This window comes from Haematobia irritans, chromosome 1 (genome assembly GCF_050003625.1).
Source record: "Haematobia irritans isolate KBUSLIRL chromosome 1, ASM5000362v1, whole genome shotgun sequence".
NCBI classification, from domain to species: domain Eukaryota; kingdom Metazoa; phylum Arthropoda; class Insecta; order Diptera; family Muscidae; genus Haematobia; species Haematobia irritans.
In genome coordinates, this window is record NC_134397.1 from 196,527,401 (window position 1) to 196,671,579 (window position 144,179).

The window sequence follows — 144,179 nt, forward strand, 5'->3', positions numbered from 1 at the left end:
CAAAACAAGTTTTTCATATAAAAAATCCAATTTTTTCAGGAATTTGATGGAATTTTCGATTTTTTGGGGGTGGTCATGAATTAAGCTCCTTTTCGCTCTAGGACGCATAGTTTAGGAGATATGAGCAAAACAAGTTTTTCATATAAAAATTCAAATTTTTTCAGGAATTTGATGGAATTTTCATTTTTTTGGGGGTGGTCATGAATTAAGCTCCTTTTCGCTCTAGGACGCATAGTTTAGGAGATATGAGCAAAACAAGTTTTTCATATAAAAATTCAAATTTTTTCAGGAATTTTATGGAATTTTCGATTTTTTGGGGGTGGTCATGAATTGAGCTCCTTTTCGCTCTAGGACGCATAGTTTAGGAGATATGAGCAAAACAAGTTTTTCATATAAAAATTCAAATTTTTTAAGGAATTTGATGGAATTTTCAATTTTTTGGGGGTGGTCATGAATTAAGCTCCTTTTCGCTCTAGGACGCATAGTTTAGGAGATATGAGCAAAACAAGTTTTTCATATAAAAATTCAAATTTTTTCAGGAATTTGATGGAATTTTCATTTTTTTGGGGGTGGTCATGAATTAAGCTCCTTTTCGCTCTAGGACGCATAGTTTAGGAGATATGAGCAAAACAAGTTTTTCATATAAAAATTTCGTTTTTTTCAGGAAATTGATGGAATTTTGGATTTTTTGGGGGTGGTCATGAATTAAGATCCTTTTCGCTCTAGGACGCATAGTTTAGGAGATATGAGCAAAACAAGTTTTTCATATAAAAATTCAAAATTTTTCAGGAATTTGATGGAATTTTCGATTTTTTGGGGGTGGTCATGAATTAAGCTCCTTTTCGCTCTAGGACGCATAGTTTAGGAGATATGAGCAAAACAAGTTTTTCATATAAAAATTCAAATTTTTTCAGGAATTTGATGGAATTTTCGATTTTTTGGGGGTGGTCATGAATTAAGCTCCTTTTCGCTCTAGGACGCATAGTTTAGGAGATATGAGCAAAACAAGTTTTTCATATAAAAATTTAAATTTTTTCAGGATTTGGATGGAATTTTGGATTTTTTGGAGGTGGTCATGAATTAAGCTCCTTTCCGCTCTAGGACGCATAGTTTAGGAGATATGAGCAAAACAAGTTTTTCATATAAAAATTCAAATTTTTTCAGGAATTTGATGGAATTTTCGATTTTTTGGGGGTGGTCATGAATTAAGCTCCTTTTCGCTCTAGGACGCATAGTTTAGGAGATATGAGCAAAACAAGTTTTTCATATAAAAATTCAAATTTTTTCAGGAATTTGATGGAATTTTCGATTTTTTAGGGGTGGTCCTGAATTAAGCTGCTTTTCGCTCTAGGACGCATAGTTTAGGAGATATGAGCAAAACAAGTTTTTCATATAAAAATTCAAAATTTTTCAGGAATTTGATGGAATTTTCGATTTTTTGGGGGTGGTCATGAATTAAGCTCCTTTTCGCTCTAGGACGCATAGTTTAGGAGATATGAGCAAAACAAGTTTTTCATATAAAAATTTCGTTTTTTTCAGGAAATTGATGGAATTTTGGATTTTTTGGGGGTGGTCATGAATTAAGATCCTTTTCGCTCTAGGACGCATAGTTTAGGAGATATGAGCAAAACAAGTTTTTCATATAAAAATTCAAAATTTTTCAGGAATTTGATGGAATTTTCGATTTTTTGGGGGTGGTCATGAATTAAGCTCCTTTTCGCTCTAGGACGCATAGTTTAGGAGATATGAGCAAAACAAGTTTTTCATATAAAAATTCAAATTTTTTCAGGAATTTGATGGAATTTTCGATTTTTTAGGGGTGGTCCTGAATTAAGCTGCTTTTCGCTCTAGGACGCATAATTTAGGAGATATGAGCAAAACAAGTTTTTCATATAAAAATTAAAATTTTTTCAGGATTTGGATGGCATTTTCGATTTTTTGGGGGTGGTCATGAATTGAGTTCCTTTTCGCTCTAGGACGCATAGTTTAGGAGATATGAGCAAAACAAGTTTTTCATATAAAAATTCAAATTTTTTAAGGAATTTGATGGAATTTTCAATTTTTTGGGGGTGGTCATGAATTAAGCTCCTTTTCGCTCTAGGACGCATAGTTTAGGAGATATGAGCAAAACAAGTTTTTCATATAAAAATTCAAAATTTTTCAGGAATTTGATGGAATTTTCGATTTTTTGGAGGTGGTCATGAATTAAGCTCCTTTTCGCTCTAGGACGCATAGTTTAGGAGATATGAGCAAAACAAGTTTTTCATTTAAAAATTAAAATTTTTTCAGGATTTGGATGGCATTTTCGATTTTTTGGGGGTGGTCATGAATTAAGCTCCTTTTCGCTCTAGGACGCATAGTTTAGGAGATATGAGCAAAACAAGTTTGTCATATAAAAAATCCAATTTTTTCAGGAATTTGATGGAATTTTCGATTTTTTGGGGGTGGTCATGAATTAAGCTCCTTTTCGCTCTAGGACGCATAGTTTAGGAGATATGAGCAAAACAAGTTTTTCATATAAAAATTCAAAATTTTTCAGGAATTTGATGGAATTTTCGATTTTTTGGGGGTGGTCATGAATTAAGCTCCTTTTCGCTCTAGGACGCATAGTTTAGGAGATATGAGCAAAACAAGTTTTTCATATAAAAACAAGTTTTTCATATAAAAATTCAAAATTTTTCAGGAATTTGATGGAATTTTCGATTTTTTGGGGGTGGTCATGAATTAAGCTCCTTTTCGCTCTAGGACGCATAGTTTAGGAGATGTGAGCAAAACAAGTTTTTCATATAAAAATTCCAATTTTTTCAGGAATTTTATGGAATTTTCGATTTTTTGGGGGTGGTCGATAATTAAGCTCCTTTTCGCTCTAGGACGCATAGTTTAGGAGATATGAGCAAAACAAGTTTTTCATATAAAAATTCAAATTTTTTCAGGAATTTTATGGAATTTTCGATTTTTTGGGGGTGGTCATGAATTGAGCTCCTTTTCGCTCTAGGACGCATAGTTTAGGAGATATGAGCAAAACAAGTTTTTCATATAAAAATTCAAATTTTTTAAGGAATTTGATGGAATTTTCAATTTTTTGGGGGTGGTCATGAATTAAGCTCCTTTTCGCTCTAGGACGCATAGTTTAGGAGATATGAGCAAAACAAGTTTTTCATATAAAAATTTAAATTTTTTCAGGATTTGGATGGAATTTTCGATTTTTTAGGGGTGGTCCTGAATTAAGCTGCTTTTCGCTCTAGGACGCATAGTTTAGGAGATATGAGCAAAACAAGTTTTTCATATAAAAATTCAAATTTTTTCAGGATTTGGATGGAATTTTCGTTTTTTTGGGGGTGGTCATGAATTAAGCTCCTTTTCGCTCTAGGACGCATAGTTTAGGAGATATGAGCAAAACAAGTTTTTCATATAAAAATTCAAATTTTTTCAGGAATTTGATGGAATTTTCGATTTTTTGGGGGTGGTCATGAATTAAGCTCCTTTTCGCTCTAGGACGCATAGTTTAGGAGATATGAGCAAAACAAGTTTTTCATATAAAAATTAAAATTTTTTCAGGATTTGGATGGCATTTTCGATTTTTTGGGGGTGGTCATGAATTGAGCTCCTTTTCGCTCTAGGACGCATAGTTTAGGAGATATGAGCAAAACAAGTTTTTCATATAAAAATTCAAATTTTTTAAGGAATTTGATGGAATTTTCAATTTTTTGGGGGTGGACATGAATTAAGCTCCTTTTCGCTCTAGGACGCATAGTTTAGGAGATATGAGCAAAACAAGTTTTTCATATAAATATTTCGTTTTTTTCAGGAAATTGATGGAATTTTGGATTTTTTGGGGGTGGTCATGAATTAAGCTCCTTTTCGCTCTAGGACGCATAGTTTAGGAGATATGAGCAAAACAAGTTTTTCATATAAAAATTCCAATTTTTTCAGGAATTTTATGGAATTTTCGATTTTTTGGGGGTGGTCGAGAATTAAGCTCCTTTTCGCTCTAGGACGCATAGTTTAGGAGATATGAGCAAAACAAGTTTTTCATATAAAAATTCAAAATTTTTCAGGAATTTGATGGAATTTTCGATTTTTTGGGGGTGGTCCTGAATTAAGCTGCTTTTCGCTCTAGGACGCATAGTTTAGGAGATATGAGCAAAACAAGTTTTTCATATAAAAATTTCGTTTTTTTCCGGAAATTGATGGAATTTTCGATTTTTTGGGGGTGGTCCTGAATTAAGCTGCTTTTCGCTCTAGGACGCATAGTTTAGGAGATATGAGCAAAACAAGTTTTTCATATAAAAATTTCGTTTTTTTCCGGAAATTGATGGAATTTTCGATTTTTTAGGGGTGGTCCTGAATTAAGCTGCTTTTCGCTCTAGGACGCATAGTTTAGGAGATATGAGCAAAACAAGTTTTTCATATAAAAATTCCATTTTTTCAGGAATTTGATGGAATTTTCGATTTTTTGGAGGTGGTCATGAATTAAGCTCCTTTTCGCTCTAGGACGCATAGTTTAGGAGATATGAGCAAAACAAGTTTTTCATTTAAAAATTAAAATTTTTTCAGGATTTGGATGGCATTTTCGATTTTTTGGGGGTGGTCATGAATTAAGCTCCTTTTCGCTCTAGGACGCATAGTTTAGGAGATATGAGCAAAACAAGTTTTTCATATAAAAATTCCATTTTTTCAGGAATTTGATGGAATTTTCGATTTTTTGGAGGTGGTCATGAATTAAGCTCCTTTTCGCTCTAGGACGCATAGTTTAGGAGATATGAGCAAAACAAGTTTTTCATTTAAAAATTAAAATTTTTTCAGGATTTGGATGGCATTTTCGATTTTTTGGGGGTGGTCATGAATTAAGCTCCTTTTCGCTCTAGGACGCATAGTTTAGGAGATATGAGCAAAACAAGTTTTTCATATAAAAATTCAAAATTTTTCAGGAATTTGATGGAATTTTCGATTTTTTGGGGGTGGTCATGAATTAAGCTCCTTTTCGCTCTAGGACGCATAGTTTAGGAGATATGAGCAAAACAAGTTTTTCATATAAAAATTAAAATTTTTTCAGGAATTTGATGGAATTTTCATTTTTTTGGGGGTGGTCATGAATTAAGCTCCTTTTCGCTCTAGGACGCATAGTTTAGGAGATATGAGCAAAACAAGTTTTTCATATAAAAATTCCAATTTTTTCAGGAATTTTATGGAATTTTCGATTTTTTGGGGGTGGTCGAGAATTAAGCTCCTTTTCGCTCTAGGACGCATAGTTTAGGAGATATGAGCAAAACAAGTTTTTTAAGCTCCTTTTCGCTCTAGGACGCATAGTTTAGGAGATATGAGCAAAACAAGTTTTTCATATAAAAATTTAAATTTTTTCAGGATTTGGATGGAATTTTCGATTTTTTAGGGGTGGTCCTGAATTAAGCTGCTTTTCGCTCTAGGACGCATAGTTTAGGAGATATGAGCAAAACAAGTTTTTCATATAAAAATTCAAATTTTTTCAGGAATTTTATGGAATTTTCGATTTTTTGGGGGTGGTCATGAATTAAGCTCCTTTTCGCTCTAGGACGCATAGTTTAGGATATATGAGCAAAACAAATTTTTCATTTAAAAATTAAAATTTTTTCAGGAATTTTATGGAATTTTCGATTTTTTGGGGGTGGTCATGAATTAAGCTCCTTTTCGCTCTAGGACGCATAGTTTAGGAGATATGAGCAAAACAAGTTTTTCATATAAAAATTCAAATTTTTTAAGGAATTTGATGGAATTTTCAATTTTTTGGGGGTGGTCATGAATTAAGCTCCTTTTCGCTCTAGGACGCATAGTTTAGAAGATATGAGCAAAACAAGTTTTTCGTATAAAAATTCCAATTTTTTCAGGAATTTTATGGAATTTTCGATTTTTTGGGGGAGGTCGAGAATTAAGCTCCTTTTCGCTCTAGGACGCATAGTTTAGGAGATATGAGCAAAACAAGTTTTTCATATAAAAATTCAAATTTTTTCAGGAATTTGATGGAATTTTCATTTTTTTGGGGGTGGTCATGAATTAAGCTCCTTTTCGCTCTAGGACGCATAGTTTAGGAGATATGAGCAAAACAAGTTTTTCGTATAAAAATTCCAATTTTTTCAGGAATTTTCGATTTTTTGGGGGTGGTCGAGAATTAAGCTCCTTTTCGCTCTAGGACGCATAGTTTAGGAGATATGAGCAAAACAAGTTTTTCATATAAAAATTAAAATTTTTTCAGGAATTTGATGGAATTTTCGATTTTTTGGGGGTGGTCATGAATTGAGCTCCTTTTCGCTCTAGGACGCATAGTTTAGGAGATATGAGCAAAACAAGTTTTTCATATAAAAATTCAAATTTTTTCAGGAATTTTATGGAATTTTCGATTTTTTGGGGGTGGTTGAGAATTAAGCTCCTTTTCGCTCTAGGACGCATAGTTTAGGAGATATGAGCAAAACAAGTTTTTCATATAAAAATTCAAATTTTTTCAGGAATTTGATGGAATTTTCGATTTTTTGGGGGTGGTCCTGAATTAAGCTGCTTTTCGCTCTAGGACGCATAGTTTAGGAGATATGAGCAAAACAAGTTTTTCGTATAAAAATTCCAATTTTTTCAGGAATTTTCGATTTTTTGGGGGTGGTCGAGAATTAAGCTCCTTTTCGCTCTAGGACGCATAGTTTAGGAGATATGAGCAAAACAAGTTTTTCATATAAAAATTAAAATTTTTTCAGGATTTGGATGGCATTTTCGATTTTTTGGGGGTGGTCATGAATAAAGCTCCTTTTCGCTCTAGGACGCATAGTTTAGGAGATATGAGCAAAACAAGTTTTTCATATAAAAATTCAAAATTTTTCAGGAATTTGATGGAATTTTCGATTTTTTGGGGGTGGTCATGAATTAAGCTCCTTTTCGCTCTAGGACGCATAGTTTAGGAGATATGAGCAAAACAAGTTTTTCATATAAAAATTCAAATTTTTTAAGGAATCTGATGGAATTTTCAATTTTTTGGGGGTGGTCATGAATTAAGCTCCTTTTCGCTCTAGGACGCATAGTTTAGAAGATATGAGCAAAACAATTTTTTCGTATAAAAATTCCAATTTTTTCAGGAATTTTATGGAATTTTCGATTTTTTGGGGGTGGTTGAGAATTAAGCTCCTTTTCGCTCTAGGACGCATAGTTTAGGAGATATGAGCAAAACAAGTTTTTCATATAAAAATTCAAATTTTTTCAAGAATTTGGTGGAATTTTCGATTTTTTGGGGGTGGTCGTGAAGTAAGCTCCTTTTCGCTCTAGGACGCATAGTTTAGGAGATATGAGCAAAACAAGTTTTTCATATAGAAATTCCAATTTTTTCAGGAATTTTATGGAATTTTCGATTTTTTGGAGGTGGTCATGAATTAAGCTCCTTTTCGCTCTAGGACGCATAGTTTAGGAGATATGAGCAAAACAAGTTTTTCATATAAAAATTCAAATTTTTTAAGGAATTTGATGGAATTTTCAATTTTTTGGGGGTGGTCATGAATTAAGCTCCTTTTCGCTCTAGGACGCATAGTTTAGAAGATATGAGCAAAACAAGTTTTTCATATAAAAATTCAAAATTTTTCAGGAATTTTATGGAATTTTCGATTTTTTGGGGGTGGTCATGAATTGAGCTCCTTTTCGCTCTAGGACGCATAGTTTAGGAGATATGAGCAAAACAAGTTTTTCATATAAAAATTCAAATTTTTTAAGGAATTTGATGGAATTTTCAATTTTTTGGGGGTGGTCATGAATTAAGCTCCTTTTCGCTCTAGGACGCATAGTTTAGGAGATATGAGCAAAACAAGTTTTTCATATAAAAATTCAAATTTTTTCAGGAATTTGATGGAATTTTCATTTTTTTGGGGGTGGTCATGAATTAAGCTCCTTTTCGCTCTAGGACGCATAGTTTAGGAGATATGAGCAAAACAAGTTTTTCATATAAAAATTTCGTTTTTTTCAGGAAATTGATGGAATTTTGGATTTTTTGGGGGTGGTCATGAATTAAGATCCTTTTCGCTCTAGGACGCATAGTTTAGGAGATATGAGCAAAACAAGTTTTTCATATAAAAATTCAAAATTTTTCAGGAATTTGATGGAATTTTCGATTTTTTGGGGGTGGTCATGAATTAAGCTCCTTTTCGCTCTAGGACGCATAGTTTAGGAGATATGAGCAAAACAAGTTTTTCATATAAAAATTCAAATTTTTTCAGGAATTTGATGGAATTTTCGATTTTTTAGGGGTGGTCCTGAATTAAGCTGCTTTTCGCTCTAGGACGCATAATTTAGGAGATATGAGCAAAACAAGTTTTTCATATAAAAATTAAAATTTTTTCAGGATTTGGATGGCATTTTCGATTTTTTGGGGGTGGTCATGAATTGAGCTCCTTTTCGCTCTAGGACGCATAGTTTAGGAGATATGAGCAAAACAAGTTTTTCATATAAAAATTCAAATTTTTTAAGGAATTTGATGGAATTTTCAATTTTTTGGGGGTGGTCATGAATTAAGCTCCTTTTCGCTCTAGGACGCATAGTTTAGGAGATATGAGCAAAACAAGTTTTTCATATAAAAATTTAAATTTTTTCAGGATTTGGATGGAATTTTCGATTTTTTAGGGGTGGTCCTGGATTAAGCTGCTTTTCGCTCTAGGACGCATAGTTTAGGAGATATGAGCAAAACAAGTTTTTCATATAAAAATTCAAATTTTTTCAGGATTTGGATGGAATTTTCGTTTTTTTGGGGGTGGTCATGAATTAAGCTCCTTTTCGCTCTAGGACGCATAGTTTAGGAGATATGAGCAAAACAAGTTTTTCATATAAAAATTCAAATTTTTTCAGGAATTTGATGGAATTTTCGATTTTTTGGGGGTGGTCGTGAATTATGCTCCTTTTCGCTCTAGGACGCATAGTTTAGGAGATATGAGCAAAACAAGTTTTTCATATAAAAATTAAAATTTTTTCAGGATTTGGATGGCATTTTCGATTTTTTGGGGGTGGTCATGAATTGAGCTCCTTTTCGCTCTAGGACGCATACTTTAGGAGATATGAGCAAAACAAGTTTTTCATATAAAAATTCAAATTTTTTAAGGAATTTGATGGAATTTTCAATTTTTTGGGGGTGGACATGAATTAAGCTCCTTTTCGCTCTAGGACGCATAGTTTAGGAGATATGAGCAAAACAAGTTTTTCATATAAAAATTTCGTTTTTTTCAGGAAATTGATGGAATTTTGGATTTTTTGGGGGTGGTCATGAATTAAGCTCCTTTTCGCTCTAGGACGCATAGTTTAGGAGATATGAGCAAAACAAGTTTTTCATATAAAAATTCAAAATTTTTCAGGAATTTGATGGAATTTTCGATTTTTTGGGGGTGGTCATGAATTAAGCTCCTTTTCGCTCTAGGACGCATAGTTTAGGAGATATGAGCAAAACAAGTTTTTCATATAAAAATTTCGTTTTTTTCCGGAAATTGATGGAATTTTGGATTTTTTGGGGGTGGTCATGAATTAAGCTCCTTTTCGCTCTAGGACGCATAGTTTAGGAGATATGAGCAAAACAAGTTTTTCATATAAAAATTCAAAATTTTTCAGGAATTTGATGGAATTTTCGATTTTTTGGGGGTGGTCCTGAATTAAGCTGCTTTTCGCTCTAGGACGCATAGTTTAGGAGATATGAGCAAAACAAGTTTTTCATATAAAAATTCCATTTTTTCAGGAATTTGATGGAATTTTCGATTTTTTGGAGGTGGTCATGAATTAAGCTCCTTTTCGCTCTAGGACGCATAGTTTAGGAGATATGAGCAAAACAAGTTTTTCATTTAAAAATTAAAATTTTTTCAGGATTTGGATGGCATTTTCGATTTTTTGGGGGTGGTCATGAATTAAGCTCCTTTTCGCTCTAGGACGCATAGTTTAGGAGATATGAGCAAAACAAGTTTTTCATATAAAAATTCAAATTTTTTCAGGAATTTGATGGAATTTTCAATTTTTTGGGGGTGGTCATGAATTAAGCTCCTTTTCGCTCTAGGACGCATAGTTTAGGAGATATGAGCAAAACAAGTTTTTCATATAAAAATTCAAATTTTTTCAGGAATTTTATGGAATTTTCGATTTTTTGGGGGTGGTCGAGAACTAAGCTCCTTTTCGCTCTAGGACGCATAGTTTAGAAGATATGAGCAAAACAAGTTTTTCATATAAAAAATCCAATTTTTTCAGGAATTTGATGGAATTTTCGATTTTTTGGGGGTGGTCATGAATTAAGCTCCTTTTCGCTCTAGGACGCATAGTTTAGGAGATATGAGCAAAACAAGTTTTTCATATAAAAATTCAAATTTTTTCAGGAATTTGATGGAATTTTCATTTTTTTGGGGGTGGTCATGAATTAAGCTCCTTTTCGCTCTAGGACGCATAGTTTAGAAGATATGAGCAAAACAAGTTTTTCATATAAAAAATCCAATTTTTTCAGGAATTTGATGGAATTTTCGATTTTTTGGGGGTGGTCATGAATTAAGCTCCTTTTCGCTCTAGGACGCATAGTTTAGGAGATATGAGCAAAACAAGTTTTTCATATAAAAATTAAAATTTTTTCAGGATTTGGATGGCATTTTCGATTTTTTGGGGGTGGTCATGAATTGAGCTCCTTTTCGCTCTAGGACGCATACTTTAGGAGATATGAGCAAAACAAGTTTTTCATATAAAAATTCAAATTTTTTAAGGAATTTGATGGAATTTTCAATTTTTTGGGGGTGGACATGAATTAAGCTCCTTTTCGCTCTAGGACGCATAGTTTAGGAGATATGAGCAAAACAAGTTTTTCATATAAAAATTTCGTTTTTTTCAGGAAATTGATGGAATTTTGGATTTTTTGGGGGTGGTCATGAATTAAGCTCCTTTTCGCTCTAGGACGCATAGTTTAGGAGATATGAGCAAAACAAGTTTTTCATATAAAAATTCAAAATTTTTCAGGAATTTGATGGAATTTTCGATTTTTTGGGGGTGGTCATGAATTAAGCTCCTTTTCGCTCTAGGACGCATAGTTTAGGAGATATGAGCAAAACAAGTTTTTCATATAAAAATTTCGTTTTTTTCCGGAAATTGATGGAATTTTGGATTTTTTGGGGGTGGTCATGAATTAAGCTCCTTTTCGCTCTAGGACGCATAGTTTAGGAGATATGAGCAAAACAAGTTTTTCATATAAAAATTCAAAATTTTTCAGGAATTTGATGGAATTTTCGATTTTTTGGGGGTGGTCCTGAATTAAGCTGCTTTTCGCTCTAGGACGCATAGTTTAGGAGATATGAGCAAAACAAGTTTTTCATATAAAAATTCCATTTTTTCAGGAATTTGATGGAATTTTCGATTTTTTGGAGGTGGTCATGAATTAAGCTCCTTTTCGCTCTAGGACGCATAGTTTAGGAGATATGAGCAAAACAAGTTTTTCATTTAAAAATTAAAATTTTTTCAGGATTTGGATGGCATTTTCGATTTTTTGGGGGTGGTCATGAATTAAGCTCCTTTTCGCTCTAGGACGCATAGTTTAGGAGATATGAGCAAAACAAGTTTTTCATATAAAAATTCAAATTTTTTCAGGAATTTGATGGAATTTTCAATTTTTTGGGGGTGGTCATGAATTAAGCTCCTTTTCGCTCTAGGACGCATAGTTTAGGAGATATGAGCAAAACAAGTTTTTCATATAAAAATTCAAATTTTTTCAGGAATTTTATGGAATTTTCGATTTTTTGGGGGTGGTCGAGAACTAAGCTCCTTTTCGCTCTAGGACGCATAGTTTAGAAGATATGAGCAAAACAAGTTTTTCATATAAAAAATCCAATTTTTTCAGGAATTTGATGGAATTTTCGATTTTTTGGGGGTGGTCATGAATTAAGCTCCTTTTCGCTCTAGGACGCATAGTTTAGGAGATATGAGCAAAACAAGTTTTTCATATAAAAATTCAAATTTTTTCAGGAATTTGATGGAATTTTCATTTTTTTGGGGGTGGTCATGAATTAAGCTCCTTTTCGCTCTAGGACGCATAGTTTAGGAGATATGAGCAAAACAAGTTTTTCATATAAAAATTCAAATTTTTTCAGGAATTTTATGGAATTTTCGATTTTTTGGGGGTGGTCATGAATTGAGCTCCTTTTCGCTCTAGGACGCATAGTTTAGGAGATATGAGCAAAACAAGTTTTTCATATAAAAATTCAAATTTTTTATGGAATTTGATGGAATTTTCAATTTTTTGGGGGTGGTCATGAATTAAGCTCCTTTTCGCTCTAGGACGCATAGTTTAGGAGATATGAGCAAAACAAGTTTTTCATATAAAAATTCAAATTTTTTCAGGAATTTGATGGAATTTTCATTTTTTTGGGGGTGGTCATGAATTAAGCTCCTTTTCGCTCTAGGACGCATAGTTTAGGAGATATGAGCAAAACAAGTTTTTCATATAAAAATTTCGTTTTTTTCAGGAAATTGATGGAATTTTGGATTTTTTGGGGGTGGTCATGAATTAAGATCCTTTTCGCTCTAGGACGCATAGTTTAGGAGATATGAGCAAAACAAGTTTTTCATATAAAAATTCAAAATTTTTCAGGAATTTGATGGAATTTTCGATTTTTTGGGGGTGGTCATGAATTAAGCTCCTTTTCGCTCTAGGACGCATAGTTTAGGAGATATGAGCAAAACAAGTTTTTCATATAAAAATTCAAATTTTTTCAGGAATTTGATGGAATTTTCGATTTTTTGGGGGTGGTCGAGAACTAAGCTCCTTTTCGCTCTAGGACGCATAGTTTAGGAGATATGAGCAAAACAAGTTTTTCATATAAAAATTCAAAATTTTTCAGGAATTTGATGGAATTTTCGATTTTTTGGGGGTGGTCATGAATTAAGCTCCTTTTCGCTCTAGGACGCATAGTTTAGGAGATATGAGCAAAACAAGTTTTTCATATAAAAATTTCGTTTTTTTCCGGAAATTGATGGAATTTTGGATTTTTTGGGGGTGGTCATGAATTAAGCTCCTTTTCGCTCTAGGACGCATAGTTTAGGAGATATGAGCAAAACAAGTTTTTCATATAAAAATTCAAATTTTTTCAGGAATTTTATGGAATTTTCGATTTTTTGGGGGTGGTCATGAATTGAGCTCCTTTTCGCTCTAGGACGCATAGTTTAGGAGATATGAGCAAAACAAGTTTTTCATATAAAAATTCAAATTTTTTAAGGAATTTGATGGAATTTTCAATTTTTTGGGGGTGGTCATGAATTAAGCTCCTTTTCGCTCTAGGACGCATAGTTTAGGAGATATGAGCAAAACAAGTTTTTCATATAAAAATTCAAATTTTTTCAGGAATTTGATGGAATTTTCATTTTTTTGGGGGTGGTCATGAATTAAGCTCCTTTTCGCTCTAGGACGCATAGTTTAGGAGATATGAGCAAAACAAGTTTTTCATATAAAAATTTCGTTTTTTTCAGGAAATTGATGGAATTTTGGATTTTTTGGGGGTGGTCATGAATTAAGATCCTTTTCGCTCTAGGACGCATAGTTTAGGAGATATGAGCAAAACAAGTTTTTCATATAAAAATTCAAAATTTTTCAGGAATTTGATGGAATTTTCGATTTTTTGGGGGTGGTCATGAATTAAGCTCCTTTTCGCTCTAGGACGCATAGTTTAGGAGATATGAGCAAAACAAGTTTTTCATATAAAAATTCAAATTTTTTCAGGAATTTGATGGAATTTTCGATTTTTTGGGGGTGGTCATGAATTAAGCTCCTTTTCGCTCTAGGACGCATAGTTTAGGAGATATGAGCAAAACAAGTTTTTCATATAAAAATTTAAATTTTTTCAGGATTTGGATGGAATTTTGGATTTTTTGGAGGTGGTCATGAATTAAGCTCCTTTCCGCTCTAGGACGCATAGTTTAGGAGATATGAGCAAAACAAGTTTTTCATATAAAAATTCAAATTTTTTCAGGAATTTGATGGAATTTTCGATTTTTTGGGGGTGGTCATGAATTAAGCTCCTTTTCGCTCTAGGACGCATAGTTTAGGAGATATGAGCAAAACAAGTTTTTCATATAAAAATTCAAATTTTTTCAGGAATTTGATGGAATTTTCGATTTTTTAGGGGTGGTCCTGAATTAAGCTGCTTTTCGCTCTAGGACGCATAGTTTAGGAGATATGAGCAAAACAAGTTTTTCATATAAAAATTCAAAATTTTTCAGGAATTTGATGGAATTTTCGATTTTTTGGGGGTGGTCATGAATTAAGCTCCTTTTCGCTCTAGGACGCATAGTTTAGGAGATATGAGCAAAACAAGTTTTTCATATAAAAATTTCGTTTTTTTCAGGAAATTGATGGAATTTTGGATTTTTTGGGGGTGGTCATGAATTAAGATCCTTTTCGCTCTAGGACGCATAGTTTAGGAGATATGAGCAAAACAAGTTTTTCATATAAAAATTCAAAATTTTTCAGGAATTTGATGGAATTTTCGATTTTTTGGGGGTGGTCATGAATTAAGCTCCTTTTCGCTCTAGGACGCATAGTTTAGGAGATATGATCAAAACAAGTTTTTCATATAAAAATTCAAATTTTTTCAGGAATTTGATGGAATTTTCGATTTTTTAGGGGTGGTCCTGAATTAAGCTGCTTTTCGCTCTAGGACGCATAATTTAGGAGATATGAGCAAAACAAGTTTTTCATATAAAAATTAAAATTTTTTCAGGATTTGGATGGCATTTTCGATTTTTTGGGGGTGGTCATGAATTGAGCTCCTTTTCGCTCTAGGACGCATAGTTTAGGAGATATGAGCAAAACAAGTTTTTCATATAAAAATTCAAATTTTTTAAGGAATTTGATGGAATTTTCAATTTTTTGGGGGTGGTCATGAATTAAGCTCCTTTTCGCTCTAGGACGCATAGTTTAGGAGATATGAGCAAAACAAGTTTTTCATATAAAAATTTAAATTTTTTCAGGATTTGGATGGAATTTTCGATTTTTTAGGGGTGGTCCTGGATTAAGCTGCTTTTCGCTCTAGGACGCATAGTTTAGGAGATATGAGCAAAACAAGTTTTTCATATAAAAATTCAAATTTTTTCAGGATTTGGATGGAATTTTCGTTTTTTTGGGGGTGGTCATGAATTAAGCTCCTTTTCGCTCTAGGACGCATAGTTTAGGAGATATGAGCAAAACAAGTTTTTCATATAAAAATTCAAATTTTTTCAGGAATTTGATGGAATTTTCGATTTTTTGGGGGTGGTCGTGAATTATGCTCCTTTTCGCTCTAGGACGCATAGTTTAGGAGATATGAGCAAAACAAGTTTTTCATATAAAAATTAAAATTTTTTCAGGATTTGGATGGCATTTTCGATTTTTTGGGGGTGGTCATGAATTGAGCTCCTTTTCGCTCTAGGACGCATACTTTAGGAGATATGAGCAAAACAAGTTTTTCATATAAAAATTCAAATTTTTTAAGGAATTTGATGGAATTTTCAATTTTTTGGGGGTGGACATGAATTAAGCTCCTTTTCGCTCTAGGACGCATAGTTTAGGAGATATGAGCAAAACAAGTTTTTCATATAAAAATTTCGTTTTTTTCAGGAAATTGATGGAATTTTGGATTTTTTGGGGGTGGTCATGAATTAAGCTCCTTTTCGCTCTAGGACGCATAGTTTAGGAGATATGAGCAAAACAAGTTTTTCATATAAAAATTCAAAATTTTTCAGGAATTTGATGGAATTTTCGATTTTTTGGGGGTGGTCATGAATTAAGCTCCTTTTCGCTCTAGGACGCATAGTTTAGGAGATATGAGCAAAACAAGTTTTTCATATAAAAATTTCGTTTTTTTCCGGAAATTGATGGAATTTTGGATTTTTTGGGGGTGGTCATGAATTAAGCTCCTTTTCGCTCTAGGACGCATAGTTTAGGAGATATGAGCAAAACAAGTTTTTCATATAAAAATTCAAAATTTTTCAGGAATTTGATGGAATTTTCGATTTTTTGGGGGTGGTCCTGAATTAAGCTGCTTTTCGCTCTAGGACGCATAGTTTAGGAGATATGAGCAAAACAAGTTTTTCATATAAAAATTCCATTTTTTCAGGAATTTGATGGAATTTTCGATTTTTTGGAGGTGGTCATGAATTAAGCTCCTTTTCGCTCTAGGACGCATAGTTTAGGAGATATGAGCAAAACAAGTTTTTCATTTAAAAATTAAAATTTTTTCAGGATTTGGATGGCATTTTCGATTTTTTGGGGGTGGTCATGAATTAAGCTCCTTTTCGCTCTAGGACGCATAGTTTAGGAGATATGAGCAAAACAAGTTTTTCATATAAAAATTCAAATTTTTTCAGGAATTTGATGGAATTTTCAATTTTTTGGGGGTGGTCATGAATTAAGCTCCTTTTCGCTCTAGGACGCATAGTTTAGGAGATATGAGCAAAACAAGTTTTTCATATAAAAATTCAAATTTTTTCAGGAATTTTATGGAATTTTCGATTTTTTGGGGGTGGTCGAGAACTAAGCTCCTTTTCGCTCTAGGACGCATAGTTTAGAAGATATGAGCAAAACAAGTTTTTCATATAAAAAATCCAATTTTTTCAGGAATTTGATGGAATTTTCGATTTTTTGGGGGTGGTCATGAATTAAGCTCCTTTTCGCTCTAGGACGCATAGTTTAGGAGATATGAGCAAAACAAGTTTTTCATATAAAAATTCAAATTTTTTCAGGAATTTGATGGAATTTTCATTTTTTTGGGGGTGGTCATGAATTAAGCTCCTTTTCGCTCTAGGACGCATAGTTTAGGAGATATGAGCAAAACAAGTTTTTCATATAAAAATTCAAATTTTTTCAGGAATTTTATGGAATTTTCGATTTTTTGGGGGTGGTCATGAATTGAGCTCCTTTTCGCTCTAGGACGCATAGTTTAGGAGATATGAGCAAAACAAGTTTTTCATATAAAAATTCAAATTTTTTAAGGAATTTGATGGAATTTTCAATTTTTTGGGGGTGGTCATGAATTAAGCTCCTTTTCGCTCTAGGACGCATAGTTTAGGAGATATGAGCAAAACAAGTTTTTCATATAAAAATTCAAATTTTTTCAGGAATTTGATGGAATTTTCATTTTTTTGGGGGTGGTCATGAATTAAGCTCCTTTTCGCTCTAGGACGCATAGTTTAGGAGATATGAGCAAAACAAGTTTTTCATATAAAAATTTCGTTTTTTTCAGGAAATTGATGGAATTTTGGATTTTTTGGGGGTGGTCATGAATTAAGATCCTTTTCGCTCTAGGACGCATAGTTTAGGAGATATGAGCAAAACAAGTTTTTCATATAAAAATTCAAAATTTTTCAGGAATTTGATGGAATTTTCGATTTTTTGGGGGTGGTCATGAATTAAGCTCCTTTTCGCTCTAGGACGCATAGTTTAGGAGATATGAGCAAAACAAGTTTTTCATATAAAAATTCAAATTTTTTCAGGAATTTGATGGAATTTTCGATTTTTTGGGGGTGGTCATGAATTAAGCTCCTTTTCGCTCTAGGACGCATAGTTTAGGAGATATGAGCAAAACAAGTTTTTCATATAAAAATTTAAATTTTTTCAGGATTTGGATGGAATTTTGGATTTTTTGGAGGTGGTCATGAATTAAGCTCCTTTCCGCTCTAGGACGCATAGTTTAGGAGATATGAGCAAAACAAGTTTTTCATATAAAAATTCAAATTTTTTCAGGAATTTGATGGAATTTTCGATTTTTTGGGGGTGGTCATGAATTAAGCTCCTTTTCGCTCTAGGACGCATAGTTTAGGAGATATGAGCAAAACAAGTTTTTCATATAAAAATTCAAATTTTTTCAGGAATTTGATGGAATTTTCGATTTTTTAGGGGTGGTCCTGAATTAAGCTGCTTTTCGCTCTAGGACGCATAGTTTAGGAGATATGAGCAAAACAAGTTTTTCATATAAAAATTCAAAATTTTTCAGGAATTTGATGGAATTTTCGATTTTTTGGGGGTGGTCATGAATTAAGCTCCTTTTCGCTCTAGGACGCATAGTTTAGGAGATATGAGCAAAACAAGTTTTTCATATAAAAATTTCGTTTTTTTCAGGAAATTGATGGAATTTTGGATTTTTTGGGGGTGGTCATGAATTAAGATCCTTTTCGCTCTAGGACGCATAGTTTAGGAGATATGAGCAAAACAAGTTTTTCATATAAAAATTCAAAATTTTTCAGGAATTTGATGGAATTTTCGATTTTTTGGGGGTGGTCATGAATTAAGCTCCTTTTCGCTCTAGGACGCATAGTTTAGGAGATATGAGCAAAACAAGTTTTTCATATAAAAATTCAAATTTTTTCAGGAATTTGATGGAATTTTCGATTTTTTAGGGGTGGTCCTGAATTAAGCTGCTTTTCGCTCTAGGACGCATAATTTAGGAGATATGAGCAAAACAAGTTTTTCATATAAAAATTAAAATTTTTTCAGGATTTGGATGGCATTTTCGATTTTTTGGGGGTGGTCATGAATTGAGTTCCTTTTCGCTCTAGGACGCATAGTTTAGGAGATATGAGCAAAACAAGTTTTTCATATAAAAATTCAAAATTTTTCAGGAATTTGATGGAATTTTCGATTTTTTGGGGGTGGTCATGAATTAAGCTCCTTTTCGCTCTAGGACGCATAGTTTAGGAGATATGAGCAAAACAAGTTTTTCATATAAAAATTCAAATTTTTTCAGGAATTTGATGGAATTTTCGATTTTTTAGGGGTGGTCCTGAATTAAGCTGCTTTTCGCTCTAGGACGCATAATTTAGGAGATATGAGCAAAACAAGTTTTTCATATAAAAATTAAAATTTTTTCAGGATTTGGATGGCATTTTCGATTTTTTGGGGGTGGTCATGAATTAAGCTCCTTTTCGCTCTAGGACGCATAGTTTAGGAGATATGAGCAAAACAAGTTTGTCATATAAAAAATCCAATTTTTTCAGGAATTTGATGGAATTTTCGATTTTTTGGGGGTGGTCATGAATTAAGCTCCTTTTCGCTCTAGGACGCATAGTTTAGGAGATATGAGCAAAACAAGTTTTTCATATAAAAATTCAAAATTTTTCAGGAATTTGATGGAATTTTCGATTTTTTGGGGGTGGTCATGAATTAAGCTCCTTTTCGCTCTAGGACGCATAGTTTAGGAGATATGAGCAAAACAAGTTTTTCATATAAAAACAAGTTTTTCATATAAAAATTCAAAATTTTTCAGGAATTTGATGGAATTTTCGATTTTTTGGGGGTGGTCATGAATTAAGCTCCTTTTCGCTCTAGGACGCATAGTTTAGGAGATGTGAGCAAAACAAGTTTTTCATATAAAAATTCCAATTTTTTCAGGAATTTTATGGAATTTTCGATTTTTTGGGGGTGGTCGATAATTAAGCTCCTTTTCGCTCTAGGACGCATAGTTTAGGAGATATGAGCAAAACAAGTTTTTCATATAAAAATTCAAATTTTTTCAGGAATTTTATGGAATTTTCGATTTTTTGGGGGTGGTCATGAATTGAGCTCTTTTTCGCTCTAGGACGCATAGTTTAGGAGATATGAGCAAAACAAGTTTTTCATATAAAAATTCAAATTTTTTAAGGAATTTGATGGAATTTTCAATTTTTTGGGGGTGGTCATGAATTAAGCTCCTTTTCGCTCTAGGACGCATAGTTTAGGAGATATGAGCAAAACAAGTTTTTCATATAAAAATTCAAATTTTTTCAGGATTTGGATGGAATTTTCGTTTTTTTGGGGGTGGTCATGAATTAAGCTCCTTTTCGCTCTAGGACGCATAGTTTAGGAGATATGAGCAAAACAAGTTTTTCATATAAAAATTCAAATTTTTTCAGGAATTTGATGGAATTTTCGATTTTTTGGGGGTGGTCATGAATTAAGCTCCTTTTCGCTCTAGGACGCATAGTTTAGGAGATATGAGCAAAACAAGTTTTTCATATAAAAATTAAAATTTTTTCAGGATTTGGATGGCATTTTCGATTTTTTGGGGGTGGTCATGAATTGAGCTCCTTTTCGCTCTAGGACGCATAGTTTAGGAGATATGAGCAAAACAAGTTTTTCATATAAAAATTCAAATTTTTTAAGGAATTTGATGGAATTTTCAATTTTTTGGGGGTGGACATGAATTAAGCTCCTTTTCGCTCTAGGACGCATAGTTTAGGAGATATGAGCAAAACAAGTTTTTCATATAAATATTTCGTTTTTTTCAGGAAATTGATGGAATTTTGGATTTTTTGGGGGTGGTCATGAATTAAGCTCCTTTTCGCTCTAGGACGCATAGTTTAGGAGATATGAGCAAAACAAGTTTTTCATATAAAAATTCCAATTTTTTCAGGAATTTTATGGAATTTTCGATTTTTTGGGGGTGGTCGAGAATTAAGCTCCTTTTCGCTCTAGGACGCATAGTTTAGGAGATATGAGCAAAACAAGTTTTTCATATAAAAATTCAAAATTTTTCAGGAATTTGATGGAATTTTCGATTTTTTGGGGGTGGTCCTGAATTAAGCTGCTTTTCGCTCTAGGACGCATAGTTTAGGAGATATGAGCAAAACAAGTTTTTCATATAAAAATTTCGTTTTTTTCCGGAAATTGATGGAATTTTCGATTTTTTAGGGGTGGTCCTGAATTAAGCTGCTTTTCGCTCTAGGACGCATAGTTTAGGAGATATGAGCAAAACAAGTTTTTCATATAAAAATTCCATTTTTTCAGGAATTTGATGGAATTTTCGATTTTTTGGAGGTGGTCATGAATTAAGCTCCTTTTCGCTCTAGGACGCATAGTTTAGGAGATATGAGCAAAACAAGTTTTTCATTTAAAAATTAAAATTTTTTCAGGATTTGGATGGCATTTTCGATTTTTTGGGGGTGGTCATGAATTAAGCTCCTTTTCGCTCTAGGACGCATAGTTTAGGAGATATGAGCAAAACAAGTTTTTCATATAAAAATTCCATTTTTTCAGGAATTTGATGGAATTTTCGATTTTTTGGAGGTGGTCATGAATTAAGCTCCTTTTCGCTCTAGGACGCATAGTTTAGGAGATATGAGCAAAACAAGTTTTTCATTTAAAAATTAAAATTTTTTCAGGATTTGGATGGCATTTTCGATTTTTTGGGGGTGGTCATGAATTAAGCTCCTTTTCGCTCTAGGACGCATAGTTTAGGAGATATGAGCAAAACAAGTTTTTCATATAAAAATTCAAATTTTTTCAGGAATTTTATGGAATTTTCGATTTTTTGGGGGTGGTCGAGAACTAAGCTCCTTTTCGCTCTAGGACGCATAGTTTAGAAGATATGAGCAAAACAAGTTTTTCATATAAAAAATCCAATTTTTTCAGGAATTTGATGGAATTTTCGATTTTTTGGGGGTGGTCATGAATTAAGCTCCTTTTCGCTCTAGGACGCATAGTTTAGGAGATATGAGCAAAACAAGTTTTTCATATAAAAATTCAAAATTTTTCAGGAATTTGATGGAATTTTCGATTTTTTGGGGGTGGTCATGAATTAAGCTCCTTTTCGCTCTAGGACGCATAGTTTAGGAGATATGAGCAAAACAAGTTTTTCATATAAAAATTAAAATTTTTTCAGGAATTTGATGGAATTTTCATTTTTTTGGGGGTGGTCATGAATTAAGCTCCTTTTCGCTCTAGGACGCATAGTTTAGGAGATATGAGCAAAACAAGTTTTTCATATAAAAATTCCAATTTTTTCAGGAATTTTATGGAATTTTCGATTTTTTGGGGGTGGTCGAGAATTAAGCTCCTTTTCGCTCTAGGACGCATAGTTTAGGAGATATGAGCAAAACAAGTTTTTTATATAAAAATTAAAATTTTTTCAGGATTTGGATAGCATTTTCGATTTTTTGGGGGTGGTCATGAATTGAGCTCCTTTTCGCTCTAGGACGCATAGTTTAGGAGATATGAGCAAAACAAGTTTTTCATATAAAAATTCAAATTTTTTAAGGAATTTGATGGAATTTTCAATTTTTTGGGGGTGGTCATGAATTAAGCTCCTTTTCGCTCTAGGACGCATAGTTTAGGAGATATGAGCAAAACAAGTTTTTCATATAAAAATTTCGTTTTTTTCCGGAAATTGATGGAATTTTGGATTTTTTGGGGGTGGTCATGAATTAAGCTCCTTTTCGCTCTAGGACGCATAGTTTAGGAGATATGAGCAAAACAAGTTTTTCATATAAAAATTTAAATTTTTTCAGGATTTGGATGGAATTTTCGATTTTTTAGGGGTGGTCCTGAATTAAGCTGCTTTTCGCTCTAGGACGCATAGTTTAGGAGATATGAGCAAAACAAGTTTTTCATATAAAAATTCAAATTTTTTCAAGAATTTGGTGGAATTTTCGATTTTTTGGGGGTGGTCGTGAAGTAAGCTCCTTTTCGCTCTAGGACGCATAGTTTAGGAGATATGAGCAAAACAAGTTTTTCATATAGAAATTCCAATTTTTTCAGGAATTTTATGGAATTTTCGATTTTTTGGGGGTGGTCATGAATTAAGCTCCTTTTCGCTCTAGGACGCATAGTTTAGGAGATATGAGCAAAACAAGTTTTTCATATAAAAATTCAAATTTTTTAAGGAATTTGATGGAATTTTCAATTTTTTGGGGGTGGTCATGAATTAAGCTCCTTTTCGCTCTAGGACGCATAGTTTAGAAGATATGAGCAAAACAAGTTTTTCGTATAAAAATTCCAATTTTTTCAGGAATTTTATGGAATTTGCGATTTTTTGGGGGAGGTCGAGAATTAAGCTCCTTTTCGCTCTAGGACGCATAGTTTAGGAGATATGAGCAAAACAAGTTTTTCATATAAAAATTCAAAATTTTTCAGGAATTTTATGGCATTTTCGATTTTTTGGGGGTGGTCATGAATTAAGCTCCTTTTCGCTCTAGGACGCATAGTTTAGGAGATATGAGCAAAACAAGTTTTTCATATAAAAATTCAAATTTTTTCAGGAATTTGATGGAATTTTCGATTTTTTAGGGTTGGTCCTGAATTAAGCTGCTTTTCGCTCTAGGACGCATAGTTTAGGAGATATGAGCAAAACAAGTTTTTCATATAAAAATTCAAAATTTTTCAGGAATTTGATGGTATTTTCGATTTTTTGGGGGTGGTCATGAATTAAGCTCCTTTTCGCTCTAGGACGCATAGTTTAGGAGATATGAGCAAAACAAGTTTTTCATATAAAAATTCAAATTTTTTAAGGAATTTGATGGAATTTTCAATTTTTTGGGGGTGGTCATGAATTAAGCTCCTTTTCGCTCTAGGACGCATAGTTTAGGAGATATGAGCAAAACAAGTTTTTCATATAAAAATTTCGTTTTTTTCCGGAAATTGATGGAATTTTCAATTTTTTAGGGGTGGTCCTGAATTAAGCTGCTTTTCGCTCTAGGACGCATAGTTTAGGATATATGAGCAAAACAAGTTTTTCATTTAAAAATTAAAATTTTTTCAGGATTTGGATGGCATTTTCGATTTTTTGGGGGTGGTCATGAATTAAGCTCCTTTTCGCTCTAGGACGCATAGTTTAGGAGATATGAGCAAAACAAGTTTTTCATATAAAAATTCAAATTTTTTCAGGAATTTTATGGAATTTTCGATTTTTTGGGGGTGGTCGAGAACTAAGCTCCTTTTCGCTCTAGGACGCATAGTTTAGAAGATATGAGCAAAACAAGTTTTTCATATAAAAATTCCAAATTTTTCAGGAATTTGATGGAATTTTCGATTTTTTGGGGGTGGTCATGAATTAAGCTCCTTTTCGCTCTAGGACGCATAGTTTAGGAGATATGAGCAAAACAAGTTTTTCATATAAAAATTCAAATTTTTTCAGGAATTTGATGGAATTTTCATTTTTTTGGGGGTGGTCATGAATTAAGCTCCTTTTCGCTCTAGGACGCATAGTTTAGGAGATATGAGCAAAACAAGTTTTTCGTATAAAAATTCCAATTTTTTCAGGAATTTTCGATTTTTTGGGGGTGGTCGAGAATTAAGCTCCTTTTCGCTCTAGGACGCATAGTTTAGGAGATATGAGCAAAACAAGTTTTTCATATAAAAATTAAAATTTTTTCAGGAATTTGATGGAATTTTCGATTTTTTGGGGGTGGTCATGAATTGAGCTCCTTTTCGCTCTAGGACGCATAGTTTAGGAGATATGAGCAAAACAAGTTTTTCATATAAAAATTCAAATTTTTTCAGGAATTTTATGGAATTTTCGATTTTTTGGGGGTGGTTGAGAATTAAGCTCCTTTTCGCTCTAGGACGCATAGTTTAGGAGATATGAGCAAAACAAGTTTTTCATATAAAAATTCAAATTTTTTCAGGAATTTGATGGAATTTTCGATTTTTTGGGGGTGGTCCTGAATTAAGCTGCTTTTCGCTCTAGGACGCATAGTTTAGGAGATATGAGCAAAACAAGTTTTTCGTATAAAAATTCCAATTTTTTCAGGAATTTTCGATTTTTTGGGGGTGGTCGAGAATTAAGCTCCTTTTCGCTCTAGGACGCATAGTTTAGGAGATATGAGCAAAACAAGTTTTTCATATAAAAATTCAAATTTTTTAAGGAATTTGATGGAATTTTCAATTTTTTGGGGGTGGTCATGAATTAAGCTCCTTTTCGCTCTAGGACGCATAGTTTAGAAGATATGAGCAAAACAAGTTTTTCGTATAAAAATTCCAATTTTTTCAGGAATTTTATGGAATTTGCGATTTTTTGGGGGAGGTCGAGAATTAAGCTCCTTTTCGCTCTAGGACGCATAGTTTAGGAGATATGAGCAAAACAAGTTTTTCATATAAAAATTCAAAATTTTTCAGGAATTTTATGGCATTTTCGATTTTTTGGGGGTGGTCATGAATTAAGCTCCTTTTCGCTCTAGGACGCATAGTTTAGGAGATATGAGCAAAACAAGTTTTTCATATAAAAATTCAAATTTTTTCAGGAATTTGATGGAATTTTCGATTTTTTAGGGTTGGTCCTGAATTAAGCTGCTTTTCGCTCTAGGACGCATAGTTTAGGAGATATGAGCAAAACAAGTTTTTCATATAAAAATTCAAAATTTTTCAGGAATTTGATGGTATTTTCGATTTTTTGGGGGTGGTCATGAATTAAGCTCCTTTTCGCTCTAGGACGCATAGTTTAGGAGATATGAGCAAAACAAGTTTTTCATATAAAAATTCAAATTTTTTAAGGAATTTGATGGAATTTTCAATTTTTTGGGGGTGGTCATGAATTAAGCTCCTTTTCGCTCTAGGACGCATAGTTTAGGAGATATGAGCAAAACAAGTTTTTCATATAAAAATTTCGTTTTTTTCCGGAAATTGATGGAATTTTCAATTTTTTAGGGGTGGTCCTGAATTAAGCTGCTTTTCGCTCTAGGACGCATAGTTTAGGATATATGAGCAAAACAAGTTTTTCATTTAAAAATTAAAATTTTTTCAGGATTTGGATGGCATTTTCGATTTTTTGGGGGTGGTCATGAATTAAGCTCCTTTTCGCTCTAGGACGCATAGTTTAGGAGATATGAGCAAAACAAGTTTTTCATATAAAAATTCAAATTTTTTCAGGAATTTTATGGAATTTTCGATTTTTTGGGGGTGGTCGAGAACTAAGCTCCTTTTCGCTCTAGGACGCATAGTTTAGAAGATATGAGCAAAACAAGTTTTTCATATAAAAATTCCAAATTTTTCAGGAATTTGATGGAATTTTCGATTTTTTGGGGGTGGTCATGAATTAAGCTCCTTTTCGCTCTAGGACGCATAGTTTAGGAGATATGAGCAAAACAAGTTTTTCATATAAAAATTCAAATTTTTTCAGGAATTTGATGGAATTTTCATTTTTTTGGGGGTGGTCATGAATTAAGCTCCTTTTCGCTCTAGGACGCATAGTTTAGGAGATATGAGCAAAACAAGTTTTTCGTATAAAAATTCCAATTTTTTCAGGAATTTTCGATTTTTTGGGGGTGGTCGAGAATTAAGCTCCTTTTCGCTCTAGGACGCATAGTTTAGGAGATATGAGCAAAACAAGTTTTTCATATAAAAATTAAAATTTTTTCAGGAATTTGATGGAATTTTCGATTTTTTGGGGGTGGTCATGAATTGAGCTCCTTTTCGCTCTAGGACGCATAGTTTAGGAGATATGAGCAAAACAAGTTTTTCATATAAAAATTCAAATTTTTTCAGGAATTTTATGGAATTTTCGATTTTTTGGGGGTGGTTGAGAATTAAGCTCCTTTTCGCTCTAGGACGCATAGTTTAGGAGATATGAGCAAAACAAGTTTTTCATATAAAAATTCAAATTTTTTCAGGAATTTGATGGAATTTTCGATTTTTTGGGGGTGGTCCTGAATTAAGCTGCTTTTCGCTCTAGGACGCATAGTTTAGGAGATATGAGCAAAACAAGTTTTTCGTATAAAAATTCCAATTTTTTCAGGAATTTTCGATTTTTTGGGGGTGGTCGAGAATTAAGCTCCTTTTCGCTCTAGGACGCATAGTTTAGGAGATATGAGCAAAACAAGTTTTTCATATAAAAATTAAAATTTTTTCAGGATTTGGATGGCATTTTCGATTTTTTGGGGGTGGTCATGAATAAAGCTCCTTTTCGCTCTAGGACGCATAGTTTAGGAGATATGAGCAAAACAAGTTTTTCATATAAAAATTCAAAATTTTTCAGGAATTTGATGGAATTTTCGATTTTTTGGGGGTGGTCATGAATTAAGCTCCTTTTCGCTCTAGGACGCATAGTTTAGGAGATATGAGCAAAACAAGTTTTTCATATAAAAATTCAAATTTTTTAAGGAATCTGATGGAATTTTCAATTTTTTGGGGGTGGTCATGAATTAAGCTCCTTTTCGCTCTAGGACGCATAGTTTAGAAGATATGAGCAAAACAATTTTTTCGTATAAAAATTCCAATTTTTTCAGGAATTTTATGGAATTTTCGATTTTTTGGGGGTGGTTGAGAATTAAGCTCCTTTTCGCTCTAGGACGCATAGTTTAGGAGATATGAGCAAAACAAGTTTTTCATATAAAAATTCAAATTTTTTCAAGAATTTGGTGGAATTTTCGATTTTTTGGGGGTGGTCGTGAAGTAAGCTCCTTTTCGCTCTAGGACGCATAGTTTAGGAGATATGAGCAAAACAAGTTTTTCATATAGAAATTCCAATTTTTTCAGGAATTTTATGGAATTTTCGATTTTTTGGAGGTGGTCATGAATTAAGCTCCTTTTCGCTCTAGGACGCATAGTTTAGGAGATATGAGCAAAACAAGTTTTTCATATAAAAATTCAAATTTTTTAAGGAATTTGATGGAATTTTCAATTTTTTGGGGGTGGTCATGAATTAAGCTCCTTTTCGCTCTAGGACGCATAGTTTAGAAGATATGAGCAAAACAAGTTTTTCGTATAAAAATTCCAATTTTTTCAGGAATTTTATGGAATTTTCGATTTTTTGGGGGTGGTCGAGAATTAAGCTCCTTTTCGCTCTAGGACGCATAGTTTAGGAGATATGAGCAAAACAAGTTTTTCATATAAAAATTCAAAATTTTTCAGGAATTTTATGGCATTTTCGATTTTTTGGGGGTGGTCATGAATTAAGCTCCTTTTCGCTCTAGGACGCATAGTTTAGGAGATATGAGCAAAACAAGTTTTTCATATAAAAATTCAAATTTTTTCAGGAATTTGATGGAATTTTCGATTTTTTGGGGGTGGTCATGAATTAAGCTGCTTTTCGCTCTAGGACGCATAGTTTAGGAGATATGAGCAAAACAAGTTTTTCATATAAAAATTCAAAATTTTTCAGGAATTTGATGGTATTTTCGATTTTTTGGGGGTGGTCATGAATTAAGCTCCTTTTCGCTCTAGGACGCATAGTTTAGGAGATATGAGCAAAACAAGTTTTTCATATAAAAATTCAAATTTTTTAAGGAATTTGATGGAATTTTCAATTTTTTGGGGGTGGTCATGAATTAAGCTCCTTTTCGCTCTAGGACGCATAGTTTAGGAGATATGAGCAAAACAAGTTTTTCATATAAAAATTTCGTTTTTTTTCCGGAAATTGATGGAATTTTCAATTTTTTAGGGGTGGTCCTGAATTAAGCTGCTTTTCGCTCTAGGACGCATAGTTTAGGAGATATGAGCAAAACAAGTTTTTCATATAAAAATTCCATTTTTTTCAGGAATTTGATGGAATTTTCGATTTTTTGGAGGTGGTCATGAATTAAGCTCCTTTTCGCTCTAGGACGCATAGTTTAGGATATATGAGCAAAACAAGTTTTTCATTTAAAAATTAAAATTTTTTCAGGATTTGGATGGCATTTTCGATTTTTTGGGGGTGGTCATGAATTAAGCTCCTTTTCGCTCTAGGACGCATAGTTTAGGAGATATGAGCAAAACAAGTTTTTCATATAAAAATTCAAATTTTTTCAGGAATTTTATGGAATTTTCGATTTTTTGGGGGTGGTCGAGAACTAAGCTCCTTTTCGCTCTAGGACGCATAGTTTAGAAGATATGAGCAAAACAAGTTTTTCATATAAAAATTCCAAATTTTTCAGGAATTTGATGGAATTTTCGATTTTTTGGGGGTGGTCATGAATTAAGCTCCTTTTCGCTCTAGGACGCATAGTTTAGGAGATATGAGCAAAACAAGTTTTTCATATAAAAATTCAAATTTTTTCAGGAATTTGATGGAATTTTCATTTTTTTGGGGGTGGTCATGAATTAAGCTCCTTTTCGCTCTAGGACGCATAGTTTAGGAGATATGAGCAAAACAAGTTTTTCGTATAAAAATTCCAATTTTTTCAGGAATTTTCGATTTTTTGGGGGTGGTCGAGAATTAAGCTCCTTTTCGCTCTAGGACGCATAGTTTAGGAGATATGAGCAAAACAAGTTTTTCATATAAAAATTCAAATTTTTTCAGGAATTTGATGGAATTTTCAATTTTTTGGGGGTGGTCGAGAACTAAGCTCCTTTTCGCTCTAGGACGCATAGTTTAGAAGATATGAGCAAAACAAGTTTTTCATATAAAAAATCCAATTTTTTCAGGAATTTGATGGAATTTTCGATTTTTTGGGGGTGGTCATGAATTAAGCTCCTTTTCGCTCTAGGACGCATAGTTTAGGAGATATGAGCAAAACAAGTTTTTCATATAAAAATTCCATTTTTTTCAGGAATTTGATGGAATTTTCGATTTTTTGGGGGTGGTCATGAATTAAGCTCCTTTTCGCTCTAGGACGCATAGTTTAGGAGATATGAGCAAAACAAGTTTTTCATATAAAAATTCAAAATTTTTCAGGAATTTGATGGAATTTTCGATTTTTTGGGGGTGGTCATGAATTAAGCTCCTTTTCGCTCTAGGACGCATAGTTTAGGAGATATGAGCAAAACAAGTTTTTCATATAAAAATTCAAATTTTTTCAGGAATTTGATGGAATTTTCATTTTTTTGGGGGTGGTCATGAATTAAGCTCCTTTTCGCTCTAGGACGCATAGTTTAGGAGATATGAGCAAAACAAGTTTTTCGTATAAAAATTCCAATTTTTTCAGGAATTTTATGGAATTTTCGATTTTTTGGGGGTGGTCGAGAATTAAGCTCCTTTTCGCTCTAGGACGCATAGTTTAGGAGATATGAGCAAAACAAGTTTTTCATATAAAAATTAAAATTTTTTCAGGATTTGGATGGAATTTTGGAGGTGGTCGTGAATTAAGCTCCTTTTCGCTCTAGGACGCATAGTTTAGGAGATATGAGCAAAACAAGTTTTTCATATAAAAATTTCATTTTTTCCAGGATTTGGATAGAATTTTCGATTTTTTGGGGGTGGTCATGAATTAAGCTCCTTTTCGCTCTAGGACGCATAGTTTAGGAGATATGAGCAAAACAAGTTTTTCATATAAAAATTTTTATTTATACAGGATTTGGATGGAATTTTCGACTTTTTGGGGGTGGTCATGAATTGAGCTCCTTTTCGCTCTAGTTTAGGAGATATGAGCAAAACAAGTTTTTCATATAAAAATTGCGTTTTTTTCAGGAATTTGATGGAATTTTCGATTTTTTGGGGGTGATCATGAATTAAGCTCCTTTTCGCACTAGGACGCATAGTTTAGGAGATATGAGCAAAACAAGTTTTTCATATAAAAATTTTTATTTATACAGGATTTGGATGGAATTTTCGACTTTTTGGGGGTGGTCCTGAATTAAGCTGCTTTTCGCTCTAGGACGCATAGTTTAGGAGATATGAGCAAAACAAGTTTTTCATATAAAAATTCAAATTTTTTCAGGAATTTTATGGAATTTTCGATTTTTTGGGGGTGGTCGAGAACTAAGCTCCTTTTCGCTCTAGGACGCATAGTTTAGAAGATATGAGCAAAACAAGTTTTTCATATAAAAATTCAAAATTTTTCAGGAATTTGATGGAATTTTCGATTTTTTGGGGGTGGTCATGAATTAAGCTCCTTTTCGCTCTAGGACGCATAGTTTAGGAGATATGAGCAAAACAAGTTTTTCGTATAAAAATTCAAATTTTTTCAGGAATTTTATGGAATTTTCGATTTTTTGGGGGTGGTCGAGAATTAAGCTCCTTTTCGCTCTAGGACGCATAGTTTAGGAGATATGAGCAAAACAAGTTTTTCATATAAAAATTAAAATTTTTTCAGGATTTGGATGGCATTTTCGATTTTTTGGGGGTGGTCATGAATTGAGCTCCTTTTCGCTCTAGGACGCATAGTTTAGGAGATATGAGCAAAACAAGTTTTTCATATAAAAATTCAAATTTTTTCAGGAATTTTATGGAATTTTCGATTTTTTGGGGGTGGTCGAGAATTAAGCTCCTTTTCGCTCTAGGACGCATAGTTTAGGAGATATGAGCAAAACAAGTTTTTCATATAAAAATTAAAATTTTTTCAGGAATTTGATGGATTTTTCAATTTTTTGGGGGTGGTCGTGAATTAAGCTCCTTTTCGCTCTAGGACGCATAGTTTAGGAGATATGAGCAAAACAAGTTTTTCATATAAAAATTCAAAATTTTTCAGGAATTTGATGGAATTTTCGATTTTTTGGGGGTGGTCATGAATTAAGCTCCTTTTCGCTCTAGGACGCATAGTTTAGGAGATATGAGCAAAACAAGTTTTTCATATAAAAATTCAAATTTTTTCAGGAATTTGATGGAATTTTCGATTTTTTAGGGGTGGTCCTGAATTAAGCTGCTTTTCGCTCTAGGACGCATAGTTTAGGAGATATGAGCAAAACAAGTTTTTCATATAAAAATTCAAAATTTTTCAGGAATTTGATGGAATTTTCGATTTTTTGGGGGTGGTCCTGAATTAAGCTGCTTTTCGCTCTAGGACGCATAGTTTAGGAGATATGAGCAAAACAAGTTTTTCATATAAAAATTCAAAATTTTTCAGGAATTTGATGGAATTTTCGATTTTTTGGGGGTGGTCATGAATTAAGCTCCTTTTCGCTCTAGGACGCATAGTTTAGGAGATATGAGCAAAACAAGTTTTTCATATAAAAATTTCGTTTTTTTCCGGAAATTTATGGAATTTTCGATTTTTTAGGGGTGGTCCTGAATTAAGCTGCTTTTCGCTCTAGGACGCATAGTTTAGGAGATATGAGCAAAACAAGTTTTTCATATAAAAATTCCATTTTTTTCAGGAATTTGATGGAATTTTCGATTTTTTGGAGGTGGTCATGAATTAAGCTCCTTTTCGCTCTAGGACGCATAGTTTAGGAGATATGAGCAAAACAAGTTTTTCATATAAAAATTCCAATTTTTTCAGGAATTTGATGGAATTTTCATTTTTTTGGGGGTGGTCATGAATTAAGCTCCTTTTCGCTCTAGGACGCATAGTTTAGGAGATATGAGCAAAACAAGTTTTTCGTATAAAAATTCCAATTTTTTCAGGAATTTTATGGAATTTTCGATTTTTTGGGGGTGGTCGAGAATTAAGCTCCTTTTCGCTCTAGGACGCATAGTTTAGGAGATATGAGCAAAACAAGTTTTTCATATAAAAATTAAAATTTTTTCAGGATTTGGATGGAATTTTGGAGGTGGTCGTGAATTAAGCTCCTTTTCGCTCTAGGACGCATAGTTTAGGAGATATGAGCAAAACAAGTTTTTCATATAAAAATTTCATTTTTTCCAGGATTTGGATAGAATTTTCGATTTTTTGGGGGTGGTCATGAATTAAGCTCCTTTTCGCTCTAGGACGCATAGTTTAGGAGATATGAGCAAAACAAGTTTTTCATATAAAAATTTTTATTTATACAGGATTTGGATGGAATTTTCGACTTTTTGGGGGTGGTCATGAATTGAGCTCCTTTTCGCTCTAGTTTAGGAGATATGAGCAAAACAAGTTTTTCATATAAAAATTGCGTTTTTTTCAGGAATTTGATGGAATTTTCGATTTTTTGGGGGTGATCATGAATTAAGCTCCTTTTCGCTCTAGGACGCATAGTTTAGGAGATATGAGCAAAACAAGTTTTTCATATAAAAATTTTTATTTATACAGGATTTGGATGGAATTTTCGACTTTTTGGGGGTGGTCATGAATTAAGCTCCTTTTCGCTGTAGGACGCATAGTTTAGCAGATATGAGCAAAACAAGTTTTTCATATAAAAATTCCAATTTTTTCAGGAATTTGATGGAATTTTCGATTTTTTGGGGGTGGTCGTGAATTAAGCTCCTTTTCGCTCTAGGACGCATAGTTTAGGAGATATGAGCAAAACAAATTTTTCATATAAAAATTTAAAATTTTTTGAGGATTTGGATGGAATTTTCGATTTTTTGGGGGTGGTCATGAATTAAGCTCCTTTTCGCTCTAGGACGCATAGTTTAGGAGATATGAGCAAAACAAGTTTTTCATATAAAAATTTAAATTTTTTCAGGAATTTGATGGAATTTTCAATTTTTTTGGGGGTGGTCATGAATTAAGCTCCTTTTCGCTCTAGGACGCATAGTTTAGGAGATATGAGCAAAACAAGTTTTTCATATAAAAATTTAAATTTTTTCAGGATTTGGATGGAATTTTGGAGGTGGTCGTGAATTAAGCTCCTTTTCGCTCTAGGACGCATAGTTTAGGAGATATGAGCAAAACAAGTTTTTCGTATAAAAATTCCAATTTTTTCAGGAATTTTATGGAATTTTCGATTTTTTGGGGGTGGTCGAGAATTAAGCTCCTTTTCGCTCTAGGACGCATAGGTTAGGAGATATGAGCAAAACAAGTTTTTCATATAAAAATTAAAATTTTTTCAGGATTTGGATGGCATTTTCGATTTTTTGGGGGTGGTCATGAATTGAGCTCCTTTTCGCTCTAGGACGCATAGTTTAGGAGATATGAGCAAAACAAGTTTTTCATATAAAAATTCAAATTTTTTAAGGAATTTGATGGAATTTTCAATTTTTTGGGGGTGGTCATGAATTAAGCTCCTTTTCGCTCTAGGACGCATAGTTTAGGAGATATGAGCAAAACAAGTTTTTCATATAAAAATTTCTTTTTTTCCGGAAATTGATGGAATTTTGGATTTTTTGGGGGTGGTCATGAATTAAGCTCCTTTTCGCTCTAGGACGCATAGTTTAGGAGATATGAGCAAAACAAGTTTTTCATATAAAAATTCAAATTTTTTCAGGAATTTGATGGAATTTTCGATTTTTTAGGGGTGGTCCTGAATTAAGCTGCTTTTCGCTCTAGGACGCATAGTTTAGGAGATATGAGCAAAACAAGTTTTTCATATAAAAATTCAAAATTTTTCAGGAATTTGATGGAATTTTCGATTTTTTGGGGGTGGTCATGAATTAAGCTCCTTTTCGCTCTAGGACGCATAGTTTAGGAGATATGAGCAAAACAAGTTTTTCATATAAAAATTTCGTTTTTTTCAGGAAATTGATGGAATTTTGGATTTTTTGGGGGTGGTCATGAATTAAGCTCCTTTTCGCTCTAGGACGCATAGTTTAGGAGATATGAGCAAAACAAGTTTTTCATATAAAAATTCAAAATTTTTCAGGAATTTGATGGAATTTTCGACTTTTTGGGGGTGGTCATGAATTAAGCTCCTTTTCGCTGTAGGACGCATAGTTTAGCAGATATGAGCAAAACAAGTTTTTCATATAAAAATTCCAATTTTTTCAGGAATTTGATGGAATTTTCGATTTTTTGGGGGTGGTCGTGAATTAAGCTCCTTTTCGCTCTAGGACGCATAGTTTAGGAGATATGAGCAAAACAAGTTTTTCATATAAAAATTTAAAATTTTTTGAGGATTTGGATGGAATTTTCGATTTTTTGGGGGTGGTCATGAATTAAGCTCCTTTTCGCTCTAGGACGCATAGTTTAGGAGATATGAGCAAAACAAGTTTTTCATATAAAAATTTAAATTTTTTCAGGAATTTGATGGAATTTTCAATTTTTTTGGGGGTGGTCATGAATTAAGCTCCTTTTCGCTCTAGGACGCATAGTTTAGGAGATATGAGCAAAACAAGTTTTTCATATAAAAATTTAAATTTTTTCAGGATTTGGATGGAATTTTGGAGGTGGTCGTGAATTAAGCTCCTTTTCGCTCTAGGACGCATAGTTTAGGAGATATGAGCAAAACAAGTTTTTCATATAAAAATTTCATTTTTTCCAGGATTTGGATAGAATTTTCGATTTTTTGGGGGTGGTCATGAATTAAGCTCCTTTTCGCTCTAGGACGCATAGTTTAGGAGATATGAGCAAAACAAGTTTTTCGTATAAAAATTCCAATTTTTTCAGGAATTTTATGGAATTTTCGATTTTTTGGGGGTGGTCGAGAATTAAGCTCCTTTTCGCTCTAGGACGCATAGGTTAGGAGATATGAGCAAAACAAGTTTTTCATATAAAAATTAAAATTTTTTCAGGATTTGGATGGCATTTTCGATTTTTTGGGGGTGGTCATGAATTGAGCTCCTTTTCGCTCTAGGACGCATAGTTTAGGAGATATGAGCAAAACAAGTTTTTCATATAAAAATTCAAATTTTTTAAGGAATTTGATGGAATTTTCAATTTTTTGGGGGTGGTCATGAATTAAGCTCCTTTTCGCTCTAGGACGCATAGTTTAGGAGATATGAGCAAAACAAGTTTTTCATATAAAAATTTCGTTTTTTTCCGGAAATTGATGGAATTTTGGATTTTTTGGGGGTGGTCATGACTTAAGCTCCTTTTCGCTCTAGGACGCATAGTTTAGGCGATATGAGCAAAACAAGTTTTTCATATAAAAATTCAAATTTTTTCAGGAATTTGATGGAATTTTCGATTTTTTGGGGGTGGTCCTGAATTAAGCTGCTTTTCGCTCTAGGACGCATAGTTTAGGAGATATGAGCAAAACAAGTTTTTCATATAAAAATTAAAAAATTTTCAGGAATTTGATGGAATTTTCGATTTTTTGGGGGTGATCATGAATTAAGCTCCTTTTCGCTCTAGGACGCATAGTTTAGGAGATATGAGCAAAACAAGTTTTTCATATAAAAATTTTTATTTATACAGGATTTGGATGGAATTTTCGACTTTTTGGGGGTGGTCATGAATTAAGCTCCTTTTCGCTGTAGGACGCATAGTTTAGCAGATATGAGCAAAACAAGTTTTTCATATAAAAATTCCAATTTTTTCAGGAATTTGATGGAATTTTCGATTTTTTGGGGGTGGTCGTGAATTAAGCTCCTTTTCGCTCTAGGACGCATAGTTTAGGAGATATGAGCAAAACAAGTTTTTCATATAAAAATTTAAAATTTTTTGAGGATTTGGATGGAATTTTCGATTTTTTGGGGGTGGTCATGAATTAAGCTCCTTTTCGCTCTAGGACGCATAGTTTAGGAGATATGAGCAAAACAAGTTTTTCATATAAAAATTTAAATTTTTTCAGGAATTTGATGGAATTTTCAATTTTTTTGGGGGTGGTCATGAATTAAGCTCCTTTTCGCTCTAGGACGCATAGTTTAGGAGATATGAGCAAAACAAGTTTTTCGTATAAAAATTCCAATTTTTTCAGGAATTTTATGGAATTTTCGATTTTTTGGGGGTGGTCGAGAATTAAGCTCCTTTTCGCTCTAGAACGCATAGTTTAGGAGATATGAGCAAAACAAGTTTTTCATATAAAAATTAAAATTTTTTCAGGATTTGGATGGCATTTTCGATTTTTTGGGGGTGGTCATGAATTGAGCTCCTTTTCGCTCTAGGACGCATAGTTTAGGAGATATGAGCAAAACAAGTTTTTCATATAAAAATTCAAATTTTTTAAGGAATTTGATGGAATTTTCAATTTTTTGGGGGTGGTCATGAATTAAGCTCCTTTTCGCTCTAGGACGCATAGTTTAGGAGATATGAGCAAAACAAGTTTTTCATATAAAAATTTCGTTTTTTTCCGGAAATTGATGGAATTTTGGATTTTTTGGGGGTAGTCATGAATTAAGCTCCTTTTCGCTCTAGGACGCATAGTTTAGGAGATATGAGCAAAACAAGTTTTTCATATAAAAATTCAAATTTTTTCAGGAATTTGATGGAATTTTCGATTTTTTAGGGGTGGTCCTGAATTAAGCTGCTTTTCGCTCTAGGACGCATAGTTTAGGAGATATGAGCAAAACAAGTTTTTCATATAAAAATTCAAAATTGTTCAGGAATTTGATGGAATTTTCGATTTTTTGGGGGTGGTCATGAATTAAGCTCCTTTTCGCTCTAGGACGCATAGTTTAGGAGATATGAGCAAAACAAGTTTTTCATATAAAAATTCAAATTTTTTAAGGAATTTGATGGAATTTTCAATTTTTTGGGGGTGGTCATGAATTAAGCTCCTTTTCGCTCTAGGACGCATAGTTTAGGAGATATGAGCAAAACAAGTTTTTCATATAAAAATTTCGTTTTTTTCAGGAAATTGATGGAATTTTGGATTTTTTGGGGGTGGTCATGAATTAAGCTCCTTTTCGCTCTAGGACGCATAGTTTAGGAGATATGAGCAAAACAAGTTTTTCATATAAAAATTCAAAATTTTTCAGGAATTTGATGGAATTTTCGATTTTTTGGGGGTGGTCATGAATTAAGCTCCTTTTCGCTCTAGGACGCATAGTTTAGGAGATATGAGCAAAACAAGTTTTTCATATAAAAATTCAAATTTTTTCAGGAATTTGATGGAATTTTCGATTTTTTACGGGTGGTCCTGAATTAAGCTGCTTTTCGCTCTAGGACGCATAGTTTAGGAGATATGAGCAAAACAAGTTTTTCATATAAAAATTCAAAATTTTTCAGGAATTTGATGGAATTTTCGATTTTTTGGGGGTGATCATGAATTAAGCTCCTTTTCGCTCTAGGACGCATAGTTTAGGAGATATGAGCAAAACAAGTTTTTCATATAAAAATTTTTATTTATACAGGATTTGGATGGAATTTTCGACTTTTTGGGGGTGGTCATGAATTAAGCTCCTTTTCGCTGTAGGACGCATAGTTTAGCAGATATGAGCAAAACAAATTTTTCATATAAAAATTCCAATTTTTTCAGGAATTTGATAGAATTTTCGATTTTTTGGGGGTGGTCGTGAATTAAGCTCCTTTTCGCTCTAGGACGCATAGTTTAGGAGATATGAGCAAAACAAGTTTTTCATATAAAAATTTAAAATTTTTTGAGGATTTGGATGGAATTTTCGATTTTTTGGGGGTGGTCATGAATTAAGCTCCTTTTCGCTCTAGGACGCATAGTTTAGGAGATATGAGCAAAACAAGTTTTTCATATAAAAATTTAAATTTTTTCAGGAATTTGATGGAATTTTCAATTTTTTTGGGGGTGGTCATGAATTAAGCCCCTTTTCGCTCTAGGACGCATAGTTTAGGAGATATGAGCAAAACAAGTTTTTCATATAAAAATTTAAATTTTTTCAGGATTTGGATGGAATTTTGGAGGTGGTCGTGAATTAAGCTCCTTTTCGCTCTAGGACGCATAGTTTAGGAGATATGAGCAAAACAAGTTTTTCATATAAAAATTTCATTTTTTCCAGGATTTGGATAGAATTTTCGATTTTTTGGGGGTGGTCATGAATTAAGCTCCTTTTCGCTCTAGGACGCATAGTTTAGGAGATATGAGCAAAACAAGTTTTTCGTATAAAAATTCCAATTTTTTCAGGAATTTTATGGAATTTTCGTTTTTTTGGGGGTGGTCGAGAATTAAGCTCCTTTTCGCTCTAAGACGCATAGTTTAGGAGATATGAGCAAAACAAGTTTTTCATATAAAAATTAAAATTTTTTCAGGATTTGGATGGCATTTTCGATTTTTTGGGGGTGGTCATGAATTGAGCTCCTTTTCGCTCTAGGACGCATAGTTTAGGAGATATGAGCAAAACAAGTTTTTCATATAAAAATTTCGTTTTTTTCCGGAAATTGATGGAATTTTGGATTTTTTGGGGGTGGTCATGAATTAAGCTCCTTTTCGCTCTAGGACGCATAGTTTAGGAGATATGAGCAAAACAAGTTTTTCATATAAAAATTCAAATTTTTTCAGGAATTTGATGGAATTTTCAATTTTTTGGGGGTGGTCATGAATTAAGCTCCTTTTCGCTCTAGGACGCATAGTTTAGGAGATATGAGCAAAACAAGTTTTTCATATAAAAATTCAAATTTTTTCAGGAATTTTATGGAATTTTCGATTTTTTGGGGGTGGTCGAGAACTAAGCTCCTTTTCGCTCTAGGACGCATAGTTTAGAAGATATGAGCAAAACAAATTTTTCATATAAAAATTCAAATTTTTTCAGGAATTTGATGGAATTTTCGATTTTTTGGGGGTGGTCATGAATTAAGCTCCTTTTCGCTCTAGGACGCATAGTTTAGGAGATATGAGCAAAACAAGTTTTTCATATAAAAATTCCAATTTTTTCAGGAATTTGATGGAATTTTCGATTTTTTGGGGGTGGTCATGAATTAAGCTCCTTTTCGCTCTAGGACGCATAGTTTAGGAGATATGAGCAAAACAAGTTTTTCATATAAAAATTCAAATTTTTTCAGGATTTGGATGGAATTTTCGTTTTTTTGGGGGTGGTCATGAATTAAGCTGCTTTTCGCTCTAGGACGCATAGTTTAGGAGATATGAGCAAAACAAGTTTTTCATATAAAAATTCAAATTTTTTCAGGATTTGGATGGAATTTTCGTTTTTTTGGGGGTGGTCATGAATTAAGCTCCTTTTCGCTCTAGGACGCATAGTTTAGGAGATATGAGCAAAACAAGTTTTTCATATAAAAATTCAAATTTTTTCAGGAATTTGATGGAATTTTCGATTTTTTGGGGGTGGTCATGAATTAAGCTCCTTTTCGCTCTAGGACGCATAGTTTAGGAGATATGAGCAAAACAAGTTTTTCATATAAAAATTCAAAATTGTTCAGGAATTTGATGGAATTTTCGATTTTTTGGGGGTGGTCGAGAATTAAGCTCCTTTTCGCTCTAGGACGCATAGTTTAGGAGATATGAGCAAAACAAGTTTTTCATATAAAAATTCAAATTTTTTCAGGAATTTGATGGAATTTTCGATTTTTTGGGGGTGGTCATGAATTAAGCTCCTTTTCGCTCTAGGACGCATAGTTTAGGAGATATGAGCAAAACAAGTTTTTCATATAAAAATTCAAATTTTTTCAGGAATTTGATGGAATTTTCGATTTTTTAGGGGTGGTCCTGAATTAAGCTGCTTTTCGCTCTAGGACGCATAGTTTAGGAGATATGAGCAAAACAAGTTTTTCATATAAAAATTCAAAATTTTTCAGGAATTTGATGGAATTTTCGATTTTTTGGGGGTGGTCATGAATTAAGCTCCTTTTCGCTCTAGGACGCATAGTTTAGGAGATATGAGCAAAACAAGTTTTTCATATAAAAATTCAATTTTTTTCAGGAATTTGATGGAATTTTCATTTTTTTGGGGGTGGTCATGAATTAAGCTCCTTTTCGCTCTAGGACGCATAGTTTAGGAGATATGAGCAAAACAAGTTTTTCATATAAAAATTCCAATTTTTTCAGGAATTTTATGGAATTTTCGATTTTTTGGGGGTGGTCGAGAATTAAGCTCCTTTTCGCTCTAGGACGCATAGTTTAGGAGATATGAGCAAAACAAGTTTTTCATATAAAAATTCAAAATTTTTCAGGAATTTGATGGAATTTTCGATTTTTTGGGGGTGGTCGAGAATTAAGCTCCTTTTCGCTCTAGGACGCATAGTGCGTCCTAGAGCGAAAAGGCAAAACAAGTTTTTCATATAAAAATTCAAATTTTTTCAGGAATTTGATGGAATTTTCGATTTTTTGGGGGTGGTCATGAATTAAGCTCCTTTTCGCTCTAGGACGCATAGTTTAGGAGATATGAGCAAAACAAGTTTTTCATATAAAAATTCCAATTTTTTCAGGAATTTGATGGAATTTTCGATTTTTTGGGGGTGGTCGAGAATTAAGCTCCTTTTCGCTCTAGGACGCATAGTTTAGGAGATATGAGCAAAACAAGTTTTTCATATAAAAATTAAAATTTTTTCAGGAATTTGATGGAATTTTCGATTTTTTAGGGGTGGTCCTGAATTAAGCTCCTTTTCGCTCTAGGACGCATAGTTTAGGAGATATGAGCAAAACAAGTTTTTCATATAAAAATTCAAATTTTTTAAGGAATTTGATGGAATTTTCAATTTTTTGGGGGTGGTCATGAATTAAGCTCCTTTTCGCTCTAGGACGCATAGTTTAGGAGATATGAGCAAAACAAGTTTTTCATATAAAAATTTCGTTTTTTTTCAGGAAATTGATGGAATTTTCGATTTTTTAGGGGTGGTCATGAATTAAGCTCCTTTTCGCTCTAGGACGCATAGTTTAGAAGATATGAGCAAAACAAGTTTTTCATATAAAAATTCCAATTTTTTCAGGAATTTTATGGAATTTTCGATTTTTTGGGGGTGGTCGTGAAGTAAGCTCCTTTTCGCTCTAGGACGCATAGTTTAGGAGATATGAGCAAAACAAGTTTTTCATATAAAAATTCCAATTTTTTTAGGAATTTGATGGAATTTTCGATTTTTTGTGGGTGGTCATGAATTAAGCTCCTTTTCGCTCTAGGACGCATAGTTTAGGAGATATGAGCAAAACAAGTTTTTCATATAAAAATTCCAATTTTTTCAGGAATTTTATGGAATTTTCGATTTTTTGGGGGTGGTCGTGAAGTAAGCTCCTTTTCGCTCTAGGACGCATAGTTTAGGAGATATGAGCAAAACAAGTTTTTTATATAGAAATTCCAATTTTTTCAGGAATTTTATGGAATTTTCGATTTTTTGGGGGTGGTCGTGAAGTAAGCTCCTTTTCGCTCTAGGACGCATAGTTTAGGAGATATGAGCAAAACAAGTTTTTCATATAAAAATTCCAATTTTTTCAGGAATTTGATGGAATTTTCGATTTTTTGGGGGTGGTCATGAATTAAGCTCCTTTTCGCTCTAGGACGCATAGTTTAGGAGATATGAGCAAAACAAGTTTTTCATATAAAAATTCCAATTTTTTCAGGAATTTGATGGAATTTTCGATTTTTTGGGGGTGGTCATGAATTAAGCTCCTTTTCGCTCTAGGACGCATAGTTTAGGAGATATGAGCAAAACAAGTTTTTCATATAAAAATTCAATTTTTTTCAGGAATTTGATGGAATTTTCATTTTTTTGGGGGTGGTCATGAATTAAGCTCCTTTTCGCTCTAGGACGCATAGTTTAGGAGATATGAGCAAAACAAGTTTTTCATATAAAAATTCCAATTTTTTCAGGAATTTTATGGAATTTTCGATTTTTTGGGGGTGGTCGAGAATTAAGCTCCTTTTCGCTCTAGGACGCATAGTTTAGGAGATATGAGCAAAACAAGTTTTTCATATAAAAATTCAAAATTTTTCAGGAATTTGATGGAATTTTCGATTTTTTGGGGGTGGTCGAGAATTAAGCTCCTTTTCGCTCTAGGACGCATAGTGCGTCCTAGAGCGAAAAGGCAAAACAAGTTTTTCATATAAAAATTCAAATTTTTTCAGGAATTTGATGGAATTTTCGATTTTTTGGGGGTGGTCATGAATTAAGCTCCTTTTCGCTCTAGGACGCATAGTTTAGGAGATATGAGCAAAACAAGTTTTTCATATAAAAATTCAAATTTTTTCAGGAATTTGATGGAATTTTCGATTTTTTGGGGGTGGTCATGAATTAAGCTCCTTTTCGCTCTAGGACGCATAGTTTAGGAGATATGAGCAAAACAAGTTTTTCATATAAAAATTCCAATTTTTTCAGGAATTTGATGGAATTTTCGATTTTTTGGGGGTGGTCGAGAATTAAGCTCCTTTTCGCTCTAGGACGCATAGTTTAGGAGATATGAGCAAAACAAGTTTTTCATATAAAAATTCAAATTTTTTTCAGGAATTTGATGGAATTTTCGATTTTTTAGGGGTGGTCCTGAATTAAGCTGCTTTTCGCTCTAGGACGCATAGTTTAGGAGATATGAGCAAAACAAGTTTTTCATATAAAAATTCAAATTTTTTCAGGAATTTGATGGAATTTTCGATTTTTTGGGGGTGGTCATGAATTAAGCTCCTTTTCGCTCTAGGACGCATAGTTTAGGAGATATGAGCAAAACAAGTTTTTCATATAAAAATTCAAATTTTTTAAGGAATTTGATGGAATTTTCAATTTTTTGGGGGTGGTCATGAATTAAGCTCCTTTTCGCTCTAGGACGCATAGTTTAGGAGATATGAGCAAAACAAGTTTTTCATATAAAAATTTCGTTTTTTTCAGGAAATTGATGGAATTTTCGATTTTTTAGGGGTGGTCATGAATTAAGCTCCTTTTCGCTCAAGGACGCATAGTTTAGGAGGTATGAGCAAAACAAGTTTTTCATATAAAAATTCAAATTTTTTCAGGAATTTGATGGAATTTTCAATTTTTTGGGGGTGGTCATGAATTAAGCTCCTTTTCGCTCTAGGACGCATAGTTTAGGAGATATGAGCAAAACAAGTTTTTCATATAAAAATTCAAATTTTTTCAGGAATTTTATGGAATTTTCGATTTTTTGGGGGTGGTCGAGAACTAAGCTCCTTTTCGCTCTAGGACGCATAGTTTAGAAGATATGAGCAAAACAAGTTTTTCATATAAAAAATCCAATTTTTTCAGGAATTTGATGGAATTTTCGATTTTTTGGGGGTGGTCATGAATTAAGCTCCTTTTCGCTCTAGGACGCATAGTTTAGGAGATATGAGCAAAACAAGTTTTTCATATAAAAATTAAAATTTTTTCAGGAATTTGATGGAATTTTCGATTTTTTGGGGGTGGTCATGAATTAAGCTCCTTTTCGCTCTAGGACGCATAGTTTAGGAGATATGAGCAAAACAAGTTTTTCATATAAAAATTCAAAATTTTTCAGGAATTTGATGGAATTTTCGATTTTTTGGGGGTGGTCATGAATTAAGCTCCTTTTCGCTCTAGGACGCATAGTTTAGGAGATATGAGCAAAACAAGTTATTCATATAAAAATTCAAATTTTTTCAGGAATTTGATGGAATTTTCATTTTTTTGGGGGTGGTCATGAATTAAGCTCCTTTTCGCTCTAGGACGCATAGTTTAGGAGATATGAGCAAAACAAGTTTTTCATATAAAAATTCAAATTTTTTCAGGAATTTGATGGAATTTTCAATTTTTTGGGGGTGGTCATGATTTAAGCTCCTTTTCGCTCTAGGACGCATAGTTTAGAAGATATGAGCAAAACAAGTTTTTCATATAAAAATTCCAATTTTTTCAGGAATTTTATGGAATTTTCGATTTTTTGGGGGTGGTCGTGAAGTAAGCTCCTTTTCGCTCTAGGACGCATAGTTTAGGAGATATGAGCAAAACAAGTTTTTCATATAAAAATTCCAATTTTTTTAGGAATTTGATGGAATTTTCGATTTTTTGTGGGTGGTCATGAATTAAGCTCCTTTTCGCTCTAGGACGCATAGTTTAGGAGATATGAGCAAAACAAGTTTTTCATATAAAAATTCCAATTTTTTCAGGAATTTGATGGAATTTTCGATTTTTTGGGAGTGGTCATGAATTAAGTTCCTTCCCGCTCTAGGACGCATAGTTTAGGAGATATGAGCAAAACAAGTTTTTCATATAAAAATTCCAATTTTTTCAGGAATTTTATGGAATTTTCGATTTTTTGGGGGTGGTCGTGAAGTAAGCTCCTTTTCGCTCTAGGACGCATAGTTTAGGAGATATGAGCAAAACAAGTTTTTTATATAGAAATTCCAATTTTTTCAGGAATTTTATGGAATTTTCGATTTTTTGGGGGTGGTCGTGAAGTAAGCTCCTTTTCGCTCTAGGACGCATAGTTTAGGAGATATGAGCAAAACAAGTTTTTCATATAAAAATTCCAATTTTTTCAGGAATTTGATGGAATTTTCGATTTTTTGGGGGTGGTCATGAATTAAGCTCCTTTTCGCTCTAGGACGCATAGTTTAGGAGATATGAGCAAAACAAGTTTTTCATATAAAAATTCCAATTTTAAAGGAATTTGATGGAATTTTCGATTTTTTGGGGGTGGTCATGAATTAAGCTCCTTTTCGCTCTAGGACGCATAGTTTAGGAGATATGAGCAAAACAAGTTTTTCATATAAAAATTCCAATTTTTTCAGGAATTTTATGGAATTTTCGATTTTTTGGGGGTGGTCGAGAATTAAGCTCCTTTTCGCTCTAGGACGCATAGTTTAGGAGATATGAGCAAAACAAGTTTTTCATATAAAAATTAAAATTTTTTCAGGAATTTGATGGAATTTTCGATTTTTTAGGGGTGGTCCTGAATTAAGCTGCTTTTCGCTCTAGGACGCATAGTTTAGGAGATATGAGCAAAACAAGTTTTTCATATAAAAATTCAAAATTTTTCAGGAATTTGATGGAATTTTCGATTTTTTGGGGGTGGTCATGAATTAAGCTCCTTTTCGCTCTAGGACGCATAGTTTAGGAGATATGAGCAAAACAAGTTTTTCATATAAAAATTAAAATTTTTTCAGGAATTTGATGGAATTTTCGATTTTTTAGGGGTGGTCCTGAATTAAGCTGCTTTTCGCTCTAGGACGCATAGTTTAGGAGATATGAGCAAAACAAGTTTTTCATATAAAAATTCAAAATTTTTCAGGAATTTGATGGAATTTTCGATTTTTTGGGGGTGGTCATGAATTAAGCTCCTTTTCGCTCTAGGACGCATAGTTTAGGAGATATGAGCAAAACAAGTTTTTCATATAAAAATTCCAATTTTTTCAGGAATTTTATGGAATTTTCGATTTTTTGGGGGTGGTCGAGAATTAAGCTCCTTTTCGCTCTAGGACGCATAGTTTAGGAGATATGAGCAAAACAAGTTTTTCATATAAAAATTCAAATTTTTTAAGGAATTTGATGGAATTTTCAATTTTTTGGGGGGTGGTCATGAATTAAGCTCCTTTTCGCTCTAGGACGCATAGTTTAGGAGATATGAGCAAAACAAATTTTTCATATAAAAATTTCGTTTTTTTCAGGAAATTGATGGAATTTTGGATTTTTTGGGGGTGGTCATGAATTAAGCTCCTTTTCGCTCTAGGACGCATAGTTTAGGAGATATGGGCAAAACAAGTTTTTCATATAAAAATTCAAAATTTTTCAGGAATTTGATGGAATTTTCGATTTTTTGGGGGTGGTCATGAATTAAGCTCCTTTTCGCTCTAGGACGCATAGTTTAGGAGATATGAGCAAAACAAGTTTTTCATATAAAAATTCAAATTTTTTCAGGAATTTGATGGAATTTTCGATTTTTTAGGGGTGGTCCTGAATTAAGCTGCTTTTCGCTCTAGGACGCATAGTTTAGGAATATGAGCAAAACAAGTTTTTCATTTAAAAATTAAAATTTTTTCAGGATTTGGATGGCATTTTCGACTTTTTGGGGGTGGTCATGAATTAAGCTCCTTTTCGCTCTAGGACGCATAGTTTAGGAGATATGAGCAAAACAAGTTTTTCATATAAAAATTCAAATTTTTTCAGGAATTTGATGGAATTTTCAATTTTTTGGGGGTGGTCATGAATTAAGCTCCTTTTCGCTCTAGGACGCATAGTTTAGGAGATATGAGCAAAACAAGTTTTTCATATAAAAATTTCGTTTTTTTCAGGAAATTGATGGAATTTTGGATTTTTTGGGGGTGGTCATGAATTAAGCTCCTTTTCGCTCTAGGACGCCTAGTTTAGGTGATATGAGCAAAACAAGTTTTTCATATAAAAATTCAAAATTTTTCAGGAATTTGATGGAATTTTCGAATTTTTGGGGGTGGTCATGAATTAAGCTCCTTTTCGCTCTAGGACGCATAGTTTAGGAGATATGAGCAAAACAAGTTTTTCATATAAAAATTCCAATTTTTTCAGGAATTTTATGGAATTTTCGATTTTTTGGGGGTGGTCGAGAATTAAGCTCCTTTTCGCTCTAGGACGCACTATGCGTCCTTTTCGCTCTAGGACGCATAGTTTAGGAGATATGAGCAAAACAAGTTTTTCATATAAAAATTCAAAATTTTTCAGGAATTTGATGGAATTTTCGATTTTTTGGGGGTGGTCATGAATTAAGCTCCTTTTCGCTCTAGGACGCATAGTTTAGGAGATATGAGCAAAACAAGTTTTTCATATAAAAATTCCAATTTTTTCAGGAATTTTATGGAATTTTCGATTTTTTGGGGGTGGTCGAGAATTAAGCTCCTTTTCGCTCTAGGACGCATAGTTTAGGAGATATGAGCAAAACAAGTTTTTCATATAAAAATTCAAATTTTTTAAGGAATTTGATGGAATTTTCAATTTTTTGGGGGGTGGTCATGAATTAAGCTCCTTTTCGCTCTAGGACGCATAGTTTAGGAGATATGAGCAAAACAAATTTTTCATATAAAAATTTCGTTTTTTTCAGGAAATTGATGGAATTTTGGATTTTTTGGGGGTGGTCATGAATTAAGCTCCTTTTCGCTCTAGGACGCATAGTTTAGGAGATATGGGCAAAACAAGTTTTTCATATAAAAATTCAAAATTTTTCAGGAATTTGATGGAATTTTCGATTTTTTGGGGGTGGTCATGAATTAAGCTCCTTTTCGCTCTAGGACGCATAGTTTAGGAGATATGAGCAAAACAAGTTTTTCATATAAAAATTCAAATTTTTTCAGGAATTTGATGGAATTTTCGATTTTTTAGGGGTGGTCCTGAATTAAGCTGCTTTTCGCTCTAGGACGCATAGTTTAGGAATATGAGCAAAACAAGTTTTTCATTTAAAAATTAAAATTTTTTCAGGATTTGGATGGCATTTTCGACTTTTTGGGGGTGGTCATGAATTAAGCTCCTTTTCGCTCTAGGACGCATAGTTTAGGAGATATGAGCAAAACAAGTTTTTCATATAAAAATTCAAATTTTTTCAGGAATTTGATGGAATTTTCAATTTTTTGGGGGTGGTCATGAATTAAGCTCCTTTTCGCTCTAGGACGCATAGTTTAGGAGATATGAGCAAAACAAGTTTTTCATATAAAAATTTCGTTTTTTTCAGGAAATTGATGGAATTTTGGATTTTTTGGGGGTGGTCATGAATTAAGCTCCTTTTCGCTCTAGGACGCCTAGTTTAGGTGATATGAGCAAAACAAGTTTTTCATATAAAAATTCAAAATTTTTCAGGAATTTGATGGAATTTTCGAATTTTTGGGGGTGGTCATGAATTAAGCTCCTTTTCGCTCTAGGACGCATAGTTTAGGAGATATGAGCAAAACAAGTTTTTCATATAAAAATTCCAATTTTTTCAGGAATTTTATGGAATTTTCGATTTTTTGGGGGTGGTCGAGAATTAAGCTCCTTTTCGCTCTAGGACGCATAGTTTAGGAGATATGAGCAAAACAAGTTTTTCATATAAAAATTAAAATTTTTTCAGGATTTGGATGGCATTTTCGATTTTTTGGGGGTGGTCATGAATTGAGCTCCTTTTCGCTCTAGGACGCATAGTTTAGGAGATATGAGCAAAACAAGTTTTTCATATAAAAATTCCAATTTTTTCAGGAATTTTATGGAATTTTCGATTTTTTGGGGGTGGTCGAGAATTAAGCTCCTTTTCGCTCTAGGACGCATAGTGCGTCCTAGAGCGAAAAGGCAAAACAAGTTTTTCATATAAAAATTCAAATTTTTTCAGGAATTTGATGGAATTTTCGATTTTTTGGGGGTGGTCATGAATTAAGCTCCTTTTCGCTCTAGGACGCATAGTTTAGGAGATATGAGCAAAACAAGTTTTTCATATAAAAATTTCGTTTTTTTCAGGAAATTGATGGAATTTTGGATTTTTTGGGGGTGGTCATGAATTAAGCTCCTTTTCGCTCTAGGACGCCTAGTTTAGGTGATATGAGCAAAACAAGTTTTTCATATAAAAATTCAAAATTTTTCAGGAATTTGATGGAATTTTCGAATTTTTGGGGGTGGTCATGAATTAAGCTCCTTTTCGCTCTAGGACGCATAGTTTAGGAGATATGAGCAAAACAAGTTTTTCATATAAAAATTCCAATTTTTTCAGGAATTTTATGGAATTTTCGATTTTTTGGGGGTGGTCGAGAATTAAGCTCCTTTTCGCTCTAGGACGCATAGTTTAGGAGATATGAGCAAAACAAGTTTTTCATATAAAAATTAAAATTTTTTCAGGATTTGGATGGCATTTTCGATTTTTTGGGGGTGGTCATGAATTGAGCTCCTTTTCGCTCTAGGACGCATAGTTTAGGAGATATGAGCAAAACAAGTTTTTCATATAAAAATTCCAATTTTTTCAGGAATTTGATGGAATTTTCGATTTTTTGGGGGTGGTCGAGAATTAAGCTCCTTTTCGCTCTAGGACGCATAGTGCGTCCTAGAGCGAAAAGGCAAAACAAGTTTTTCATATAAAAATTCAAATTTTTTCAGGAATTTGATGGAATTTTCGATTTTTTGGGGGTGGTCATGAATTAAGCTCCTTTTCGCTCTAGGACGCATAGTTTAGGAGATATGAGCAAAACAAGTTTTTCATATAAAAATTCAAATTTTTTCAGGAATTTGATGGAATTTTCGATTTTTTGGGGGTGGTCATGAATTAAGCTCCTTTTCGCTCTAGGACGCATAGTTTAGGAGATATGAGCAAAACAAGTTTTTCATATAAAAATTCCAATTTTTTCAGGAATTTGATGGAATTTTCGATTTTTTGGGGGTGGTCGAGAATTAAGCTCCTTTTCGCTCTAGGACGCATAGTTTAGGAGATATGAGCAAAACAAGTTTTTCATATAAAAATTCAAATTTTTTCAGGAATTTGATGGAATTTTCGATTTTTTAGGGGTGGTCCTGAATTAAGCTCCTTTTCGCTCTAGGACGCATAGTTTAGGAGATATGAGCAAAACAAGTTTTTCATATAAAAATTCAAATTTTTTAAGGAATTTGATGGAATTTTCAATTTTTTGGGGGTGGTCATGAATTAAGCTCCTTTTCGCTCTAGGACGCATAGTTTAGGAGATATGAGCAAAACAAGTTTTTCATATAAAAATTTCGTTTTTTTCAGGAAATTGATGGAATTTTCGATTTTTTAGGGGTGGTCATGAATTAAGCTCCTTTTCGCTCTAGGACGCATAGTTTAGGAGATATGAGCAAAACAAGTTTTTCATATAAAAATTCAAATTTTTTCAGGAATTTGATGGAATTTTCAATTTTTTGGGGGTGGTCATGAATTAAGCTCCTTTTCGCTCTAGGACGCATAGTTTAGGAGATATGAGCAAAACAAGTTTTTCATATAAAAATTCAAATTTTTTCAGGAATTTTATGGAATTTTCGATTTTTCGGGGGTGGTCGAGAACTAAGCTCCTTTTCGCTCTAGGACGCATAGTTAAGAAGATATGAGCAAAACAAGTTTTTCATATAAAAAATCCAATTTTTTCAGGAATTTGATGGAATTTTCGATTTTTTGGGGGTGGTCATGAATTAAGCTCCTTTTCGCTCTAGGACGCATAGTTTAGGAGATATGAGCAAAACAAGTTTTTCATATAAAAATTCCATTTTTTTCAGGAATTTGATGGAATTTTCGATTTTTTGGGGGTGGTCATGAATTAAGCTCCTTTTCGCTCTAGGACGCATAGTTTAGGAGATATGAGCAAAACAAGTTTTTCATATAAAAATTCAAAATTTTTCAGGAATTTGATGGAATTTTCGATTTTTTGGGGGTGGTCATGAATTAAGCTCCTTTTCGCTCTAGGACGCATAGTTTAGGAGATATGAGCAAAACAAGTTATTCATATAAAAATTCAAATTTTTTCAGGAATTTGATGGAATTTTCATTTTTTTGGGGGTGGTCATGAATTAAGCTCCTTTTCGCTCTAGGACGCATAGTTTAGGAGATATGAGCAAAACAAGTTTTTCATATAAAAATTCAAATTTTTTCAGGAATTTTCAATTTTTTGGGGGTGGTCATGATTTAAGCTCCTTTTCGCTCTAGGACGCATAGTTTAGAAGATATGAGCAAAACAAGTTTTTCATATAAAAATTCCAATTTTTTCAGGAATTTGATGGAATTTTCGATTTTTTGGGGGTGGTCGTGAAGTAAGCTCCTTTTCGCTCTAGGACGCATAGTTTAGGAGATATGAGCAAAACAAGTTTTTCATATAAAAATTCCAATTTTTTTAGGAATTTGATGGAATTTTCGATTTTTTGTGGGTGGTCATGAATTAAGCTCCTTTTCGCTCTAGGACGCATAGTTTAGGAGATATGAGCAAAACAAGTTTTTCATATAAAAATTCCAATTTTTTCAGGAATTTTATGGAATTTTCGATTTTTTGGGGGTGGTCGTGAAGTAAGCTCCTTTTCGCTCTAGGACGCATAGTTTAGGAGATATGAGCAAAACAAGTTTTTTATATAGAAATTCCAATTTTTTCAGGAATTTTATGGAATTTTCGATTTTTTGGGGGTGGTCGTGAAGTAAGCTCCTTTTCGCTCTAGGACGCATAGTTTAGGAGATATGAGCAAAACAAGTTTTTCATATAAAAATTCCAATTTTTTCAGGAATTTGATGGAATTTTCGATTTTTTGGGGGTGGTCATGAATTAAGCTCCTTTTCGCTCTAGGACGCATAGTTTAGGAGATATGAGCAAAACAAGTTTTTCATATAAAAATTCCAATTTTTTCAGGAATTTGATGGAATTTTCGATTTTTTGGGGGTGGTCATGAATTAAGCTCCTTTTCGCTCTAGGACGCATAGTTTAGGAGATATGAGCAAAACAAGTTTTTCATATAAAAATTCAATTTTTTTCAGGAATTTGATGGAATTTTCATTTTTTTGGGGGTGGTCATGAATTAAGCTCCTTTTCGCTCTAGGACGCATAGTTTAGGAGATATGAGCAAAACAAGTTTTTCATATAAAAATTCCAATTTTTTCAGGAATTTTATGGAATTTTCGATTTTTTGGGGGTGGTCGAGAATTAAGCTCCTTTTCGCTCTAGGACGCATAGTTTAGGAGATATGAGCAAAACAAGTTTTTCATATAAAAATTCAAAATTTTTCAGGAATTTGATGGAATTTTCGATTTTTTGGGGGTGGTCGAGAATTAAGCTCCTTTTCGCTCTAGGACGCATAGTGCGTCCTAGAGCGAAAAGGCAAAACAAGTTTTTCATATAAAAATTCAAATTTTTTCAGGAATTTGATGGAATTTTCGATTTTTTGGGGGTGGTCATGAATTAAGCTCCTTTTCGCTCTAGGACGCATAGTTTAGGAGATATGAGCAAAACAAGTTTTTCATATAAAAATTCAAATTTTTTCAGGAATTTGATGGAATTTTCGATTTTTTGGGGGTGGTCATGAATTAAGCTCCTTTTCGCTCTAGGACGCATAGTTTAGGAGATATGAGCAAAACAAGTTTTTCATATAAAAATTCCAATTTTTTCAGGAATTTGATGGAATTTTCGATTTTTTGGGGGTGGTCGAGAATTAAGCTCCTTTTCGCTCTAGGACGCATAGTTTAGGAGATATGAGCAAAACAAGTTTTTCATATAAAAATTCAAATTTTTTTCAGGAATTTGATGGAATTTTCGATTTTTTAGGGGTGGTCCTGAATTAAGCTGCTTTTCGCTCTAGGACGCATAGTTTAGGAGATATGAGCAAAACAAGTTTTTCATATAAAAATTCAAATTTTTTCAGGAATTTGATGGAATTTTCGATTTTTTGGGGGTGGTCATGAATTAAGCTCCTTTTCGCTCTAGGACGCATAGTTTAGGAGATATGAGCAAAACAAGTTTTTCATATAAAAATTCAAATTTTTTAAGGAATTTGATGGAATTTTCAATTTTTTGGGGGTGGTCATGAATTAAGCTCCTTTTCGCTCTAGGACGCATAGTTTAGGAGATATGAGCAAAACAAGTTTTTCATATAAAAATTTCGTTTTTTTCAGGAAATTGATGGAATTTTCGATTTTTTAGGGGTGGTCATGAATTAAGCTCCTTTTCGCTCTAGGACGCATAGTTTAGGAGATATGAGCAAAACAAGTTTTTCATATAAAAATTCCAATTTTTTCAGGAATTTGATGGAATTTTCGATTTTTTGGGGGTGGTCATGAATTAAGCTCCTTTTCGCTCTAGGACGCATAGTTTAGGAGATATGAGCAAAACAAGTTTTTCATATAAAAATTCAATTTTTTTCAGGAATTTGATGGAATTTTCATTTTTTTGGGGGTGGTCATGAATTAAGCTCCTTTTCGCTCTAGGACGCATAGTTTAGGAGATATGAGCAAAACAAGTTTTTCATATAAAAATTCCAATTTTTTCAGGAATTTTATGGAATTTTCGATTTTTTGGGGGTGGTCGAGAATTAAGCTCCTTTTCGCTCTAGGACGCATAGTTTAGGAGATATGAGCAAAACAAGTTTTTCATATAAAAATTCAAAATTTTTCAGGAATTTGATGGAATTTTCGATTTTTTGGGGGTGGTCGAGAATTAAGCTCCTTTTCGCTCTAGGACGCATAGTGCGTCCTAGAGCGAAAAGGCAAAACAAGTTTTTCATATAAAAATTCAAATTTTTTCAGGAATTTGATGGAATTTTCGATTTTTTGGGGGTGGTCATGAATTAAGCTCCTTTTCGCTCTAGGACGCATAGTTTAGGAGATATGAGCAAAACAAGTTTTTCATATAAAAATTCAAATTTTTTCAGGAATTTGATGGAATTTTCGATTTTTTGGGGGTGGTCATGAATTAAGCTCCTTTTCGCTCTAGGACGCATAGTTTAGGAGATATGAGCAAAACAAGTTTTTCATATAAAAATTCCAATTTTTTCAGGAATTTGATGGAATTTTCGATTTTTTGGGGGTGGTCGAGAATTAAGCTCCTTTTCGCTCTAGGACGCATAGTTTAGGAGATATGAGCAAAACAAGTTTTTCATATAAAAATTCAAATTTTTTTCAGGAATTTGATGGAATTTTCGATTTTTTAGGGGTGGTCCTGAATTAAGCTGCTTTTCGCTCTAGGACGCATAGTTTAGGAGATATGAGCAAAACAAGTTTTTCATATAAAAATTCAAATTTTTTCAGGAATTTGATGGAATTTTCGATTTTTTGGGGGTGGTCATGAATTAAGCTCCTTTTCGCTCTAGGACGCATAGTTTAGGAGATATGAGCAAAACAAGTTTTTCATATAAAAATTCAAATTTTTTAAGGAATTTGATGGAATTTTCAATTTTTTGGGGGTGGTCATGAATTAAGCTCCTTTTCGCTCTAGGACGCATAGTTTAGGAGATATGAGCAAAACAAGTTTTTCATATAAAAATTTCGTTTTTTTCAGGAAATTGATGGAATTTTCGATTTTTTAGGGGTGGTCATGAATTAAGCTCCTTTTCGCTCTAGGACGCATAGTTTAGGAGGTATGAGCAAAACAAGTTTTTCATATAAAAATTCAAATTTTTTCAGGAATTTGATGGAATTTTCAATTTTTTGGGGGTGGTCATGAATTAAGCTCCTTTTCGCTCTAGGACGCATAGTTTAGGAGATATGAGCAAAACAAGTTTTTCATATAAAAATTCAAATTTTTTCAGGAATTTTATGGAATTTTCGATTTTTTGGGGGTGGTCGAGAACTAAGCTCCTTTTCGCTCTAGGACGCATAGTTTAGAAGATATGAGCAAAACAAGTTTTTCATATAAAAAATCCAATTTTTTCAGGAATTTGATGGAATTTTCGATTTTTTGGGGGTGGTCATGAATTAAGCTCCTTTTCGCTCTAGGACGCATAGTTTAGGAGATATGAGCAAAACAAGTTTTTCATATAAAAATTCAAATTTTTTCAGGAATTTGATGGAATTTTCGATTTTTTGGGGGTGGTCATGAATTAAGCTCCTTTTCGCTCTAGGACGCATAGTTTAGGAGATATGAGCAAAACAAGTTTTTCATATAAAAATTCAAAATTTTTCAGGAATTTGATGGAATTTTCGATTTTTTGGGGGTGGTCATGAATTAAGCTCCTTTTCGCTCTAGGACGCATAGTTTAGGAGATATGAGCAAAACAAGTTATTCATATAAAAATTCAAATTTTTTCAGGAATTTGATGGAATTTTCATTTTTTTGGGGGTGGTCATGAATTAAGCTCCTTTTCGCTCTAGGACGCATAGTTTAGGAGATATGAGCAAAACAAGTTTTTCATATAAAAATTCAAATTTTTTCAGGAATTTGATGGAATTTTCAATTTTTTGGGGGTGGTCATGATTTAAGCTCCTTTTCGCTCTAGGACGCATAGTTTAGAAGATATGAGCAAAACAAGTTTTTCATATAAAAATTCCAATTTTTTCAGGAATTTTATGGAATTTTCGATTTTTTGGGGGTGGTCGTGAAGTAAGCTCCTTTTCGCTCTAGGACGCATAGTTTAGGAGATATGAGCAAAACAAGTTTTTCATATAAAAATTCCAATTTTTTTAGGAATTTGATGGAATTTTCGATTTTTTGTGGGTGGTCATGAATTAAGCTCCTTTTCGCTCTAGGACGCATAGTTTAGGAGATATGAGCAAAACAAGTTTTTCATATAAAAATTCCAATTTTTTCAGGAATTTGATGGAATTTTCGATTTTTTGGGAGTGGTCATGAATTAAGTTCCTTCCCGCTCTAGGACGCATAGTTTAGGAGATATGAGCAAAACAAGTTTTTCATATAAAAATTCCAATTTTTTCAGGAATTTTATGGAATTTTCGATTTTTTGGGGGTGGTCGTGAAGTAAGCTCCTTTTCGCTCTAGGACGCATAGTTTAGGAGATATGAGCAAAACAAGTTTTTTATATAGAAATTCCAATTTTTTCAGGAATTTTATGGAATTTTCGATTTTTTGGGGGTGGTCGTGAAGTAAGCTCCTTTTCGCTCTAGGACGCATAGTTTAGGAGATATGAGCAAAACAAGTTTTTCATATAAAAATTCCAATTTTTTCAGGAATTTGATGGAATTTTCGATTTTTTGGGGGTGGTCATGAATTAAGCTCCTTTTCGCTCTAGGACGCATAGTTTAGGAGATATGAGCAAAACAAGTTTTTCATATAAAAATTCCAATTTTAAAGGAATTTGATGGAATTTTCGATTTTTTGGGGGTGGTCATGAATTAAGCTCCTTTTCGCTCTAGGACGCATAGTTTAGGAGATATGAGCAAAACAAGTTTTTCATATAAAAATTCCAATTTTTTCAGGAATTTTATGGAATTTTCGATTTTTTGGGGGTGGTCGAGAATTAAGCTCCTTTTCGCTCTAGGACGCATAGTTTAGGAGATATGAGCAAAACAAGTTTTTCATATAAAAATTAAAATTTTTTCAGGAATTTGATGGAATTTTCGATTTTTTAGGGGTGGTCCTGAATTAAGCTGCTTTTCGCTCTAGGACGCATAGTTTAGGAGATATGAGCAAAACAAGTTTTTCATATAAAAATTCAAAATTTTTCAGGAATTTGATGGAATTTTCGATTTTTTGGGGGTGGTCATGAATTAAGCTCCTTTTCGCTCTAGGACGCATAGTTTAGGAGATATGAGCAAAACAAGTTTTTCATATAAAAATTAAAATTTTTTCAGGAATTTGATGGAATTTTCGATTTTTTAGGGGTGGTCCTGAATTAAGCTGCTTTTCGCTCTAGGACGCATAGTTTAGGAGATATGAGCAAAACAAGTTTTTCATATAAAAATTCAAAATTTTTCAGGAATTTGATGGAATTTTCGATTTTTTGGGGGTGGTCATGAATTAAGCTCCTTTTCGCTCTAGGACGCATAGTTTAGGAGATATGAGCAAAACAAGTTTTTCATATAAAAATTTCAATTTTTTCAGGAATTTTATGGAATTTTCGATTTTTTGGGGGTGGTCGAGAATTAAGCTCCTTTTCGCTCTAGGACGCATAGTTTAGGAGATATGAGCAAAACAAGTTTTTCATATAAAAATTCAAATTTTTTAAGGAATTTGATGGAATTTTCAATTTTTTGGGGGGTGGTCATGAATTAAGCTCCTTTTCGCTCTAGGACGCATAGTTTAGGAGATATGAGCAAAACAAATTTTTCATATAAAAATTTCGTTTTTTTCAGGAAATTGATGGAATTTTGGATTTTTTGGGGGTGGTCATGAATTAAGCTCCTTTTCGCTCTAGGACGCATAGTTTAGGAGATATGAGCAAAACAAGTTTTTCATATAAAAATTCAAATTTTTTCAGGAATTTGATGGAATTTTCGATTTTTTAGGGGTGGTCCTGAATTAAGCTGCTTTTCGCTCTAGGACGCATAGTTTAGGAATATGAGCAAAACAAGTTTTTCATTTAAAAATTAAAATTTTTTCAGGATTTGGATGGCATTTTCGACTTTTTGGGGGTGGTCATGAATTAAGCTCCTTTTCGCTCTAGGACGCATAGTTTAGGAGATATGAGCAAAACAAGTTTTTCATATAAAAATTCAAATTTTTTCAGGAATTTGATGGAATTTTCAATTTTTTGGGGGTGGTCATGAATTAAGCTCCTTTTCGCTCTAGGACGCATAGTTTAGGAGATATGAGCAAAACAAGTTTTTCATATAAAAATTTCGTTTTTTTCAGGAAATTGATGGAATTTTGGATTTTTTGGGGGTGGTCATGAATTAAGCTCCTTTTCGCTCTAGGACGCCTAGTTTAGGTGATATGAGCAAAACAAGTTTTTCATATAAAAATTCAAAATTTTTCAGGAATTTGATGGAATTTTCGAATTTTTGGGGGTGGTCATGAATTAAGCTCCTTTTCGCTCTAGGACGCATAGTTTAGGAGATATGAGCAAAACAAGTTTTTCATATAAAAATTCCAATTTTTTCAGGAATTTTATGGAATTTTCGATTTTTTGGGGGTGGTCGAGAATTAAGCTCCTTTTCGCTCTAGGACGCATAGTTTAGGAGATATGAGCAAAACAAGTTTTTCATATAAAAATTAAAATTTTTTCAGGATTTGGATGGCATTTTCGATTTTTTGGGGGTGGTCATGAATTGAGCTCCTTTTCGCTCTAGGACGCATAGTTTAGGAGATATGAGCAAAACAAGTTTTTCATATAAAAATTCAAATTTTTTAAGGAATTTGATGGAATTTTCAATTTTTTGGGGGTGGTCATGAATTAAGCTCCTTTTCGCTCTAGGACGCATAGTTTAGGAGATATGAGCAAAACAAGTTTTTCATATAAAAATTTCGTTTTTTTCCGGAAATTGATGGAATTTTGGATTTCTTGGGGGTGGTCATGAATTAAGCTCCTTTTCGCTCTAGGACGCATAGTTTAGGAGATATGAGCAAAACAAGTTTTTCATATAAAAATTTAAATTTTTTCAGGATTTGGATGGAATTTTCGATTTTTTAGGGGTGGTCCTGAATAAAGCTGCTTTTCGCTCTAGGACGCATAGTTTAGGAGATATGAGCAAAACAAGTTTTTCATATAAAAATTCAAATTTTTTCAGGATTTGGATGGAATTTTCGTTTTTTTGGGGGTGGTCATGAATTAAGCTCCTTTTCGCTCTAGGACGCATAGTTTAGGAGATATGAGCAAAACAAGTTTTTCATATAAAAATTCAAATTTTTTCAGGAATTTGATGGAATTTTCGATTTTTTGGGGGTGGTCATGAATTAAGCTCCTTTTCGCTCTAGGACGCATAGTTTAGGAGATATGAGCAAAACAAGTTTTTCATATAAAAATTCCAATTTTTTCAGGAATTTTATGGAATTTTCGATTTTTTGGGGGTGGTCGAGAATTAAGCTCCTTTTCGCTCTAGGACGCATAGTTTAGGAGATATGAGCAAAACAAGTTTTTCATATAAAAATTAAAATTTTTTCAGGAATTTGATGGAATTTTCGATTTTTAGGGGTGGTCCTGAATTAAGCTGCTTTTCGCTCTAGGACGCATAGTTTAGGAGATATGAGCAAAACAAGTTTTTCATATAAAAATTCAAAAATTTTCAGGAATTTGATGGAATTTTCGATTTTTTGGGGGTGGTCATGAATTAAGCTCCTTTTCGCTCTAGGACGCATAGTTTAGGAGATATGAGCAAAACAAGTTTTTCATATAAAAATTCAAATTTTTTCAGGAATTTGATGGAATTTTCGATTTTTTAGGGGTAGTCCTGAATTAAGCTGCTTTTCGCTCTAGGACGCATAGTTTAGGAGATATGAGCAAAACAAGTTTTTCATATAAAAATTCAAATTTTTCAGGAATTTGATGGAATTTTCGATTTTTTGGGGGTGGTCATGAATTAAGCTCCTTTTCGCTCTAGGACGCATAGTTTAGGAGATATGAGCAAAACAAGTTTTTCATATAAAAATTCAAATTTTTTCAGGAATTTGATGGAATTTTCATTTTTTTTGGGGTTGTCATGAATTAAGCTCCTTTTCGCTCTAGGACGCATAGTTTAGGAGATATGAGCAAAACAAGTTTTTCATATAAAAATTCCAATTTTTTCAGGAATTTTATGGAATTTTCGATTTTTTTGGGGTGGTCATGAATTAAGCTCCTTTTCGCTCTAGGACGCATAGTTTAGGAGATATGAGCAAAACAAGTTTTTCATATAAAAATTTCGTTTTTTTCAGGAAATTGATGGAATTTTCATTTTTTGGGGGTGGTCGAGAATTAAGCACCTTTTCGCTCTAGGACGCATAGTTTAGGAGATATGAGCAAAACAAGTTTTTCATATAAAAATTAAAATTCTTTCAGGAATTTGATGGAATTTTCGATTTTTAGGGGTGGTCCTGAATTAAGCTGCTTTTCGCTCTAGGACGCATAGTTTAGGAGATATGAGCAAAACAAGTTTTTCATATAAAAATTCAAAAATTTTCAGGAATTTGATGGAATTTTCGATTTTTTGGGGGTGGTCATGAATTAAGCTCCTTTTCGCTCTAGGACGCATAGTTTAGGAGATATGAGCAAAACAAGTTTTTCATATAAAAATTCAAATTTTTTCAGGAATTTGATGGAATTTTCGATTTTTTAGGGGTTGTCCTGAATTAAGCTGCTTTTCGCTCTAGGACGCATAGTTTAGGAGATATGAGCAAAACAAGTTTTTCATATAAAAATTCAAAATTTTTCAGGAATTTGATGGAATTTTCGATTTTTTGGGGGTGGTCATGAATTAAGCTCCTTTTCGCTCTAGGACGCATAGTTTAGGAGATATGAGCAAAACAAGTTTTTCATATAAAAATTCAAATTTTTTCAGGAATTTGATGGAATTTTCATTTTTTTTGGGGTGGTCATGAATTAAGCTCCTTTTCGCTCTAGGACGCATAGTTTAGGAGATATGAGCAAAACAAGTTTTTCATATAAAAATTCAAATTTTTTCAGGAATTTGATGGAATTTTCATTTTTTTTGGGGTGGTCATGAATTAAGCTTCTTTTCGCTCTAGGACGCATAGTTTAGGAGATATGAGCAAAACAAGTTTTTCATATAAAAATTCAAAAATTTTCAGGAATTTGATGGAATTTTCGATTTTTTGGGGGTGGTCATGAATTAAGCTCCTTTTCGCTCTAGGACGCATAGTTTAGGAGATATGAGCAAAACAAGTTTTTCATATAAAAATTCAAATTTTTTCAGGAATTTGATGGAATTTTCGATTTTTTAGGGGTGGTCCTGAATTAAGCTGCTTTTCGCTCTAGGACGCATAGTTTAGGAGATATGAGCAAAACAAGTTTTTCATATAAAAATTCAAATTTTTTCAGGAATTTGATGGAATTTTCATTTTTTTTGGGGTGGTCATGAATTAAGCTCCTTTTCGCTCTAGGATGCATAGTTTAGGAGATATGAGCAAAACAAGTTTTTCATATAAAAATTCCAATTTTTTCAGGAATTTTATGGAATTTTCAATTTTTTGGGGGTGGTCGAGAACTAAGCTCCTTTTCGCTCTAGGACGCATAGTTTAGGAGATATGAGCAAAACAAGTTTTTTATATAAAAATTAAAATTTTTTCAGGATTTGGATGGCATTTTCGATTTTTTGGGGGTGGTCATGAATTGAGCTCCTTTTCGCTCTAGGACGCATAGTTTAGGAGATATGAGCAAAACAAGTTTTTCATATAAAAATTTCGTTTTTTTCAGGAAATTGATGGAATTTTGGATTTTTTGGGGGTGGTCATGAATTAAGCTCCTTTTCGCTCTAGGACGCATAGTTTAGGAGATATGAGCAACACAAGTTTTTCATATAAAAATTCAAAATTTTTCAGGAATTTTATGGAATTTTCGATTTTTTGGGGGTGGTCATGAATTAAGCTCCTTTTCGCTCTAGGACGCATAGTTTAGGAGATATGAGCAAAACAAGTTTTTCATATAAAAATTCAAATTTTTTCAGGAATTTGATGGAATTTTCGATTTTTTAGGGGTGGCCCTGAATTAAGCTGCTTTTCGCTCTAGGACGCATAGTTTAGGAGATATGAGCAAAACAAGTTTTTCATATAAAAATTCAAAATTTTTCAGGAATTTGATGGAATTTTCGATTTTTGGGGGTGGTCATGAATTAAGCTCCTTTTCGCTCTAGGACGCATAGTTTAGGAGATATGAGCAAAACAAGTTTTTCATATAAAAATTCAAATTTTTTCAGGAATTTGATGGAATTTTCAATTTTTTGGGGGTGGTCATGAATTAAGCTCCTTTTCGCTCTAGGACGCATAGTTTAGGAGATATGAGCAAAACAAGTTTTTCATATAAAAATTTCGTTTTTTTCCGGAAATTGATGGAATTTTCGATTTTTTAGGGGTGGTCCTGAATTAAGCTGCTTTTCGCTCTAGGACGCATAGTTTAGGAGATATGAGCAAAACAAGTTTTTCATATAAAAATTCAAATTTTTTCAGGAATTTGATGGAATTTTCGATTTTTTGGAGGTGGTCATGAATTAAGCTCCTTTTCGCTCTAGGACGCATAGTTTAGGAGATATGAGCACAACAAGTTTTTCATTTAAAAATTAAAATTTTTTCAGGATTTGGATGGCATTTTCGATTTTTTGGGGGTGGTCATGAATTAAGCTCCTTTTCGCTCTAGGACGCATAGTTTAGGAGATATGAGCAAAACAAGTTTTTCATATAAAAATTCAAATTTTTTCAGGAATTTGATGGAATTTTCAATTTTTTGGGGGTGGTCATGAATTAAGCTCCTTTTCGCTCTAGGACGCATAGTTTAGGAGATATGAGCAAAACAAGTTTTTCATATAAAAATTAAAATTTTTTCAGAATTTGGATGGCATTTTCGATTTTTTGGGGGTGGTCATGAATTAAGCTCCTTTTCGCTCTAGGACGCATAGTTTAGGAGATATGAGCAAAACAAGTTTTTCATATAAAAATTCCAATTTTTTCCGGAAATTGATGGAATTTTGGATTTTTTGGGGGTGGTCATGAATTAAGCTCCTTTTCGCTCTAGGACGCATAGTTTAGGAGATATGAGCAAAACAAGTTTTTCATATAAAAATTCAATTTTTTTTCAGGATTTGGATGGAATTTTCGTTTTTTTGGGGGTGGTCATGAATTAAGCTCCTTTTCGCTCTAGGACGCATAGTTTAGGAGATATGAGCAAAACAAGTTTTTCATATAAAAATTTCGTTTTTTTCCGGAAATTGATGGAATTTTGGATTTTTTGGGGGTGGTCATGAATTAAGCTCCTTTTCGCTCTAGGACGCATAGTTTAGGAGATATGAGCAAAACAAGTTTTTCATATCAAAATTTCGTTTTTTTCAGGAATTTTATGGAATTTTCGATTTTTTGGGGTTGGTCGAGAATTAAGCTCCTTTTCGCTCTAGGACGCATAGTTTAGGAGATATGAGCAAAACAAGTTTTTCATATAAAAATTCAAATTTTTTAAGGAATTTGATGGAATTTTCAATTTTTTGGGGGTGGTCATGAATTAAGCTCCTTTTCGCTCTAGGACGCATAGTTTAGGAGATATGAGCAAAACAAGTTTTTCATATAAACATTTCGTTTTTTTCAGGAAATTGATGGAATTTTGGATTTTTTGGGGGTGGTCATGAATTAAGCTCCTTTTCGCTTAATTCATTGATGGAATTTTCGATTTTTTGGGGGTGGTCATGAATTAAGCTCCTTTTCGCTCTAGGACGCATAGTTTAGGAGATATGAGCAAAACAAGTTTTTCATATAAAAATTCAAATTTTTTAAGGAATTTGATGGAATTTTCAATTTTTTGGGGGTGGTCATGAATTAAGCTCCTTTTCGCTCTAGGACGCATAGTTTAGGAGATATGAGCAAAACAAGATTTTCATATAAAAATTTCGTTTTTTTTTTCCGGAAATTTATGGAATTTTCGATTTTTTAGGGGTGGTCCTGAATTAAGCTGCTTTTCGCTCTAGGACGCATAGTTTAGGAGATATGAGCAAAACAAGTTTTTCATATAAAAATTCCATTTTTTTTCAGGAATTTGATGGAATTTTCGATTTTTTGGGGGTGGTCATGAATTAAGCTCCTTTTCGCTCTAGGACGCATAGTTTAGGAGATATGAGCAAAACAAGTTTTTCATTTAAAAATTAAAATTTTTTCAGGATTTGGATGGCATTTTCGATTTTTTGGGGGTGGTCATGAATTAAGCTCCTTTTCGCTCTAGGACGCATAGTTTAGGAGATATGAGCAAAACAAGTTTTTCATATAAAAATTAAAATTTTTTCAGGAATTTGATGGAATTTTCAATTTTTTGGGGGTGGTCATGAATTAAGCTCCTTTTCGCTCTAGGACGCATAGTTTAGGAGATATGAGCAAAACAAGTTTTTCATATAAAAATTCCAATTTTTTCAGGAATTTTATGGAATTTTCGATTTTTTGGGGGTGGTCGAGAATTACGCTCCTTTTCGCTCTAGGACGCATAGTTTAGGAGATATGAGCAAAACAAGTTTTTCATATAAAAATTTCGTTTTTTTCAGGAAATTGATGGAATTTTGGATTTTTTGGGGGTGGTCATGAATTAAGCTCCTTTTCGCTCTAGGACGCATAGTTTAGGAGATATGAGCAAAACAAGTTTTTCATATAAAAATTTAAATTTTTTCAGGATTTGGATGGAATTTTCGATTTTTTTGGGGTGGTCCTGAATTAAGCTGCTTTTCGCTCTAGGACGCATAGTTTAGGAGATATGAGCAAAACAAGTTTTTCATATAAAAATTCAAATTTTTTCAGGATTTGGATGGAATTTTCGTTTTTTTGGGGGTGGTCATGAATTAAGCTCCTTTTCGCTCTAGGACGCATAGTTTAGGAAGAAGTTTTTCATATAAAAATTCAAATTTTTTCAGGAATTTGATGGAATTTTCGATTTTTTGGGGGTGGTCATGAATTAAGCTCCTTTTCGCTCTAGGACGCACAAGTTTTTCATATAAAAATTCAAATTTTTTCAGGAATTTGATGGAATTTTCGATTTTTTGGGGGTGGTCATGAATTAAGCTCCTTTTCGGTCTAGGACGCATAGTTATGAGCAAAACAAGTTTTTCATTTAAAAATTAAAATTTTTTCAGGATTTGGATGGCATTTTCGATTTTTTGGGGGTGGTCATGAATTAAGCTCCTTTTCGCTCTAGGACGCATAGTTTAGGAGATATGAGCAAAACAAGTTTTTCATATAAAAATTCCAATTTTTTCAGGAATTTTATGGAATTTTCGATTTTTTTGGGGTGGTCGAGAATTACGCTCCTTTTCGCTCTAGGACGCATAGTTTAGGAGATATGAGCAAAACAAGTTTTTCATATAAAAATTAAAATATTTTCAGGATTTGGATGGCATTTTCGATTTTTTGGGGGTGGTCATGAATTGAGCTCCTTTTCGCTCTAGGACGCATAGTTTAGGAGATATGAGCAAAACAAGTTTTTCATATAAAAATTTAAATTTTTTCAGGATTTGGATGGAATTTTCGATTTTTTAGGGGTGGTCCTGAATTAAGCTGCTTTTCGCTCTAGGACGCATAGTTTAGGAGATATGAGCAAAACAAGTTTTTCATATAAGAATTCAAATTTTTTCAGGAATTTGATGGAATTTTCGATTTTTTGGGGGTGGTCATGAATTAAGCTCCTTTTCGCTCTAGGACGCATAGTTTAGGAGATATGAGCAAAACAAGTTTTTCATATAAAAATTCAAAATTTTTCAGGAATTTGATGGAATTTTGGATTTTTTGGGGGTGGTCATGAATTAAGCTCCTTTTCGCTCTAGGACGCATAGTTTAGGAGATATGAGCAAAACAAGTTTTTCATATAAAAATTCAAAATTTTTCAGGAATTTGATGGAATTTTCGATTTTTTGGGGGTGGTCATGAATTAAGCTCCTTTTCGCTCTAGGACGCATAGTTTAGGAGATATGAGCAAAACAAGTTTTTCATATAAAAATTCAAATTTTTTCAGGAATTTGATGGAATTTTCGATTTTTTAGGGGTGGTCCTGAATTAAGCTGCTTTTCGCTCTAGGACGCATAGTTTAGGAGATATGAGCAAAACAAGTTTTTCATATAAAAATTCAAAATTTTTCAGGAATTTGATGGAATTTTCGATTTTTTGGGGGTGGTCATGAATTAAGCTCCTTTTCGCTCTACGACGCATAGTTTAGGAGATATGAGCAAAACAAGTTTTTCATATAAAAATTCAAATTTTTTAAGGAATTTGATGGAATTTTCAATTTTTTGGGGGTGGTCCTGAATTAAGCTGCTTTTCGCTCTAGGACGCATAGTTTAGGAGATATGAGCAAAACAAGTTTTTCATATAAAAATTCCATTTTTTTCAGGAATTTGATGGAATTTTCGATTTTTTGGAGGTGGTCATGAATTAAGCTCCTTTTCGCTCTAGGACGCATAGTTTAGGAGATATGAGCAAAACAAGTTTTTCATATAAAAATTCCATTTTTTTCAGGAATTTGATGGAATTTTCGATTAGGAGATATGAGCAAAACAAGTTTTTCATTTAAAAATTAAAATTTTTTCAGGATTTGGATGGCATTTTCGATTTTTTGGGGGTGGTCATGAATTAAGCTCCTTTTCGCTCTAGGACGCGTAGTTTAGGAGATATGAGCAAAACAAGTTTTTCATATAAAAATTCAAATTTTTCAGGAATTTGATGGAATTTTCAATTTTTTGGGGGTGGTCATGAATTAAGCTCCTTTTCGCTCTAGGACGCATAGTTTAGGAGATATGAGCAAAACAAGTTTTTCATATAAAAATTCAAATTTTTTCAGGAATTTTATGGAATTTTCGATTTTTTGGGGGTGGTCGAGAACTAAGCTCCTTTTCGCTCTAGGACGCATAGTTTAGAAGATATGAGCAAAACAAGTTTTTCATATAAAAAATCCAATTTTTTCAGGAATTTGATGGAATTTTCGATTTTTTGGGGGTGGTCATGAATTAAGCTCCTTTTCGCTCTAGGACGCATAGTTTAGGAGATATGAGCAAAACAAGTTTTTCATATAAAAATTCCAATTTTTTCAGGAATTTTATGGCATTTTCGATTTTTTGGGGGTGGTCGTGAAGTAAGCTCCTTTTCGCTCTAGGACGCATAGTTTAGGAGATATGAGCAAAACAAGTTTTTCATATAAAAATTCCAAATTTTTCAGGAATTTTATGGAATTTTCGATTTTTTGGGGGTGGTCGAGAATTAAGCTCCTTTTCGCTCTAGGACGCATAGTTTAGGAGATATGAGCAAAACAAGTTTTTCATATAAAAATTAAAATTTTTTCAGGATTTGGATGGCATTTTCGATTTTTTGGGGGTAGTCATGAATTGAGCTCCTTTTCGCTCTAGGACGCATAGTTTAGGAGATATGAGCAAAACAAGTTTTTCATATAAAAATTCAAATTTTTTAAGGAATTTGATGGAATTTTCAATTTTTTGGGGGTGGTCATGAATTAAGCTCCTTTTCGCTCTAGGACGCATAGTTTAGGAGATATGAGCAAAACAAGTTTTTCATATAAAAATTCAAATTTTTTAAGGAATTTGATGGAATTTTCAATTTTTTGGGGGTGGTCATGAATTAAGCTCCTTTTCGCTCTAGGACGCATAGTTTAGGAGATATGAGCAAAACAAGTTTTTCATATAAAAATTCAAATTTTTTCAGGAATTTGATGGAATTTTCGATTTTTTGGGGGTGGTCATGAATTAAGCTCCTTTTCGCTCTAGGACGCATAGTTTAGGAGATATGAGCAAAACAAGTTTTTCATATAAAAATTCCAATTTTTTCAGGAATTTTATGGAATTTTCGATTTTTTGGGGGTGGTCGAGAATTACGCTCCTTTTCGCTCTAGGACGCACAAGTTTTTCATATAAAAATTCAAATTTTTTCAGGAATTTGATGGAATTTTCATTTTTTTGGGGGTGGTCATAAATTAAGCTCCTTTTCGCTCTAGGACGCATAGTTTAGGAGATATGAGCAAAACAAGTTTTTCATATAAAAATTCCAATTTTTTCAGGAATTTTATGGAATTTTCGATTTTTTGGGGGTGGTCGAGAATTACGCTCCTTTTCGCTCTAGGACGCATAGTTTAGGAGATATGAGCAAAACAAGTTTTTCATATAAAAATTAAAATTTTTTCAGGATTTGGATGGCATTTTCGATTTTTTGGGGGTGGTCATGAATTGAGCTCCTTTTCGCTCTAGGACGCATAGTTTAGGAGATATGAGCAAAACAAGTTTTTCATATAAAAATTCAAATTTTTTAAGGAATTTGATGGAATTTTCAATTTTTTGGGGGTGGTCATGAATTAAGCTCCTTTTCGCTCTAGGACGCATAGTTTAGGAGATATGAGCAAAACAAGTTTTTCATATAAAAATTTAAATTTTTTCAGGATTTGGATGGAATTTTCGATTTTTTAGGGGTGGTCCTGAATTAAGCTGATTTTCGCTCTAGGACGCATAGTTTAGGAGATATGAGCAAAACAAGTTTTTCATATAAAAATTCAAATTTTTTCAGGAATTTGATGGAATTTTCGATTTTTTGGGGGTGGTCATGAATTAAGCTCCTTTTCGCTCTAGGACGCATAGTTTAGGAGATATGAGCAAAACAAGTTTTTCATATAAAAATTCAAAATTTTTCAGGAATTTGATGGAATTTTCGATTTTTTGGGGGTGGTCATGAATTAAGCTCCTTTTCGCTCTAGGACGCATAGTTTAGGAGATATGAGCAAAACAAGTTTTTCATATAAAAATTCAAATTTTTTAAGGAATTTGATGGAATTTTCAATTTTTTGGGGGTGGTCATGAATTAAGCTCCTTTTCGCTCTAGGACGCATAGTTTAGGAGATATGAGCAAAACAAGTTTTTCATATAAAAATTCAAATTTTTTCAGGAATTTGATGGAATTTTCGATTTTTTGGGGGTGGTCATGAATTAAGCTCCTTTTCGCTCTAGGACGCATAGTTTAGGAGATATGAGCAAAACAAGTTTTTCATATAAAAATTTCGTTTTTTTCAGAAAATTGATGGAATTTTGGATTTTTTGGGGGTGGTCATGAATTAAGCTCCTTTTCGCTCTAGGACGCATAGTTTAGGAGATATGAGCAAAACAAGTTTTTCATATAAAAATTTCGTTTTTTTCAGAAAATTGATGGAATTTTGGATTTTTTGGGGGTGGTCATGAATTAAGCTCCTTTTCGCTCTAGGACGCATAGTTTAGGAGATATGAGCAAAACAAGTTTTTCATATAAAAATTCAAATTTTTTAAGGAATTTGATGGAATTTTCGTTTTTTTGGGGGTGGTCATGAATTAAGCTCCTTTTCGCTCTAGGACGTATAGTTTAGGAGATATGAGCAAAACAAGTTTTTCATATAAAAATTCAAATTTTTTCAGGAATTTGATGGAATTTTCGATTTTTTGGGGGTGGTCATGAATTAAGCTCCTTTTCGCTCTAGGACGCATAGTTTAGGAGATATGAGCAAAACAAGTTTTTCATATAAAAATTCAAATTTTTTCAGGAATTTGATGGAATTTTCGATTTTTTGGGGGTGGTCATGAATTAAGCTCCTTTTCGCTCTAGGACGCATAGTTTAGGAGATATGAGCAAAACAAGTTTTTCATATAAAAATTCAAATTTTTTCAGGAATTTGATGGAATTTTCGATTTTTTAGGGGTGGTCCTGAATTAAGCTGCTTTTCGCTCTAGGACGCATAGTTTAGGAGATATGAGCAAAACAAGTTTTTCATATAAAAATTCCAATTTTTTCAGGAATTTTATGGAATTTTCGACTTTTTGGGGTTGGTCGAGAATTAAGCTCCTTTTCGCTCTAGGACGCATAGTTTAGGAGATATGAGCAAAACAAGTTTTTCATATAAAAATTAAAATTTTTTCAGGATTTGGATGGCATTTTCGATTTTTTGGGGGTGGTCATGAATTGAGCTCCTTTTCGCTCTAGGACGCATAGTTTAGGAGATATGAGCAAAACAAGTTTTTCATATAAAAATTCAAATTTTTTAAGGAACTTGATGGAATTTTCAATTTTTTGGGGGTGGTCATGAATTAAGCTCCTTTTCGCTCTAGGACGCATAGTTTAGGAGATATGAGCAAAACAAGTTTTTCATATAAAAATTTCGTTTTTTTCAGGAAATTGATGGAATTTTGGATTTTTTGGGGGTGGTCATGAATTAAGCTCCTTTTCGCTCTAGGACGCATAGTTTAGGAGATATGAGCAAAACAAGTTTTTCATATAAAAATTTAAATTTTTTCAGGATTTGGATGGAATTTTCGATTTTTTAGGGGTGGTCCTGAATTAAGCTGCTTTTCGCTCTAGGACGCATAGTTTAGGAGATATGAGCAAAACAAGTTTTTCATATAAAAATTCAAATTTTTTCAGGAATTTGATGGAATTTTCGATTTTTTGGGGGTGGTCATGAATTAAGCTCCTTTTCGCTCTAGGACGCATAGTTTAGGAGATATGAGCAAAACAAGTTTTTCATATAAAAATTCAAATTTTTTCAGGAATTTGATGGAATTTTCAATTTTTTGGGGGTGGTCATGATTTAAGCTCCTTTTCGCTCTAGGACGCCTAGTTTAGGAGATATGAGCAAAACAAGTTTTTCATATAAAAATTCCAATTTTTTCAGGAATTCTATGGAATTTTCGATTTTTTCGGGGTGGTCGTGAAGTAAGCTCCTTTTCGCTCTAGGACGCATAGTTTAGGAGATATGAGCAAAACAAGTTTTTCATATAAAATTAAATTTTTTTCAGGAATTTGATGGAATTTTCGATTTTTTGGGGGTGGTCATGAATTAAGCTCCTTTTCGCTCTAGGACGCATAGTTTAGGAGATATGAGCAAAGCAAGTTGTTCATATAAAATTAAATTTTTTTCAGGAATTTGATGGAATTTTCGATTTTTTGGGGGTGGTCATGAATTAAGCTCCTTTTCGCTTTAGGACGCATAGTTTAGGAGATATGAGCAAAACAAGTTTTTCATATAAAAATTTAAAATTTTTTGAGGATTTGGATGGAATTTTCGATTTTTTGGGGGTGGTCATGAATTTAGCTCCTTTTCGCTCTAGGGCGCATAGTTTAGGAGATATGAGCAAAACAAGTTTTTCATATAAAAATTCAAATTTTTTCAGGAATTTGATGGAATTTTCGATTTTTTGGGGGTGGTCATGAATTAAGCTCCTTTTCGCTCTAGGACGCATAGTTTAGGAGATATGAGCAAAACAAGTTTTTCATATAAAAATTTCGTTTTTTTCCGGAAATTGATGGAATTTTGGATTTTTTGGGGGTGATCATGAATTAAGCTCATTTTCGCTCTAGGACGCATAGTTTAGGAGATATGAGCAAAACAAGTTTTTCATATAAAAATTCAAATTTTTTCAGGATTTGGATGGAATTTTCGTTTTTTTTGGGGGTGGTCATGAATTAAGCTCCTTTTCGCTCTAGGACGCATAGTTTAGGAGATATGAGCAAAACAAGTTTTTCATATAAAAATTTAAAATTTTTTCAGGATTTGGATGGAATTTTCGATTTTTTGGGGGTGATCATGAATTAAGCTCCTTTTCGCTCTAGGACGCATAGTTTAGGAGATATGAGCAAAACAAGTTTTTCATATAAAAATTCCAATTTTTTCAGGAATTTGATGGAATTTTCGATTTTTTGGGGGTGGTCATGAATTAAGCTCCTATTCGCTCTAGGACGCATAGTTTAGGAGATATGAGCAAAACAAGTTTTTCATTTAAAAATTAAAATTTTTTCAGGATTTGGATGGCATTCTCGATTTTTTGGGGGTGGTCATGAATTGAGATCCTTTTCGCTCTAGGACGCATAGTTTAGGAGATATGAGCAAAACAAGTTTTTCATATAAAAATTCCAATTTTTTCAGGAATTTGATGGAATTTTCGATTTTTTGGGGGTGGTCATGAATTAAGCTCCTTTTCGCTCTAGGACGCATAGTTTTGGAGATATGTGCAAAACAAGTTTTTCATATAAAAATTCAAATTTTTTCAGGAATTTGATGGAATTTTCAATTTTTTGGGGGTGGTCATGATTTAAGCTCCTTTTCGCTCTAGGACGCATAGTTTAGGAGATATGAGCAAAACAAGTTTTTCATATAAAAATTCCAATTTTTTCAGGAATTTTATGGCATTTTCGATTTTTTGGGGGTGGTCGTGAAGTAAGCTCCTTTTCGCTCTAGGACGCATAGTTTAGGAGATATGAGCAAAACAAGTTTTTCATATAAAAATTCTAATTTTTTTAGGAATTTGATGGAATTTTCGATTTTTTTGGGGTGGTCATGAATTAAGCTCCTTTTCGCTCTAGGACGCATAGTTTAGGAGATATGAGCAAAACAAGTTTTTCATATAAAAATTCCAATTTTTTCAGGAATTTGATGGAATTTTCGATTTTTTGGGAGTGGTCATGAATTAAGTTCCTTCCCGCTCTAGGACGCATAGTTTAGGAGATATGAGCAAAACAAGTTTTTCATTTAAAAATTAAAATTTTTTCAGGATTTGGATGGAATTCTCGATTTTTTGGGGTTGGTCATGAATTGAGATCCTTTTCGCTCTAGGACGCATAGTTTAGGAGATATGAGAAAAACAAGTTTTTCATAAAAAATTCCAATTTTTTCAGGAATTTGATGGAATTTTCGATTTTTTGGGGGTGGTCATGAATTAAGCTGCTTTTCGCTCTAGGACGCATAGTTTAGGAGATATGAGCAAAACAAGTTTTTCATATAAAAATTCCAATTTTTTCAGGAATTTGATGGAATTTTCGATTTTTTGGGGGTGGTCATGAATTTAGCTCCTTTTCGCTCTAGGACGCATAGTTTAGGAGATATGAGCAAAACAAGTTTTTCATATAAAAATTCCAATTTTTTCAGGAATTTGATGGAATTTTCGATTTTTTGGGGGTGGTCGTGAAGTAAGCTCCTTTTCGCTCTAGGACGCATAGTTTAGGAGATATGAGCAAAACAAGTTTTTCATATAAAAATTCCAATTTTTTTAGGAATTTGATGGAATTTTCGATTTTTTGGGGGTGGTCATGAATTAAGCTCCTTTTCGCTCTAGGACGCATAGTTTAGGAGATATGAGCAAAACAAGTTTTTCATATAAAAATTCCAATTTTTTCAGGAATTTGATGGAATTTTCGATTTTTTGGGAGTGGTCATGAATTAAGTTCCTTCCCGCTCTAGGACGCATAGTTTAGGAGATATGAGCAAAACAAGTTTTTCATATAAAAATTCAAATTTTTCAGGAATTTGGTGGAATTGTCAATTTTTTGGGGGTGGTCATGAATTAAGCTCCTTTTCGCTCTAGGACGCATAGTTTAGGAGATATGAGCAAAACAAGTTTTTCATATAAAAATTCAAATTTTTTCAAGAATTTGGTGGAATTTTCGATTTTTTGGGGGTGGTCATGAATTAAGCTCCTTTTCCCTCTAGGACGCATAGTTTAGGAGATATGAGCAAAACAAGTTTTTCATATAAAAATTCCCATTTTTTTAGGAATTTGATGGAATTTTCGATTTTTTGGGGGTGGTCGTGAATTAAGCTCCTTTTCGCTCTAGGACGCATAGTTTAGGAGATATGAGCAAAACAAGTTTTTCATATAAAAATTTAAATTTTTTCAGGATTTGGATGGAATTTTGGATTTTTGGAGGTGGTCATGAATTAAGCTCCTTTCCGCTCTAGGACGCATAGTTTAGGAGATATGAGCAAAACAAGTTTTTCATATAAAAATTCAAATTTTTTCAGGAATTTGATGGAATTTTCGATTTTTTGGGGGTGGTCATGAATTAAGCTCTTTTTCGCTCTAGGACGCATAATTTAGTAGATATGAGCAAAACAAGTTTTTCATATAAAAATTCCAATTTTTTCAGGAATTTGATGGAATTTTCGATTTTTTGGGGGTGGTCGTGAATTAAGCTCCTTTTCGCTCTAGGACGCATAGTTTAGGAGATATGAGCAAAACAAGTTTTTCATATAAAAATTCAAATTTTTTCAGGAATTTGATGGAATTTTCATTTTTTTGGAGGTGGTCATGAATTAAGCTCCTTTTCGCTCTAGGACGCATAGTTTAGGAGATATGAGCAAAACAAGTGTTTCATATAAAAATTCAAATTTTTTCAGGAATTTTATGGAATTTTCGATTTTTAGGGGTGGTCATGAATTAAGCTCCTTTTCGCTCTAGGACGCATAGTTTAGGAGATATGAGCAAAACAAGTTTTTCATATAAAAATTCAAATTTTTTGAGGAATTTGATGGAATTTTCGATTTTTTGGGGGTGGTCATGAATTAAGCTCCTTTTCGCTCTAGGACGCATAGTTTAGGAGATATGAGCAAAACAAGTTTTTCATATAAAAATTCCAATTTTTTCAGGAATTTGATGGAATTTTCGATTTTTTGGGGGTGGTCATGAATTAAGCTCCTTTTCGCTCTAGGACGCATAGTTCAGGAGATATGAGCAAAACAAGTTTTTCATTTAAAAATTAAAATTTTTTCAGGATTTGGATGGCATTCTCGATTTCTTGGGGGTGGTCATGAATTGAGATCCTTTTCGCTCTAGGACGCATAGTTTAGGAGATATGAGCAAAACAAGTTTTTCATATAAAAATTCCAATTTTTTCAGGAATTTGATGGAATTTTCGATTTTTTGGGGGTGGTCATGAATTAAGCTCCTTTTCGCTCTAGGACGCATAGTTTAGGAGATATGAGCAAAACAAGTTTTTCATATAAAAATTCAAATTTTTTCAGGAATTTGATGGAATTTTCAATTTTTTGGGGGTGGTCATGATTTAAGCTCCTTTTCGCTCTAGGACGCATAGTTTAGGAGATATGAGCAAAACAAGTTTTTCATATAAAAATTCCAATTTTTTCAGGAATTTTATGGAATTTTCGATTTTTTGGGGGTGGTCGTGAAGTAAGCTCCTTTTCGCTCTAGGACGCATAGTTTAGGAGATATGAGCAAAACAAGTTTTTCATATAAAAATTCCAATTTTTTTAGGAATTTGATGGAATTTTCGATTTTTTGGGGGTGGTCATGAATTAAGCTCCTTTTCGCTCTAGGACGCATAGTTTAGGAGATATAAGCAAAACAAGTTTTTCATATAAAAATTCCAATTTTTTCAGGAATTTGATGGATTTTTCGATTTTTTGGGAGTGGTCATGAATTAAGTTCCTTCCCGCTCTAGGACGCATAGTTTAGGAGATATGAGCAAAACAAGTTTTTCATATAAAAATTCAAATTTTTCAGGAATTTGGTGGAATTGTAAATTTTTTGGGGGTGGTCATGAATTAAGCTCCTTTTCGCTCTAGGACGCATAGTTTAGGAGATATGAGCAAAACAAGTTTTTCATTTAAAAATTAAAATTTTTTCAGGATTTGGATGGCATTTTCGGTTTTTTGGGGGTGGTCATGAATTAAGCTCCTTTTCGCTCTAGGACGCATAGTTTAGGAGATATGAGCAAAACAAGTTTTTCATATAAAAATTCAAATTTTTTGAGGAATTTGATGGAATTTTCGATTTTTTGGGGGTGGTCATGAATTAAGCTCCTTTTCGCTCTAGGACGCATAGTTTAGGAGATATGAGCAAAACAAGTTTTTCATATAAAAATTCCAATTTTTTCAGGAATTTGATGGAATTTTCGATTTTTTGGGGGTGGTCATGAATTAAGCTCCTTTTCGCTCTAGGACGCATAGTTTAGGAGATATGAGCAAAACAAGTTTTTCATTTAAAAATTAAAATTTTTTCAGGATTTGGATGGCATTCTCGATTTTTTGGGGGTGGTCATGAATTGAGATCCTTTTCGCTCTAGGACGCATAGTTTAGGAGATATGAGCAAAACAAGTTTTTATACCCACCACCATAGAATGGTGATGGGGGTATAATAAGTTTGTCATTCCGTTTGTAACACATCGAAATATCGATTTCCGACTATATAAAGTATATATATTCTTGATCAGTGAGAAATTCTAAGACGATATAACGATGTCCGTCTGTCCGTCTGTCTGTCTGTCTGTCTGTCTGTCTGTTGTAATCACGCTACAGTCTTCAATAATGAAGCAATCGTGCTGAAATTTTGCACAAACTCGTCTTTTGTCTGCAGGCAGGTCAAGTTCGAAGATGGGCTATATCGGTCCAGGTTTTGATATAGTCCCCATATAAACCGACCTCCCGATTTGGGGTCTTGGGCTTATAGAAATCGTAGTTTTTATCCAATTTGCCTGAAATTTGAAATCTAGAGGTATTTTATGACCATAAAGAGGTGTGCCAAAAATGGTGAGTATCGGTCCATGTTTTGGTATAGCCCCCATATAGACCGATCTCCCGATTTTAATTTTTGGGCTTATAGAAACCGCAGTTTTTATGCAATTTACTTGAAATTGGAAATCTAGAGGTATTGTAGGACCACAAATACGTGTGCCAAAAATTGTGAGTATCGGTCCATGTTTTGGTATAGCCCCCATATAAAACGACCTCCCGATTTTGGGTCTTGGGCTTATAGAAACCGTAGTTTCTATCCAATTTGTCTGAAATTGGATATCTAGAGGTATTTTAGGACCATAAAGAGGTGTGCGGAAAATGGTGAGTATCGGTCCAAATTTTGGTATAGCCCCCATATAGACCGATTTCCCGATTTTACTTCTTGGGCTTCTAGAATCCGAAGTTTTTATCCTATTTGCCTGAAATTGGAAATCTAGAGGTATTGTAGGACCACAAATATGTATGCCAAAAATTGTGAGTATCGGTCCATGTTTTGGTATGGTCTCCGTATAAAACGACCTCCCGATTTGGGGTCTTGGGCTTATAGAAACCGTAGTTTTTATCCAATTTGTCTGAAATTGGAAATCTAGAGGTATTTTAGGACCATAGAGAGGTGTGCCGAAAATGGTGAGTATCGGTCCATATTTTGGTATAGCCCCCATATAGACCGATTGCCCGATTTTACTTCTTGGGCTTCTAGAATCCGAAGTTTTCATCCTATTTGCCTGAAATTGGAAATCTAGAGGTATTTTCGGGTCATAAAGTGGTGTTCCGAAAACGGTGAGTATCGGTCCATATTTTAGTATAGCCCCCATAAGAACGATCTCCCGATTTAACTCCTTGGGCTTCTAGAAACCGTAGTTTTTATCTGACATGCCTGAAATTGTAAATATTCTGGTATTTTAGGCTCACAAAAACGTGTATCGGATTAAGTTTTTATCGGCCCATTTGGTAATGCCTCCATATAGACCGACTTCACTTCTTGAGGGTGTAGAAGGCGCACTGATCATGAAAATTGCTTGAAACTCAATGAAAATTTTCCAGATTTTACTTCTACAGATTTAAGATTTCAAATCAAGACGTTATTTTATAACTTTCTTGCACACTTACAAGAGATGTTAATGATTCCTCTAAAACTCAAACAAAAATGGTTCTTATAAATCCAGAATCTGACATAGCCCTCATAGGTGAAAATTTATTTTCGGGAAGTGTCCTCAAGTTCTCAAGCCCTCCTGAAATTTCAAAGGAAACCCTAATATTTGGTTCATGGTGGTGGGTATTTAAGATTCGGCCCGGCCGAATTTACTGCTGTATATACTTGTTCATATAAAAATTTAAATTTTTTCAGGATTTGGATGGAATTTTGGATTTTTTCGAGGTGGTCATGAATTAAGCTCCTTTCCGCTCTAGGACGCATAGTTTAGGAGATATGAGCAAAACAAGTTTTTCATATAAAAATTCAAATTTTTTCAGGAATTTGATGGAATTTTCGATTTTTTGGGGGTGGTCGTGAATTAAGCTCCTTTTCGCTCTAGGACGCATAGTTTAGGAGATATGAGCAAAACAAGTTTTTCATATAAAAATTCCAATTTTTTCAGGAATTTGATGGAATTTTCGATTTTTTGGGGGTGGTCATGAATTAAGCTCCTTTTCGCTCTAGGACGCATAGTTTAGGAGATATGAGCAAAACAAGTTTTTCATATAAAAATTCAAATTTTTTCAGGAATTTGATGGAATTTTCGATTTTTTGGGGGTGGTCATGAATTAAGCTCCTTTTCGCTCTAGGACGCATAGTTTAGGAGATATGAGCAAAACAAGTTTTTCATATAAAAATTCCAATTTTTTCAGGAATTTGATGGAATTTTCGATTTTTTGGGGGTGGTCGTGAATTAAGCTCCTTTTCGCTCTAGGACGCATAGTTTAGGATATATGAGCAAAACAAGTTTTTCATATAAAAATTTAAATTTTTTCGGGATTTGGATGGAATTTTGGATTTTTTGGAGGTGGTCATGAATTAAGCTCCTTTCCGCTCTAGGACGCATAGTTTAGGAGATATGAGCAAAACAAGTTTTTCATATAAAAATTAAAATTTTTTCAGGAATTTGATGGAATTTTCGATTTTTTGGGGGTGGTCGTGAATTAAGCTCTTTTTCGCTCTAGGACGCATAGTTTAGGAGATATGAGCAAAACAAGTTTTTCATATAAAAATTCAAATTTTTTCAGGAATTTGATGGAATTTTCGATTTTTTGGGGGTGGTCATGAATTAAGCTCCTTTTCGCTCTAGGACGCATAGTTTAGGAGATATGAGCAAAACAAGTTTTTCATATAAAAATTCCAATTTTTTCAGGAATTTGATGGAATTTTCGATTTTTTGGGGGTGGTCATGAATTAAGCTCCTTTTCACTCTAGGACGCATAGTTTAGGAGATATGAGCAAAACAAGTTTTTCATATAAAAATTTCATTTTTTTCAGGAAATTTATGGAATTTTGGATTTTTTGGGGTGGTCATGAATTAAGCTCCTTTTCGCACTAGGACGCATAGTTTAGGAGATATGAGCAAAACAAGTTTTTCATATAAAAATTCAAATTTTTTCAGGAATTTGATGGAATTTTCGATTTTTTGGGGGTGGTCGTGAATTATGCTCCTTTTCGCTCTAGGACGCATAGTTTAGGAGATATGAGCAAAACAAGTTTTTCATATAAAAATTCCAATTTTTTCAGGAATTTGATGGAATTTTCGATTTTTTGGGGGTGGTCATGCATTAAGCTCCTTTTCACTCTAGGACGCATAGTTTAGGAGATATGAGCAAAACAAGTTTTTCATATAAAAATTTCATTTTTTTCAGGAAATTTATGGAATTTTCGATTTTTTGGGGGTGGTCATGAATTAAGCTCCTTTTCACTCTAGGACGCATAGTTTAGGAGATATGAGCAAAACAAGTTTTTCATACAAAAATTCCAATTTTTTCAGGAATTTGATGGAATTTTCGATTTTTTGGGGGTGGTCATGAATTAAGCTCCTTTTCGCTCTAGGACGCATAGTTTAGGAGATATGAGCAAAACAAGTTTTTCATATAAAAATTCCAATTTTTTCAGGAATTTGATGGAATTTTCGATTTTTTGGGGGTGGTCATGAATTAAGCTCCTTTTCGCTCTAGGACGCATAGTTTAGGAGATATGAGCAAAACAAGTTTTTCATATAATTGTCGATTTTTTGGCGGTGGTCGTGAATTAAGCTCCTTATCGCTCTAGGACGCATAGTTTAGGAGATATGAGCAAAACAAGTTTTTCATATAATTTTCGATTTTTTGGGGGTGGTCGTGAATTAAGCTCCTTATCGCTCTAGGACGCATAGTTTAGGAGATATGAGCAAAACAAGTTTTTCATATAAAAATTTAAATTTTTTCAGGATTTGGATGGAATTTTGGATTTTGCGGAGGTGGTCATGTATTAAGCTCCTTTTCGCTCTAGGACGCATAGTTTAGGAGATATGAGCAAAACAAGTTGTTCATATAAAAATTAAAATTTTTTCAGGAATTTGATGGAATTTTCGATTTTTTGGGGGTGGTCATGAATTAAGCTCCTTTTCGCTCTAGGACGCATAGTTTAGGAGATATGAGCAAAACAAGTTTTTCATATAAAAATTCAAATTTTTTCAGGAATTTGATGGAATTTTCAATTTTTGGGGGTGGTCATGAATTAAGCTCCTTTTCGCTCTAGGACGCATAGTTTAGGAGATATGAGCAAAACAAGTTTTTCATATAAAAATTCCAATTTTTTCAGGAATTTGATGGAATTTTCGATTTTCTGGGGGTGGTCATGAATTAAGCTCCTTTTCGCTCTAGGACGCATAGTTTAGGAGATATGAGCAAAACAAGTTTTTCATATAAAAATTCCAAATTTTTCAGGAATTTGATGGAATTTTGGGGGTGGTCATGAATTAAGCTCCTTTTCGCTCTAGGACGCATAGTTTAGGAGATATGAGCAAAACAAGTTTTCATATAAAAATTAAATTTTTTTAGGATTTGGATGTAATTTTAAAAATTAAAATTTTTTTCAGGATTTGGATGGAATTTTCGATTTGTTGGGGGTGGTCATGAATTAAGCTCCTTTTCGCTCTAGGACGCATAGTTTAGGAGATATGAGCAAAACAAGTTTTTCATATAAAAATTCAAATTTTTTCAAGAATTTGATGGAATTTTCGATTTTTTGGGGGTGGTCATGAATTAAGCTCCTTTTCGCTCTAGGACGCATAGTTTAGGAGATATGAGCAAAACAAGTTTTTCATATAAAAATTCCAATTTTTTCAGGAATTTGATGGAATTTTCGATTTTTTGGGGGTGGTCATGAATTAAGCTCCTTTTCGCTCTAGGACGCATAGTTTAGGAGATATGAGCAAAACAAGTTTTTCATATAATTGTCGATTTTTTGGCGGTGGTCGTGAATTAAGCTCCTTATCGCTCTAGGACGCATAGTTTAGGAGATATGAGCAAAACAAATTTTTCATATAAAAATTTAAATTTCTTCAGGATTTGGATGGAATTTTGGATTTTTTGGAGGTGGTCATGAATTAAGCTCCTTTTCGCTCTAGGACGCATAGTTTAGGAGATATGAGCAAAACAAGTTTTTCATATAAAAATTTCATTTTTTTCAGGAAATTTATGGAATTTTCGATTTTTTGGGGGTGGTCATGAATTAAGCTCCTTTTCGCTCTAGGACGCATAGTTTAGGAGATATGAGCAAAACAAGTTTTTCATATAAAAATTCCAATTTTTTCAGGAATTTGATGGAATTTTCGATTTTCTGGGGGTGGTCATGAATTAAGCTCCTTTTCGCTCTAGGACGCATAGTTTAGGAGATATGAGCAAAACAAGTTTTTCATATAAAAATTCCAAATTTTTCAGGAATTTGATGGAATTTTGGGGGTGGTCATGAATTAAGCTCCTTTTCGCTCTAGGACGCATAGTTTAGGAGATATGAGCAAAACAAGTTTTCATATAAAAATTAAATTTTTTTAGGATTTGGATGTAATTTTAAAAATTAAAATTTTTTCAGGATTTGGATGGAATTTTCGATTTGTTGGGGGTGGTCATGAATTAAGCTCCTTTTCGCTCTAGGACGCATAGTTTAGGAGATATGAGCAAAACAAGTTTTTCATATAAAAATTCAAATTTTTTCAAGAATTTGATGGAATTTTCGATTTTTTGGGGGTGGTCATGAATTAAGCTCCTTTTCGCTCTAGGACGCATAGTTTAGGAGATATGAGCAAAACAAGTTTTTCATATAAAAATTCCAATTTTTTCAGGAATTTGATGGAATTTTCGATTTTTTGGGGGTGGTCATGAATTAAGCTCCTTTTCGCTCTAGGACGCATAGTTTAGGAGATATGAGCAAAACAAGTTTTTCATATAATTGTCGATTTTTTGGCGGTGGTCGTGAATTAAGCTCCTTATCGCTCTAGGACGCATAGTTTAGGAGATATGAGCAAAACAAATTTTTCATATAAAAATTTAAATTTCTTCAGGATTTGGATGGAATTTTGGATTTTTTGGAGGTGGTCATGAATTAAGCTCCTTTTCGCTCTAGGACGCATAGTTTAGGAGATATGAGCAAAACAAGTTTTTCATATAAAAATTTCATTTTTTTCAGGAAATTTATGGAATTTTCGATTTTTTGGGGGTGGTCATGAATTAAGCTCCTTTTCGCTCTAGGACGCATAGTTTAGGAGATATGAGCAAAACAAGTTTTTCATATAAAAATTCAAATTTTTTCAGGAATTTGATGGAATTTTCGATTTTTGGGGGTGGTCGTGAATTAAGCTCCTTTTCGCTCTAGGACGCATAGTTTAGGAGATATGAGCAAAACAAGTTTTTCATATAAAAATTTAAATTTTTTCAGGATTTGGATGGAATTTTGGATTTTTTGGAGGTGGTCATGAATTAAGCTCCTTTCCGCTTTAGGACTCATAGTTTAGGAGATATGAGCAAAACAAGTTTTTCATATAAAAATTTTTATTTATTCAGGATTTGGATGGAATTTTCGATTTTTTTGGGGTGGTCATGAATTAAGCTCCTTTTCGCTCTAGGACGCATAGTTTAGGAGATATGAGCAAAACAAGTTTTTCATATAAAAATTAAAATTTTTTCAGGAATTTGATGGAATTTTCGATTTTTTGGGGGTGGTCATGAATTAAGCTCCTTTTCGCTCTAGGACGCATAGTTTAGGAGATATGAGCAAAACAAGTTTTTCATATAAAAATTAAAATTTTTTCAGGATTTGGATGGAATTTTCAATTTTTTGGGGGTGGTCATGAATTAAGCACCTTTTCGCTCTAGGACGCATAGTTTAGGAGATATGAGCAAAACAAGTTTTTCATATAAAAATTCAAATTTTTTCAGGAATTTGAATGAATTTTCGATTTTTTGGGGGTGGTCATGAATTAAGCTCCTTTTCGCTCTAGGACGCATAGTTTAGGAGATATGAGCAAAACAAGTTTTTCATATAAAAATTCAAATTTTTCAGAAATTTGATGGAATTTTCGATTTTTTGGGGGTGGTCATGAATTAAGCTCCTTTTCGCTCTAGGACGCATAGTTTAGGAGATATGAGCAAAACAAGTTTTTCACATAAAAATTCAAATTTTTTCAGGAATTTGATGGAATTTTCGATTTTTTGGGGGTGGTCGTGAATTAAGCCCCTTTTCGCTCTAGGACGCATAGTTTAGGAGATATGAGCAAAACAAGTTTTTCATATAAAAATTTAAATTTTTTCAGGATTTGGATGGAATTTTGGATTTTTTGGAGGTGCTCATGAATTAAGCTCCTTTTCGCTCTAGGACGCATAGTTTAGGAGATATGAGCAAAACAAGTTTTTCATATAAAAATTCCAATTTTTTCAGGAATTTGATGGAATTTTCGATTTTTTGGGGTTGGTCATGAATTAAGCTCCTTTTCGCTCTAGGACGCATAGTTTAGGAGATATGAGCAAAACAAGTTTTTCATATAAAAATTTCATTTTTTTCAGGAAATTGATGGAATTTTCGATTTTTTGGGGGTGGTCGTGAATTAAGCTCCTTTTCGCTCTAGGACGCATAGTTTAGGAGATATGAGCAAAACAAGTTTTTCATATAAAAATTCCAATTTTTTCAGGAATTTGATGGAATTTTCGATTTTTTGGGGGTGGTCATGAATTAAGCTCCTTTTCACTCTAGGACGCATAGTTTAGGAGATATGAGCAAAACAAGTTTTTCATATAAAAATTGCGTTTTTTTCAGGAAATTGATGGAATTTTCGATTTTTTGGGGGTGGTCATGAATTAAGCTCCTTTTCGCTCTAGGACGCATAGTTTAGGAGATATGAGCAGAACAAGTTTTTCATATAAAAATTTAAATTTTTTCAGGATTTGGATGGAATTTTGGAGGTGGTCATGAATTAAGCTCCTTTCCGCTCTAGGACGCATAGTTTAGGAGATATGAGCAAAACAAGTTTTTCATATAAAAATTCAAATTTTTTCAGGAATTTGATGGAATTTTCGATTTTTTGGGGGTGGTCGTGAATTAAGCTCCTTTTCGCTCTAGGACGCATAGTTTAGGAGATATGAGCAAAACAAGTTTTTCATATAAAAATTTTTATTTATTCAGGATTTGGATGGAATTTTCGAATTTTTGGGGGTGGTCATGAATTAAGCTCCTTTTCGCTCTAGGACGCATAGTTTAGGAGATATGAGCAAAACAAGTTTTTCATATAAAAATTCCAATTTTTTCAGGAATTTGATGGAATTTTCGATTTTTTGGGGGTGGTCATGAATTAAGCTCCTTTTCACTCTAGGACGCATAGTTTAGGAGATATGAGCAAAACAAGTTTTTCATATAAAAATTGCGTTTTTTTCAGGAAATTGATGGAATTTTCGATTTTTTGGGGGTGGTCATGAATTAAGCTCCTTTTCGCTCTAGGACGCATAGTTTAGGAGATATGAGCAAAACAAGTTTTTCATATAAAAATTCCAATTTTTTCAGGAATTTGAAGGAATTTTCGATTTTTTGGGGGTGGTCATGAATTAAGCTCCTTTTCGCTCTAGGACGCATAGTTTAGGAGATATGAGCAAAACAAGTTTTTCATATAAAAATTCAAATTTTTTCAGGAATTTGATGGAATTTTCGATTTTTTGGTGGTGGTCATGAATTAAGCTCCTTTTCGCTCTAGGACGCATAGTTTAGGAGATATGAGCAAAACAAGTTTTTCATATAAAAATTCAAATTTTTTCAGGAATTTGATGGAATTTTCAATTTTTTGGGGGTGGTCATGAATTAAGCTCCTTTTCGCTCTAGGACGCATAGTTTAGGAGATATGAGCAAAACAAGTTTTTCATATAAAAATTCAAATTTTTTCAGGAATTTGATGGAATTTTCGATTTTTTGGGGGTGGTCATGAATTAAGCTCCTTTTCGCTCTAGGACGCATAGTTTAGGAGATATGCGCAAAACAAGTTTTTCATATAAAAATTTCAATTTTTTCAGGAATTTGATGGAATTTTGGATTTTTTGGGGGTGGTCATGAAATAAGCTCCTTTTCGCTCTAGGACGCATAGTTTAGGAGATATGAGCAAAACAAGTTTTTCATATAAAAATTCAAATTTTTTCAGGATTTGGATGGAATTTGCGATTTTTTGGGGGTGGTCATGAATTAAGCTCCTTTTCGCTCTAGGACGCATAGTTTAGGAGATATGAGCAAAACAAGTTTTTCATATAAAAATTCAAATTTTTTTAGGAATTTGATGGACTTCGATTTTCTGGGGGTGGTCATGAATTAAGCTCCTTTTCGCTCTAGGACGCATAGTTTAGGAGATATGAGCAAAACAAGTTTTTCATATAAAAATTCCAATTTTTTCAGGAATTTGATGGAATTTTCGATTTTCTGGGGGTGGTCATGAATTAAGCTCCTTTTCGCTCTAGGACGCATAGTTTAGGAGATATGAGCAAAACAAGTGTTTCATATAAAAATTCCAAATTTTTCAGGAATTTGATGGAATTTTGGGGGTGGTCATGAATTAAGCTCCTTTTCGCTCTAGGACGCATAGTTTAGGAGATATTTGCTCAAGTTTTTCATATAAAAATTCAAATTTTTTCAGGAATTTGATGGAATTTTGGGGGTGGTCATGAATTAAGCTCCTTTTCGCTCTAGGACGCATAGTTTAGGAGATATGAGCAAAACAAGTTTTTCATATAAAAATTCCAATTTTTTCAGGAATTTGATGGAATTTTCGATTTTTTGGGGGTGGTCATGAATTAAGCTCCTTTTCACTCTAGGACGCATAGTTTAGGAGATATGAGCAAAACAAGTTTTTCATATAAAAATTGCGTTTTTTTCAGGAAATTGATGGAATTTTCGATTTTTTGGGGGTGGTCATGAATTAAGCTCCTTTTCGCTCTAGGACGCATAGTTTAAGAGATATGAGCAAAACAAGTTTTTCATATAAAAATTCCAATTTTTTCAGGAATTTGAAGGAATTTTCGATTTTTTGGGGGTGGTCGTGAATTAAGCTCCTTTTCGCTCTAGGACGCATAGTTTAGGAGATATGAGCAAAACAAGTTTTTCATATAAAAATTCAAATTTTTTCAGGAATTTGATGGAATTTTCGATTTTTTGGGGGTGGTCATGAATTAAGCTCCTTTTTGCTCTAGGACGCATAGTTTAGGAGATATGAGCAAAACAAGTTTTTCATATAAAAATTCAAATTTTTTCAGGAATTTGATGGAATTTTCAATTTTTTGGGGGTGGTCATGAATTAAGCTCCTTTTCGCTCTAGGACGCATAGTTTAGGAGATATGAGCAAAACAAGTTTTTCATATAAAAATTAAAATTTTTTCAGGATTTGGATGGAATTTTCGATTTTTTGGGGGTGGTCATGAATTAAGCTCCTTTTCGCTCTAGGACGCATAGTTTAGGAGATATGAGCAAAACAAGTTTTTCATATAAAAATTCAAATTTTTCAGAAATTTGACGGAATTTTCGATTTTTTGGGGGTGGTCATGAATTAAGCTCCTTTTCGCTCTAGGACGCATAGTTTAGGAGATATGAGCAAAACAAGTTTTTCATATAAAAATTCAAATTTTTTCAGGAATTTGATGGAATTTTCGATTTTCTGGGGGTGGTCATGAATTAAGCTCCTTTTCGCTCTAGGACGCATAGTTTAGGAGATATGAGCAAAACAAGTTTTTCATATAAAAATTCCAATTTTTTCAGGAATTTGATGGAATTTTCGATTTTCTGGGGGTGGTCATGAATTAAGCTCCTTTTCGCTCTAGGACGCATAGTTTAGGAGATATGAGCAAAACAAGTTTTTCATATAAAAATTCCAAATTTTTCAGGAATTTGATGGAATTTTGGGGGTGGTCATGAATTAAGCTCCTTTTCGCTCTAGGACGCATAGTTTAGGAGATATTTGCTCAAGTTTTTCAAAAATTCAAATTTTTTCAGGAATTTGATGGAATTTTGGGGGTGGTCATGAATTAAGCTCCTTTTCGCTCTAGGACGCATAGTTTAGGAGATATGAGCAGAACAAGTTTTTCATATAAAAATTCAATTTTTTTCAGGAATTTGATGGAATTTTCGATTTTTTGGGGGTGGTCATGAATTAAGCTCCTTTTCGCTCTAGGACGCATAGTTTAGGAGATATGAGCAAAACAAGTTTTTCATATAAAAATTCAAATTTTTTCAGGAATTTGAATGAATTTTCGATTTTTTGGGGGTGGTCATGAATTAAGCTCCTTTTCGCTCTAGGACGCATAGTTTAGGAGATATGAGCAAAACAAGTTTTTCATATAAAAATTCAAATTTTTCAGAAATTTGATGGAATTTTCGATTTTTTGGGGGTGGTCATGAATTAAGCTACTTTTCGCTCTAGGACGCATAGTTTAGGAGATATGAGCAAAACAAGTTTTTCACATAAAAATTCAAATTTTTTCAGGAATTTGATGGAATTTTCGATTTTTTGGGGGTGGTCGTGAATTAAGCCCCTTTTCGCTCTAGGACGCATAGTTTAGGAGATATGAGCAAAACAAGTTTTTCATATAAAAATTTAAATTTTTTCAGGATTTGGATGGAATTTTGGATTTTTTGGAGGTGCTCATGAATTAAGCTCCTTTTCGCTCTAGGACGCATAGTTTAGGAGATATGAGCAAAACAAGTTTTTCATATAAAAATTTCATTTTTTTCAGGAAATTGATGGAATTTTCGATTTTTTGGGGGTGGTCGTGAATTAAGCTCCTTTTCGCTCTAGGACGCATAGTTTAGGAGATATGAGCAAAACAAGTTTTTCATATAAAAATTTAAATTTTTTCAGGATTTGGATGGAATTTTGGAGGTGGTCATGAATTAAGCTCCTTTCCGCTCTAGGACGCATAGTTTAGGAGATATGAGCAAAACAAGTTTTTCATATAAAAATTCAAATTTTTTCAGGAATTTGATGGAATTTTCGATTTTTTGGGGATGGTCATGAATTAACCTCCTTTTCGCGCTAGGACGCATAGTTTAGGAGATATGAGCAAAACAAGTTTTTCATATAAAAATTCAAATTTTTTCAGGAATTTGATGGAATTTTCGATTTTTTGGGGGTGGTCGTGAATTAAGCTCCTTTTCGCTCTAGGACGCATAGTTTAGGAGATATGAGCAAAACAAGTTTTTCATATAAAAATTTTTATTTATTCAGGATTTGGATGGAATTTTCGAATTTTTGGGGGTGGTCATGAATTAAGCTCCTTTTCGCTCTAGGACGCATAGTTTAGGAGATATGAGCAAAACAAGTTTTTCATATAAAAATTCCAATTTTTTCAGGAATTTGATGGAATTTTCGATTTTTTGGGGGTGGTCATGAATTAAGCTCCTTTTCACTCTAGGACGCATAGTTTAGGAGATATGAGCAAAACAAGTTTTTCATATAAAAATTGCGTTTTTTTTCAGGAAATTGATGGAATTTTCGATTTTTTGGGGGTGGTCATGAATTAAGCTCCTTTTCGCTCTAGGACGCATAGTTTAGGAGATATGAGCAAAACAAGTTTTTCATATAAAAATTCCAATTTTGTCAGGAATTTGAAGGAATTTTCGATTTTTTGGGGGTGGTCGTGAATTAAGCTCCTTTTCGCTCTAGGACGCATAGTTTAGGAGATATGAGCAAAACAAGTTTTTCATATAAAAATTCAAATTTTTTCAGGAATTTGATGGAATTTTCGATTTTTTGGGGGTGGTCATGAATTAAGCTCCTTTTCGCTCTAGGACGCATAGTTTAGGAGATATGAGCAAAACAAGTTTTTCATATAAAAATTCAAATTTTTTCAGGAATTTGATGGAATTTTCGATTTTTTGGGGATGGTCATGAATTAAGCTCCTTTTCGCGCTAGGACGCATAGTTTAGGAGATATGAGCAAAACAAGTTTTTCATATAAAAATTCAAATTTTTTCAGGAATTTGATGGAATTTTCGATTTTTTGGGGGTGGTCGTGAATTAAGCTCCTTTTCGCTCTAGGACGCATAGTTTAGGAGATATGAGCAAAACAAGTTTTTCATATAAAAATTTTTATTTATTCAGGATTTGGATGGAATTTTCGAATTTTTGGGGGTGGTCATGAATTAAGCTCCTTTTCGCTCTAGGACGCATAGTTTAGGAGATATGAGCAAAACAAGTTTTTCATATAAAAATTCCAATTTTTTCAGGAATTTGATGGAATTTTCGATTTTTTGGGGGTGGTCATGAATTAAGCTCCTTTTCACTCTAGGACGCATAGTTTAGGAGATATGAGCAAAACAAGTTTTTCATATAAAAATTGCGTTTTTTTTCAGGAAATTGATGGAATTTTCGATTTTTTGGGGGTGGTCATGAATTAAGCTCCTTTTCGCTCTAGGACGCATAGTTTAGGAGATATGAGCAAAACAAGTTTTTCATATAAAAATTCCAATTTTTTCAGGAATTTGAAGGAATTTTCGATTTTTTGGGGGTGGTCATGAATTAAGCTCCTTTTCGCTCTAGGACGCATAGTTTAGGAGATATGAGCAAAACAAGTTTTTCATATAAAAATTCAAATTTTTTCAGGAATTTTATGGAATTTTCGATTTTTTGGGGGTGGTCATGAATTAAGCTCCTTTTCGCTCTAGGACGCATAGTTTAGGAGATATGAGCAAAACAAGTTTTTCATATAAAAATTCAAATTTTTTCAGGAATTTGATGGAATTTTCAATTTTTTGGGGGTGGTCATGAATTAAGCTCCTTTTCGCTCTAGGACGCATAGTTTAGGAGATATGAGCAAAACAAGTTTTTCATATAAAAATTCAAATTTTTTCAGGAATTTGATGGAATTTTCGATTTTTTGGGGATGGTCATGAATTAAGCTCCTTTTCGCGCTAGGACGCATAGTTTAGGAGATATGAGCAAAACAAGTTTTTCATATAAAAATTCAAATTTTTTCAGGAATTTGATGGAATTTTCGATTTTTTGGGGGTGGTCGTGAATTAAGCTCCTTTTCGCTCTAGGACGCATAGTTCAGGAGATATGAGCAAAACAAGTTTTTCATATAAAAATTTTTATTTATTCAGGATTTAGATGGAATTTTCGAATTTTTGGGGGTGGTCATGAATTAAGCTCCTTTTCCCTCTAGGACGCATAGTTTAGGAGATATGAGCAAAACAAGTTTTTCATATAAAAATTCCAATTTTTTCAGGAATTTGATGGAATTTTCGATTTTTTGGGGGTGGTCATGAATTAAGCTCCTTTTCACTCTAGGACGCATAGTTTAGGAGATATGAGCAAAACAAGTTTTTCATATAAAAATTGCGTTTTTTTTCAGGAAATTGATGGAATTTTCGATTTTTTGGGGGTGGTCATGAATTAAGCTCCTTTTCGCTCTAGGACGCATAGTTTAGGAGATATGAGCAAAACAAGTTTTTCATATAAAAATTCCAATTTTTTCAGGAATTTGAAGGAATTTTCGATTTTTTGGGGGTGGTCATGAATTAAGCTCCTTTTCGCTCTAGGACGCATAGTTTAGGAGATATGAGCAAAACAAGTTTTTCATATAAAAATTCAAATTTTTTCAGGAATTTGATGGAATTTTCGATTTTTTGGGGGTGGTCATGAATTAAGCTCCTTTTCGCTCTAGGACGCATAGTTTAGGAGATATGAGCAAAACAAGTTTTTCATATAAAAATTCAAATTTTTTCAGGAATTTGATGGAATTTTCAATTTTTTGGGGGTGGTCATGAATTAAGCTCCTTTTCGCTCTAGGACGCATAGTTTAGGAGATATGAGCAAAACAAGTTTTTCATATAAAAATTCAAATTTTTTCAGGAATTTGATGGAATTTTCGATTTTTTGGGGGTGGTCATGAATTAAGCTCCTTTTCGCTCTAGGACGCATAGTTTAGGAGATATGCGCAAAACAAGTTTTTCATATAAAAATTTCAATTTTTTCAGGAATTTGATGGAATTTTGGATTTTTTGGGGGTGGTCATGAAATAAGCTCCTTTTCGCTCTAGGACGCATAGTTTAGGAGATATGAGCAAAACAAGTTTTTCATATAAAAATTCAAATTTTTTCAGGATTTGGATGGAATTTGCGATTTTTTGGGGGTGGTCATGAATTAAGCTCCTTTTCGCTCTGGGACGCATAGTTTAGGAGATATGAGCAAAACAAGTTTTTCATATAAAAATTCAAATTTTTTTAGGAATTTGATGGACTTCGATTTTCTGGGGGTGGTCATGAATTAAGCTCCTTTTCGCTCTAGGACGCATAGTTTAGGAGATATGAGCAAAACAAGTTTTTCATATAAAAATTCCAATTTTTTCAGGAATTTGATGGAATTTTCGATTTTCTGGGGGTGGTCATGAATTAAGCTCCTTTTCGCTCTAGGACGCATAGTTTAGGAGATATGAGCAAAACAAGTGTTTCATATAAAAATTCCAAATTTTTCAGGAATTTGATGGAATTTTGGGGGTGGTCATGAATTAAGCTCCTTTTCGCTCTAGGACGCATAGTTTAGGAGATATTTGCTCAAGTTTTTCATATAAAAATTCAAATTTTTTCAGGAATTTGATGGAATTTTGGGGGTGGTCATGAATTAAGCTCCTTTTCGCTCTAGGACGCATAGTTTAGGAGATATGAGCAAAACAAGTTTTTCATATAAAAATTTTTATTTATTCAGGATTTGGATGGAATTTTCGATTTTTTGGGGGTTGTCATGAATTAAGCTCCTTTTCGCTCTAGGACGCATAGTTTAGGAGATATGAGCAAAACAAGTTTTTCATATAAAAATTCCAATTTTTTCAGGAATTTGATGGAATTTTCGATTTTTTGGGGGTGGTCGTGAATTAAGCTCCTTTTCGCTCTAGGACGCATAGTTTAGGAGATATGAGCAAAACAAGTTTTTCATATAAAAATTTAAATTTTTTCAGGATTTGGATGGAATTTTGGATTTTTTGGAGGTGGTCATGAATTAAGCTCCTTTTCGCTCTAGGACGCATAGTTTAGGAGATATGAGCAAAACAAGTTTTTCATATAATTTTCGATTTTTTGGGGGTGGTCGTGAATTAAGCTCCTTATCGCTCTAGGACGCATAGTTTAGGAGATATGAGCAAAACAAGTTTGTCATATAAAAATTCAAATTTTTTCAGGAATTTGATGGAATTTTCAATTTTTTGGGGGTGGTCATGAATTAAGCTCCTTTTCGCTCTAGGACGCATAGTTTAGGAGATATGAGCAAAACAAGTTTGTCATATAAAAATTCAAATTTTTTCAGGAATTTGATGGAATTTTCAATTTTTTGGGGGTGGTCATGAATTAAGCTCCTTTTCGCTCTAGGACGCATAGTTTAGGAGATATGAGCAAAACAAGTTTTTCATATAATTTTCGATTTTTTGGGGGTGGTCGTGAATTAAGCTCCTTATCGCTCTAGGACGCATAGTTTAGGAGATATGAGCAAAACAAGTTTTTCATATAAAAATTTAAATTTTTTCAGGATTTGGATGGAATTTTGGATTTTTTGGAGGTGGTCATGAATTAAGCTCCTTTCCGCTTTAGGACGCATAGTTTAGGAGATATGAGCAAAACAAGTTTTTCATATAAAAATTTTTATTTATTCAGGATTTGGATGGAATTTTCGATTTTTTGGGGGTGGTCATGAATTAAGGTCCTTTTCGCTCTAGGACGCATAGTTTAGGAGATATGAGCAAAACAAGTTTTTCATATAAAAATTAAAATTTTTTCAGGATTTTGATGGAATTTTCGATTTTTTGGGGGTGGTCATGAATTAAGCTCCTTTTCGCTCTAGGACGCATAGTTTAGGAGATATGAGCAAAACAAGTTTTTCATATAAAAATTCAAATTTTTTCAGGAATTTGATGGAATTTTCGATTTTCTAGGGGTGGTCATGAATTAAGCTCCTTTTCGCTCTAGGACGCATAGTTTAGGAGATATGAGCAAAACAAGTTTTTCATATAAAAATTCCAATTTTTTCAGGAATTTGATGGAATTTTCGATTTTCTGGGGGTGGTCATGAATTAAGCTCCTTTTCGCTCTAGGACGCATAGTTTAGGAGATATGAGCAAAACAAGTTTTTCATATAAAAATTCCAAATTTTTCAGGAATTTGATGGAATTTTGGGGGTGGTCATGAATTAAGCTCCTTTTCGCTCTAGGACGCATAGTTTAGGAGATATTTGCTCAAGTTTTTCATATAAAAATTCAAATTTTTTCAGGAATTTGATGGAATTTTGGGGGTGGTCATGAATTAAGCTCCTTTTCGCTCTAGGACGCATAGTTTAGGAGATATGAGCAAAACAAGTTTTTCATATAAAAATTCAATTTTTTTCAGGAATTTGATGGAATTTTCGATTTTTTGGGGGTGGTCATGAATTAAGCTCCTTTTCGCTCTAGGACGCATAGTTTAGGAGATATGCGCAAAACAAGTTTTTCATATAAAAATTTCAATTTTTTCAGGAATTTGATGGAATTTTGGATTTTTTGGGGGTGGTCATGAAATAAGCTCCTTTTCGCTCTAGGACGCATAGTTTAGGAGATATGAGCAAAACAAGTTTTTCATATAAAAATTCAAATTTTTTCAGGATTTGGATGGAATTTGCGATTTTTTGGGGGTGGTCATGAATTAAGCTCCTTTTCGCTCTGGGATGCATAGTTTAGGAGATATGAGCAAAACAAGTTTTTCATATAAAAATTCAAATTTTTTTAGGAATTTGATGGACTTCGATTTTCTGGGGGTGGTCATGAATTAAGCTCCTTTTCGCTCTAGGACGCATAGTTTAGGAGATATGAGCAAAACAAGTTTTTCATATAAAAATTCCAATTTTTTCAGGAATTTGATGGAATTTTCGATTTTCTGGGGGTGGTCATGAATTAAGCTCCTTTTCGCTCTAGGACGCATAGTTTAGGAGATATGAGCAAAACAAGTGTTTCATATAAAAATTCCAAATTTTTCAGGAATTTGATGGAATTTTGGGGGTGGTCATGAATTAAGCTCCTTTTCGCTCTAGGACGCATAGTTTAGGAGATATTTGCTCAAGTTTTTCATATAAAAATTCAAATTTTTTCAGGAATTTGATGGAATTTTGGGGGTGGTCATGAATTAAGCTCCTTTTCGCTCTAGGACGCATAGTTTAGGAGATATGAGCAAAACAAGTTTTTCATATAAAAATTTTTATTTATTCAGGATTTGGATGGAATTTTCGATTTTTTGGGGGTTGTCATGAATTAAGCTCCTTTTCGCTCTAGGACGCATAGTTTAGGAGATATGAGCAAAACAAGTTTTTCATATAAAAATTCCAATTTTTTCAGGAATTTGATGGAATTTTCGATTTTTTGGGGGTGGTCGTGAATTAAGCTCCATTTCGCTCTAGGACGCATAGTTTAGGAGATATGAGCAAAACAAGTTTGTCATATAAAAATTCAAATTTTTTCATGAATTTGATGGAATTTTCGATTTTTTGGGGGTGGTCATGAATTAAGCTCCTTTTCGCTCTAGGACGCATAGTTTAGGAGATATGAGCAAAACAAGTTTTTCATATAATTTTCGATTTTTTGGGGGTGGTCGTGAATTAAGCTCCTTATCGCTCTAGGACGCATAGTTTAGGAGATATGAGCAAAACAAGTTTTTCATATAAAAATTTAAATTTTTTCAGGATTTGGATGGAATTTTGGATTTTTTGGAGGTGGTCATGAATTAAGCTCCTTTCCGCTTTAGGACGCATAGTTTAGGAGATATGAGCAAAACAAGTTTTTCATATAAAAATTTTTATTTATTCAGGATTTGGATGGAATTTTCGATTTTTTGGGGGTGGTCATGAATTAAGGTCCTTTTCGCTCTAGGACGCATAGTTTAGGAGATATGAGCAAAACAAGTTTTTCATATAAAAATTAAAATTTTTTCAGGATTTTGATGGAATTTTCGATTTTTTGGGGGTGGTCATGAATTAAGCTCCTTTTCGCTCTAGGACGCATAGTTTAGGAGATATGAGCAAAACAAGTTTTTCATATAAAAATTCAAATTTTTTCAGGAATTTGATGGAATTTTCGATTTTCTGGGGGTGGTCATGAATTAAGCTCCTTTTCGCTCTAGGACGCATAGTTTAGGAGATATGAGCAAAACAAGTTTTTCATATAAAAATTCCAATTTTTTCAGGAATTTGATGGAATTTTCGATTTTCTGGGGGTGGTCATGAATTAAGCTCCTTTTCGCTCTAGGACGCATAGTTTAGGAGATATGAGCAAAACAAGTTTTTCATATAAAAATTCCAAATTTTTCAGGAATTTGATGGAATTTTGGGGGTGGTCATGAATTAAGCTCCTTTTCGCTCTAGGACGCATAGTTTAGGAGATATTTGCTCAAGTTTTTCATATAAAAATTCAAATTTTTTCAGGAATTTGATGGAATTTTGGGGGTGGTCATGAATTAAGCTCCTTTTCGCTCTAGGACGCATAGTTTAGGAGATATGAGCAAAACAAGTTTTTCATATAAAAATTCAATTTTTTTCAGGAATTTGATGGAATTTTCGATTTTTTGGGGGTGGTCATGAATTAAGCTCCTTTTCGCTCTAGGACGCATAGTTTAGGAGATATGAGCACAACAAGTTTTCATATAAAAATTAAAATTTTTTTAGGATTTGGATGTAATTTTAAAAATTAAAATTTTTTCAGGATTTGGATGGAATTTTCGATTTGTTGGGGGTGGTCATGAATTAAGCTCCTTTTCGCTCTAGGACGCATAGTTTAGGAGATATGAGCAAAACAAGTTTTTCATATAAAAATTCAAATTTTTTCAGGAATTTGATGGAATTTTCGATTTTTTGGGGGTGGTCATGAATTAAGCTCCTTTTCGCTCTAGGACGCATAGTTTAGGAGATATGAGCAAAACAAGTTTTTCATATAAAAATTCAAATTTTTTCAGGAATTTGATGGAATTTTCAATTTTTTGGGGGTGGTCATGAATTAAGCTCCTTTTCGCTCTAGGACGCATAGTTTAGGAGATATGAGCAAAACAAGTTTTTCATATAAAAATTCAAATTTTTTCAGGAATTTGATGGAATTTTCGATTTTTTGGGGGTGGTCATGAATTAAGCTCCTTTTCGCTCTAGGACGCATAGTTTAGGAGATATGCGCAAAACAAGTTTTTCATATAAAAATTTCAATTTTTTCAGGAATTTGATGGAATTTTCGATTTTTTGGGGGTGGTCATGAAATAAGCTCCTTTTCGCTCTAGGACGCATAGTTTAGGAGATATGAGCAAAACAAGTTTTTCATATAAAAATTCAAATTTTTTCAGGATTTGGATGGAATTTGCGATTTTTTGGGGGTGGTCATGAATTAAGCTCCTTTTCGCTCTAGGACGCATAGTGTAGGAGATATGAGCAAAACAAGTTTTTCATATAAAAATTCAAATTTTTTTAGGAATTTGATGGACTTCGATTTTCTGGGGGTGGTCATGAATTAAGCTCCTTTTCGCTCTAGGACGCATAGTTTAGGAGATATGAGCAAAACAAGTTTTTCATATAAAAATTCAAATTTTTTCAGATATTTGATGGAATTTTCGATTTTTTGGGGGTGGTCATGAATTAAGCTCCTTTTCGCTCTAGGACGCATAGTTTAGGAGATATGAGCAAAACAAGTTTTTCATATAAAAATTTCATTTTTTTTCAGGAAATTTATGGAATTTTCGATTTTTTGGGGGTGGTCATGAATTAAGCTCCTTTTCGCTCTAGGACGCATAGTTTAGGAGATATTTGCTCAAGTTTTTCATATAAAAATTTAAATTTTTTCAGGAATTTGATGGAATTTTGGGGGTGGTCATGAATTAAGCTCCTTTTCGCTCTAGGACGCATAGTTTAGGAGATATGAGCAAAACAAGTTTTTCATATAAAAATTCCAATTTTTTCAGGAATTTGATGGAATTTTCGATTTTTTGGGGGTGGTCATGAATTAAGCTCCTTTTCACTCGAGGACGCATAGTTTAGGAGATATGAGCAAAACAAGTTTTTCATATAAAAATTCCAAATTTTTCAGGAATTTGATGGAATTTTGGGGGTGGTCATGAATTAAGCTCCTTTTCGCTCTAGGACGCATAGTTTAGGAGATATGAGCAAAACAAGTTTTTCATATAAAAATTCCAAATTTTTCAGGAATTTTATGGAATTTTGGGGGTGGTCATGAATTAAGCTCCTTTTCGCTCTAGGACGCATAGTTTAGGAGATATGAGCAAACCAAGTTTTTCATATAAAAATTCAAATTTTTTCAGGAATTTGATGGAATTTGCGATTTTTTGGGGGTGGTCATGAATTAAGCTCCTTTTCGCTCTAGGACGCATAGTTTAGGAGATATGAGCAAAACAAGTTTTTCATATAAAAATTCAAATTTTTTCAGGAATTTGATGGAATTTTCGATTTTTTTGGGGGTGGTCATGAATTAAGCTCCTTTTCGCTCTAGGACGCATAGTTTAGGAGATATGAGCAAAACAAGTTTTTCATATAAAAATTTAAATTTTTTCAGGATTTGGATGGAATTTTCGATTTTTTGGAGGTGGTCATGAATTAAGCTCCTTTCCGCTTTAGGACGCATAGTTTAGGAGATATGAGCACAACAAGTTTTTCATAAAAAATTCCAATTTTTTCAGGATTTGGATGGAATTTTCGATTTTTTGGGGGTGGTCATGAATTAAGCTCCTTATCGCTCTAGGACGCATAGTTTAGGAGATATGAGCAAAACAAGTTTTTCATATAAAAATTTAAATTTTTTCAGGATTTGGATGGAATTTTGGATTTTTTGGGGGTGGTCATGAATTAAGCTCCTTTTCGCTCTAGGACGCATAGTTTAGGAGATATGAGCAAAACAAGTTTTTCATATAAAAATTGCGTTTTTTTCAGGAAATTGATGGAATTTTCGATTTTTTGGGGGTGGTCATGAATTAAGCTCCTTTTCGCTCTAGGACGCATAGTTTAGGAGATATGAGCAAAACAAGTTTTTCATATAAAAATTCAAATTTTTTCAGGAATTTGATGGCATTTTCGATTTTTTGGGGGTGGTCATGAATTAAGCTCCTTTTCGCTAGGACGCATAGTGTAGGAGATATGAGCAAAACAAGTTTTTCATATAAAAATTCAAATTTTTTCAGGAATTTGATGGAATTTTCGATTTTTTGGGGGTGGTCGTGAATTAAGCCCCTTTTCGCTCTAGGACGCATAGTTTAGGAGATATGAGCAAAACAAGTTTTTCATATAAAAATTCAAATTTTTTCAGGAATTTGATGGAATTTTCGATTTTTTGGGGGTGGTCATGAATTAAGCTCCTTTTCGCTCTAGGACGCATAGTTTAGGAGATATGAGCAAAACAAGTTTTTCATATAAAAATTCAAATTTTTTCAGGAATTTGATGGAATTTTCGATTTTTTGGGGGTGGTCGTGAATTAAGCCCCTTTTCGCTCTAGGACGCATAGTTTAGGAGATATGAGCAAAACAAGTTTTTCATATAAAAATTCCAATTTTTTCAGGAATTTGATGGAATTTTCGATTTTTTGGGGTTGGTCATGAATTAAGCTCCTTTTCGCTCTAGGACGCATAGTTTAGGAGATATGAGCAAAACAAGTTTTTCATATAAAAATTTCATTTTTTTCAGGAAATTTATGGAATTTTCGATTTTTTGGGGGTGGTCATGAATTAAGCTCCTTTTCGCTCTAGGACGCATAGTTTAGGAGATATGAGCAAAACAAGTTTTTCATATAAAAATTTTTATTTATTCAGGATTTGGATGGAATTTTCGATTTTTTGGGGGTGGTCATGAATTAAGCTCCTTTTCGCTCTAGGACGCATAGTTTAGGAGATATGAGCAAAACAAGTTTTTCATATAAAAATTCAAATTTTTTCAGGAATTTGATGGAATTTTCGATTTTTTGGGGATGGTCATGAATTAAGCTCCTTTTCGCGCTAGGACGCATAGTTTAGGAGATATGAGCAAAACAAGTTTTTCATATAAAAATTCAAATTTTTTCGATTTTTTGGGGGTGGTCATGAATTAAGCTCCTTTTCGCTCTAGGACGCATAGTTTAGGAGATATGAGCAAAACAAGTTTTTCATATAAAAATTCAAACTTTTTCAGGAATTTGATGGAATTTTCGATTTTTTGGGGGTGGTCGTGAATTAAGCTCCTTTTCACTCTAGGACGCATAGTTTAGGAGATATGAGCAAAACAAGTTTTTCATATAAAAATTTCATTTTTTTCAGGAAATTTATGGAATTTTCGATTTTTTGGGGGTGGTCATGAATTAAGCTCCTTTTCGCTCTAGGACGCATAGTTTAGGAGATATGAGCAAAACAAGTTTTTCATATAAAAATTTTTATTTATTCAGGATTTGGATGGAATTTTCGATTTTTTGGGGGTGGTCATGAATTAAGCTCCTTTTCACTCTAGGACGCATAGTTTAGGAGATATGAGCAAAACAAGTTTTTCATATAAAAATTTAAATTTTTTCAGGATTTGGATGGAATTTTGGATTTTTTGGAGGTGGTCATGAATTAAGCTCCTTTTCGCTCTAGGACGCATAGTTTAGGAGATATGAGCAAAACAAGTTTTTCATGAATTAAGCTCCTTTTCGCTCTAGGACGCATAGTTTAGGAGATATGAGCAAAACAAGGTTTTCATATAAAAATTTCATTTTTTTCAGGAAATTTATGGAATTTTCGATTTTTTGGGGGTGGTCATGAATTAAGCTCCTTTTCGCTCTAGGACGCATAGTTTAGGAGATATGAGCAAAACAAGTTTTTCATATAAAAATTCAAATTTTTTCAGGAATTTGATGGCATTTTCGATTTTTTGGGGGTGGTCATGAATTAAGCTCCTTTTCGCTCTAGGACGCATAGTTTAGGAGATATGAGCAAAACAAGGTTTTCATATAAAAATTTCATTTTTTTCAGGAAATTTATGGAATTTTCGATTTTTTGGGGGTGGTCATGAATTAAGCTCCTTTTCGCTCTAGGACGCATAGTTTAGGAGATATGAGCAAAGCAAGTTTTTCATATAAAAATTTTTATTTATTCAGGATTTGGATGGAATTTTCGATTTTTTGGGGGTGGTCATGAATTAAGCTCCTTTTCGCTCTAGGACGCATAGTTTAGGAGATATGAGCAAAACAAGTTTTTCATATAAAAATTCAAATTTTTTCAGGAATTTGATGGAATTTTCGATTTTTTGGGGGTGGTCATGAATTAAGCTCCTTTTCGCTCTAGGACGCATAGTTTAGGAGATATGAGCAAAACAAGTTTTTCATATAAAAATTCAAATTTTTTCAGGAATTTGATGGAATTTTCGATTTTTTGGGGGTGGTCGTGAATTAAGCCCCTTTTCGCTCTAGGACGCATAGTTTAGGAGATATGAGCAAAACAAGTTTTTCATATAAAAATTCCAATTTTTTCAGGAATTTGATGGAATTTTCGATTTTTTGGGGTTGGTCATGAATTAAGCTCCTTTTCGTTCTAGGACGCATAGTTTAGGAGATATGAGCAAAACAAGTTTTTCATATAAAAATTTCATTTTTTTCAGGAAATTTATGGAATTTTCGATTTTTTGGGGGTGGTCATGAATTAAGCTCCTTTTCGCTCTAGGACGCATAGTTTAGGAGATATGAGCAAAACAAGTTTTTCATATAAAAATTTTTATTTATTCAGGATTTGGATGGAATTTTCGATTTTTTGGGGGTGGTCATGAATTAAGCTCCTTTTCGCTCTAGGACGCATAGTTTAGGAGATATGAGCAAAACAAGTTTTTCATATAAAAATTCAAATTTTTTCAGGAATTTGATGGAATTTTCGATTTTTTGGGGATGGTCATGAATTAAGCTCCTTTTCGCGCTAGGACGCATAGTTTAGGAGATATGAGCAAAACAAGTTTTTCATATAAAAATTCAAATTTTTTCGATTTTTTGGGGGTGGTCATGAATTAAGCTCCTTTCGCTCTAGGACGCATAGTTTAGGAGATATGAGCAAAACAAGTTTTTCATATAAAAATTCAAACTTTTTCAGGAATTTGATGGAATTTTCGATTTTTTGGGGGTGGTCGTGAATTAAGCTCCTTTTCACTCTAGGACGCATAGTTTAGGAGATATGAGCAAAACAAGTTTTTCATATAAAAATTTCATTTTTTTCAGGAAATTTATGGAATTTTCGATTTTTTGGGGGTGGTCATGAATTAAGCTCCTTTTCGCTCTAGGACGCATAGTTTAGGAGATATGAGCAAAACAAGTTTTTCATATAAAAATTTTTATTTATTCAGGATTTGGATGGAATTTTCGATTTTTTGGGGGTGGTCATGAATTAAGCTCCTTTTCGCTCTAGGATGCATAGTTTAGGAGATATGAGCAAAACAAGTTTTTCATATAAAAATTTAAATTTTTTCAGGATTTGGATGGAATTTTGGATTTTTGGAGGTGGTCATGAATTAAGCTCCTTTCCGCTCTAGGATGCATAGTTTAGGAGATATGAGCAAAACAAGTTTTTCATATAAAAATTTTCATTTATTCAGGATTTGGATGGAATTTTCGATTTTTTGGGGGTGGTCATGAATTAAGCTCCTTTTCGCTCTAGGACGCATAGTTTAGGAGATATGAGCAAAACAAGTTTTTCATATAAAAATTCCAATTTTTTCAGGAATTTGATGGAATTTTCGATTTTTTGGGGGTGGTCATGAATTAAGCTCCTTTTCGCTCTAGGACGCATAGTTTAGGAGATATGAGCAAAACAAGTTTTTCATATAAAAATTCAAATTTTTTCAGGATTTGGATGGAATTTTCGATTTTTTGGGGGTGGTCATGAATTAAGCTCCTTTTCGCTCTAGGACGCATAGTTTAGGAGATATGAGCAAAACAAGGTTTTCATATAAAAATTCAAATTTTTTCAGGAATTTGATGGAATTTTCGATTTTTTGGGGGTGGTCATGAATTAAGCTCCTTTTCGCTCTAGGACGCATAGTTTAGGAGATATGAGCAAAACAAGTTTTTCATATAAAAATTTAAATTTTTTCAGGATTTGGATGGAATTTTGGATTTTTTGGAGGTGGTCATGAATTAAGCTCCTTTTCGCGCTAGGACGCATAGTTTAGGAGATATGAGCAAAACAAGTTTTTCATATAAAAATTCAAATTTTTTCGATTTTTTGGGGGTGGTCATGAATTAAGCTCCTTTCGCTCTAGGACGCATAGTTTAGGAGATATGAGCAAAACAAGTTTTTCATATAAAAATTCAAACTTTTTCAGGAATTTGATGGAATTTTCGATTTTTTGGGGGTGGTCGTGAATTAAGCTCCTTTTCACTCTAGGACGCATAGTTTAGGAGATATGAGCAAAACAAGTTTTTCATATAAAAATTTCATTTTTTTCAGGAAATTTATGGAATTTTCGATTTTTTGGGGGTGGTCATGAATTAAGCTCCTTTTCGCTCTAGGACGCATAGTTTAGGAGATATGAGCAAAACAAGTTTTTCATATAAAAATTCAAATTTTTTCAGGATTTGGATGGAATTTTCAAAATTAAAATTTTTTCAGGATTTGGATGGAATTTTCGATTTTTTGGGGGTGGTCATGAATTAAGCTCCTTTTCGCTCTAGGACGCATAGTTTAGGAGATATGAGCAAAACAAGTTTTTCATATAAAAATTCAAATTTTTTTAGGAATTTGATGGAATTTTCGATTTTTTGGGGGGTGGTCATGAATTAAGCTCCTTTTCGCTCTAGGACGCATAGTTTAGGAGATATGAGCAAAACAAGTTTTTCATATAAAAATTAAAATTTTTTCAGGATTTGGATGGAATTTTCGATTTTTTGGAGGTGGTCATGAATTAAGCTCCTTTCCGCTCTAGGACGCATAGTTTAGGAGATATGAGCAAAACAAGTTTTTCATATAAAAATTTTTATTTATTCAGGATTTGGATGGAACTTTCGATTTTTTGGGGGTGGTCATGAATTAAGCTCCTTTTCGCGCTAGGACGCATAGTTTAGGAGATATGAGCAAAACAAGTTTTTCATATAAAAATTCAAATTTTTTCAGGATTTTAATGGAATTTTCGATTTTTGGGGGTGGTCATGAATTAAGCTCCTTTTCGCTCTAGGACGCATAGTTTAGGAGATATGAGCAAAACAAGTTTTTCATATAAAAATTCAAATTTTTTCAGGAATTTGATGGAATTTTCGATTTTTTGGGGGTGGTCATGAATTAAGCTCCTTTTCGCTCTAGGACGCATAGTTTAGGAGATATGAGCAAAACAAGTTTTTCATATAAAAATTCAAATTTTTTTCAGGAATTTTATGGAATTTTCGATTTTTTTGGGGTGGTCATGAATTAAGCTCCTTTTCGCTCTAGGACGCATAGTTTAGAAGATATGAGTAAAACAAGTTTTTCATATAAAAATTAAAATTTTTTCAGGATTTGGATGGAATTTTCAAAATTAAATTTTTTTCAAGATTTGGATGGAATTTTCGATTTTTTTGGGGGTGGTCATGAATTAAGCTCCTTTTCGCTCTAGGACGCATAGTTTAGGAGATATGAGCAAAACAAGTTTTTCATATAAAAATTCAAATTTTTTCAGGAATTTGATGGAATTTTCGATTTTTTGGGGGTGGTCGTGAATTAAGCTCCTTTTCGCTCTAGGACGCATAGTTTAGGAGATATGAGCAAAACACGTTTTTCATATAAAAATTCAAATTTTTTCAGGAAATTTATGGAATTTTGGATTTTTTGGGGGTGGTCATGAATTAAGCTCCTTTTCGCTCTAGGACGCGTATTTTAGGAGATATGAGGAAAACAAGTTTTTCATATAAAAATTCCACTTTTTTCAGGAATTTTATGGAATTTTCGATTTTTTGGGGGTGGTTATGAATTAAGCTCCTTTTCGCTCTAGGACGCATAGTTTAGGAGATATGAGCAAAAAAAGTTTTTCATATAAAAATTCCAATTTTTTCAGGAATTTGATGGAATTTTCGATTTTTTGGGGATGGTCATGAATTAAGCTCCTTTTCGCTCTAGGACGCATAGTTTAGGAGATATGAGCAAAACAAGTTTTTCATATAAAAATTCAATTTTTTTCAGGAATTTGATGGAATTTTCGATTTTTTGGGGGTGGTCGTGAATTAAGCTCCTTTTCGCTGTAGAACGCATAGTTTAGGAGATATGAGCAAAACAAGTTTTTCATATAAAAATTAAAATTTTTTCAGGATTTGGATGGAATTTTGGATTTTTTGGGGGTGGTCATGAATTAAGCTCCTTTTCGCTCTAGGACGCATAGTTTAGGAGATAGGAGCAAAACAAGTTTTTCATATAAAAATTTAAATTTTTTCAGGATTTGGATGGAATTTTGGATTTTTTGGAGGTGGTCATGAATTAAGCTCCTTTCCGCTTTAGGACGCATAGTTTAGGAGATATGAGCAAAACAAGTTTTTCATATAAAAATTTTTATTTATTCAGGATTTGGATGGAATTTTCGATTTTTTGGGGGTGGTCATGAATTAAGCTCCTTTTCGCTCTAGGACGCATAGTTTAGTAGATATGAGCAAAACAAGTTTTTCATATAAAAATCAAAATTTTTTCAGGATTTGGATGGAATTTTCAAAATTAAAATTTTTTCAGGATTTGGATGGAATTTTCGATTTTTTGGGGGTGGTCCTGAATTAAGCTCCTTTTCGCTCTAGGATGCATAGTTTAGGAGATATGAGCAAAACAAGTTTTTCATATAAAAATTCAAATTTTTTCAGGAATTTGATGGAATTTTCGATTTTTTGGGGGTGGTCATGAATTAAGCTCCTTTTCGCTCTAGGACGCATAGTTTAGGAGATATGAGCAAAACAAGTTTTTCATATAAAAATTCCAATTTTTTCAGGAATTTGATGGAATTTTCGATTTTTTGGGGGTGGTCGTGAATTAAGCTCCTTTTCGCTCTAGGACGCATAGTTTAGGAGATATGAGCAAAACAAGTTTTTCATATAAAAATTTAAATTTTTTCAGGATTTGGATGGAATTTTGGATTTTTTGGAGGTGGTCATGAATTAAGCTCCTTTCCGCTTTAGGACGCATAGTTTAGGAGATATGAGCAAAACAAATTTTTCATATAAAAATTTTTATTTATTCAGGATGTGGATGGAATTTTCGATTTTTTGGGAGTGGTCATAAATTAAGCTCTTTTCGCTCTAGGACGCATAGTTTAGGAGATATGAGCAAAACAAGTTTTTCATATAAAAATTAAAATTTTTTCAGGATTTGGATGGAATTTTCAAAATTAAAATTTTTTCAGGATTTGGATGGAATTTTCGATTTTTTGGGGGTGGTCCTGAATTAAGCTCCTATTCGCTCTAGGACGCATAGTTCAGGAGATATGAGCAAAACAAGTTTTTCATATAAAAATTAAAATTTTTTCAGGATTTGGATGGAATTTTCGATTTTTTGGGGGTGGTCATGAACTAAACTCCTTTTCGCTCTAGGACGCATAGTTTAGGAGATATGAGCAAAACAAGTTTTTCATATAAAAATTCCAATTTTTTCAGGAGTTTGATGGAATTTTCGATTTTTTGGAGGTGGTCATGAATTTATCTCCTTTTCACTCTAGGACGCATAGTTTAGGAGATATGAGCAAAACAAGTTATTCATATAAAAATTAAAATTTTTTTCAGGATTTGGATGGAATTTCCGATTTTTTGGGGGTGGTCATGAATTAAGCTCCTTTTCGCTCTAGGACGCATAGTTTAGGAGATATGAGCAAAACAAGTTTTTCATATAAAAATTAAAATTTTTTCAGGATTTGGATGGAATTTCCGATTTTTTGGGGGTGGTCGTGAATTAAGCTCCTTTTCGCTCTAGGACGCATAGTTTGGGAGATACGAGCAAACAAGTTTTTCATATAAAAATTCCAATTTTTTCAGGAATTTGATGGAATTTTCGATTTTTTGGGGGTGGTCATGAATTAAGCTCCTTTTCGCTCTAGGACGCATAGTTTAGGAGATATGAGCAAAACAAGTTTTTCATATAAAAATTTAAATTTTTTCAGGATTTGGATGGAATTTTGGATTTTTGGGAGGTGGTCATGAATTAAGCTCCTTTTCGCTCTAGGACGCATAGTTTATGAGCAAAACAAGTTTTTCATATAAAAATTCCACTTTTTTCAGGAATTTGATGGAATTTTCGATTTTTTGGGGGTGGTCATGAATTAAGCTCCTTTTCACTCTAGGACGCATAGTTTAGGAGATATGAGCAAAACAAGTTATTCATATAAAAATTTCATTTTTTTCAGGAAATTGATGGAATTTTGGATTTGTTGGGGGTGGTCATGAATTAAGCTCCTTTTCGCTCTAGGACGCATAGTTTAGGAGATATGAGCAAAACAAGTTTTTCATATAAAAATTGCGTTTTTTTCAGGAAATTGATGGAATTTTGGATTTTTTGGGGGTGGTCATGAATTAAGCTCCTTTTCGCTCTAGGACGCATAGTGTAGGAGATATGAGCAAAACAAGTTTTTCATACAAAAATTCAAATTTTTTCAGGAATTTGATGGCATTTTCGATTTTTTGAGGGTGGTCATGAATTAAGCTCCTTTTCGCTCTAGGACGCATAGTTTAGGAGATATGAGCAAAACAAGTTTTTCATATAAAAATTAAAATTTTTTCAGGATTTGGATGGAATTTCCGATTTTTTGGGGGTGGTCATGAATTAAGCTCCTTTTCGCTCTAGGACGCATAGTTTAGGAGATATGAGCAAAACAAGTTTTTCATATAAAAATTCCAATTATTTCAGGATTTGGATGGAATTTTCGATTTTTTGGGGGTGGTCATGAATTAAGCTCCTTTTCGCTCTAGGACGCATAGTTTAGGAGATATGAGCAAAACAAGTTTTTCATATCAAAATTCCAATTTTTTCAGGAATTTGATGGAATTTTCGATTTTTTGGGGTGGTCGTGAATTAAGCTCCTTTTCGCTCTAGGACGCATAGTTTAGGAGATATGAGCAAAACAAGTTTTTCATATAAAAATTTAAATTTTTTCAGTATTTGGATGGAATTTTGGATTTTTGGGAGGTGGTCATGAATTAAGCTCCTTTTCGCTCTAGGACGCATAGTTTAGGAGATATGAGCAAAACAAGTTTTTCATATAAAAATTCCACTTTTTTCAGGAATTTGATGGAATTTTCGATTTTTTGGGGGTGGTCGTGAATTAAGCTCCTTTTCGCTCTAGGACGCATAGTTTAGGAGATATGAGCAAAACAAGTTTTTCATATAAAAATTCCAATTTTTTCAGGAATTTGATGGAAGTTTCCATTTTTTGGGGGTGGTCATGAATAAAGCTCCTTTTCGCTCTAGGACGCATAGTTTAGGAGATATGAGCAAAACAAGTTTTTCATATAAAAATTTAAATTTTTTCAGGATTTGGATGGAATTTTGGATTTTTGGGAGGTGGTCATGAATTAAGCTCCTTTTCGCTCTAGGACGCATAGTTTAGGAGATATGAGCAAAACAAGTTTTTCATATAAAAATTCCAATTTTTTCAGGAATTTGATGGAATTTTCGATTTTTTGGGGGTGGTCATGAATTAAGCTCCTTTTCGCTGTAGGACGCATAGTTTAGGAGATATGAGCAAAACAAGTTTTTCATATAAAAATTTCATTTCTTTCAGGAATTTGATGGAATTTTCGATTTTTTTGGGGGTGGTCGTGAATTAAGCTCCTTTTCGCTGTAGGACGCATAGTTTAGGAGATATGAGCAAAACAAGTTTTTCATATAAAAATTTCATTTCTTTCAGGAATTTGATGGAATTTTCGATTTTTTTGGGGGTGGTAGTGAATTAAGCTCCTTTTCGCTCTAGGACGCATAGTTTAGGAGATATGAGCAAAACAAGTTTTTCATATAAAAATTTCATTTCTTTCAGGAATTTGATGGAATTTTCGATTTTTTTGGGGGTGGTCATGAATTAAGCTCCTTTTCGCTCTAGGACGCATAGTTTAGGAGATATGAGCAAAACAAGTTTTTCATATAAAAATTCCAATTTTTTCAGGAATTTGATGGAATTTTCGATTTTTTGGGGGTGGTCGTGAATTAAGCTCCTTTTCCCTCTAGGACGCATAGTTTAGGAGATATGAGCAAAACAAGTTTTTCATATCAAAATTAAAATTTTTTCAGGATTTTGATGGAATTTTCGATTTTTTGGGGGTGGTCATGAATTAAGCTCCTTTTCGCTCTAGGACGCATAGTTTAGGAGATATGAGCAAAACAAGTTTTTCATATAAAAATTTTTATTTATACAGGATTTGGATGGAATTTTCGATTTTTTGGGGGTGGTCATGAATTAAGCTCCTTTTCGCTCTAGGACGCATAGTTTAGGAGATATGAGCTAAACAAGTTTTTCATATAAAAATTGCGTTTTTTTCAGGAATTTGATGGAATTTTCGATTTTTTGGGGGTGGTCATGAATTAAGCTCCTTTTCGCTCTAGGACGCATAGTTTAGGAGATATGAGCAAAACAAGTTTTTCATATAAAAATTTTTATTTATACAGGATTTGGATGGAATTTTCGATTTTTTGGGGGTGGTCATGAATTAAGCTCCTTTTCGCTCTAGGACGCATAGTTTAGGAGATATGAGCTAAACAAGTTTTTCATATAAAAATTGCGTTTTTTTCAGGAATTTGATGGAATTTTCGATTTTTTGGGGGTGGTCATGAATTAAGCTCCTTTTCGCTCTAGGACGCATAGTTTAGGAGATATGAGCTAAACAAGTTTTTCATATAAAAATTGCGTTTTTTTCAGGAATTTGATGGAATTTTCGATTTTTTGGGGGTGGTCGTGAATTAAGCTCCTTTTCGCTCTAGGACGCATAGTTTAGGAGATATGAGCAAAACAAGTTTTTCATATAAAAATTTAAATTTTTTCAGGATTTGGATGGTATTTTCGATTTTTTGGGGGTGGTCATGAATTAAGCTCCTTTTCGCTCTAGGACGCATAGTTTAGGAGATATGAGCAAAACAAGTTTTTCATATAAAAATTCCAATTTTTTCAGGAATTTGATGGAATTTTCGATTTTTTGGGGGTGGTCATGAATTAAGCTCCTTTTCGCTCTAGGACGCATAGTTTAGGAGATATGAGCAAAACAAGTTTTTCATATAAAAATTCCAAATTTTTCAGGAATTTGATGGAATTTTCGATTTTTTAGGGGTGGTCATGAATTAAGCTCCTTTTCGCTCTAGGACGCATAGTTTAGGAGATATGAGCAAAACAAGTTTTTCATATAAAAATTCAAATTTTTTCAGGAATTTGATGGAATTTTCAATTTTTTGGGGGTGGTCATGAATTAAGCTCCTTTTCGCTCTAGGACGCATAGTTTAGGAGATATGAGCAAAACAAGTTTTTCATATAAAAATTTTTATTTATTCAGGATTTGGATGGAATTTTCGATTTTTTGGGGGTGGTCATGAATTAAGCTCCTTTTCGCTCTAGGACGCATAGTTTAGGAGATATGAGCAAAACAAGTTTTTCATATAAAAATTCAAATTTTTTCAGGAATTTGATGGAATTTTCGATTTTTTGGGGGTGGTCATGAATTAAGATCCTTTTCGCTCTAGGATGCATAGTTTAGGAGATATGAGCAAAACAAGTTTTTCATATAAAAATTCAATTTTTTTCAGGAATTTGATGGAATTTTCGATTTTTTGGGGGTGGTCATGAATTAAGTTCCTTTTCGCTCTAGGACGCATAGTTTAGGAGATATGAGCAAAACAAGTTTTTCATATAAAAATTCAAATTTTTTCAGGAATTTGATGGAATTTTCAATTTTTTGGGGGTGGCCATGAATTAAGCTCCTTTTCGCTCTAGGACGCATAGTTTAGGAGATATGAGCAAAACAAGTTTTTCATATAAAAATTAAAATTTTTTCAGGATTTGGATGGAATTTCCGATTTTTTGGGTGTGGTCATGAATTAAGCTCCTTTTCGCTCTAGGACGCATAGTTTAGGAGATATGAGCAAAAGAACTTATTCATATAAAATTTCCAATTTTTTTCAGGATTTGAGGGTGGTCATGAATTAAGCTCCTTTTCGCTCTAGGACGCATAGTTTAGGAGATATGAGCAAAAAGAGTTTTTCATATAAAAATTTAAATTTTTTCAGGATTTGGATGGAATTTTGGATTTTTTGGAGGTGGTCATGAATTAAGCTCATTTTCGCTCTAGGACGCATAGTTTAGGAGATATGAGCAAAACAAGTTTTTCATATAAAAATTTCATTTTTTTCAGGAAATTTATGGAATTTTGGATTTTTTGGGGGTGGCCATGAATTAAGCTCCTTTTCGCTCTAGGACGCATAGTTTAGGAGATATGAGCAAAACAAGTTTTTCATATAAAATTTCCAATTTTTTTCAGGATTTGAGGGTGGTCATGAATTAAGCTCCTTTTCGCTCTAGTATGCATAGTTTAGGAGATATGAGCAAAACAAGTTTTTAATATAAAAATTTAAATTTTTTTGAGGATTTGGATGGAATTTTCGATTTTTTGGGGGTGGTCATGAATTAAGCTCCCTTTCGCTCGAGGACGCATGGGTTAGGAGATATTAGCAAAACAAGTTTTTCATATAAAAATTCAAATTTTTTCAGGAATTTGATGGAATTTTCGATTTTTTGGGGGTGGTCTTGAATTAAGCTCATTTTCGCTCTAGGACGCATAGTTTAGGAGATATTAGCAAAACAAGTTTTTCATATAAAAATTCACATTTTTTCAGGAATTTGATGGAATTTTCGATTTTTTGGGGGTGGTCATGAATTAAGCTCCTTTTCGCTCTAGGACGCATAGTTTAGGAGATATTAGCAAAACAAGTTTTTCATATAAAAATTTCATTTTTTTCAGGAAATTTATGGAATTTTGGGGTGGTCATGAATTAAGCTCCTTCTCGCTCTAGTATGCATAGTTTAGGAGATATGAGCAAAACAAGTTTTTAATATAAAAATTTAAATTTTTTTGAGGATTTGGATGGAATTTTCGATTTTTTGGGGGTGGTCATGAATTAAGCTCCCTTTCGCTCTAGGACGCATAGTTTAGGAGATATGAGCAAAACAAGTTTTTCATATAAAAATTCAAATTTTTTCAGGAATTTGATGGAATTTTCGATTTTTTGGGGGTGGTCATGAATTAAGCTCCTTTTCGCTCTAGGACGCATAGTTTAGGAGATATTAGCAAAACAAGTTTTTCATATAAAAATTTCATTTTTTTTCAGGAAATTTATGGAATTTTGGGGGTGGTCATGAATTAAGCTCCTTTTCGCTCTAGTATGCATAGTTTAGGAGATATGAGCAAAACAAGTTTTTCATATAAAAATTTTTATTTATTCAGGATTTGGATGGAATTTTCGATTTTTTGGGGGTGGTCATGAATTAAGCTCCTTTTCGCTCTAGGACGCATAGTTTAGGAGATATGAGCAAAACAAGTTTTTCATATAAAAATTCAAATTTTTTCAGGAATTTGATGGAATTTTCGATTTTTTGGGGGTGGTCATGAATTAAGATCCTTTTCGCTCTAGGATGCATAGTTTAGGAGATATGAGCAAAACAAGTTTTTCATATAAAAATTCAAATTTTTTCAGGAATTTGATGGAATTTTCGATTTTTTGGGGGTGGTCATGAATTAAGTTCCTTTTCGCTCTAGGACGCATAGTTTAGGAGATATGAGCAAAACAAGTTTTTCATATAAAAATTCAATTTTTTTCAGGAATTTGATGGAATTTTCAATTTTTTGGGGGTGGCCATGAATTAAGCTCCTTTTCGCTCTAGGACGCATAGTTTAGGAGATATGAGCAAAACAAGTTTTTCATATAAAAATTAAAATTTTTTTAGGATTTGGATGGAATTTCCGATTTTTTGGGTGTGGTCATGAATTAAGCTCCTTTTCGCTCTAGGACGCATAGTTTAGGAGATATGAGCAAAACAACTTATTCATATAAAATTTCCAATTTTTTTCAGGATTTGAGGGTGGTCATGAATTAAGCTCCTTTTCGCTCTAGGACGCATAGATTGGAATTTTCAATTTTTTGGGGGTGGCCATGAATTAAGCTCCTTTTCGCTCTAGGACGCATAGTTTAGGAGATATGAGCAAAACAAGTTTTTCATATAAAAATTAAAATTTTTTCAGGATTTGGATGGAATTTCCGATTTTTTGGGTGTGGTCATGAATTAAGCTCCTTTTCGCTCTAGGACGCATAGTTTAGGAGATATGAAAATTTAAATTTTTCATATAAAAATTTAAATTTTTTCAGGATTTGGATGGAATTTTGGATTTTTTGGAGGTGGTCATGAATTAAGCTCCTTTTCGCTCTAGGACGCATAGTTTAGGAGATATGAGCAAAACAAGTTTTTCATATAAAAATTAATTTTTTTCAGGATTTGGATGGAATTTTCGATTTTTTGGGGGTGGTCGTGAATTAAGCTCCTTTTCGCTCTAGGACGCATAGTTTAGGAGATATGAGCAAAAAGAGTTTTTCATATAAAAATTTACATTTTTGCAGGATTTGGATGGAATTTTGGATTTTTTGGAGGTGGTCATGAATTAAGCTCCTTTTCGCTCTAGGACGCATAGTTTAGGAGATATGAGCAAAACAAGTTTTTCATATAAAAATTAAATTTTTTTTCGAAAATTCCATCAAATTCCTGAAAAAATTTGAATTTTTATATGAAAAACTTGTTTTGCTAATATCTCCTAAACCATGCGTCCTCGAGCGAAAGGGAGCTTAATTCATGACCACCCCCAAAAAATCGAAAATTCCATCCAAATCCTCAAAAAAATTTAAATTTTTATATTAAAAACTTGTTTTGCTCATATCTCCTAAACTATGCATACTAGAGCGAAAAGGAGCTTAATTCACGACCACCCCCAAAAAATCGAAAATTCCATCCAAATCCTGAAAAAAATTAATTTTTATATGAAAAACTTGTTTTGCTCATATCTCCTAAACTATGCGTCCTAGAGCGAAAAGGAGCTTAATTCATGACCACCCCCAAAAAATCGAAAATTCCATCAAATTCCTCAAAAAATTTAATTTTTATATGAAAAACTTGATTTGCTCATATCTCCTAAACTATGCGTCCTAGAGCGAAAAGGAGCTTAATTCATGACCACCCCCAAAAAATCGAAAATTCCATCAAATTCCTCAAAAAATTTAATTTTTATATGAAAAACTTGTTTTGCTCATATCTCCTAAACTATGCGTCCTAGAGCGAAAAGGAGCTTAATTCATGACCACCTCCAAAAAATCCAAAATTCCATCCAAATCCTGCAAAAATGTAAATTTTTATATGAAAAACTCTTTTTGCTCATATCTCCTAAACTATGCGTCCTAGAGCGAAAAGGAGCTTAATTCACGACCACCCCCAAAAAATCGAAAATTCCATCCAAATCCTGAAAAAATTTAATTTTTATATGAAAAACTTGTTTTGCTCATATCTCCTAAACTATGCGTCCTAGAGCGAAAAGGAGCTTAATTCATGGCCACCCCCAAAAAATTGAAAATTCCATCAAATTCCTGAAAAAATTTGAATTTTTATATGAAAAACTTGTTTTGCTCATATCTCCTAAACTATGCGTCCTAGAGCGAAAAGGAACTTAATTCATGACCACCCCCAAAAAATCGAAAATTCCATCAAATTCCTGAAAAAATTTGAATTTTTATATGAAAAACTTGTTTTGCTCATATCTCCTAAACTATGCATCCTAGAGCGAAAAGGATCTTAATTCATGACCACCCCCAAAAAATCGAAAATTCCATCAAATTCCTGAAAAAATTTGAATTTTTATATGAAAAACTTGTTTTGCTCATATCTCCTAAACTATGCGTCTTAGAGCGAAAAGGAGCTTAATTCATGACCACCCCCAAAAAATCGAAAATTCCATCCAAATCCTGAATAAATAAAAATTTTTATATGAAAAACTTGTTTTGCTCATATCTCCTAAACTATGCATACTAGAGCGAAAAGGAGCTTAATTCATGACCACCCCCAAAATTCCATAAATTTCCTGAAAAAAATGAAATTTTTATATGAAAAACTTGTTTTGCTAATATCTCCTAAACTATGCGTCCTAGAGCGAAAAGGAGCTTAATTCATGACCACCCCCAAAAAATCGAAAATTCCATCAAATTCCTGAAAAAATTTGAATTTTTATATGAAAAACTTGTTTTGCTAATATCTCCTAAACTATGCGTCCTAGAGCGAAAATGAGATTAATTCAAGACCACCCCCAAAAAATCGAAAATTCCATCAAATTCCTGAAAAAATTTGAATTTTTATATGAAAAACTTGTTTTGCTAATATCTCCTAAACTATGCGTCCTAGAGCGAAAAGGAGCTTAATTCATGACCACCCCCAAAAAATCGAAAATTCCATCAAATTCCTGAAAAAATTTGAATTTTTATATGAAAAACTTGTTTTGCTAATATCTCCTAAACTATGCGTCCTAGAGCGAAAATGAGCTTAATTCAAGACCACCCCCAAAAAATCGAAAATTCCATCAAATTCCTGAAAAAATTTGAATTTTTATATGAAAAACTTGTTTTGCTAATATCTCCTAAACTATGCGTCCTAGAGCGAAAATGAGCTTAATTCAAGACCACCCCCAAAAAATCGAAAATTCCATCAAATTCCTGAAAAAATTTGAATTTTTATATGAAAAACTTGTTTTGCTCATATCTCCTAAACTATGCATACTAGAGCGAAAAGGAGCTTAATTCATGACCACCCTCAAATCCTGAAAAAAATTGGAAATTTTATATGAAAAACTTGTTTTGCTCATATCTCCTAAACTATGCGTCCTAGAGCGAAAAGGAGCTTAATTCATGGCCACCCCCAAAAAATCCAAAATTCCATAAATTTCCTGAAAAAAATGAAATTTTTATATGAAAAACTTGTTTTGCTCATATCTCCTAAACTATGCGTCCTAGAGCGAAAATGAGCTTAATTCATGACCACCCCCAAAAAATTGAAAATTCCATCAAATTCCTGAAAAAATTTGAATTTTTATATGAAAAACTTGTTTTGCTCATATCTCCTAAACTATGCGTCCTAGAGCGAAAAGGAGCTTAATTCATGACCACCCCCAAAAAATCGAAAATTCCATCAAATTCCTGAAAAAATTGGAATTTTTATATGAAAAACTTGTTTTGCTCATATCTCCTAAACTATGCGTCCTAGAGCGAAAAGGAGCTTAATTCATGACCACCCACAAAAAATCGAAAATTCCATCAAATTCCTGAAAAAATTGAATTTTTATATGAAAAACTTGTTTTGATCATATCTCCTAAACTATGCGTCCTAGAGCGAAAAGGAGCTTAATTCATGACCACCCCCAAAAAATTCCATCAAATTCCTGAAAAAATTTGAATTTTTATATGAAAAACTTGTTTTGCTCATATCTCCTAAACTATGCGTCCTAGAGCGAAAAGGAGCTTAATTCACGACCACCCCCAAAAAATCAAAAATTCCATCCAAATCCTGAAAAAATTTAATTTTTATATGAAAAACTTGTTTTGCTCATATCTCCTAAACTATGTGTCCTAGAGCGAAAAGGAGCTTAATTCATGACCACCCCCAAAAAATCAAAAATTCCATCCAAATCCTGAAAAAATTTAATTTTTATATGAAAAACTTGTTTTGCTCATATCTCCTAAACTATGCGTCCTAGAGCGAAAAGGAGCTTAATTCATGACCACCTCCAAAAAATCCAAAATTCCATCCAAATCCTGCAAAAATGTAAATTTTTATATGAAAAACTCTTTTTGCTCATATCTCCTAAACTATGCGTCCTAGAGCGAAAAGGAGCTTAATTCACGACCACCCCCAAAAAATCGAAAATTCCATCCAAATCCTGAAAAAATTTAATTTTTATATGAAAAACTTGTTGTGCTCATATCTCCTAAATTATGCGTCCTAGAGCGAAAAGGAGCTTAATTCATGACCACCTCCAAAAAATCCAAAATTCCATCCAAATCCTGAAAAAATTTAAATTTTTATATGAAAAACTCTTTTTGCTCATATCTCCTAAACTATGCGTCCTAGAGCGAAAAGGAGCTTAATTCATGACCACCCTCAAATCCTGAAAAAAATTGGAAATTTTATATGGTCATGAATTAAGCTCCTTTTCGCTCTAGGACGCATAGTTTAGGAGATATTAGCAAAACAAGTTTTTCATATAAAAATTTCATTTTTTTCAGGAAATTTATGGAATTTTGGGGGTGGTCATGAATTAAGCTCCTTTTCGCTCTAGTATGCATAGTTTAGGAGATATGAGCAAAACAAGTTTTTCATATAAAAATTTTTATTTATTCAGGATTTGGATGGAATTTTCGATTTTTTGGGGGTGGTCATGAATTAAGCTCCTTTTCGCTCTAGGACACATAGTTTAGGAGATATGAGCAAAACAAGTTTTTCATATAAAAATTAAATTTTTTCAGGATTTGGATGGAATTTTTGATTTTTTGGGGGTGGTCATGAATTAAGCTCCTTTTCGCTCTAGGACGCATAGTTTAGGAGATATGAGCAAAACAAGTTTTTCATATAAAAATTCAAATTTTTTCAGGAATTTGATGGAATTTTCAATTTTTTGGGGGTGGTCATGAATTAAGCTCCTTTTCGCTCTAGGACGCATAGTTTAGGAGATATGATCAAAACAAGTTTTTCATATAAAAATTCAATTTTTTCAGGAATTTGATGGAATTTTCGATTTTTTGGGGGTGGTCATGAATTAAGCTCCTTTTCGCTCTAGGACGCATAGTTTAGGAGATATGAGCAAAACAAGTTTTTCATATAAAAATTCCAATTTTTTCAGGAATTTGATGGAATTTTCGATTTTTTGGGGGTGGTCATGAATTAAGCTCCTTTTCGCTCTAGGACGCATAGTTTAGGAGATATGAGCAAAACAAGTTTTTCATATAAAAATTCAAATTTTTTCAGGAATTTGATGGAATTTTCAATTTTTTGGGGGTGGTCATGAATTAAGCTCCTTTTCGCTCTAGGACGCATAGTTTAGGAGATATGAGCAAAACAAGTTTTTCATATAAAAATTAAAATTTTTACGGGATTTGGATGGAATTTTCGATTTTTTGGGGGTGGTCATGAATTAAGCTGCTTTTCGCTCTAGGACGCATAGTTTAGGAGATATGAGCAAAACAAGTTTTTCATATAAAAATTCAAATTTTTTCAGGAATTTGATGGAATTTTCGATTTTTTGGGGGTGGTCATGAATTAAGCTCATTTTCGCTCTAGGACGCATAGTTTAGGAGATATGAGCAAAACAAGTGTTTCATATAAAAATTTCATTTTTTTCAGGAAATTTATGGAATTTTGGATTTTTTGGGGGTGGCCATGAATTAAGCTCCTTTTCGCTCTAGTATGCATAGTTTAGGAGATATGAGCAAAACAAGTTTTTCATATAAAAATTCAAATTTTTTCAGGAATTTGATGGAATTTTCGATTTTTTGGGGGTGGTCTTGAATTAAGCTCATTTTCGCTCTAGGACGCATAGTTTAGGAGATATTAGCAAAACAAGTTTTTCATATAAAAATTCAAATTTTTTCAGGAATTTGATGGAATTTTCGATTTTTTGGGGGTGGTCTTGAATTAAGCTCATTTTCGCTCTAGGACGCATAGTTTAGGAGATATTAGCAAAACAAGTTTTTCATATAAAAATTCAAATTTTTTCAGGAATTTGATGGAATTTTCGATTTTTTGGGGGTGGTCATGAATTAAGCTCCTTTTCGCTCTAGGACGCATAGTTTAGGAGATATTAGCAAAACAAGTTTTTCATATAAAAATTCAAATTTTTTCAGGAATTTGATGGAATTTTCGATTTTTTGGGGGTGGTCTTGAATTAATCTCATTTTCGCTCTAGGACGCATAGTTTAGGAGATATTAGCAAAACAAGTTTTTCATATAAAAATTCAAATTTTTTCAGGAATTTGATGGAATTTTCGATTTTTTTGGGGGTGGTCATGAATTAAGCTCCTTTTCGCTCTAGGACGCATAGTTTAGGAGATATTAGCAAAACAAGTTTTTCATATAAAAATTTCATTTTTTTCAGGAAATTTATGGAATTTTGGGGGTGGTCATGAATTAAGCTCCTTTTCGCTCTAGTATGCATAGTTTAGGAGATATGAGCAAAACAAGTTTTTCATATAAAAATTTTTATTTATTCAGGATTTGGATGGAATTTTCGATTTTTTGGGGGTGGTCATGAATTAAGCTCCTTTTCGCTCTAAGACGCATAGTTTAGGAGATATGAGCAAAACAAGTTTTTCATATAAAAATTCAAATTTTTTCAGGAATTTGATGGAATTTTCGATTTTTTGGGGGTGGTCATGAATTAAGATCCTTTTCGCTCTAGGATGCATAGTTTAGGAGATATGAGCAAAACAAGTTTTTCATATAAAAATTCAAATTTTTTCAGGAATTTGATGGAATTTTCGATTTTTTGGGGGTGGTCATGAATTAAGTTCCTTTTCGCTCTAGGACGCATAGTTTAGGAGATATGAGCAAAACAAGTTTTTCATATAAAAATTCAATTTTTTTCAGGAATTTGATGGAATTTTCAATTTTTTGGGGGTGGCCATGAATTAAGCTCCTTTTCGCTCTAGGACGCATAGTTTAGGAGATATGAGCAAAACAAGTTTTTCATATAAAAATTAAATTTTTTCAGGATTTGGATGGAATTTTCGATTTTTTGGGGGTGGTCGTGAATTAAGCTCCTTTTCGCTCTAGGACGCATAGTTTAGGAGATATGAGCAAAAAGAGTTTTTCATATAAAAATTTACATTTTTGCAGGATTTGGATGGAATTTTGGATTTTTTGGAGGTGGTCATGAATTAAGCTCCTTTTCGCTCTAGGACGCATAGTTTAGGAGATATGAGCAAAACAAGTTTTTCATATAAAAATTAAATTTTTTGAGGAATTTGATGGAATTTTCGATTTTTTGGGGGTGGTCATGAATTAAGCTCCTTTTCGCTCTAGGACGCATAGTTTAGGAGATATGAGCAAATCAAGTTTTTCATATAAAAATTCCAATTTTTTCAGGAATTTGATGGAATTTTCGATTTTTTGGGGGTGGTCATGAATTAAGCTCCTTTTCGCTCTAGGACGCATAGTTTAGGAGATATGAGCAAAACAAGTTTTTCATATAAAAATTCAAATTTTTTCAGGAATTTGATGGAATTTTCAATTTTTTGGGGGTGGTCATGAATTAAGCTCCTTTTCGCTCTAGGACGCATAGTTTAGGAGATATGATCAAAACAAGTTTTTCATATAAAAATTCAATTTTTTCAGGAATTTGATGGAATTTTCGATTTTTTGGGGGTGGTCATGAATTAAGCTCCTTTTCGCTCTAGGACGCATAGTTTAGGAGATATGAGCAAAACAAGTTTTTCATATAAAAATTTCATTTTTTTCAGGAAATTTATGGAATTTTGGATTTTTTGGGGGTGGCCATGAATTAAGCTCCTTTTCGCTCTAGGACGCATAGTTTAGGAGATATGAGCAAAACAAGTTTATCATATAAAATTTCCAATTTTTTCAGGATTTGAGGGTGGTCATGAATTAAGCTCCTTTTCGCTCTAGTATGCATAGTTTAGGAGATATGAGCAAAACAAGTTTTTAATATAAAAATTTAAATTTTTTTGAGGATTTGGATGGAATTTTCGATTTTTTGGGGGTGGTCATGAATTAAGCTCCCTTTCGCTCGAGGACGCATGGTTTAGGAGATATGAGCAAAACAAGTTTTTCATATAAAAATTCAAATTTTTTCAGGAATTTGATGGAATTTTCGATTTTTTGGGGGTGGTCTTGAATTAAGCTCATTTTCGCTCTAGGACGCATAGTTTAGGAGATATTAGCAAAACAAGTTTTTCATATAAAAATTCAAATTTTTTTAGGAATTTGATGGAATTTTCGATTTTTTGGGGGTGGTCATGAATTAAGCTCCTTTTCGCTCTAGGACGCATAGTTTAGGAGATATTAGCAAAACAAGTTTTTCATATAAAAATTTCATTTTTTTCAGGAAATTTATGGAATTTTGGGGGTGGTCATGAATTAAGCTCCTTTTCGCTCTAGGACGCATAGTTTAGGAGATATGAGCAAAACAAGTTTTTCATATAAAAATTAAAATTTTTTCAGGATTTGGATAGCATTTTCGATTTTTTGGGGGTGGTCATGAATTGAGCTTCTTTTCGCTCTAGGACGCATAGTTTAGGAGATATGAGCAAAACAAGTTTTTCATATAAAAATTCCAATTTTTTCAGGAATTTGATGGAATTTTCGATTTTTTGGGGGTGGTCATGAATTAAGCTCCTTTTCGCTCTAGGACGCATAGTTTAGGAGATATGAGCAAAACAAGTTTTTCATATAAAATTTCCAATTTTTTTCAGGATTTGAGGGTGGTCATGAATTAAGCTCATTTTCGCTCTAGGACGCATAGTTTAGGAGATATTAGCAAAACAAGTTTTTCATATAAAAATTCAAATTTTTTCAGGAATTTGATGGAATTTTCGATTTTTTGGGGGTGGTCATGAATTAAGCTCCATTTCGCTCTAGGACGCATAGTTTAGGAGATATGAGCAAAACAAGTTTTTCATATAAAAATTTAATTTTTTTCAAGAAATTTATGGAATTTTGGATTTTTTGGGGTTGGTCATGAATTAAGCTCATTTTCGCTCTAGGACGCATAGTTTAGGAGATATGAGCAAAACAAGTTTTTCATATAAAAATTCCACATTTTTCAGGAAATTGATGGAATTTTGGATTTTTTGGGGGTGGTCATGAATTAAGCTCCTTTTCGCTTTAGGACGCATAGTTTAGGAGATATGAGCAAAACAAGTTTTTCATATAAAAATTCAAATTTTTTCAGGAATTTGATGCAATTTTCGATTTTTTGGGGGTGGTCATGAATTAATCTCCTTTTCGCTCTAGGACGCATAGTTTAGGAGATATGAGCAAAACAAGTTTTTCATATAGAAATTCCAATTTTTCAGGAATTTGATGGAATTTTCGATTTTTTGGGGGTGGTCATGAATTAAGCTCCTTTTCCTTTTGGGGGTGGTCATGAATTAAGCTCCTTTTCGCTCTAGGACGAATAGTTTAGGAGATATAAACAAACAAGTTTTTCATATAAAAATTAAAATTTTTTCAGGATTTGGATGGAATTTTCGATTTTTTGGGGGTGGTCATGAAGTAAGCTCTAGGACGCATAGTTTAGGAGATATGAGCAAAACAAGTTTTTCATATAAAAATTCCAATTTTTTCAGGAATTTGATGGAATTTTCAATTTTTCGGGGGTGGTCGTGAATTAAGCTCCTTTTCGCTCTAGGACGCATAGTTTAGGAGATATGAGCAAAACAAGTTTTTCATATAAAAATTCAAATTTTTTCAGGAATTTGATGGAATTTTCGATTTTTTGGGGGTGGTCATGAATTAAGCTCCTTTTCGCTCTAGGACGCATAGTTTAGGAGATATGAGCAAAACAAGTTTTTCATATATAAATTCAAATTTTTTCAGGAATTTTCAATTTTTTGGGGGTGGTCATGAATTAAGCTCCTTTTCGCTCTAGGACGCATAGTTTAGGAGATATTAGCAAAACAAGTTTTTCATATAAAAATTTCGTTTTTTTCAGGAAATTTATGGAATTTTCGATTTTTTGGGGGTGGCCATGAATTAAGCTCCTTTTCGCTCTAGGACGCATAGTTTAGGAGATATGAGCAAAACAAGTTTTTCATATAAAATTTCCAATTTTTTTCAGGATTTGAGGGTGGTCATGAATTAAGCTCCTTTTCGCTCTAGGATGCATAGTTTAGGAGATATGAGCAAAACAAGTTTTTAATATAAAAATTTAAAATTTTTTGAGGATTTGGATGGAATTTTCGATTTTTTGGGGGTGGTCATGAATTAAGCTCCTTTTCGCTCTAGGACGCATAGTTTAGGAGATATGAGCAAAACAAGTTTTTCATATAAAAATTCAAATTTTTTCAGGAATTTGATGGAATTTTCGATTTTTTGGTGGTGGTCTTGAATTAAGCTCATTTTCGCTCTAGGACGCATAGTTTAGGAGATATTAGCAAAACAAGTTTTTCATATAAAAATTCAAATTTTTTCAGGAATTTGATGGAATTTTCGATTTTTTGGGGGTGGTCATGAATTAAGCTCCTATTCGCTCTAGGACGCATAGTTTAGGAGATATGAGCAAAACAAGTTTTTCACATAAAAATTTCATTTTTTCAGGAAATTTATGGAATTTTGGATTTTTTGGGGGTGGTCATGAATTAAGCTCCTTTTCGCTCTAGGACGCATAGTTTAAGAGATATGAGCAAAAGAAGTTTTTCATATATAAATTCCACTTTTTTCAGGAAATTGATGGAATTTTCGATTTTTTGGAGGTGGTCATGAATTAAGCTCCTTTTCGCTCTAGGACGCATAGTTTAGGAGATATGAGCAAAACAAGTTTTTCATATAAAAATTCAAATTTTTTCAGGAATTTGATGGAATTTTCGATTTTTTGGGGGTGGTCATGAATTAAGCTCCTTTTCGCTCTAGGACGCATAGTTTAGGAGATATGAGCAAAACAAGTTTTTCATATAAAAATTTCATTTTTTTCAGGAAATTTATGGAATTTTGGATTTTTTGGGGGTGGTCATGAATTAAGCTCCTTTTCGCTCTAGGACGCATAGTTTAGGAGATATGAGCAAAACAAGTTTTTCATATAAAAATTGCGTTTTTTTCAGGAAATTGATGGAATTTTGGATTTTTGGGGGTGGTCATGAATTAAGCTCCTTTTCGCTCTAGGACGCATAGTTTAGGAGATATGAGCAAAACAAGTTTTTCATATAAAAATTAAAATTTTTTCAGGATTTGGATGGCATTTTCGATTTTTTCATGAATTAAGCTCCTTTTCGCTCTAGGACGCATAGTTTAGGAGATATGAGCAAAACAAGTTTTTCATATAAAAATTTAAAATTTTTGTAGGATTTGGATGGAATTTTCGATTTTTTGGGGGTGGTCATGAATTAAGCTCCTTTTCGCTCTAGGACGCATAGTTTAGGAGATATGAGCAAAACAAGTTTTTCATATAAAAATTCCAATTTTTTCAGGATTTGGATGGAATTTTGGATTTTTTGGGGGTGGTCGTGAATTAAGCTCCTTTTCGCTCGAGGACGCATAGTTTAGGAGATATGAGCAAAACAAGTTTTTCATATAAAAATTTCATTTTTTTCAGGAAATTTATGGAATTTTGGATTTTTTGGGGGTGGTCATGCTCCTTTTCGCTCTAGGACGCATAGTTTAGGAGATATGAGCAAAACAATTTTTTCATATAAAAATTTCATTTTTTTTTCAGGAAATTTATGGAATTTTGGATTTTTTGGGGGTGGTCATGCTCCTTTTCGCTCTAGGACGCATAGTTTAGGAGATATGAGCAAAACAAGTTTTTCATATAAAAATTTCATTTTTTTCAGGAAATTTATGGAATTTTCGATTTTTTGGGGGTGGTCATGAATTAAGCTCCTTTTCGCTCTAGGACGCATAGTTTAGGAGATATTAGCAAAACAAGTTTTTCATATAAAAATTTCATTTTTTTCAGGAAATTTATGGAATTTTGGGGGTGGTCATGAATTAAGCTTATTTTCGCTCTAGGACGCGTAGTTTAGGAGATATGTGCAAAACAAGTTTTTCATATAAAAATTCCAATTTTTTCAGGAATTTGATGGAATTTTGGATTTTTTGGGGGTGGTCGTGAATTAAGCTCCTTTTCGCTCTAGGACGCATAGTTTAGGAGATATGAGCAAAACAAGTTTTTCATATAAAAATTTCATTTTTTTCAGGAAATTTATGGAATTTTGGGGGTGGTCATGAATTAAGCTCCTTTTCGCTCTAGGACGCGTAGTTTAGGAGATATGTGCAAAACAAGTTTTTCATATAAAAATTCCAATTTTTTCAGGAATTTGATGGAATTTTGGATTTTTTGGGGGTGGTCGTGAATTAAGCTCCTTTTCGCTCTAGGACGCATAGTTTAGGAGATATGAGCAAAACAAGTTTTTCATATAAAAATTGCGTTTTTTTCAGGAAATTGATGGAATTTTGGATTTTTTGGGGGTGGTCATGAATTAAGCTCCATTTCGCTCTAGGACGCATAGTTTAGGAGATATGAGCAAAACAAGTTTTTCATATAAAAATTCCACTTTTTTCAGGAATTTGATGGAATTTTCGATTTTTTGGGGGTGGTCATGAATTAAGCTCCTTTTCGCTCTACGACGCATAGTTTAGGAGATATGAGCAAAACAAGTTTTTCATATAAAAATTCCAATTTTTTCAGGAATTTGATGGAATTTTCGATTTTTGGGGGTGGTCATGAATTAAGCTCCTTTTCGCTCTAGGACGCATAGTTTAGAAGATATGAGCAAAACAAGTTTTTCATATAAAAATTCCCATTTTTTCAGGAATTTGATAGAATTTTCGATTTTTTGGGGGTGGTCATGAATTAAGCTCCTTTTCGCTCTAGGACGCATAGTTTAGGAGATATGAGCAAAACAAGTTTTTCATATAAAAATTTCATTTTTTTCAGGAAATTTATGGAATTTTGGATTTTTTGGGGGTGGTCATGAATTAAGCTCCTTTTCGCTCTAGGACGCATAGTTTAGGAGATATGAGCAAAACAAGTTTTTCATATAAAAATTGCGTTTTTTTCAGGAAATTGATGGAATTTTGGATTTTTGGGGGTGGTCATGAATTAAGCTCCTTTTCGCTCTAGGACGCATAGTTTAGGAGATATGAGCAAAACAAGTTTTTCATATAAAAATTAAAATTTTTTCAGGATTTGGATGGCATTTTCGATTTTTTCATGAATTAAGCTCCTCTTCGCTCTAGGATGCATAGTTTAGGAGATATGAGCAAAACAAGTTTTTCATATAAAAATTTAAAATTTTTTGAGGATTTGGATGGAATTTTCGATTTTTTGGGGGTGGTCATGAATTAAACTCATTTTCGCTCTAGGACGCATAGTTTAGGAGATATGAGCAAAACAAGTTTTTCATATAAAAATTTCATTTTTTTTCAGGAAATTTAAGGAATTTTGGATTTTTTTGGCGTGGTCATGAATTAAGCTCCTTTTCGCTCTAGGACGCATAGTTTAGGAGATATGAGCAAAACAAGTTTTTCATATAAAAATTTAAAATTTTTGTAGGATTTGGATGGAATTTTCGATTTTTTGGGGGTGGTCATGAATTAAGCTCCTTTTCGCTCTAGGACGCATAGTTTAGGAGATATGAGCAAAACAAGTTTTTCATATAAAAATTCCAATTTTTTCAGGATTTGGATGGAATTTTGGATTTTTTGGGGGTGGTCGTGAATTAAGCTCCTTTTCGCTCGAGGACGCATAGTTTAGGAGATATGAGCAAAACAAGTTTTTCATATAAAAATTTCATTTTTTTCAGGAAATTTATGGAATTTTGGATTTTTTGGGGGTGGTCATGCTCTTTTTCGCTCTAGGACGCATAGTTTAGGAGATATGAGCAAAACAAGTTTTTCATATAAAAATTTCATTTTTTTCAGGAAATTTATGGAATTTTCGATTTTTTGGGGGTGGTCATGCTCCTTTTCGCTCTAGGACGCATAGTTTAGGAGATATGAGCAAAACAAGTTTTTCATATAAAAATTAAAATTTTTTCAGGATTTGGATGGCATTTTCGATTTTTTCATGAATTAAGCTACTTTTCGCTCTAGGATGCATAGTTTAGGAGATATGAGCAAAACAAGTTTTTCATATAAAAATTTAAAATTTTTTGAGGATTTGGATGGAATTTTCGATTTTTTGGGGGTGGTCATGAATTAAGCTCCTTTTCGCTCTAGGACGCATAGTTTAGGAGATATGAGCAAAACAAGTTTTTCATATAAAAATTCCAATTTTTTCAGGAATTTTTTGGAATTTTCGATTTTTTGGGGGTGGTCATGAATTAAGCTTATTTTCGCTCTAGGACGCATAGTTTAGGAGATATGAGCAAAACAAGTTTTTCATATAAAAATTCAAATTTTTTCAGGAATTTGATGGAATTTTCGATTTTTTGGGGGTGGTCATGAATTAAGTTCCTTTTCGCTCTAGGACGCGTAGTTTAGGAGATATGTGCAAAACAAGTTTTTCATATAAAAATTCCAATTTTTTCAGGAATTTGATGGAATTTTGGATTTTTTGGGGGTGGTCGTGAATTAAGCTCCTTTTCGCTCTAGGACGCATAGTTTAGGAGATATGAGCAAAACAAGTTTTTCATATAAAAATTGCGTTTTTTTCAGGAAATTGATGGAATTTTGGATTTTTTGGGGGTGGTCATGAATTAAGCTCCATTTCGCTCTAGGACGCATAGTTTAGGAGATATGAGCAAAACAAGTTTTTCATATAAAAATTCCACTTTTTTCAGGAATTTGATGGAGTTTTCGATTTTTTGGGGGTGGTCATGAATTAAGCTCCTTTTCGCTCTACGACGCATAGTTTAGGAGATATGAGCAAAACAAGTTTTTCATATAAAAATTGCGTTTTTTTCAGGAAATTGATGGAATTTTGGATTTTTTGGGGGTGGTCATGAATTAAGCTCCTTTTCGCTCTAGGACGCATAGTTTAGGAGATATGAGCAAAACAAGTTTTTTATATACAAATTTACATTTTTTCCATGATTTGGATGGAATTTTCGGTTTTTTGAGGGTGGTCATGAATTAAGCTCCTTTTCGCTCTAGGACGCATAGTTTAGGAGATATGAGCAAAACAAGTTTTTCATATAAAAATTTCATGTTTTTCAGGAAATTTATGGAATTTTGGATTTTTTGGGGGTGGTCATGAATTAAGCTCCTTTTCGCTCTAGGACGCATAGTTTAGGAGATATGAGCAAAATAAGTTCTTCATATAAAAATTTCATTTTTTTCAGGAAATTTGTGGAATTTTGGATTTTTTGGGGGTGGTCATGAATTAAGCTCCTTTTCGCTCTAGGACGCATAGTTTAGGAGATATGAGCAAAACAAGTTTTTCATATAAAAATTCAAATTTTTCAGAAATTTGATGGAATTTTCGATTTTTTGGGGGTGGTCATGAATTAAGCTCCTTGTCGCTCTAGGACGCATAGTTTAGGAGATATGAGCAAAACAAGTTTTTCATATAAAAATTCCAATTTTTTCAGGAATTTATGGAATTTTCGATTTTTTGGGGGTGGTCATGAATTAAGCTCCTTTTCGCTCTAGGACGCATAGTTTAGGAGATATGAGCAAACAAGTTTTTCATATAAAAATTCCAATTTTTTCAGGAATTTGATGGAATTTTCGATTTTTTGGGGGTGGTCATGAATTAAGCTCCTTTTCGCTCTACACACAAAAAATTATCACCAAAATTTTTTCAATTAAACACTTTATTGAATTTGGAAACGGATTCCATTAATTATTTAATTGATTCAATTAATTATTTAATCAAATCCGAATAAAAACCAATTAAAAAAATGATTGATATTTGTTACGTTTCCATTTAAAATATTAATTGATTCAATCAATTTGTTAATCAATTCGGAAATAATTTTCAATTACAAATGTGATTGAAATTTTTTCCGTTTCCAATTACACATGTGATTGATCCAATCACCTTTGTGATTGAAAATGAATAATTTTGAGCAATGGAAAGAGCGAAAAGAGAACAAATGGGTATTTATTCAACAATGTATGATGGAGAGATCAGTCTGTGGAAGTAACTTGTAACGAACGGTTGGGTTTTTGTTTTTCGCGTAAATTGAAAAACATGATTGGCGACATTCTGTCTGCTGCATTCAAAATGTGTGCATACATTTTTTGAACGCAACAACAAATCATAGCAAAGGGTTGAAATAAATAAAGTGTGCAACAACAAATGGCCACATGGTAAAGGTTTGAAAAATATATGATAGAACGCATTACCTGCGTTTGTGTTTTGTGGTATTGTAAAAATGGAAAACAATCTACGTTTATTGAAGGTAAGAAATTGTGAAATGTGAATACCGTTTTCCATTGAAGCTTGTTTACATTAAACGGACTAAAATAATATATTTTTTATTCATTTCTTTTAGTGACAAATTTTATTTCGTGAAATTGACCAATCAATCCCATCAACTCCATCATTTTATCAAATATATAAGAATATGTTTGCAATCAAAAGGTGGGTACCGTATTGATCTTTTAAAATTATAATTTTTTTCACTCCTAGTTTTCTTAAAACCAAGAGCGGTATGGGTTTGTTGGAAGATTCACATTGAAGTTGCGAATTGGCGTTGGCATTAAATTTCATTTTTGTTTTACCTGCCTTTTTCAGTTTAAACCCAAGCAGAGAGCAGTATATCTGATATATAAACTAATGAGCTGAATTATGTAATGGTAAAAAGGTTCTTTCTTTCTTTTGGATTTAAAAATATGAAAAATATCCGAAAATAATAAAAATATGTATTTTCCATTTATATTTTTTTTATTTCCAGAATTTGCAAAGTATCTTCAATATAATACCAAATATTACATTGCTTTCCCATTATTTTTGTCTTTTATTGGTTCAAATTTTAATAGACGATTTCAATGTGTGGAAATTTTGGAAAGGATTTGTTACTAAAATTAAATTACCGGGCTCCTTAATACGCCTTTTTATGCTAAAAGACTACAACTGCAAAAGAAGATTATAAATCTGCAATCTGGAACTAAGAATTGAACTTGATATTCTATGCAGGTAATGTTTAACTAAATTAACTTTTAATTGAACAAAATTAAATTCGAATTATTCTGTTTACTTTCAGAAAAACTAATTTAGCTTACAGGCTGCTGATTTATTGGAAATCTAGGCGCATCTACATATTAGAAGGAACATGCTAACTTGGTTATTATTATAAGGAAGATAATGATTTATATAATTTATTTTTTTCACCCTATAGTTGTTATTGATAGTAATTGTATTTGTAAGTTATGTTAGAACAAAACACACAAATGACAAGAACCAAATTTATTTGTCTATTGCATAATTCAAAACATAATAAAATATTAAATATGTTTTATAAAAAACACACATTTTCTTTTATTTCAAATAAAACTAAATACGATTTTGGGGTCGCAATATATAAATTTTTTGATTGAAATTTATAGCCAAATTCAATTAATTATTTAATTGAATGAATCAAATAGTTGATTGATTTTTGTCGCGAAATTAATTAAAATTTTAATTGATTCAATTAAAACTGTGATTGAATTTTATGTTAAAAATCAATCACGTTTTTAATTGATTCAATCACACAATTAATTGATTCCATGACAAAAGTCAATTAAATTTTTAATTGAAAATCGTGTTGGTTTTCAATCAAAATGGGTGATTGATACTATCATTTTCGTGATTGAAGACATTTCAATTAAAAAAATGATTGAATCCGCGATTTTCGTGATTGAAATAAAAATTTTTTTTTGTGTGTAGGACGCATATTTTAGGAGATATGAGCAAAACAAGTTTTTCATATAAAAATTAAAATTTTTTCAGGATTTGGATGGAATTTTCGATTTTTTGGGGGTGGTCATGAATTAAGTTCCTTTTCGATCTAGGACGCATAGTTTAGGAGATATGAGCAAAACAAGTTTTTCATATAAAAATTCAAATTTTTTCAGGAATTTGATGGAATTTTCGATTTTTTGGGGGGTGGTCATGAATTAAGCTCCTTTTCGCTCTAGGACGTATAGTTTAGGAGATATGAGCAAAACTAGTTTTTCATATAAAAATTTTTATTTATTCAGGATTTGGATGGAATTTTCGATTTTTTGGGGGTGGTCATGAATTAAGCTCCTTTTCGCTCTAGGACGCATAGTTTAGGAGATATGAGCAAAACAAGTTTTTCATATAAAAATTAAAATTTTTTCAGGATTTGGATGGAATTTTCGATTTTTTGGGGGGTGGTCATGAATTTAGCTCCATTTCGCTCTAGGACGCATAGTTTAGGAGATATGAGCAAAACAAGTTTTTCATATAAAAATTCAAATTTTTTCAGGAATTTGATGGAACTTTCGATTTTTTGGGGGTGGTCATGAATTAAGCTCCTTTTCGCTCTAGGACGCATAGTTTAGGAGATATGAGCAAAACAAGTTTTTCATATAAAATTCAAATTTTTTCAGGAAATTGATGGAATTTTGCATTTTTTGGGGGTGGTCGTGAATTAAGCTCCTTTTCGCTCTAGGACGCATAGTTTAGGAGATATGAGCAAAACAAGTTTTTCATATAAAAATTCAAATTTTTTCAGGTATTTGATGGAATTTTCAATTTTTTGGGGGTGGTCATGAATTAAGCTCCTTTTCGCTCTAGGACGCATAGTTTAGGAGATATGAGCAAAACAAGTTTTTCATATTAAAATTTTTATTTATTCAGGATTTGGATGGAATTTTCGATTTTTTGGGGGTGGTCGTGAATTAAGCTCCTTTTCCCTCTAGGACGCATAGTTTAGGAGATATGAGCAAAACAAGTTTTTCATATAAAAATTTCGTTTTTTTCAGGAAATTGATGGAATTTTGGATTTTTTGGGGGTGGTCATGAATTAAGCTCCTTTTCGCTCTAGGACGCATAGTTTAGGAGATATGAGCAAAACAAGTTTTTCATATAAAAATTAAAATTTTTTCAGGATTTGGATGGAATTTTCGATTTTTTGGGGGTGGTCATGAATTAAGCTCTTTTTCGCTCTACGACGCATAGTTTAGGAGATATGAGCAAAACATGTTTTTCATATAAAAATTCAAATTTTTTCAGGAATTTGATGGAATTTTCGATTTTTTGGGGGTGGTCGTGAATTAAGCTCCTTTTCGCTCTAGGACGCATAATTTAGGAGATATGAGCAAAACAAGTATTTCATATAAAAATTTCGTTTTTTTCAGGAAATTGATGGAATTTTGGATTTTTTGGGGTTGTCATGAATTAAGCTGCTTTTCGCTCTAGGACGCATATTTTAGGAGATATGAGCAAAACAAGTTTTTCATATAAAAACTAAAATTTTTTCAGGATTTGGATGGAATTTTCGATTTTTTGGGGTGGTCATGAATTAAGCTCTTTTCGCTCTAGGACGCATAGTTTAGGAGATATGAGCAAAACAAGTTTTTCATATAAAAATTCCAATTTTTTCAGGAATTTGATGGAATTTTCGATTTTTTGGGGGTGGTCATGAATTAAGCTCCTTTTCGCTCTAGGACGCATAGTTTAGGAGATATGAGCAAAACAAGTTTTTCATATAAAAATTCCAATTTTTTCAGGAATTTGATGGAATTTTCGATTTTTTGGAGGTGGTCATGAATTAAGCTCCTTTTCGCTCTAGGACGCATAGTTTAGGAGATATGAGCAAAACAAGTTTTTCATATAAAAATTCCACTTTTTTCAGGAATTTGATGGAATTTTCGATTTTTTGGGGGTGGTCGTGAATTAAGCTCCTTTTCGCTCTAGGACGCATAGTTTAGGAGATATGAGCAAAACACGTTTTTCATATAAAAATTCCAATTTTTTCAGGAATTTAATGGAATTTTCGATTTTTTGGGGGTGGTCATGAATTAAGCTCCTTTTCGCTCTAGGACGCATAGTTTAGGAGATATGAGCAAAACAAGTTTTTCATATAAAAATTCAAATTTTTTCAGGAATTTGATGGAATTTTCGATTTTTTGGGGGTGGTCATGAATTAAGCTCCTTTTCGCTCTAGGACGCATAGTTTAGGAGATATGAGCAAAACAAGTTTTTCATATTAAAATTTTTATTTATTCAGGATTTGGATGGAATTTTCGATTTTTTGGGGGTGGTCGTGAATTAAGCTCCTTTTCCCTCTAGGACGCATAGTTTAGGAGATATGAGCAAAACAAGTTTTTCATATAAAAATTTCGTTTTTTTCAGGAAATTGATGGAATTTTGGATTTTTTGGGGGTGGTCATGAATTAAGCTCCTTTTCGCTCTAGGACGCATAGTTTAGGAGATATGAGCAAAACAAGTTTTTCATATAAAAATTAAAATTTTTTCAGGTTTTGGATGGAATTTTCGATTTTTTGGGGGTGGTCATGAATTAAGCTCTTTTTCGCTCTACGACGCATAGTTTAGGAGATATGAGCAAAACATGTTTTTCATATAAAAATTCAAATTTTTTCAGGAATTTGATGGAATTTTCGATTTTTTGGGGGTGGTCGTGAATTAAGCTCCTTTTCGCTCTAGGACGCATAGTTTAGGAGATATGAGCAAAACAAGTTTTTCATATAAAAATTAAAATTTTTTCAGGATTTGGATGGAATTTTCGATTTTTTGGGGGTGATGAATTAAGCTCCTTTTCGCTCTAGGACGCATAGTTTAGGAGATATGAGCAAAACAAGTTTTTCATATAAAAATTCCAATTTTTTCAGGAATTTGATGGAATTTTCGATTTTTTGGGGGTGGTCATGAATTAAGCTCCTTTTCGCTCTAGGACGCATAGTTTAGGAGATATGAGCAAAACAAGTTTTTCATATAAAAATTCCAATTTTTTCAGGAATTTGATGGAATTTTCGATTTTTTGGGGGTGGTCATGAATTAAGCTCCTTTTCGCTCTAGGACGCATAGTTTAGGAGATATGAGCAAAACAAGTTTTTCATATAAAAATTCCACTTTTTTCAGGAATTTGATGGAATTTTCGATTTTTTGGGGGTGGTCGTGAATTAAGCTCCTTTTCGCTCTAGGATGCATAGTTTAGGAGATATAAGCAAAACAAGTTTTTCATATAAAAATTCCAATTTTTTCAGGAATTTAATGGAATTTTCGATTTTTTGGGGGTGGTCATGAATTAAGCTCCTTTTCGCTCTAGGACGCATAGTTTAGGAGATATGTGCAAAACAAGTTTTTCATATAAAAATTCAATTTTTTTCAGGATTTGGATGGAATTTTCGATTTTTTGGGGGTGGTCATGAATTAAGCTCCTTTTCGCTCTAGGACGCATAGTTTAGGAGATATGAGCAAAACAAGTTTTTCATATAAAAATTTCGTTTTTTTCAGGAAATTGATGGAATTTTGGATTTTTTGTGGTGGTCATGAATTAAGCTCCCTTTCGCTCTAGGACGCATATTTTAGGAGATATGAACAAAACAAGTTTTTCATATAAAAATTAAAATTTTTTCAGGATTTGGATGGAATTTTCGATTTTTTGGGGTGGTCATGAATTAAGCTCTTTTCGCTCTAGGACGCATAGTTTAGGAGATAAGAGCAAAACAAGTTTTTCATATAAAAATTAAAATTTTTTCAGGATTTGGATGGAATTTTCGATTTTTTGGGGGTGATGAATTAAGCTCCTTTTCGCTCTAGGACGCATAGTTTAGGAGATATGAGCAAAACAAGTTTTTCATATAAAAATTCCAATTTTTTCAGGAATTTGATGGAATTTTCGATTTTTTGGGGGTGGTCATGAATTAAGCTCCTTTTCGCTCTAGGACGCATAGTTTAGGAGATATGAGCAAAACAAGTTTTTCATATAAAAATTCCACTTTTTTCAGGAATTTGATGGAATTTTCGATTTTTTGGGGGTGGTCGTGAATTAAGCTCCTTTTCGCTCTACGACGCATAGTTTAGGAGATATAAGCAAAACAAGTTTTTCATATAAAAATTCCAATTTTTTCAGGAATTTAATGGAATTTTCGATTTTTTGGGGGTGGTCATGAATTAAGCTCCTTTTCGCTCTAGGACGCATAGTTTAGGAGATATGAGCAAAACAAGTTTTTCATATAAAAATTAAAATTTTTTCAGGATTTGGATGGAATTTTCGATTTTTTGGGGTGGTCATGAATTAAGCTCTTTTCGCTCTAGGACGCATATTTTAGGAGATATGAGCAAAACAAGTTTTTCATATAAAAATTCCAATTTTTTCAGGAATTTGATGGAATTTTCGATTTTTTGGGGGTGGTCATGATTTAAGCTCCTTTTCGCTCTAGGACGCATAGTTTAGGAGATATGAGCAAAACAAGTTTTTCATATAAAAATTAAAATTTTTTCAGGAAATTGATGGAATTTTGGATTTTTTGGGGGTGGTCATGAATTAAGCTCCTTTTCGCTCTAGGACGCATAGTTTAGGAGATATCAGCAAAACAAGTTTTTCATATAAAAATTTCATTTTTTTCAGGAAATTTATGGAATTTTGGATTTTTTGGGGGTGGTCATGAATTAAGCTCCTTTTCGCTCTAGGACGCATAGTTTAGGAGATATGAGCAAAACAAGTTTTTCATATAAAAATGCCACTTTTTTCAGGAATTTGATGGAATTTTCGATTTTTTGGGGGTGGTCGTGAATTAAGCTCCTTTTCGCTCTAGGACGCATAGTTTAGGAGATATGAGCAAAACAAGTTTTTCATATAAAAATTCCAATTTTTTCAGGAATTTAATGGAATTTTCGATTTGTTGGCGGTGGTCATGAATTAAGCTCCTTTTCGCTCTAGGACGCATAGTTTAGGAGATATGAGCAAAACAAGTTTTTCATATAAAATTTTCGTTTTTTTCAGGAAATTGATGGAATTTTGGATTTTTTGTGGTGGTCATGAATTAAGCTCCTTTTCGCTCTAACGCATAGTTTAGGAGATATGAGCAAAACAAGTTTTTCATATAAAAATTCAAATTTTTTCAGGAATTTGATGGAATTTTCGATTTTTTGTGGGTGGTCATGAATTAAGCAGCTTTTCGCTCTAGGACGCATAGTTTAGGAGATATGAGCAAAACAAGTTTTTCATATAAAAATTAAAATTTTTTCAGGATTTGGATGGAATTTTCGATTTTTTGGGGGTGGTCATGAATCAAGCTCCTTTTCGCTCTAGGACGCATAGTTTAGGAGATATGAGCAAAACAAGTTTTTCATATAAAAATTAAAATTTTTTCAGGATTTGGATCTAATTTTCGATTTTTTGGGGGTGGTCATGAATTAAGCTCCTTTTCGCTCTAGGACGCATAGTTTAGGAGATATGAGCAAAACAAGTTTTTCATATAAAAATTCAATTTTTTTCAGGAATTTAATGGAATTTTCGATTTGTTGGCGGTGGTCATGAATTAAGCTCCTTTTCGCTCTAGGACGCATAGTTTAGGAGATATGAGCAAAACAAGTTTTTCATATAAAATTTTCGTTTTTTTCAGGAAATTGATGGAATTTTGGATTTTTTGTGGTGGTCATGAATTAAGCTCCTTTTCGCTCTAACGCATAGTTTAGGAGATATGAGCAAAACAAGTTTTTCATATAAAAATTCAAATTTTTTCAGGAATTTGATGGAATTTTGGATTTTTTGTGGTGGTCATGAATTAAGCTCCTTTTCGCTCTAGGACGCATATTTTAGGAGATATGAACAAAACAAGTTTTTCATATAAAAATTAAAATTTTTTCAGGAATTTGATGGAATTTTCGATTTTTTGGGGGTGGTCATGAATTAAGCTCCTTTTCGCTCTAGGACGCATAGTTTAGGAGATATGAGCAAAACAAGTTTTTCATATAAAAATTCCACTTTTTTCAGGAATTTGATGGAATTTTCGATTTTTTGGGGGTGGTCGTGAATTAAGCTCCTTTTCGCTCTAGGACGCATAGTTTAGGAGATATGAGCAAAACACGTTTTTCATATAAAAATTCCAATTTTTTCAGGAATTTGATGGAATTTTCGATTTTTTGGGGGTGGTCATGAATTAAGCTCCTTTTCGCTCTAGGACGCATAGTTTAGGAGATATGAGCAAAACAAGTTTTTCATATAAAAATTCCACTTTTTTCAGGAATTTGATGGAATTTTCGATTTTTTGGGGGTGGTCGTGAATTAAGCTCCTTTTCGCTCTAGGACGCATAGTTTAGGAGATATGAGCAAAACAAGTTTTTCATATAAAAATTCCACTTTTTTCAGGAATTTGATGGAATTTTCGATTTTTTGGGGGTGGTCGTGAATTAAGCTCCTTTTCGCTCTAGGACGCATAGTTTAGGAGATATGAGCAAAACACGTTTTTCATATAAAAATTCCAATTTTTTCAGGAATTTGATGGAATTTTCGATTTTTTGGGGGTGGTCGTGAATTAAGCTCCTTTTCGCTCTAGGACGCATAGTTTAGGAGATATGAGCAAAACACGTTTTTCATATAAAAATTCCAATTTTTTCAGGAATTTAATGGAATTTTCGATTTTTTGGGGGTGGTCATGAATTAAGCTCCTTTTCGCTCTAGGACGCATAGTTTAGGAGATATGAGCAAAACAAGTTTTTCATATAAAAATTCCAATTTTTTCAGGAATTTAATGGAATTTTCGATTTTTTGGGGTGGTCATGAATTAAGCTGCTTTTCGCTCTAGGACGCATATTTTAGGAGATATGAGCAAAACAAGTTTTTCATATAAAAATTAAAATTTTTTCAGGATTTGGATGGAATTTTCGATTTTTTGGGGTGGTCATGAATTAAGCTCTTTTCGCTCTAGGACGCATAGTTTAGGAGATATGAGCAAAACAAGTTTTTCATATAAAAATTCCAATTTTTTCAGGAATTTGATGGAATTTTCGATTTTTTGGGGGTGGTCATGAATTAAGCTCCTTTTCGCTCTAGGACGCATAGTTTAGGAGATATGAGCAAAACAAGTTTTTCATATAAAAATTCCAATTTTTTCAGGAATTTGATGGAATTTTCGATTTTTTGGGGGTGGTCATGAATTAAGCTCCTTTTCGCTCTAGGACGCATAGTTTAGGAGATATGAGCAAAAAAAGTTTTTCATATAAAAATTCCAATTTTTTCAGGAATTTGATGGAATTTTCGATTTTTTGGAGGTGGTCATGAATTAAGCTCCTTTTCGCTCTAGGACGCATAGTTTAGGAGATATGAGCAAAACAAGTTTTTCATATAAAAATTCCACTTTTTTCAGGAATTTGATGGAATTTTCGATTTTTTGGGGGTGGTCGTGAATTAAGCTCCTTTTCGCTCTAGGACGCATAGTTTAGGAGATATGAGCAAAACACGTTTTTCATATAAAAATTCCAATTTTTTCAGGAATTTAATGGAATTTTCGATTTTTTGGGGGTGGTCATGAATTAAGCTCCTTTTCGCTCTAGGACGCATAGTTTAGGAGATATGAGCAAAACAAGTTTTTCATATAAAAATTCCAATTTTTTCAGGAATTTAATGGAATTTTCGATTTTTTGGGGTGGTCATGAATTAAGCTCCTTTTCGCTCTAGGACGCATAGTTTAGGAGATATGAGCAAAACAAGTTTTTCATATAAAAATTAAATTTTTTTCAGGATTTGGATGGAATTTTCGATTTTTTGGGGGTGGTCATGAATTAAGCTCCTTTTCGCTCTAGGACGCATAGTTTAGGAGATATGAGCAAAACAAGTTTTTCATATAAAAATTTCGTTTTTTTCAGGAAATTGATGGAATTTTGGATTTTTTGTGGTGGTCATGAATTAAGCTCCCTTTCGCTCTAGGACGCATATTTTAGGAGATATGAACAAAACAAGTTTTTCATATAAAAATTAAAATTTTTTCAGGATTTGGATGGAATTTTCGATTTTTTGGGGTGGTCATGAATTAAGCTCTTTTCGCTCTAGGACGCATAGTTTAGGAGATATGAGCAAAACAAGTTTTTCATATAAAAATTAAAATTTTTTCAGGATTTGGATGGAATTTTCGATTTTTTGGGGGTGATGAATTAAGCTCCTTTTCGCTCTAGGACGCATAGTTTAGGAGATATGAGCAAAACAAGTTTTTCATATAAAAATTCCAATTTTTTCAGGAATTTGATGGAATTTTCGATTTTTTGGGGGTGGTCATGAATTAAGCTCCTTTTCGCTCTAGGACGCATAGTTTAGGAGATATGAGCAAAACAAGTTTTTCATATAAAAATTCCAATTTTTTCAGGAATTTGATGGAATTTTCGATTTTTTGGGGGTGGTCATGAATTAAGCTCCTTTTCGCTCTAGGACGCATAGTTTAGGAGATATGAGCAAAACAAGTTTTTCATATAAAAATTCCACTTTTTTCAAGAATTTGATAGAATTTTCGATTTTTTGGGGGTGGTCGTGAATTAAGCTCCTTTTCGCTCTACGACGCATAGTTTAGGAGATATAAGTAAAACAAGTTTTTCATATAAAAATTCCAATTTTTTCAGGAATTTAATGGAATTTTCGATTTTTTGGGGGTGGTCATGAATTAAGCTCCTTTTCGCTCTAGGACGCATAGTTTAGGAGATATGAGCAAAACAAGTTTTTCATATAAAAATTAAAATTTTTTCAGGATTTGGATGGAATTTTCGATTTTTTGGGGTGGTCATGAATTAAGCTCTTTTCGCTCTAGGACGCATATTTTAGGAGATATGAGCAAAACAAGTTTTTCATATAAAAATTCCAATTTTTTCAGGAATTTGATGGAATTTTCGATTTTTTGGGGGTGGTCATGATTTAAGCTCCTTTTCGCTCTAGGACGCATAGTTTAGGAGATATGAGCAAAACAAGTTTTTCATATAAAAATTAAAATTTTTTCAGGAAATTGATGGAATTTTGGATTTTTTGGGGGTGGTCATGAATTAAGCTCCTTTTCGCTCTAGGACGCATAGTTTAGGAGATATCAGCAAAACAAGTTTTTCATATAAAAATTTCATTTTTTTCAGGAAATTTATGGAATTTTGGATTTTTTGGGGGTGGTCATGAATTAAGCTCCTTTTCGCTCTAGGACGCATAGTTTAGGAGATATGAGCAAAACAAGTTTTTCATATAAAAATGCCACTTTTTCAGGAATTTGATGGAATTTTCGATTTTTTGGGGGTGGTCGTGAATTAAGCTCCTTTTCGCTCTAGGACGCATAGTTTAGGAGATATGAGCAAAACAAGTTTTTCATATAAAAATTCCAATTTTTTCAGGAATTTAATGGAATTTTCGATTTGTTGGCGGTGGTCATGAATTAAGCTCCTTTTCGCTCTAGGACGCATAGTTTAGGAGATATGAGCAAAACAAGTTTTTCATATAAAATTTTCGTTTTTTTCAGGAAATTGATGGAATTTTGGATTTTTTATGGTGGTCATGAATTAAGCTCCTTTTCGCTCTAACGCATAGTTTAGGAGATATGAGCAAAACAAGTTTTTCATATAAAAATTCAAATTTTTTCAGGAATTTGATGGAATTTTCGATTTTTTGTGGGTGGTCATGAATTAAGCTGCTTTTCGCTCTAGGACGCATAGTTTAGGAGATATGAGCAAAACAAGTTTTTCATATAAAAATTAAAATTTTTTCAGGATTTGGATGGAATTTTCGATTTTTTGGGGGTGGTCATGAATCAAGCTCCTTTTCGCTCTAGGACGCATAGTTTAGGAGATATGAGCAAAACAAGTTTTTCATATAAAAATTAAAATTTTTTCAGGATTTGGATCTAATTTTCGATTTTTTGGGGGTGGTCATGAATTAAGCTCCTTTTCGCTCTAGGACGCATAGTTTAGGAGATATGAGCAAAACAAGTTTTTCATATAAAAATTCAATTTTTTTCACGAATTTAATGGAATTTTCGATTTGTTGGCGGTGGTCATGAATTAAGCTCCTTTTCGCTCTAGGACGCATAGTTTAGGAGATATGAGCAAAACAAGTTTTTCATATAAAAATTCAAATTTTTTCAGGAATTTGATGGAATTTTCGATTTTTTGGGGGTGGTCGTGAATTAAGCTCCTTTTCGCTCTAGGACGCATAGTTTAGGAGATATGAGCAAAACAAGTTTTTCATATAAAAATTCCAATTTTTTCAGGAATTTAATGGAATTTTCGATTTTTTGGGGGTGGTCATGAATTAAGCTCCTTTTCGCTCTAGGACGCATAGTTTAGGAGATATGAGCAAAACAAGTTTTTCATATAAAATTTTCGTTTTTTTCAGGAAATTGATGGAATTTTGGATTTTTTGTGGTGGTCATGAATTAAGCTCCTTTTCGCTCTAGGACGCATAGTTTAGGAGATATGAGCAAAACAAGTTTTTCATATAAAAATTCAAATTTTTTCAGGAATTTGATGGAATTTTCGATTTTTTGTGGGTGGTCATGAATTAAGCTGCTTTTCGCTCTAGGACGTATAGTTTAGGAGATATGAGCAAAACAAGTTTTTCATATAAAAATTAAAATTTTTTCAGGATTTGGATGAAATTTTCGATTTTTTGGGGGTGGTCATGAATCAAGCTCCTTTTCGCTCTAGGACGCATAGTTTAGGAGATATGAGCAAAACAAGTTTTTCATATAAAAATTAAAATTTTTTCAGGATTTGGATCTAATTTTCGATTTTTTGGGGGTGGTCATGAATTAAGCTCCTTTTCGCTCTAGCACGCATAGTTTAGGAGATACGAGCAAAACATGTTTTTCATATAAAAATTTAAATTTTTTCAGGATTTGGATGGAATTTTGGATTTTTTGGAGGTGGTCATGAATTAAGCTCCTTTTCGTCTAGGACGCATAGTTTAGGAGATATGAGCAAAACAAGTTTTTCATATAAAAATTTTTATTTATTCAGGATTTGGATGGAATTTTCGATTTTTTGGGGGTGGTCATGAATTAAGCTCCTTTTCGCTCTAGGACGCATAGTTTAGGAGATATGAGCAAAACAAGTTTTTCATATAAAAATTCCAATTTTTTCAGGAATTTGATGGAATTTTCAATTTTTGGGGTGGTCATGAATTAAGCTCCTTTTCGCTCTAGGACGCATAGTTTAGGAGTTATGAGCAAAACAAGTTTTTCATATAAAAATTTTTATTTATTCAGGAATTTGATGGAATTTTCGATTTTTTGGGGGTGGTCGTGAATTAAGCTCCTTTTCGCTCTACGACGCATAGTTTAGGAGATATAAGCAAAACAAGTTTTTCATATAAAAATTCCAATTTTTTCAGGAATTTAATGGAATTTTCGATTTTTTGGGGGTGGTCATGAATTAAGCTCCTTTTCGCTCTAGGACGCATAGTTTAGGAGATATGAGCAAAACAAGTTTTTCATATAAAAATTCAATTTTTTTCAGGATTTGGATGGAATTTTCGATTTTTTGGGGGTGGTCATGAATTAAGCTCCTTTTCGCTCTAGGACGCATAGTTTAGGAGATATGAGCAAAACAAGTTTTTCATATAAAAATTTCGTTTTTTTCAGGAAATTGATGGAATTTACGATTTTTTGGGGGTGGTCATGAATTAAGCTCCTTTTCGCTCTAGGACGCATAGTTTAGGAGATATGAGCAAAACAAGTTTTTCATATAAAAATTCAAATTTTTTCAGGAATTTGATGGAATTTTCGATTTTTTGGGGGTGGTCGTGAATTAAGCTCCTTTTCGCTCTAGGACGCATAGTTTAGGAGATATGAGCAAAACAAGTTTTTCATATAAAAATTCCAATTTTTTCAGGAATTTAATGGAATTTTCGATTTTTTGGGGGTGGTCATGAATTAAGCTCCTTTTCGCTCTAGGACGCATAGTTTAGGAGATATGAGCAAAACAAGTTTTTCATATAAAATTTTCGTTTTTTTCAGGAAATTGATGGAATTTTGGATTTTTTGTGGTGGTCATGAATTAAGCTCCTTTTCGTTCTAGGACGCATAGTTTAGGAGATAAGAGCAAAACAAGTTTTTCATATAAAAATTAAAATTTTTTTCAGGAATTTCATGGAATTTTAAATTTTTTGGGGGTGGTCATGAATTAAGCTCCTTTTCGCTCGAGGACGCATAGTTTAGGAGATACGAGCAAAACAAGTTTTTCATATAAAAATTTAAATTTTTTCAGGATTTGGATGGAATTTTGGATTTTTTGGAGGTGGTCATGAATTAAGCTCCTTTTCGCTCTAGGACGCATAGTTTAGGAGATATGAGCAAAACAAATTTTTCATATAAAAATTTTTATTTATTCAGGATTTGGATGGAATTTTCGATTTTTTGGGGGTGGTCATGAATTAAGCTCCTTTTCGCTCTAGGACGCATAGTTTAGGAGATATGAGCAAAACAAGGTTTTCATATAAAATTTTTTATTTATTCAGGATTTGGATGGAATTTTCGATTTTTTGGGGGTGGTCATGAATTAAGCTCCTTTTCGTTCTAGGACGCATAGTTTAGGAGATATGAGCAAAACAAGTTTTTCATATAAAAATTTTTATTTATTCAGGTTTTGGATGGAATTTTCGATTTTTTGGGGGTGGTCATGAATTAAGCTCCTTTTCGCTCTAGGACGCATAGTTTAGGAGATACGAGCAAAACAAGTTTTTCATATAAAAATTTAAATTTTTTCAGGAATTTGATGGAATTTTCGATTTTTTGGGGTGGTCATGAATTAAGCTCCTTTTCGCTCTAGGACGCATAGTTTAGGAGATATGAGCAAAACAAGTTTTTCATATAAAAAATCCAATTTTTTTCAGGAATTTAATGGAATTTTCGATTTTTTGGGGGTGGTCATGAATTAAGCTCCTTTTCGCTCTAGGACGCATAGTTTAGGAGATATGAGCAAAACAAGTTTTTCATATAAAAATTAAATTTTTTCAGGATTTGGATGGAATTTTCGATTTTTTGGGGGTGGTCATGAATTAAGCTCCTTTTCGCTCTAGGACGCATAGTTTAGGAGATATGAGCAAAACAAGTTTTTCATATAAAAATTAAATTTTTTTCAGGATTTGGATGGAATTTTCGATTTTTTGGGGGTGGTCATGAATTAAGCTCCTTTTCGTTCTAGGACGCATAGTTTAGGAGATATGAGCAAAACAAGTTTTTCATATAAAAATTTTTATTTATTCAGGATTTGGATGGAATTTTCGATTTTTTGGGGGTGGTCATGAATTAAGCTCCTTTTCGCTCTAGGACGCATAGTTTAGGAGATATGAGCAAAACAAGTTTTTCATATAAAAATTCAAATTTTTTCAGGAATTTGATGGAATTTTCGATTGTTTCGGGGTGGTCATGAATTAAGCTCCTTTTCGCTCTAGGACGCATAGTTTAGGAGATATGAGCAAAACAAGTTTTTCATATAAAAATTTAAATTTTTTCAGGAATTTGATGGAATTTTCGATTTTTTGGGGGGTGGTCATGAATTAAGCTCCTTTTCGCTCTAGGACGCATAGTTTAGGAGATATGAGCAAAACAAGTTTTTCATATAAAAATTTCGTTTTTTTCAGGAAATTGATGGAATTTTGGATTTTTTGGGGTGGTCATGAATTAAGCTTCTTTTCGCTCTAGGACGCACAGTTTAGGAGATATGAGCAAAACAAGTTTTTCATATAAAAATTCAAATTTTTTCAGGAAATTGATGGAATTTTGGATTTTTTGGGGGTGGTCATGAATTAAGCTCCTTTTCGCTCTAGGACGCATAGTTTAGGAGATATGAGCAAAACAAGTTTTTCATATACAAATTTCAATTTGTCCATGATTTGGATGGAATTTTAAATTTTTTTGAGGGTGGTCATGAATTAAGCTCCTTTCCGCTCTAGGACGCATAGTTTAGGAGAGATGAGCAAAACAAGTTTTTCATATAAAAATTCAAATTTTTTCAGGAATTTGATGGAATTTTCGGTTTTTTGGGGGTGGTCATGAATTTAGCTCCTTTTTGCTCTAGGACGCATAGTTTAGGAGATATGAGCAAAACAAGTTTTTCATATAAAAATTAAATTTTTTTCAGGATTTGGATGGAATTTTCGATTTTTTGGGGGTGGTCATGAATTAAGCTCCTTTTCGCTCTAGGACGCATAGTTTAGGAGATATGAGCAAAACAAGTTTTTCATATAAAAATTCAAATTTTTTCACGAATTTGATAGAATTTTGGATTTTTGGGGGTGGTCATGAATTAAGCTCCTTTTCGCTCTAGGACGCATAGTTTAGGAGATATGAGCAAAACAAGTTTTTCATATAAAAATTAAAATTTTTTCAGGAATTTGATGGAATTTTCAATTTTTTGGGGGTGGTCATGAATTAAGCTCCTTTTCGCTCTAAGACGCATAGTTTAGGAGATATGAGCAAAACAAGTTTTTCATATAAAAATTTCTTTTTTTTCAGGAAATTGATGGAATTTTGGATTTTTTGGGGGTGGTCATGAATTAAGCTCCTTTTCGCTCTAGGACGCATAGTTTCCTTTTCGCTCTAGGACGCATAGTTTAGGAGATATGAGCAAAACAAGTTTTTCATATAAAAATTCAAATTTTTTCAGGAATTTAATGGAATTTTCAATTTTTTGGGGGTGGTCATGAATTAAGCTCCTTTTCGCTCTAGGACGCATAGTTTAGGAGATATGAGAAAAACAAGTTTTTCATATAAAAATTCCAATTTTTTCAGGAATTTGATGGAATTTTCGATTTTTGGTGGTCATGAATTAAGCTCCTTTTCATGAATTAAGCTCCTTTTCGCTCTAGGACGCATAGTTTAGGAGATATGAGCAAAACAAGTTTTTCATATAAAAATTAAATTTTTTTCAGGATTTGGATGGAATTTTCGATTTTTTGGGGGTGGTCATGAATTAAGCTCCTTTTCGCTCTAGGACGCATAGTTTAGGAGATATGAGCAAAACAAGTTTTTCATATAAAAATTCCAATTTTTTCACGAATTTGATGGAATTTTGGATTTTTGGGGGTGGTCATGAATTAAGCTCCTTTTCGCTCTAGGACGCATAGTTTAGGAGATATGAGCAAAACAAGTTTTTCATATAAAAATTCCAATTTTTTCAGGAATTTGATGGAATTTTCGATTTTTTGGGGGTGGTCATGAATTAAGCTCCTTTTCGCTCTAAGACGCATAGTTTAGGAGATATGAGCAAAACAAGTTTTTCATATAAAAATTTCTTTTTTTTCAGGAAATTGATGGAATTTTGGATTTTTTGGGGGTGGTCATGAATTAAGCTCCTTTTCGCTCTAGGACGCATAGTTTCCTTTTCGCTCTAGGACGCATAGTTTAGGAGATATGAGCAAAACAAGTTTTTCATATAAAAATTCAAATTTTTTCAGGAATTTGATGGAATTTTCAATTTTTTGGGGGTGGTCATGAATTAAGCTCCTTTTCGCTCTAGGACGCATAGTTTAGGAGATATGAGCAAAACAAGTTTTTCATATAAAAATTCCAATTTATTCAGGAATTTGATGGAATTTTCGATTTTTTGGGGGTGGTCATGAATTAAGCTCCTTTTCGCTCTAGGACGCATAGTTTAGGAGATATGAGCAAAACAAGTTTTTCATATAAAAATTCCAATTTTTTCAGGAATTTGATGGAATTTTCGATTTTTTGGGGGTGGTCATGAATTAAGCTCCTTTTCGCTCTAGGACGCATAGTTTAGGAGATATGAGCAAAACAAGTTTTTCATATAAAAATTTCATTTTTTTCAGGAAATTGATGGAATTTTGGATTTTTTGGGGGTGGTCATGAATTAAGCTCCTTTTCGCTCTAGGACGCATAGTTTAGGAGATATGAGCAAATCAAGTTTTTCATATAAAAATTCCACTTTTTTCAGGAATTTGATGGAATTTTCGATTTTTTGGGGGTGGTCATGAATTAAGCTCCTTTTCGCTCTAGGACGCATAGTTTAGGAGATATGAGCAAAACA